General features: G+C 33.3%; 8 protein-coding genes, 1 long non-coding RNA gene and 1 pseudogene across 32 annotated transcripts; 8 read left to right on the forward strand and 2 right to left on the reverse strand.

Annotated features, from left to right (window-relative positions):
- Positions 1-3,147: 3,147 nt before the first annotated feature.
- On the reverse strand, positions 3,148-4,338 carry LOC101250887 (F-box protein At5g07610-like). Its single transcript, XM_010321769.4, has one exon. The coding sequence runs from the start codon at positions 4,336-4,338 to the stop codon at positions 3,148-3,150; it is 1,191 nt and encodes a 396-aa protein (XP_010320071.3).
- A 4,120-nt stretch (positions 4,339-8,458) lies between these two features.
- On the forward strand, positions 8,459-13,418 carry LOC101264923 (pentatricopeptide repeat-containing protein At3g61360). Of its 9 annotated transcripts, none has more exons than XM_069297279.1 (8): positions 8,459-8,606; positions 8,959-10,589; positions 10,880-10,967; positions 11,529-11,675; positions 11,761-11,821; positions 11,909-11,974; positions 12,139-12,249; positions 13,157-13,418. In XM_069297279.1, the coding sequence occupies exon 2, from the start codon at positions 9,056-9,058 to the stop codon at positions 10,568-10,570; it is 1,515 nt and encodes a 504-aa protein (XP_069153380.1). In that variant the 5' UTR covers positions 8,459-8,606; positions 8,959-9,055; the 3' UTR covers positions 10,571-10,589; positions 10,880-10,967; positions 11,529-11,675; positions 11,761-11,821; positions 11,909-11,974; positions 12,139-12,249; positions 13,157-13,418. The 9 variants fall into 9 exon arrangements, with proteins under 9 accessions (XP_069153380.1, XP_019069138.2, XP_069153381.1 ...); XM_019213593.3 differs by having other exon boundaries at positions 11,625-11,675; XM_069297280.1 differs by lacking the exon at positions 10,880-10,967 and having other exon boundaries at positions 11,909-12,050.
- A 934-nt stretch (positions 13,419-14,352) lies between these two features.
- Positions 14,353-16,462, forward strand: LOC101265230 (protein WHAT'S THIS FACTOR 1 homolog, chloroplastic). The gene has a single exon (XM_004237734.5). It carries the CDS (start codon positions 14,782-14,784, stop codon positions 16,033-16,035), a length of 1,254 nt encoding a protein of 417 aa, XP_004237782.1. The 5' UTR covers positions 14,353-14,781; the 3' UTR covers positions 16,036-16,462.
- Positions 16,463-17,678: 1,216 nt separating this feature from the next.
- Positions 17,679-22,448, forward strand: LOC101251180 (protein MITOFERRINLIKE 1, chloroplastic-like; annotated as a pseudogene).
- Positions 22,449-29,186: 6,738 nt separating this feature from the next.
- On the forward strand, positions 29,187-29,617 carry LOC109120112 (uncharacterized). The gene is made up of 2 exons (XR_002027564.3): positions 29,187-29,284; positions 29,402-29,617. It is a non-coding gene; the product is annotated as an uncharacterized lncRNA (long non-coding RNA).
- A 2,650-nt stretch (positions 29,618-32,267) lies between these two features.
- LOC101265536 (CDK-activating kinase assembly factor-related) lies at positions 32,268-42,069 on the forward strand. Its single transcript, NM_001324540.1, has 5 exons — positions 32,268-32,506; positions 32,828-32,901; positions 32,978-33,081; positions 33,201-33,263; positions 41,638-42,069. The coding sequence occupies exons 1-5, from the start codon at positions 32,442-32,444 to the stop codon at positions 41,896-41,898; spliced, it is 567 nt and encodes a 188-aa protein (NP_001311469.1). The 5' UTR covers positions 32,268-32,441; the 3' UTR covers positions 41,899-42,069.
- A 327-nt stretch (positions 42,070-42,396) lies between these two features.
- On the reverse strand, positions 42,397-53,000 carry LOC101265818 (uncharacterized). The gene is made up of 7 exons (XM_010321778.4): positions 52,035-53,000; positions 49,386-49,464; positions 48,666-48,817; positions 48,072-48,195; positions 47,413-47,598; positions 43,828-43,899; positions 42,397-43,678 (listed from the first exon to the last, which is right to left on the reverse strand). The coding sequence occupies exons 1-7, from the start codon at positions 52,511-52,513 to the stop codon at positions 42,863-42,865; spliced, it is 1,908 nt and encodes a 635-aa protein (XP_010320080.1). The 5' UTR covers positions 52,514-53,000; the 3' UTR covers positions 42,397-42,862.
- A 4,253-nt stretch (positions 53,001-57,253) lies between these two features.
- Positions 57,254-62,456, forward strand: LOC101266116 (uncharacterized). Of its 14 annotated transcripts, none has more exons than XM_069297288.1 (8): positions 57,254-57,368; positions 59,677-59,883; positions 60,020-60,096; positions 60,264-60,300; positions 61,079-61,152; positions 61,244-61,337; positions 61,473-61,555; positions 62,203-62,456. In XM_069297288.1, the coding sequence occupies exons 3-8, from the start codon at positions 60,025-60,027 to the stop codon at positions 62,377-62,379; spliced, it is 537 nt and encodes a 178-aa protein (XP_069153389.1). In that variant the 5' UTR covers positions 57,254-57,368; positions 59,677-59,883; positions 60,020-60,024; the 3' UTR covers positions 62,380-62,456. The 14 variants fall into 14 exon arrangements, with proteins under 14 accessions (XP_069153389.1, XP_025886567.1, XP_069153386.1 ...); XM_019213598.3 differs by lacking the exon at positions 59,677-59,883 and adding an exon at positions 57,453-57,499 and having other exon boundaries at positions 57,263-57,368; positions 61,244-61,352; XM_069297286.1 differs by adding an exon at positions 57,453-57,499 and having other exon boundaries at positions 57,265-57,368; positions 59,677-60,096.
- Positions 62,457-63,124: 668 nt separating this feature from the next.
- LOC101266629 (fructose-1,6-bisphosphatase, cytosolic) lies at positions 63,125-67,587 on the forward strand. Of its 2 annotated transcripts, none has more exons than XM_004237739.5 (12): positions 63,125-63,553; positions 64,019-64,066; positions 64,159-64,233; positions 64,319-64,380; positions 64,471-64,537; positions 64,639-64,752; positions 64,866-64,952; positions 65,328-65,398; positions 65,476-65,541; positions 66,265-66,351; positions 66,438-66,513; positions 67,197-67,587. In XM_004237739.5, exons 1-12 carry the CDS (start codon positions 63,338-63,340, stop codon positions 67,305-67,307), a joined length of 1,080 nt encoding a protein of 359 aa, XP_004237787.1. In that variant the 5' UTR covers positions 63,125-63,337; the 3' UTR covers positions 67,308-67,587. The 2 variants fall into 2 exon arrangements, with proteins under 2 accessions (XP_004237787.1, XP_069153383.1); XM_069297282.1 differs by having other exon boundaries at positions 63,131-63,553; positions 64,019-64,070; positions 64,163-64,233.
- Positions 67,588-68,841: 1,254 nt separating this feature from the next.
- Positions 68,842-93,447, forward strand: LOC101266933 (exocyst complex component SEC5A). Of its 2 annotated transcripts, none has more exons than XM_010321784.4 (21): positions 68,842-69,677; positions 70,274-70,425; positions 70,515-70,609; positions 74,355-74,549; positions 74,634-74,761; positions 74,885-75,043; positions 75,675-75,779; positions 78,441-78,515; positions 82,160-82,297; positions 82,386-82,577; positions 84,386-84,529; positions 86,139-86,265; positions 86,339-86,549; positions 89,044-89,159; positions 89,239-89,470; positions 89,843-89,936; positions 91,680-91,757; positions 91,831-91,887; positions 92,038-92,187; positions 92,486-92,701; positions 92,894-93,447. In XM_010321784.4, the coding sequence occupies exons 1-21, from the start codon at positions 69,243-69,245 to the stop codon at positions 93,113-93,115; spliced, it is 3,321 nt and encodes a 1,106-aa protein (XP_010320086.2). In that variant the 5' UTR covers positions 68,842-69,242; the 3' UTR covers positions 93,116-93,447. The 2 variants fall into 2 exon arrangements, with proteins under 2 accessions (XP_010320086.2, XP_019069144.2); XM_019213599.3 differs by having other exon boundaries at positions 84,395-84,529.
- Positions 93,448-133,803: the final 40,356 nt, after the last annotated feature.

Raw genomic sequence — 133,803 nt, forward strand, 5'->3', positions numbered from 1 at the left:
TATTTAATTGTTCCACATAAGGTGCTTAAATATCTTTCATCATATTTTTCTTGGTAGGATCAAATTGGATTGGAGAATTAGGGGTCCCAAAATCCCATTCAACTTATTTAAATTTGGATTGATTATTGATCCGCTTATTTGTTAGCTCAACACCTCAATTCAATCCGTTAATAGATAATCCAAATTGATTTTTGAAAAATCTTGTTAAAATATTATTAATTTATTTTATATGTTATATATAGTTATAATAAAAAAATATTTAGATACTACAAGCTTATAAATAACGAATAAAACTATTAAAACTTTATAAAAATTGACGGGTTGAATTATGACTCGTTACTAACCTGCTATCAAATCCCTATTGATGACCTAATTCATTTTGGCCCAAACAAATTTGGATCAGGTTAAATCTTGACCTGTTTAGTCCTGACCCGTTTTGATCCGTCCAAATTTAACCTAAGTGCCGAATTACCACCCGAGAGAACTATCCTCAAGATACGTTTAATAAATATGGTTGTTGTGAATCATTTTGATTTGACTAAAATTTTCACTATTTTAATCATAATATTTTTGTAATTCTTGGAACATCTTTTTAAAATAAAATCTCTAACTACATTTGCATAATCATTTTTGTCATTTAACATTTTTCATGTAAAACCACTTCTAAATTTATGCTTTTTTAAAAAAAATAATAGCTTTATGGGTTTTTTTAGTTACTTTTTTACTGAAAAAGTTTTTGATACTATCTTTCTTACCAATGCCTTTACAATCATAAAATACAATTATAAGTAACCTGTATTTTATATTAACTAGTTTAATGTATGCAAAATAACAATGATAAGTAACACGTATTTTATATTAACTAGTTTAATGTATGTGTTTTGCACCATTCGCCAATTAATAAGACTAGTATATGGTAAACTATATAGAAAGAAAGAAATTCTAAGTGTTTCGAGAGCATAAGAAATAGTGTCTAGAAGGTTAAATTAAACTACATTTTATATAGAAAGAAATAAATTTTAGATGTTTCGAGAGCGTAAAGAATAGTGTAAGGTCAATTTGAGTTTCGATCTGTGTCAAGATTCAGAGCATTCAGCTGGATCATGTTACTGATTTCAAATTCTAAAAGGAATTTGCTTCTGCTATAAAGAGCTGCAAAAGATTGAAGTATTAAGCCCGATCAATTCATCAGAAATTGAACATGCAAATGGCGATTTAAGGCAGAATCTCAACAATAATACAGCTCCTTCGTCAGTTAATGGTCGAACTGGAAATTAAAATCAACCTTTATATGTTGAACTTGATAAGGAAGAAGGGGACCTATACTTACAGCATGCGGTTGGATGTTGAAGTGTGGCATAAAAGACTTGGACATGCTTCGTCTATAGTTTTAAACAAGCTGTTGCCTGTGAATTCACAGAAGATTAGCAATAAATTAGATAAATATATAGCATCTCCGTAGGCTAAGCAGACACAAACAGTGTTCCCTACAAGTAGTCTAAAAACTAGTAGTTGCTTTAAGTTGGTTCATACAGATCTATGGGGTCTTTACAAGAACAGTTCCATAGGTCAGTAAAGGTTGTTGCATTTTAAAAAGGCGTGAATGAAAAATGAAGAGTTGCGATTTTTATGAAAAAGTTGTGACTTTTCCAAAGGTTTGTAACCTTTTCGGTAAGGCAAAATAAGAACATTTTCGCACGACCCTTTGTTTTCTATAAATTGAGGGATTTCCTCTCATTTTGATATAGAATTTATAGACTTTTTATTCAACTACTAAATCTAGTATTCTAAGTGTAGTTTACTGCCGTTGAGTGGTTCGCTGACACCGGAGTTTTTGGTATCTATACTCTGGTGATTGAGATCATTTTACCCTGGGAGGTCATATTCAAATCAAACCTCGGATACTAGAGGAGAATAATTTTCTTAAAGAGACACTGTGAATTCAGTGGACTTGATCTTTTTCCTATAAAATTTTTTCCAAATTCTGGTACGTGTTTTACAAACTTTAGATTTGTGAATTAATTTCAGTTCTTTTATTCTTTTGTTCTTCACTGGTTCATTAAATTTGGTAATTTCATGTTTCTGCAAAGTTTGTTGGAATCAGTACGATTCTTTAGACACATATTAACAACAATTCTTCTTTAAGAAAAATATTTCGTCTATTTTTTTAAAAAATCTGTTTCTGATTTTAGTGTAGCTACTAGTTTTAATTTTCTAGTTATGAAAATATTCTTAAACTTTGTTTTCTTACAAAGATGTTTAAAGTTTTGTTCTAAGTATGTTTGGAATACAAGATAAACAACAAAGGTCACGTTGACAGATAATGGTGGAGAATTTGTTGAAAATGTTTGTGGCAAACTTTATATAATACATCAGAAAACATGTGGTTCAACCAAAGCTACTCCCTATTCATCAATAAATCCTTATATTGATTTTGTCACCCCTACGTTCAAGTATAGTCCAGCACTTATTTAGTCCTTCAAATTTATGTATATTGAGCCGTTCCCGTCTTTTCAAACAAATGAAGGGATCGTTTGGTATGAGGAATAAAAATATATAATCTTGCAATAAAAATTTGGTGTCTTATTTGTTTATGGAATAATTTATTTCACCATTTTTATCATAGTAATAAGATAACTTATTTCATATAAAGTCGTGGAATAAGTTATCCCAAGATAACTAACCTCAGAATAATTAATTCTAAAATATTTAGTTCACAACCTAACGAGCCCTAACAGTTAAAGTCAATGAATCCTCAATTTCTCCTCTTTAGTAATTTGAAAATGCCTTTGAGATAATTAAAGAAAGTAGCAAAAATAAAATTAATAAAAGCTATCTATTGATAAACGAACTAGTGCAAGTATTACTCTCATTCAACAACCACCTTTTTTTTCTTAATAACATTAAATAATTTCTAAGTGAATTATTTTAGGCCGAATAAATATATGCTTATATAGTACTACTCCACACACCAATAGCTAATGATAATTTATTACTATTATATCAAAAACCATTTCCTTATGGAGAAAATGAAGAAACTAATGGACAACAAGTTGGACATTGAAAATCAAATAATGGACATAATTCAGGAAGACAAATATGATCTTTTTTCCAATTACATTATCAAAAAAAAAAAAGTAGATGACTTCACATACAAAATAAAGATTCAACATATTGGAAAGCACCAAACCTATTAAATTGCAGGGAAATAGGGGCCTCATAATCTTCATCTTCATCCTCAAATTGATTTTCTTCAATACTCTTATTTTCAAATTCACATAGCTTGTAGAATGTGTTATCCCTCAAGTTATAACGTATAATCATTTTGGGAATGTGCAAAATCATGAAGGCCTCCTCCTCCTCCTCTTTCTCCCCTCTAACAACACAAAGCACACTCATGGCTAAGTGATTCCAGTCTGTTGGATCATGATAACGTTGAATCATATGAGGGAACGCGTTAACAACATCTTCAACATTCACTTGGTACTTCACGTACCACTCTGTGCCATCACTATTCATCTCGTAAATGTCATAGAAACTGAGTTTCTGACGTTTACACACTAGTACTAGATACAAATGCCCACTAGACTCTCCGTAATAAGCAACTCTGCTCTCCTTATTGTCAGGCATGGGAAACTTATCAAACATTTCTTGTTCGACATTGAAACGTAACGAGTTGTCACCACATTCCCAATAAATTGCATCATTCCAATAAACTCCAGTGTACTTGAATCCTATATCGTAACGAGCTAGAAAAGGTGAACCCACGACCCTCCATTGCTTAACTTCAGACGAATAAATCTCGACCTGATAGTGTTGATCATCAGGAAAGACTTCATCAGATAAACGAATGCAAATCACTTTGTAATTTGGGGATTTCCATGGATCAAACGCTAGTTTCATCCCAATTACAGCCTTGGAAATTTGTCCATGCCCTTCCAGTCTCGAAAGTGTGACAAATTGTTGTGTCGTTGGGTTGTACACATAGTAATTTTCATTAGGTCCACGAACGCGAAAACTACAACATAGCAGAAGTCCATTACAAGATTGCAAGATTCTGATTCCATAAGGATCGTCTACGAAAATGAGCTTGTGGAATGGTGATTGAATTGGATTTTCGAGGGTGAAGGGAACGAATTCGTGAAAAGGGTTGATCAAGAAAGAATGACAGAGCAAAAATAGGCCACGAGCAGGGTTGAAACAGGGGACTCTGAGACGGGTAAATTCAGGGCTAGTGATGAGATTATTCCATTTTTTCGCCACGCATTTGCATCGTACGAGTGATTTTACTGGAAGACGTAGGAAAATTTCTATCATCAGTTCTTCATTTAGAATCATTTCATTTGCAGAAATTGATGATATACAGTTTTTTATTTTGATAATCTTCATTTTGATTTTTTTTGTGTGTAAAGTTGCTACTTATTATATAGTTTGCCAAATCTTTTTTTAGCTTGTTGTGAACGTTTCCTTCTCAACTCAAGTGGAGTATTAATTAATCTTTCTACCAATAAATCAAAGGCAAATGAACATACTCTATTATTTATACTTAAACTCAACATAATTTTAATTTGGTTATAGGATTTGATTCCTTACATGCAAATTGGCTATCGAGTCAATGCATTTGCCCGTTATCTACGAGATGCCAGTTGTGAAATTAAATTATTACTTCGTTCATCTTTACTTGTTCAATATTTAAAAATTAAAAAAAATATATTTAACTAATATAATTGATTGATGGTGAGTTGGTGACGGGGAGCTAATTTGTCTTTTAATATTTATATTTTTTTCTTTATATCTCCAAAACTTTGGTTTTTATTTAATTTTTTTTATATATCTTACTAAGTTATTTATTCTTTAGTATCAAAAGATTATATGGAAAAGGGTCTAAAATATCCTTGAAGTATTGAAAATGGTACAAAATTACCCTTCATCCACCTATTGGCTCCAAAATGCTCTTTTCATCCACCTATTGGCTCCAAAATACCCTTGTCATCCACGAGTTTAAAATTGATCACTTATTTAATGATTTTAAATTTAAACTATTTAAATAATTTTAAAATTTTTGATGTTCAACTATTGGTTATAATTTAATTTATTTGTATTATTTATAAACCAACCCACTACCCACCCATTACTAACTAAACCCCACCCAATTAATAATCCAACTATAATATCAAAATCGTCATAAACACTACTAAAACAAGATGAAATTATTACATTAATGAAAATAACATTCAAAATTATTCGAGTCCGAATTGAAGCCCCAATTAAATTTATGTTGAGCCGCTTATTTGGGAGGACACTTTCAATATGATTCTCTTTCAAGATTGAATTAGAAATTTATGGTTAAAGGTAAAGAAGTAATACATTCCGAATTAATTCATGCACTTTTTAAAAATATATATAAATATTTATGATTTGTTTTTAAAACCTTTAATATATTATTTTGAAAAAAAGTTACCTATGAAGTAACATCACATAATTGAAACGTAAGAATCATTAAGATCAACATAGTCAGACTTTTAAGTTTATCGGTAGTTTTTATTTAGACACTTGAATGTATGATAATTTACATCTATAGATATTTTCGTCTCAAATTTTTAAAAAACACTCAATTGGCAATAGCTTTTCAGTTGTCGCATTGATAATGTGAGTAATTTATTAATTTAGAGGGTTTAATTAGTAATGGGTGGGTAGTGGATTAATTTATAAATTATACTAATTAGTTAAATTATAATAAATAGTTGAGCGCTACGTATTTAAAAAAATATTTAAATAGTTTAAATATAAAACCGTTAAATCAGTGGTTAATTTCGAACCAAAAGGTGGATGAAAAGGGTATTTTGGACCCAATAGGTGGGTGAGACGGGTATTTTGGAGTCAATAGTTGGATGGAGGGTAATTTTGTACCATTTCCAATACTTAAAGGGTATTTTAGACCCTTTTCCAAAGATTATATTAAATATGTTATTATTGTTATCCATACGATATGTAAGTAATTATCTGTTTGTATAATCATATATGAATAACATATAATTGTATATAACAATGTACCCACATTCTTAAACATGAACCATGTAGTTTTCTACTTCAATTTTTCATCTGCTCAAATAAGTTTGAACTAATTTCAATTGCCATTACTATATTACTAACAATTCTTTATTCATAGAAGTATAATTTGAATCCTAAAAGGGTTTATGTTTATAATTATTTTGCTTTTATGAGGAATTGACTTAGTTTACCTTTGAAAATATTTTTAAATTAGTTTTATTCATGAATTATTGATAGCCTTAAAAATGTAATTTAACTTGACTAATTAAATTTAAATACACTTCAATTTTACAACATAAATGAAATATACTATTAAATTGTCGCTTAGTTTAGGAGTGTTTTTAACAATTCATTCAAGTTTTTTTTATCAATAGTCTCATGTACCTACAGGAGTTTAATACCACTTCCTATATCATGTAGTAGGTGGGAGGTATATCTCAGTTCAGTTGGTCAAGTCGATGGGTGATTTTAAAACTGTCAATAGTTCGAAGACGAAATTAATAATTTTTGTCAAATTTAAGGACTTTTTCAATACTTTTCTCAATCAGAATTTATCATATTAGAACTTGATTCATCTAATTAGATCAATTTTTTTTTTAATTTTTTTTATTGATTAAGTTAAATTATTCACGAATGCTAATCAAATAATAAAAAATCCATAATATTTATTTAAAATAATATGGTTATAAATTGATAACCAATAACTAAATTGATTATTTTTCGAACCAACTAATAGGCAGCCTAAATTTGGTTAAAGGCCTGATTATGTTACGATGATTTAAAGGGAGACCTTTAGGGGCGGTTGGTAGACTGCATTAAAAGAAATAATCCATGTATTATATATGATGTAATTCAATGTTATATTTGATATGATTGTGTCCTATGTATAAATAATCCATGAATTAGTTTATACATCCTACATGGTATTATAGGATGCATTACTAATATCTTACATTTGGAGGTATTAGTAATACATAAGATATAAATATCATGGGATAAGCATATAATGATAAAAATATCCCTCAAAACTTTTTTTTTATTTCTTGATTTTATGTTTTATATTTGTACTAATAAAATTATTTAAATAAATTAGTTTACAAATTATTTAGAGAGACTTAGTTGTAACTAAATATATCTAATTCAAATCAATACAAATTTAACATGCGAGTTATGTAATATTTACTAATTAAAAGACAAATATCTAACTAATTATTCGTATTATGAACAATTTTAAAAAATTACATACAAATTAAAATTATAACTTGCAATTTTTATGTGTAAATGTACATGGTTTATTCAATTTTGCAATTGTTGGTTGTCTTTCTAATTTTAAAAATAGTTGATTTCTCTTTTTTAAATTTAAAATTGATATTTTATTAGTGATCAATTTATTAAGATAAAAATTATTTATCCTCAAATAATTCAAGTAGAAAATTGAGAACAGAACAACAAAATTATTCTTCTCATAGCTAGTGAGAATGTCATAAAAAAATATTTTTCGACAATTATCTACCTTCATCCAATTATATAATAATTTAAGGATATAGCTGAAAAAAAAGATTTTTTAAAAATTTAATTTCAAATACAAGTTGAGATTGAAAACAATGAATCAAACACTTCACAAAAGCAAATCATACATTACTATTCCCTGCATTACTAATTCATGCGTTATTCATTTTTTTACCAAACAACCCTAACTCAAGGGTTGTTATATGTTAGGGCCCGTTTGGCCATAAATATTCCAAATAATATTTGGGAAAAATTTGACAAATAATGTTTGTTCATACAATTTGTCATTATTTGACAAATATTTTTGGCAAATATCCCAAATTTCCAAATACTTGTTTTTTCTAGTATTTGGGCCAAATCTCATTATTTGGGATATTTTAAAAATTAAAGTTTTACCCCAATCTTTTATCTTTTATAAAAACACTCTCTCTAGTAGTTGTTTGAGTTGTATTACATAATTTTTTACGTTAACACCAAAATAGTGATGAAATATTTAGTGAATATTAAATAATAATATGATTGTTGATGAAAACTATTAAAAATTGGCTCTAGGTAACAAAGTTATGTGCTTTGTCTACTTCACCATGTATGAAATAATTCTTGTTGCACTCACACAAATTATCACACTGTTTTAGTGTCATGGACACTATAGTGTCATGGACACTATTTGTTATTGTTGTAACAAACATTCAATTGACTTGTAATACAAATTTTTAATTAGTTTAAATAATTTTTAAAACTTGTGTGTATAAATCATATTTTTCTAAAAAGGTAAAATATATTTTTCAAATTTTATGGCCAAACACGTGGTGAAATTTCACCCAAATTTTCACTCAAATAATATTTGCCAAGAATATTTGGAAATCTAATGTCAAAGCTAGCTTAAAGTCATACTACAAAGATATTTTAAACTCTCAAACAATCAAACGGGTTAGCAATTTTTCTTAAGCAGTGATTAGCTTTCGCCATTCCTCCAAAGCACCCGCTCCAGAATTTGCAGTCCTTGTCGCCGGTCGCCGGTCGCCGTTCGGCCTTCCTTATCTAGAGTAAGTCTTTCACTTTTATGAGTTACAGAACCCTAACCTAAGCATTTGATATTCATAAACCTTCTTTTTTTTGCATTCACTTTTTCATTTTGCATACTGATTAGTGGAACTGTTGGGTGTGTTGCTGATAGTTACCAAAAATAAGAGTTCTTTTAATTTCATTTAGTTGCTGGTATGATTTAGTGGTATAAGTGAGTATTGTTATCACTATGATTAGTTTTTTAGAAATTGTTAAGATTTACTGAAGGCTAGAGTATTATTTTTGTGTTGTAAGAGGATACCTTTTAATTTGTTTGAGTTGATGAACTTTTAGATGCTGCCTTTCTCTAATATATTGCTAAAATCTCTGTAGATTGCTAAACAATTGTCAGCTCACTCAGATAGGATAAGGAGTGGTTGTTAGCGTGTTTGTATTGATTGAAGTGCAAAACTTTGACTTTTTGCTTAAAATGGTGGTTGTGATTTCTACTCGAATAGATAAATTTGGCCGAGTTTTGCGAGTTGTTGGACAGCGCTTTTTGTCAAGCAGTTTGGTTCATTCTGTTTCAGAAACAAAAGATGAAGTTGAAACAATTGCTAGAATCATCAATGACCACCCTTTTCCTGTTCAGCCTCTGCAACCAATGCTTAAACGTCATGTCTCTTCGAGTATCCTGTCTACCATGTTTGTTGAAAATGTCATTGGTCGCCTATTTGCGGCACATGCAAATGGTCTTAAAGCATATGAATTTTTTGAGTTCTGCCTCAACCATCCTGAGTATAGTCCAACCTCTGATGCATTTGAGAAGACACTTCACGTACTAGCAAGAATGCGATACTTTGATAAGGGTTGGGAACTAATGAAGAAAATTCAACAGCTACAACCGTCGTTGCTCACCCTTAAGTCATTGAGCATCATGCTATCAAGAATAGCAAAATACCAGTCCTATGAAGATACCCTTGAAGCATTTGAGAAGATGGAGCAGCATTTATTCCCTGGGAAGAAATTTGGCACCGAAGAGTTCAATATTCTTCTTCGAGCATTTTGCTCACAAAGGCAGATGAAAGAAGCTCGTTCAGTATTCAACAAACTCCATTCTAGGTTCCCACCTGATACCAAGACAATGAATATCTTGCTTTTGGGGTTCAAGGAATCAGGGGATATTACTGCCGTAGAGTTATTTTACCATGAGATGGTTAAAAGAGGTTTTAAGCTTAATTCTGTAACATACAGTATAAGAATTGATGCATACTGCAAGAAAGGTCACTTTGGTGATGCTTTGAAGCTGTTTGAAGAAATGGATAGGGTAAATTGCTTGCCTACAGTTGAAACAATAACAACTTTGATTCATGGAGCAGGGATTGCTCGTAATATAAGTAAAGCTAAGGAACTATTCAATGAACTATTCAAGAGAAATTTTCAACCAGACACTGGAGCCTATAATGCCCTTTTGAGTTCTCTTACCAAATCCAGGGATGTCAAATCTGCAGCAGTCTTAATGGATGAGATGGAAGAGAAAAATATTGAGTTCGACAATGTAACTTACCACACTATGTTGTGGGGATTGATAAGATCAAATGATGTTGGTGGTGTCATTGATCTTTACGAAAGGATGGTTGACAAAAATTTCTTGCCCAAGGCACGTACTGTTGTGATGCTGATGAAATTCTTTTGTGAAAACCAGAGAGTTGATCTGGGTTTGAGCTTATGGAATTACCTGATGAATAAAGGGCACTGTCCACACTGCCATTCTTTAGAAATTCTGGTCACAGGATTGTGCTCTCGTGGGAGAGTTGAAGAAGCATTTGAGTGCTCTGAGCAAATGTTGAAGAGGGGTAGGCACATGAGCGAGCTAGTGTTTCAGATGTTGAAGAGGTTTTTCTTACAGCTGGGAGAGGAGGAAAAGTTACAGAAGCTCTACCAAATGACAAAGAGATTAGAAATGATATTGCCTCCTAATGGACAAACTGTTGGCACAGCCTAGGTACAGAGCTGCAAGTAAGGTGAATAAAGTTAGTTGCTTGATTTACTTGATTCTACACATAGCTGAGATATTTCTGTGAGTTAAATATTCATTTGGTTTTAATGACTGCTCTGTTTTAGTTGGAATTTGCGTAACAATGATATTTTTATGATCTTTCCATTTGTTTGGGTTCAATTTTTTGTTGCCGTTACCTATAGCTGTTTCATGACCACTGAAACTGTCTATCGGATTTTTTTCTGCAAAGAGAGACTGTGTTTCTATTGTGTTGTTTAAGATTTATTGGATTAATTCTACTGTTGTTATTTACAGGAATGCTAAAAGATCAGTTTTAAGTACGATGAGCATTTGGCCTCTAGCACGTGATTATATCTAAATCTTTTATCTCTACTCATGTGGTGTATGCTCCATTTTCTTTTCTCTCTGAAATGTTTGAACACTTGTATAAAATGGAAAGATTCATGCATCATGAATTTGTTTTGGTATTTCGGGCTCTTTGACAATCTTCATTCATTGAGTTTAGGTTGTGCAAGTTTACCATGCTTATGGGTTTTCTGCTTTTGGTTTTCCTAATTGTCATTGTATTGTTGTTAGTATTAGACCATTATGGGAACATATTTTCTGCTAAATGCTGAGAATTATCTGTGGCAGTAGACTTCATTTTTCACAGTAGCCTCTACAGTTGTGTATGTCTAGATGAGTACATGTAAACGTTATATTATTATTTGTTAACGTTAAGATGTCTAGGTTCTCCAGGCCAATTTCTACTTAAGTGTTACCTGAATCCTGATATTTAATTTTATCTCAATTTAGATTTCCTTGCAGTGAGTTACAAGTATGGGTTAGACCATTTCTCCTTACAGTAATCTATTGCTTGTGTGAATTCCACTGAAATGTCATGGCATTTTGCTTGCTCATGTATTACTACCATTTATATGTTCTTTTGGTTATTCAAACTTAGGTGCTGTTGGTGTTTCGGGCTCAAATTTGCTTATGGGGAGGGTTAGATGTCATATGCCGTTGCACTAACATTTATGATTATGAAACTTCCATGCAGCCACAGGGGGCATCTGCTCACAATTCGTGATTTATTTGGCACTTCCAAATGGTAAGTAATCTATTCTTCATAGATTCATTAGAAACAACTTGTGTGTTTATTTCTTAGTGTCTGATTGTTTATTATAATTTGATAGGTTGCTTCAGAGAGCATAATCTACAATGCACAGTAATGGAATGGTTAATTTAGTTAACAAGGTCGGCTTTCTTTTGGATATAATATGTATAGTCTTATTTCTCCTCAACAAAAGCTAATAAAGGCTAATTGAGTTTATCTCTTGCCAGTTCTTTGAGATGCAACATATTGATGCTCTTAGGTCTCTCGGATATATACACAAGGCTGGTCACCAGGTATCATCCTGAGAGATTATTTTCTTTGATAGAAGTTTTTCCTATAAAAGAGGTTATGTGATCACACTTATTGCAGGTTTGTTATTCGGTTTAGTCCTTAAACTCCTCTTTTGTAGAAGTTACTTTGATAGCTTACCTTCATATTGGACACTTCGCCATTGCAGGTGCCTCATGCAATGCATATAATTGTTAGAAAGTATCATTTTGGCAGTGCTGTCTAAAACTATGACTTAGATTCCATCAGGAGTAACGCGGAAGGATCTAAATACTGAGAGGTACTTTCACAGTCTCTGTTATGCCCTCATGATTTGTGTTGCAATCAGTAGTTCTTGAAGGCTGTTTGGAGTTATGAAGTACGTGGATAGGGGTTCTGGTGTAAGGTTAGATAGGTGGGAGGGAGGAAGAAAGATGTCTAGTGGTTACATCTTCGGGTATGGAGAAGATAAAGACATATGGGGTGGAGTGGGGAGTTAAGGAAAAATGCTGAACTTGGTGCTGTGGGGTTAATGGAAGGAGCGCAAAGAGAATGCTTGTGATGGGAAGGAGGGAAGTGTTTTGTAAGGAAAGGGAGAATGGCAACCTTGGCATGGTGAGAAAGAATGCCAACTTTTTCTTTTGGGTGGGGGGAGAGGTTCTAGACGTGGCACGGTGGGAGAGGGGGGTGATATGCTTGTCATGTGTAGATTTAAAAAGATCTCCAAATCTGGAAACCAAATTAAACACATTTGAGTAGAGAGATGGAAATGCCAAAAAATAGCGATAAGATCCAACTGCTCAAGTGGTAGCAACTGAATGATTTTCCCGTAGACATCTATTTCTTACAATTTTTAATCTGTGCATGTGAACTAAATGACTCAAAACGTCTCCTTCAATCTGAATCTGTCTATCCATGGGATAACATTAGTTTGTTATGGCACTTGATCTTAATGTCTCAATCAGTTTGGAGTATATTTTTTTCCCATGAACCAAGATAACTAACGACTGTATGAGGGGACATGTTATTACCTGTATTAGTTCCATCAGTAAGTAGAATTCTTCTAATGTTGAACTGCATTGAACTATCAATATGTTGATTTTCTGTTTCTGTGAAAGTTTAATAGTTATAATTGCCATTTTCTTTGTCAAACAGAGTTATAATACCTTGAACTAGTAGTGTTTACATATTGGCTTCTCATTTTGCAGGTTGAGGTAACTCACAGGCTTACCAATGACAGCTCCACTTTTCTGTTGTCAGATGAGTTGAACTCTATACTAAGAGATTTATTATCGACCTTGTCACAAGAACACCAATGCTCTTATTATAGAAACAATGCATGAGCCTAGTTAGTACAGAATTTGTCTTTTGAGGAAAATGTAATGTCCTCATATGACAATGTAATAAGTGTAAGAATAAAACATTCATTTGCATATATTCAACGGGCTAATTAAATAGCTCCTTTAGATATATTGCGTAATTTACTTGCTACAAACTGACCAAATATTAAATAATTTTCTTTTTTAAAAAAACTGACTATATCTTGAAAACTATACAACCAACGCTTTGTTTGGATGGTTGTAACCCATTTGTATTATAGTTGTATCATTAGGTAAGAATAAAACATTCATTTTATGCAACGATCAATTTGGTGTAATCGTTTTGTTACTTTAGTATTTTTCATATTAGTTCTGCCCTTCACTTTTTTTTGTTGGTTTATCATTTAAATTATAAATATATGATATTACGTAATTATGGTGAACGAAATAATTTATTCAAACATTATATTCATTAAAATATTAGTACAATACGATACGATACCTTATGAAATAATAAATAACAATAATCCAAACATAATGTTACCTGTTTGACCATAGATTTTTTTCAATTAAAATTTGGGAAAAGATTTGGCCAATAGTGTTTATTTATACATATTGTCATTATTCGACAAATATTTTTGACAAATAATCCAAATTCTTAAATACTAGAAAAAAACTAATATTAGGTCAAATTTCATTATTTGAGAGCTTTAAAAAAATTCACATTCAGTATCAAATTTTTATTTTTTTTAAAAAAAACCTCTATAGTAGTTGTTTGCAATGTACTACACAATTTTTTTTTTATGTAAACATCAAAATAGTGATGAAATATTCAGTAAATATGAAATTGATGATAGGGTTGATGAAAATAACGAATAATCGATTCAGAGTAATAAAATCATATGCTTCGTCTACTTCATGCAGTATGGATAGATGTTTGTTGCACTCACTCCGAACTATCACATTGCTCAATGTCATGAACACTATTTGTTATTTGTTATAAAGATCGACCTAATTGACTTGTTGCGAAAGTCATAAATCTTATTACATCGACATTTCTATCTTGCTATATAATATACAAACATATGATTTAATTTTAACGGCTTTTAGAATTTATGGGTAAAAATCATATTTTATTAAAAAGTTTGAAATGTATTTCTCCAATATAACACTGAGCAGAAAACCCAAGATCCCTTCGCCTCTCCGATTATTGGTTCTCTCGTTGTTTTGGTAGTAAGCAATATTTCATCTTTTCTGCAAATTTAAGCAATTGGGTTTCCAATATTATCAAATTGCGCCTTCAAATGAATCTGAATTGATTTCATATGTTCTCTGTAGCAGACTCTATGTTGTTGTTTTTTAGAACGAAGAGAAATCATAGTTATAGCATTCTAGGGCATTCAAAATTTGAACTTTGTACCGCTAACCCCATCTCCATTCGAGTATCTGGGTTCAAAATATGAACTTTGTTTGTCTGAACGAATAGCTCGTACTGTGGAAGTGGTGATTAGTAAATGGCAACTTGGATTTATGTGAAAACCCCAAGAAATGGGTACTTGAGTTTATGTGATGCAATGTTTAATTTTCATCTTGTGCGAAGGTTTTCTCTCTGGTCAATGAAGAAAGATCCAGATCTTGAAGCTGCATTACATAGAAATCGTAGATGGGTAGTTAATAATCAGATTAAGAACATTATTATGAGATGTCCTGACCAGGTCGCATCAGTTAAGTATCTGCAGAAGAAGTTTAAGACTCTTGATCTTCAAGGCAAAGCTTTAAATTGGCTTAAAAAATACCCTTGTTGCTTTGAAGTCTACCTTGAGAATGACGAGTATTATTGTGGGATGACTAAGAGAATGATGTTTTTGGCTCAAGAGGAAGAGTCTGTAAAGGATATGCAAGAACCGTTATACGCAGACCGATTAGCTAAGTTGTTGATGATGACCCGTGATCAAAGGTTAAATGTTATGAAACTTAATGAACTAAGGAGAAATTTTGGATTTCCTGATGATTATTTGCTCAGAATTGTACCTAAGTACCCTCAAATATTTAGAGTTGTTAACCACACTGGGAGACGGAGTTCGATGGAGATAGAGCTCACAGCCTGGAATCCTGATTTAGCTATTTCTGCAATCGAAACAATGGCTAAAAAGGATGGTCGAGAGCCATGCTTTCCGTGCTCATTGCCTCCAACTTGGGTCAAATCATTGGAAAGGTTTGAAGATTTTAATTCTACTCCATATATTTCACCTTATTCAGGATTTGATGGTTTAGTGGAGGGTTCAAAGGAAATGGACAAGAGAACAGTGGGGTTGGTGCATGAATTGTTGTCATTGACCTTGTGGAAGAAAGCATCAATTTTCAAATTGGGCCATTTTAGAAGAGAATTATGTCTACCAGAGAAATTAAATGTTCTTCTGCTCAAACATCCTGGAATATTCTATGTTTCTAACAGATACCAGATCTATACAGTTCTCCTGAGGGAAGCATATAATGGGTCTGAACTGATCGAAAAGGATCATCTTCTTGTTGTCAAGGAGAAGTTTGGTGAATTGATGCAGGAGGGACTCCATGAATATAATCGCAGACATTATCTATTAAATTTGGAGAAGAAGAGGAACAGAGGCATGATAATGCCAAAGCCAGAGAAAAGGAGGAACCAAAGCGACGAAACATCAGAACAAGAGGGAGGAGATCTAGGTGGCATATTTGATCCGGAAGAGAGAAAGCGGTTTTACAAAGTTCTGTTTGATGACAATAATCCATAAGGAACGGAAGATGTAAACATATCCATATTAACATCACTTTATTTCTCTGATCTCCTTGTGCCTCTCCCTGTTGCCCCACCAAGAAAAGCTTATAAGATGAGCTAAAAGAATCTGCTAGGATCAGCTCCTTCCTTTCTCTCCTTACATATTTCTTTTCAGATAAAGATTGGCTACTTCTGAATGATGATATATGTCTGAACCTAATCTGCTCAATTTATTTTGTTAACTGTCTTTTTGTTGTTGAGAGGTCCTGAGACTTACAAACTGTTTTTTTTTTATCTCAAGAAATATTTTGTGCCACTTACATAGTTCATTTTGCACCATTTTTGTACTTTATACTATTTGTGTTATTCTTAATGTAACATACCTTTTTCTTTTCTTCTAAGTTAAAACTTGGATGAAATTTGAAATATATACATTCAATGTATAGCCATGCGTTTACTGTGGATTCTTCATGTAGGATTCCACTACTAAAGCATTCTTGAGCACCTTGAGATGTAAAAGTTGAGGGCTTTCTGATTTGTTATTCCAAAAGCTGGGAGATATGATAGACATTATCTAGAAGTTCTACTTTAGTGATCAAATAGAAAATGTGTAACGATCACGAAGAAAATGTGTTCTATAGGCTGAAGTATTTTCTGTTAGGTAGTGGGTAGGAGATATTCAAATTTCATCACTTCTCTCAGTTCAGTTAAAGGTGTAAATATAATTCTGAATGTCTTGCTCAAAGAGTTTTTTTCAAAGAGAAGTGTAGGCTTGAATTTTGTTATTTTAATATTGTTTCAGTAGTTGAAGTTGGGATGAGCCCTTAGATCTAATCAAAAGATTCTTCTTGAAATATTCTAGCCCCTATGTCATAAAGAAGATTTTCAAAGTAGGACAGAGGGAAGATTCAAGGGCATTGGTAGTTTTCTTGTGCTATCATCAAATTTGCTTGCTATTTGAAATCTGTTCTTTGGTCTTGCTTTTTATGATATTGATTCCAAATAAGCATATAATGTCTGAATTTGTCCTATTTAACTTCCTCAGACAATTTTAACTAGGTCATATATGCAGTTATGATCAGATTGTTCATAGACCAAGAGTTTGGCTGTGGCTTCATTCACTAATTATAGCTTTTACATCGTGAAGACAGAATTTCCTTTAGTGGGTAAATTAACAAACATTTCTATGCATATTTGATATGGATAACCATTTACTGTAGTGAAAAGGGACTAATGGAGTAATATGTTTTCTGTTTCCTTTCTATTCTTTACTTTGAAGAAGCGAGACGGGAAAAACCTGAAACGAAACCCACAATGTTAAGTCCTTCTTTCAACGCTTTTGTAGTATAGGAGCTTGGTTTGGCCCTGTATATCTGGCCAATTAGTGACCATCTATTTTAGTTTTGCAATTGTGGCACTAATGGGATTCACTTTTATTTCCTCTTCTGATGGGTGTGAACGTCAACTTGAAGGAGTTTGATCCCTATTTTATGTTCAATATTCTGACGAACTGATTCCTCTGTTGATTTGTAATGTTTACTTCCACTTTGTTAATGTTGAAATAAAACAAATGTTAGGCTGAAGCTCTCGTGCTTTACAGTGGAAATACGTTGATTGTTTCTCTACTCTGTTGAAGGAAGAGAGGGAAGACTACATACTATGCTCCCATTTGTAGGGGGGTTGACTCCAAGATATCTGAAGGACGATGAAATTATTCTTGTGTGCGCAATATCTGTTTTTCCTCTGCTTTCTAGGACCTGTTTGCATCTGCTACTCCTGCTGTCTTACTTTGCACTCTCTATTGGTTGTGAAAGGGGGAAATAAACTAATTTCACATTGCCAAATTGTTTTGATACTTGTTAAGAAACCATCCTTTCAGTCCCAAATTCAAGTTTTCCTCAACTCCTGTTTCAATTTAAACACAAATCAAGAACCCCACTTCAAATTTTCTAAAACCTACCACTAGAGACTCCCAATAAGTTCATGTGTTGTTTAAGAATCCTCTGCGGTTGAAAGAGCACTTATGTGGCATCACTGGTGCATTCACATATGGGTGTCTCCACCCACTTGACACTATCAAAACTAAGCCGCAAACTAAGGGGTGTCTGAGATTTACAGTGGAACAATTGATGTCATTGTCGAAACTTTTCAAAGCAAAGGGTGTCTTGGATATCACAATGGTGTTTCTGCTGTAATTGTTGGGTCCACTTCTTTCTCAGCTGTGTATTTTGGGAATTGTCCAAATTTCCAGTATACTCTTCTGTGCTTACTCCACCCAAAGCTGGGGCAAAGGGAGGATAGGGTCATCGGCTATAATGGCGCTGAAGGAATTGATTACCCATAGGATTCAGTCTGGGGCTAAAGGGAGGTCTTGGCAGGTATTGATGAGAACCTTGGAAAAAGATGGAATCTTGGGATTGTATGCTGGATATAGTGCTACATTGTTGAGGAATTTCTCTGCTGGGGCCTTGAGTTATTCATTGTTTGATTTGCTCAAGGGAGTGTTTGGAGCCATTTCAGAGTGTGTGTTGTGGGGCACTGGCTGGTGTAATATCAGCTTCACTAACAATGCTTTTAGATGTGGTGAAGACAAGGTCGATGACTCAATTTGATTCTGAACCTTCCAATAAGGTTGATGTCGCTATGGTTACTGGCGTCTTGGCTACTGTTAGACAGATATTGAAAGGAGAAAGGTGAACTGGTTTTTCAATGGGAATGGTCCCTAGAGTATTTCATAGTGCTTGTTTTTCAGCTCTGGGGTACTTTGCATTTGAAACAGCTAGGTGTACAATTCTGGATCAGTATCTGAAGCATAAGGAGTTAGAGACTTTGGTTCCCGCTGAAGCGTATATGCATCCCAGGTCGATTTGAGTGTGCGGGTGTGGTTCTTAAATTCAGTTATTAAACTTTTGGTAAGTGCTCTTCTTTCTTATTGTTTTCTAATCATATCTCTGTAGTTAGTGTCTTTACAAGTTGGAACCTTACAAATTGGCTTACAAGAATGTCTCTGGATTCAGTTTGCTAATATTAGACGGATATATATATCTACTTGTCTGCTTTTTTTCTCTCTCTAACATAAGACAAACAATTGAGTGAAGATCTTACATAGTCCATTTATTTTCAGAAATCAACTAATCAAAACTAATTAAGTGCTTGTCTTCTAATTATGTTCGACACTTCAGTAATAGTCTAGTATCTGCTTACTTGATTGAAAATGTGAGAACATCAATCTACTGTTGGATAATTAATGTATGCGTGATGAAGTAGCGCAAGAGAATGCCTTATTTGGGAGCTTCTCATTGATAGCTTTAAGTATAATGAAAATGAACCACAAAAGATGGAAATGATAGCAGTAGGGTAACACAATAAGAAGATGGTTAAGAATACTATTGGTCGGCTTGCTGTTGACAGAATGATTGTGCCACATACTTCTTCAGAAGAAATAAGGAAATTTTTCAGCTAGCCAGTTATGTTGTTTTGCACCTGACCTTTAGAGGACAATTTGGAAGGAGAGGCCGCAGTATATTTTATTCTCTGATGGACATCTGACCTATTACAAATTACCTTAGGGAATACCAGACATTGTGTTTAGTATGATTGGAAGTGCATCGCTTTCTGCTTGTGCATACTACAATTTCATCTTAATGCTATCTTTTGAATAAAAAATCATTTTACTGATTCAAAAAGAAAAAATAATGTGCAAGTGTTCTTTCAAGAATAAAAAATATAATGTGAAAGTGCATCTTTGCACGTTTATTTGTTGGAATCCTGCATGTATTGGCTAACAGATGAACTTGGCAGCTCAGTTTGGTCACTGAGACTTCAGGGGATGATTATAATGTGGATTGCACTTTCTCATATTTTTATAGTTTAGAGTACATTTTCGATGTAATGGAAATGGGACACAGTATTTCTTCAATTGTTAAGGAACATAGACCGAAATCTTTGTTCATTGTTTCTAACAAAACGATCACTGACGGCTTAACCAGCTGTGAAATATTGCATCCACAACATTTTGCTGAAGTGTTCCATCACTGGCCCCTTTGATATTGCATCATCAACTTGTATTAGAACATAGTGTTCCTTAACATTGAAGTTCGTTTGGGGTCTGTGATCTGATATCACCCATCAGTAGAATATTTATCTTTTCTAGTGATCGTCTAGAAATATTGTCAAGGGGGCAGAATTCACCTTTTCAGAGAGGAGGTGGAGAGGGGGATTTAACGTGATTAACTCTTTATGTAAGTTAAATAGTAAATACCACTAAATGTTAGGATGAGGTTAGCATTATAGTTCACATAGTATTAACTGGAGAAATATTTTCTCGTTCTCTTTATTTTTTCCTATGTCTGAGAAGATCATTGCATATACTTAGCAGCGGTAATCAACATACCACGAACCACTATGATTCAGCTTATGGGGCCTATAAACTTCTTTCTTTTTATTTTTAATTCTGAAGCCTACTGAAAACATCTCGTGGCATATATTGCTTCTCAATAAAAAATAATCATTATAGGAGCTTTCATTCTGGAGAAATAGTACAACTGAAATTCATGTCCTTAATTCCTACATGGACTTCAGGAAAAAAAAATGAAAGTACTTTGACAGTCATCTATCCTGTACTCTTTAGAAACATGCTTTGCCCTTAATAAAGTTGTGCACTGTGCTGAAAGATAACTTTACCATTTTGACTTCACAATTCCTGATACCAATGTTCTTAGAGTTTTCAATGTAAAAAATAAGTAGCTTAGAATTTGAATCAAGAGGATCCATAAACCTTTTTATGATAAAGAAAACTCAACTAAACCATTGGACCAAGAGTCTTACTTGAGAATCATATATGGTGATCATGGCTATTTGTAATCAGTGTTCCACCTTGTCTTTTGTATTAGCAGACTTTCTAAGATATACACACACACCCCTCCCGGTCGACTGGGCATGGAGTTTAAGAGCTATGGAAGATTTTGCTAAGTTCCATAACTAGCCTTAAATTTTAAATAGGAACACTTTTGTGTACTTTTTGCCAAATAAGTAGACTTTTGGCTAAGAGTCCACAAAAGAGTTGTACTTTATAAAGTTGATTGATCTTCCTTGTGGTGATCCAACTTAACTAGCTTTTGGATTCTCTTTCTATGGTAACAACTGGTTTCCTTGAAATCTGTTTGTTCAGTATTATATGTTTATTCTGACCCCCCCACCCCCAAATGCTAAAAGTTCACATCATTTTTTGTTCTATTAAAAGCTTAACACTAGAGTAAATTGCAGTGAATTCAGAATATTACTTTTGCGTAAAATTGATATGAATAAGTATGTTATCAATTTTTATGTCAAATCTAATCTTGTGCCATTTGATTATGCAAAGCAGTTTTATATTCAATCATATGGTTGTACTAAGCAAGAGAATTGGTCAAACTAGGATAGAGCACAATATATGCATGACAGACAGATGATTGACCTACCAAACCACTCCCAAACCTTTTTTTTCTTGAGCAGTTGAGCCTTTTTCCCCCTCGCTATACAACCTTTTAATTAGAAATGCTATGTTATGGAGTTCGAGAAAAGATTATCTTACTCGATATATCCACAACATACTGGTGTTAATTTAGCTGAAATGAAAGAGCAAAATGGATTGTTCACCAGGAAAATGTGAAGAGCCACATCATAAACCAATAAAAGCTCTTAGTATGTTTCTTTTATTCTTCCCAGTCATTCTACTAAAGAAAAGGCAATGTGCATATGTGATGATTATGTGTTTAGTGCTTTCATTAGCAGAAAAGAAAGAAGTTATTTTCTTAATAGCTATGCCTTTTACTGAGATTTGTAATTATTTTTAACAAGTTCTGTTGTATGTTTTGGTTGGTTGATTCTTATACTAATCATAATATGTTGATTCATTAATGACCTTTATCTTCTTTTGTAGATGCATTGGTAGTACCAGCAAGCCCTGCTCGGGATTTCTCCTCATCAATCCTCACACTGCAAGATAATTTCTTTTATCTTGGCTCTGTTGCCATTACACAGACTCTCAACGACTCGTACTTACATCAGATTGGAACTGCAGAAAATGCTCACCGCTTTCTTTGCAGTGCCAACAATGAGACGATTAACCAAGTTCTAATCGATTGGACAAAAGTCATGGCTCGATCTTACAATGTCCTAGCTACTACAATCTAATGGTACTAACCCTTGCTGTAGTACTGTAGGGGGGCGGGGGGGGGGGGGCGGGTTGCAGGTAACAAATAAATAGCAAAAAGCATTTAACAGTTGAACTTTTGAACCTTTCAAGAGAAGCACTTTTGGATTGTCAACCTTCTTTCAGATTACTAGTTGATGTTTAGAGTAGAAACTTATCATTGTACATCTTTATTGTAATATGATTACGTAAACTTTATACTATAGTGTATACATTTATAAAACTTATTACATAAATTTTGTACTTTTCAACAAGGTGGATACTGAATAGTACTCCTAAAGTTGTGCTCTTAATTGGAAATAATTAATCTTATACTTCTCATTTCATCACGGAAAAAACTTATCCGCACCGGGTGTTTCCATCAAGTTAATGTGAAATGCATTATTACGTGATTTAATATAATATATAATCAATTATAAATTTAACACATAATATACATGATTTGGCGAATAAGACTATTGAGTTATACTATATTGCTCATAACCAACATTTAAACTTAAACAATCCTCCATACATTAAATGTCCCCCACCCCCCGACATGTGGAGTTATTAGGTCCCATAGGAATAGAGTTATTCAACAAAATTACTCAATAGACATTAGAAGTATTCTTTTTAACCATTCTGAATAAAGGTATCAAATAAATGGATTAAGTTAAATTTGAGAAGAATAAATACTTATAAATAAGTGGGTTGATAGCCCTTGGACGTTGTTGTGTCTGAAATTGTATTTATACAAGCTTAATTTTGAATCTTTTAATATATATATATATATATATATATTGTATTTGTATTTTCTTTAGTCTCTTATGACTTGTTAAACTTGTCTTGGATTATGATTTATCTTTTGTTATATTTCCAGAGTTATTTTCTGAATTATTTTTGTTAGACTTATTTAATTACATTAGATTTTATCATATTTGATTATTATATTTTTTTGTTTTATAATTACTGTCATCATGACTTTAAAAACAAAATTAGATAGTTACAATGTATCTAAATTTCATGCGGTGAAATAGATCAAGTAGTAGGGGTGTGCAAAAACCGAACCGATAAAATGTTATTGGGTTATTGTTATTGGGTTTTTAATGGGAATAGAAAAAATAATTATTGGGCTATTAGGTCGGTTTCGATTTTTCCTATTGGGTTATTGGGTCGGTTTCGATTTTTTCTATTGGGTTATTGGGTAAACCGATAACCCAATAAGACGATAGTTATTTACTACTTACCCTTCCTCAATATTAAATATACATAATTTAATACATAAATAGATTCAATATTAGCTTTTCAGGCTATGTGATTTTTTTGGTTAGGAAATTAGTGAGAACTTTGTTATTGAGTTTTTAATGGGTTTAGAAAAAATAATTATTGGATTATTGGGTCGGTTTTGATTTTTCCTATTGGGTTATTGGGTAAACCGATAACCCAATAAGACGATAGTTATTTACTACTTACCCTTCCTCAATATTAAATATACATAATTTAATACATAAATAGATTCAATATTAGCTTTTCAGGCTATGTGATTTTTTTGGTTAGGAAATTGGTGAGAACTTTGTTGATTATCTGGTGGATCAAGCAACTGTTCAAGATTGTCTCATTGAAATATTTTATTTTAGTTTTAATTCTAGTTCGTAATTCTAGGCGATAGCTTTTGCAAGTTTGTGAATGTTAGTAATTTGATCAACATTCAAAGTTTTCTATTATGTTTTGGCGGTAAGTTGGTAACATGTAATTATAAGATACGTACTATTATATATTATTTGATCGACATTTTTTTATTGGGTTAACCGAAACCGAACCGATAACATCAAAAACCGATAAATCGATAAAAAATTTCTTATTGATTTGTTATTGGATTAGCATATTTTAAAACCGAAAACCGATAAATCGAACCGATTATATGCAAAACCAAACCGAACCGACAGATGCACACCCCTATCAAGTAGTCGAGGTGATCGAAGTTCAAAGCTCAAAGGAGAGGCAAATATGGCTTAGAAAAAAATTGAATATGTAATGTAATGAAGCAAAGTTATCACTTATAAATGTAAAAAAATTTAGTAGCTTTCACATAGATTTTTTATTTGTGTTAAAAATGTATTTATTATTTAAATTTTTGTGAATAATTTATTAAGAAACTAATAAATTTCATTTTTAGAATATATAAACTCAAAATAATAGTATCGTCTTAATATTGTATGAACCATGTCAAGTTTATGAAGATCTCAAGGTATTCTGACTAAATAGAAAGCAAGAATCAATGTAAATATCATATAATTTGAATAATATTAAAAATTTAAAATTTAATAATCATAAGGTAACACCTCGCTTTTTGAAAGAATTAGAAAGACTTAGAATTGAAAAGAAGTCGTTTTTTTTTTAGAAATAATCAAATTTGAAAAGTTTGACAAAGTTAAGCAAAGTATGAGCTTGTGTCGACTTCAAACGACCATAATTTCTAGCTCAGGATGAGTTAGGTATGCTACCAAATACCGTAGTAAAGAAGTTTGAATTATCTTTTAAACACCATCGAATTTGCTCAGTTTTGAGTTTGTATGAGGGAGATATGTCAATTCGAAGTTGCATTGTCTAGATAAGGAAAGTCAAAACATGATTTTAGAAGGGTATAATGGTCTTTTCACTATCAAATTAATTAAAGTCATTTTTGGTAATTAAGTTGGAACAAAACTGATTGGACTCAGTTTAAGTTTTATAAAAATAAGTTGGAGTTTTGAGAGAAGAGAAAATAAAAGGAGAAAAGAAGATAGAATCAAGATGTTCGTCGAGGTTTTTCCATTTTTGCCATGGGCTTAATTCATAAGAGTATTTAAGCTTCCATAGTGTTGGGTTTTTCTCCCACACGTCAATAATGCTATTTTAGCGAAATTTCATTCTTGAAGTCGAAAGATTAGAGTTCTTAATGAGTTCTTGAGAAGTGTAATTGAAATTCATCATAAATCTTGTTGTGTTGGATTTTTGGATGATTTCTTGAGGTGGAAGTGAGTGTTTTGAGGTATGTAATAAGTAGATTAGAGTGTACTTATGTTAAGTAATCGAACCCAAGTGATTGGGGAAGAAACATTTCAATTCCAGGCAAGTTAGGGTGAGAAAACGAGCAAGAAAATCCGTCGGGTTTTCTGGGTTGGGGCCTCGTGAGTCACGCCAGCCAAACCGCCCCAAATTATGCTCTGAAGTTTACGGGTTGGCACCCCACGCCATTCAGTACGCCAAGGTCGTCTGCCCTGTCCAGTTTGCAATCAGTGCTCCGTTTGAGTTCTTTCAAACGGTACCTTCACTCATTTTCAATTATATAATAAGGATATAGTTTAATTTATTTATTTTCTATAATTATAGTTTGTTTGTTTTTTTGCTATAATTAATGGGGTCCACCACCTATTCCTAAACCAATCGTATAAAAACTTTTTTTAAAAAAATTTGTATATAATTCTACACAAAACAATATTATCTCTCCTATTCATATTCCACCTTTTTCTCCTACAATTAATACTTCAATCCTATTTTGAATTTCAAATTGTCAAAAATTCAGTTCCTCCCTCCCGAAATTGAATACAACTTTCGCAGGTACTTCTAAATTTTAGTCGTTTTTCATTTTTTTTTCTTATTCAACAATTGTTTATGTATTGTGTTTCTTATGTTTTTTTCATATTTTTTTGGTGAAATAATCGATTGTTTGTTCTTATTAGATCTCAAATTCTTCAAAATCAGAATGAATGAATCATCTTCATCTATGAGGATTACTAGAGGTATTCCATTGCACGTCAATTTTGTTGACAATTTACCATCTTTTTCAATGGGTTTAACTCAAGATTTTGGGATTGATGTAGGGTCTATGGTAAAATCCAAACACGTTCAACATGAACAAACAATGAAAGAATTGAGATCAAAAAAAATATGACCCTACGGCAGTTCAAGAAGTTCTTAAAAATGCCAAAACTAGAGGCATTAAAAATGTACAAGGAGAAAGAAAGAAGAAAGCAGTAAACAGTAATTCAGAGGAGAATGCATCTGAAATTGACGGATCTGAAGAACATCATAATCATGAGGTAGTGGCTTAAAACACAACTTTAGTTACAATTTTTTTGTTACTTAGGTGTCAATATACAAAAAAATTATTTGTTTAAATAAATTTTGTATTCACGTAATTGTATATAGTATACTGCATGTTTAGTACACACATGTTTTAATTATTTATATATATCTTCCATTATATATTTGTATATTCCTTTAGTTATTGTATGTGTCTGTAGATTTGATTAGTTTATACATACTTTAATTTAGACTTAAGTCATCAGCGGCCCCTTAAAGTTGTCCGCATAATTTACTTAAACACTTCAACTAATATTACTATCAATTGAACACTTTTACTTATATAATAATCGTTTCTATTAGACATTTTTTTATAATCAACAAAAAAATTTGAAGAGTGTGTGATACACTTGCAGTGACGTGACAATACGACTAATCAAAAAATAACATTTGGCATTGGGCCCGAAAATTATAAAAACACACACACATTAATATCTAATTTTTTGAAAAAGAAAAAAGAAAAAATGAAAATATCAACCTATTTTACCCCACCTTACCCCAACCCCCTTTCATCTTCATCTTCTTCCCAAAACACATTCTTTCTCAAATTACAAAACCTTATTTTTTTCAAATAACTTCAAGATTAATTTTCTTTTTCATACTAAGAGTGAAGAAGAAAGAAAATTTTGTTGGCGGTTATTCAACTCTACGTCGATGACAAAATGAAATTGATAGCTCCAAAATTATTTCTTTCAAATTTTTTTATATGATTTTTGATAAATTTAATGACCACATATGAATTTGAGTAAAAATCTTTGTTCGAAAATTGTGATAAATAAATATTGGCTAACTATTTTTATACGTAAAAATCATTTATCTTTTTTCATCTTCTTCATACTTGTTCCTTATTTTTATGAGATTTGAAATAAATCATACGAAGACTTTCTTTCAAATCTGAATCTTTATAGTTGATTTTCATTATCTTCATATTTGGAAGATATAAATTTTTTGTATATAAAAAATGAAAAAAAGTGTTGGAACTAAAATGAAGAAAGTTTTATAAACTAAACTATGAAGAAGATGATAGATAGGGAGTGAGTTCTTTTTTGAAAATAGTGTAAATAAAGAAGAAAATATTTTTTAAGTTAATTATAATGTCAAGTGTCAATAAAAGAAGAAAAAATGTAAAAAAAATATATATAAAAAACACTATTTTGAGTCTTTCCACGCGCTTCAAGGAAGTGTCATATACATTTTTTGTCATATCAGCATTATGTGTCTAATAGGTACATGTTTTGAACAATTTAGGTGTTCAATAGGTACAAATCTCAGTTGAGGTGTCTAAGTGAATTATGCGGACAACTTTAAGGGGCGGTATATGACTTAAGCCTTTAAGTTATGTATAGTGAATAATATACTAAGTTTTAATAGTGATAGTAGTGGATTGTATATTAAAGGCTACATATTATTTTTGTTTTTGTATACGTATACAAAAAGCAATTGTATTTAGTTATACAAATGGGAAATTTCATATGATTACAAAAAATTATTTGTTTAAGCAAATTTTGTATTCACGTAATTGTATATAGTATATTGCATGTTTAGTACGCACATGCTTTAGTTATTTATATATATCTTCAATTATTTATTTGTATATTCCTTTAGTTATTGTATGTGTCTGTGGATTTGATTAGTTTATACATACTTTAAGTTATGTATAATGAATAATATATTAAGTTTTAATAGTGGTAGTAGTGGATTATATATTAAAGGCTCCATATTTTATTTTATTTTGTATACATATACAAAAAGTAATTGGATTTAGTTATAGAGATGGAAAAATTTCATATATGATTATAATTTGTATATTTTAGTAGCCAATGAGGTCATTATCTGTACAATTTTCAAACAAAATTTTATTTCAAATCATTCACAGAAATCATATATACAATTAATACAACACTTTTATACAATCTGATTAATAGTGTTTACACTGATCTTCTTTCTAATATACAAATACTACATCAAAAAAAGTATATAATTGTATCCTATGAATTTTCTTCTCTAATTTTTTTTATATTTTTGAAATCAGTTTTCAAAAGCAAAACACTAACGTTATGGCTATATACAATTATCACCAACGATTACCTGTATTCGATTACATTGATCTTCTTTTCAATATACAAATACTACATTAACAAAAAGTATATAATTGTATCCTACGAAATTTCTTCTTAAAAAATTTATATATTTTTTAAACCAGTTACGATATGGCTATATACAATTATCACCACAATAACGAACGCACATACATTCAAATTTGTAAATCCAATAGAACATTGTATATATTGCAATAATAAACATGAATTTTCATCCAATGAACGATTACCTGTATTCGATTATAAAGAAAAACAAAAAAAATGGATGAACTGTTGTTTCATAAAACAGCAAAATCAAATCTATCTTATGTTTCAATTGCTGTATACTTTTTTTTAAAAAAATAATAATAAATTTGAACGTTTACCTTAAATTATGGCATTATCTAAATTTATTGTTAGCATATTTAACGCTTCAGTTACAAACCACTTTTTCTAAAATAAAATTGTATAAATAAAAATAAAAGAAACCTTATATATAAAATTAAAAATACCTAAAATAACTAAACTATACCCATAAATATAATTAGAAATATTATATCCATATAATGTTATTTAATCAATTAAGTTTGCCATATATAAAATTTTTCCTTTTAATAATACAGATTTACTAGCCTTATATGATTTAATACCATAAGTCCATTTGTATATTTTGGTAAGTAACTTACAAATTGCAGATTTACTAGCCTTATATGAATTAATACCATAATTTCATATCTTTCTTTAGACCCTATATAAGGTTCTGAATGGTGTCAACATTTCATACTATCATATCATACAAAAGTTCAATAGTGAAAGAAAAATGAAGAGTTTCATTATGTCTTTTCTTTTCGCTATGACAATCTTTTTCACTTTGTTTAATCATTCACTAGGTATGTATTATGCATATGGAATTTTCTATCTACAATCATGCGTTCAAATATTTATTTTCATCGTTTATCTTTTTAATCATATCGTTAATATGTAGTTTTCTCATTGTTTTATTTTAGGTGAACCTAAATTTTGCCCAGGAACTTTCACTGCTAATGACGTATGTGCTAACATTGATTGTGGAATTCTAGCTCTATCTCAATGGCCAGCAAGTAAAATGCCTCATAGTTGTACTTGTGCTGCTTCGGGAAGTAGTCAAAGTCTTTGTACTTGTCAAATTGTTTGTTAAGCAAATAATGAAATGAAAATATTTATTATTGATGTTGATTGAGCAATTATATATGTCTATTACATTTCAAATATATATTAAATGATAAATTATTACAATTTGTATGACATGATGATATTAGGAACAATATATGACAATTCTCTATATATGTTACGTGGTATATATGGAAAGAACAAAATAAAAATTTGATTTGATAGAAATATTTATCTTCAAATCTTATATCTAAAGTACACATTACTTAATGAAATTAAATAAATTATTAAGCAAATTTCTAATTTAAAAGTCAAAGACTCAAAGAAATGTTACTTTGAGAAATCTTATGTAATACTGATTAAATAATATTTTTTTTGGATAATTTGTATATATCTATTATAAAGGAATAAATTTAAATATCCAAAGTTATTTTAGATATATAATAATCCATTATTATAAAAGGTCAAAAAAGATATCAACAAACTGAGGAGCTATTGTAAAATTTTTTTTAACTATATTACATTCTCTCAGGAAAAAAATATAGAAAAATTTATATTGATCTCCATATATTTTTTTCTGCTTCTAATTGTTTTCTTTTAGATTTTTTTTTACTTGTATGTATTTATTGAACTAGTATATATTCTTTTATTATATAAGAGAGAGTTACTAAAGCAGACACATTTTTATCGATGTGCCTATTTCAGCGTCTTCTGGAAAAAAAAATTTAAATTTTTTTCTTTAACCTACTTTAATTTAATTAGTGTATAACTTTTTCGAAATTATGAAATTGTTTTTAACTAAGACTTTTAAAATCTACATACCTGTTTCAGCATGTTTCGAAAAAAAAAACTTTAAAAATTTATTGCTTTTGTTCTACTTAATTTAATTAGTGTATAATTTTTTTGAAATTATAGAATCATTTTTAGTTCTGACTTTTAGTTCTCCATCGACGTGTCTGCTCAACATGTTGCTGAAAAAATAATTAAAAATTATTTCTTTTGTTCTACTTTAATTAAATTATTGTATAATTTTTTTTGAAATTATGAAATTCCTTTTATAGGGCTTTTAAAATTGACGTGTCTCTTTCAGCAGCGCGTTTCAGATTTTTTTTTAAAAAAAAATTGTTTCTTTTGTTCTACTTTAATTTATAGTGTATAGTTTTTTTCAAAATTATGACATCCTTTTTAGCTATGATTTTTAGTTTTAAATTCTAGATTTCACGTTGAAACAGGCACGTTGTCGACGTGCCTGCTTCAGCGTGTTTCAGAATTTTCCTTTAAAAAATACTTTTTTTTGTTCTGCTATAATTTAATTTATGTATAATTTTGTTGAAATTACGAAACCCGTTTTAGCCATGACTTTTAGTTTTAAATTCATATTCTATAGTTATTGCTTTATTATTTTGAATGTCGGTACTATTTGTTTATAGCTTGTAACTATATTGAGTAAAAAATTAAGGACCGATGACACATTCTTTAGTTATAAACATCTTAATTGACCTCTTCACAATAAATTTTCACAAACAAAAAAGTAATTAACCACATATATATCTAAGAAGTTATATTCAATTTATTAAACTTTCTAAATTCAAAATAAATCACACAAATTAAAATAAATAAATAAAATTAAAACATTAGATCCTTGGTAACACAAATCCGAGTGTGTGTGTATATATATATATATATATATATATATATATATATATATTCACCCAATCACCCAATCCTTTATCATATTCAATGTAGCAAATCAGAGTACATTTCATTTGTTTTTCAAAATGAAAACAGGAAATGCCAAAATATTATAGAATTTGCATATATTATTAAATCGTATAAATTTTACTCTTTGATTCAATTTATGTGATTTATTTTTCTAATTAATCTCTAAATAAATGACATATTTCTATATTAAGTAACAAGTTAACTATAAAATGTCTATTTTATCCTCAATAAAATGATTTATAGCTACACAAATTTTTATAATTAATTTTAGATCACAAATTTTAAAAATCTTACTTTCTTTCTTAAACTCCATGTCAAATCAAAATACATCACATAATATGAGACGGAGGGAGTATTCACTGTCTTGATGAAGTAATGGCGGGTGAATTAGTAGAATATGAAGAGGGTACAATAGGCATTGCTCTGAATTTGGAATCAAATAATGTTGGTGTTGTATTAATGGGCGACAATTTGTTGATACAAGAAGGAAGTTCTGTAAAAGCAACGGGAAGAATTGCTCAGATACGCGTGAGTGAGGCTTATTTGGGTCGTGTTATAAATGCCCTGGCTAAACCTATTGCTGGTAGAGGTGAAATTTCAGCTTCTTAATTTTGATTAATTGAATCTGCCGCTCCCGGTATTATTTCGTGCCATTCCGTATATGAGCCTCGTCAAACCGGACTTATTGCTATTGATTTGATGATCCCTATAGAATGTGGTCAACGAGAATTAATTATTGGGGACAGACAAATCGATAAAACAGCAGTAGCCACAGATACCATTCTCAATCAATAAGATCAAAATGTAATATGTGTTTATGTAGCTAATTTTGAAAGTCGTGATTAAAAGTACATTAATTTTGTATACTTGAAGAACTATTTGTGCTCTGAGTATATACATAAGGACTATTCTGAATTAAGACACAAACATTAGGGACTATTTTAGGCAAACAAAGTAGCAAAAGAAAATGGAAGGTCATTTCCTTCTTACAGCGTCGTTTCGCGATTAATGTTCTCCTAGCCACCACTTTTTCACTTCACTTCCCCCATTTCTTCAGGCTATATTTAGCCGGAGCTTACATCACCGCCGGTTCCGTCATCTCTATCGCCGTACGTAGATGTAGAGACGAGAACAAATTATCGAGTTGATTCTTAGGGTTCGAAAGCGGCTCTAATAATGGTGGTAGCCTCAACCAATGCATTTTCCAAAGAGATGGCCATCAGAAAACGCATTGCCAACATGTAATCTATCTTCGTCTCTGTTTTATCTATTCTATTTAAACGACTTCTTTTTCACTGTATTGCAACAGTTTAAAATTAATCAGTAATTATTACATGTGAAGTTTGCAGAGCTGAGAACTTGTTTTTTGATTTTGTGGTTGCTAACTAATGGAAGGAGGTGATTTTGAGTGAAATTAAGTATTAGCTTGACTTGTAAACTATTTATATTGTAGTGAGAGAAAAATATTTTAACCTAATAATGGAGACTTTACTTCTGTTTTGGTGAACTCTTTTGTTTATCTTAGTCTATAAACTTCTATATACTTCAATTTAATTTTGCAGCTATAATAAAAGAGAAGAGAATTTTCCATCATTGCGTGAATACAATGATTATCTGGAGGAAGTTGAGGATATGAGTAAGCATTATTCTTCACTGATTTGTTCAAGTTGGAAATCGTAAAATTTTGCTTAACAGAATGCTGTTGTTTGCAGTATTCAATTTAATTGAAGGCATTGATGTTCCTGCTATTGAGGCAAAGATTGCACAGTACCAGAGAGAAAATGCAGACCAAATCATGATTGCTCAAGCACGTAAGGTTTGTCCATAAGTTGCTCTGATTGCAAATGGAAATGAGTTTGTAGCAACTAGTAAATGATGCTGCAAAGCATTAGTATTTCACAAACTGCTCTTTTAATTTGCTTTGTGGTGAACTAGGCTGAAGAATATGCAGCAGCCTTGGCAGCCAGCAAGGGACAGCCTGCACAGTCCGATGGAGATGTGAGTTGACTAATGATTCCTTCTCTTAAAATTTATGTTCATTTATTAGTTCTGGTTTGACATGATCAAATATCTAAGGAACTTTTCATAGTAATCAGCAGCAGCATAACAGTGTCTTGAGCTTCTACCTTTTTCTTTATTCCATATTGATGAATAAGCTTTAGGATCATTTCCACGGCAAGTCTTAGTTTAGAACAGTTTTCTCCAACTTCATTCTTCCTTTTTCAGTTTCACTTTTTTCCAGAATATCAGTAGTAATTTGAATAGAAGTCCTATATAGCAATTCGAAAAATTGTTTGAAATAAGCAATGCATGACTTATAGAGTAAAGTGATAATTACTGGCCTAGTATAAACTGAAAAAATATGTGCTAAAATGCAGGAAAGCCAAAGTTGTATGATTTTTCTTCTTTTTTTTTCTTGGAACTGGTTGTATGATTTTGGTTTGACTAAAAATCCCCTGTTTCCTCAAATGACAGAGTAAAAGAATCCATTCTTTGACTCAAGACTGAACTAACTACTATATTGTTTGGGTTTCTTTTGCCACATTTCACCTCCTTCTTGACCTTGGTTAAAGCATGACATATGCATCATTTTCATACTGGTATAAACTAGCAAGGCAATCGCTGTCACAAGCAAAAAAATGGCCCACATCTAGGCCATGGCGCATAACACACACTCCATGAACCAAGTGCACCGAACTTCCAAAATTCATATGCATAAGCCAAACCTCTTTCATTGTTAAATATGTAAGTGAATATATAATTAATGTTACACAAAGTTGGTTTGTCTTAACGATGTGTTGATTATAGCAAGACTCCTCAAACTTAAACCATCTATCAGTTACAATTTGATTTCTTAATGTGTAGAGTTTCAAACCAGAGGGAGTTGAAAGTTCATAGGATTTGTAGGGAGAATGATGGGGTGGGGTGGGGGGAGTACTTTGGGATCTCAGGTTCAGGAGAAATCTACAAAAATGGAAGCTGGGTGAGCTTCAAAGGTTAATGGAGTTTCTCTACAGGGAAATCAGGTCTCACTCCAATAATGACTCATGGAGATGGGTGCTGAGAGTGATAGTTTATTCTCAGTCGAATCTCTTTACTAGAGTTCGTGGGTGATAGAGGAGACACACTTCCCACATTCATTGACTTGGATTCTTAGGGCGCATGCGAAGGAGTTTATTTGCCAGGCTGGCAACAAGGGGAGCAATTCTGACAACTGAGAATCTGAAGAAGAGATATATTACTTATCTAGGTGGTGTTATATGTGTAAATGATCAGGCAAAGAAGTTAATCATATTTTGGTGCATTGTAAGGTGGCGTCAGGTTTGTGGAGGGTGATCTTGAATTGTTTTGGCATACAGTGGGTGATGCCATGTTTTCTTTATAACGTTAACTAATGGGTGATGTCATGCATAGCTGCGCTGGCAGACACAGAGAGTAGAAGACAAGGGGCATGGAGGTTGCTTTATTAGTTCTTATGTGGGTTGTTTGGAGGGAAAGAATAGGAAAGCTTTAGAGGGGATTAATGGTTTTGTACATGTTCCTATATCCTTTTTTTTTTTTTGTAAATTTGAGGGATAGCCTTTTGCTTGTTATTGCTTTTGGTGCATCGTTGAGATTCCAACTTGTATAGATGATTGGATGTCTTTTATAGAGAATCATGTCCTTATGTAGATTTTCCATTTTATGGTACACCTCCTGAATACAAGAATTTTCCTTTTTATTAATAATAAAATATTGTTTACCTTATATCAAAAATATATCATATACTCTCTACACCAGAAGTATGGAGAGATCTAATGCTGCTTGAGTTTTCTTTAACTTTAAAAATTATATAGTCTCTCTCCAGATCATACAAAAAAATGCAGAGAGCGGTAGTCTTCACAGTTAATTTTTTGAGAAAGTAACATTTGTATTATAAACCAACACTCAGTTAGTGCAGAAAAAACCTTTTACAACAAGTGAGAAGTTAGTACCAAAAAAAAAGGAACTCCTGATATTAGTGTGACCCTAAATCTCTAGGATAACTTCTGCATCTAGGGGTGGTACACCAAAAAACAAAAGCAAAATACCATATGTTTTGATCCTCTGAACTGTCCTACTCCTATCTCAAAACTTCTAGCATTCCTCACCTCCCAGACAGTCCACCAAATGTGTGCTGGAATGGTTCTCTAAATGCACCTGTTCCTGGCTCCAATTCCAGCTTCCTCCTAACTTTAAAAAGTGTCAACAATCTTGCTAGGGCATTGTCCATTGTATGCCTCTAAGATTGATAAGAATCTTCCATAGTTGGTTAGTAATTCTGCAATGTAGGAACAGATACCCCACTCTCCCATCTGCCTCTCCACAAACAACAATGTGTAACTAAGATGATGTACCTCTTTCTTAGATTTTCATGTCTCAAAACTGCCTCTTTTGCTAACAACCATGAGAAGCATGCGACCTTCAGAGGTGTTTGGGCTTTCCAAATTTGTTTTCATGGCGAGATGTTGTTCCTGGACCCCAGTGACTTTTAGAAACTTGTACCCTGAACTTACTTTGTATGCCCCTATGCTGTTTCAATTCCACCCTAATCCGTCAATCCCAACTTTTAGCCTTTGGAAGGATTCAAGACTCAAGAGTTTTAAGTAGTTCAAACATTCGTGGAATTTCCCAGCCATCCAATTTTCTTCTGAAGACGAAATTCCAACGTTGAGGAGACCACATGTCTGCCACAGTTCTGTCCTGATGCAAAGCTAAAATTAAACAAATCTGGGAACTTTATTGATAGGCTTCTATTGCCTAACCACTTGTCTTTCAAGAGGACAGTTCTTCTACCATCGTTGACTGCATATAGTGTGGCTAAGTAAGATGGGCCACCAGTTTCTGATTGATCTCTAGACAGCGACCCCACATGGGTTATTTGCTTCTTTAGTAACCCGACAATCAATTTCACCGTACTTCAAATGATCACATTTTCTCTGAGAGTGTGACTCATGAGTATATCTCCACAACCATTTCATTTTTTAAGCTTTGCTAGGGCTTTTCAAATTTTTCATTTCCAAGATCTCCCTGTTTCTAGTTGGTATAAGCACTTTCCACTTGAAAGGATGATAACCCGTTCTGGTTTTGTTTCATTGTGATAAAAGGATCTCCTAATCTTATCTAGCCTCTGTACAACACCGGCAGGAATTGAAACAAAGTAAGCGTATAAGATGGAAATGCATCAAGAACAACATTGATCAAAGTAAATCTGCCCCCTATAGACAACTACTAGGCTTTCCATTTAGAAAGCTTTCTTTCACTTTTCTCCAGAACCAATCCCGTATTTCTTTTGACCTTGATATTAGACCCCAAAGGCATCCCTAAGTACATAGAGGGTAAGGCTCCCATTTCTCCTCCCAGAATTCAGGCCAGAAGATCAATGTTTGGGACTGGATCAATGGGAAATACACGGTTCTTCCCCCCGTTTGTATGCAAAGCTGTGATACCTTCAACAAGTACTAGAATTACTCTTAAATATCTTAAAGGCTCCTCGTCTGCCTCACAGAATATCAGTGAATCATCAGCATATTGGAGATGTGTCACCTCCAGACTATCTCCACTGCTTACAGGCACCTCAAAACCTGATATCTATCCATAATCTTTTGTAGTATTGATCATATTATTTAGACCCTCCATGGCTAGGATAAACAAAGAAGGGGACAAGGGATCCCCTTGTCTTATATCCCTTGGGATGCAAAGAAGCCTTCTGGTGCACCATTAATCAGTACTAACAACTTCAGTGGAACTACATAAGCTGATCCATCTAATCCATTTTCCCCCCAAATCTCACTCCTTAAGAGTGTTGAGAAGGAACCCTCAATTCACATGATCATAAACTTTTCCAATGTCCAATTTGCATAAGATTCCAGGCTTCTTTTGAGCCAGCCTTTTCTATTGCTTCAATGGCAATCAACATCATCCATAATCAGTCTCCCTAGGATGAAAGTCATTATGGAGAGTCTACTAACTGAGTAACTTGTCCATCACCCCTTTACCTCTCAATCAGCACTTTGGACAGAAGCTTATAAAGCTTCCTATCAAGCTAATTGGTCTAAAGTTTTTAGCTCCTTAGCCCCTTTCTTCTTTGGAATCAAAGTAATATATGTGGCATCGGAACTCCTTTCGAACATCTCATTTTCAAAGAAGCTGTGGGAAGCATCCATGACATCTGCTTTGAAACATCCCAGCATTTAATGAAAAAATTCGTAGTATACCCATCAAGTCTAGGATCTTTGTCCACAGCACACTTCTTCAGACAACTGAACACTTCCTGTTCCTCAAAACTTGCTTGTAGTTTTGCCTCTTCCTCTGATATTGTGGGGGCATTTTGGGGCATTCTCTGCAGGTCTCCGCCTCTCTGTTACTGTATACAGTTTCTTATAAAATTGTATGATTTCCTCTTTTACTCTGTTTGGTTCTTTTAGTGTACCCCTTTGCAGTTTGCACTTCTAGGAGATCAATGTAGTTACTTCTTTTGTGGGCATTGGTTGAATTGTGGAAGAATTCAGCATTGTTGTCACCTTCTTTCAGCCACAACATTGTACATAATTGTCTCTGGTCAATCTCCTCATTCTTGAGCAATTCTTCAAATTCCATAAATATTGTTGCCTTCACAGCTGCCTCTTCCTCTGTCTAAAGCTCTGCAATCAATTATAGATACCATAACTGTCATTCTGTTTAGCAAAGGGGATCTTTGCAAAGACAGGATTCCTTTTTCTTCCCTACTCCATTCATTTAGCTTGTCTTTCAGTGCTTCTAATTTGCAAGCTAATAAGTAATCTGGTTTCCCTGGAATGTAAATGAGTTCCACCATGATCTGACTCAGTCTGCGAACCCCTCAGATTTAAGCAGCCAGTTTTAGAATTTGAAGTATGACTAGGTATCAAGAACCTTAAATACCAAAGCAAAGCACTCAAGGTCAAGTGGCTATGGAGGTACCATCAGGAGGACCAAGCCCTCTGGTACAGGGTAATCAAGAGCAAGTATGAGTAGATGAACACATGGGTAACTAAAGAGGTCAACACCCCCATGGTATTAGCCTCTGGAAATCCATTAGAATATTCTGGCAGTTTCTCAGTAGTCAATTAACTGTTAAAGTTCGAAATGGTAGAAAAACAAGTTTTTGGATTGATAAATGGATGGGTACTGTGAGCCTTAAAGATCTCTTTCCTGACATCTTTGTTTTGGCTCAACACCAAGAGAAATCTGTTGCTGAAATGTGGTCACCACAAGGATGGAATATGATCTTTAGAAGAAACTTGAATGACTGGGAAATTCCCAGAATGATTGAACTTTTCAAACTACTGGAGAGTTTCCAAGGAATCCAACCAGGTGAAGACTATTTATGGTGGCATGGGCACAACAAAGGAAGATACAGGGTGAAGGAAGGATATAAACAAACAAGTCTTATGGAGAATTAAGACTTCAAATGGCCTTGGAAGCAAATTTGGAGAGTCAAAGTGCCACAAAAAGTGGCATGCTTCACCTCGCTGCTAGCCAATGAAGCAGTTATGGCATTGAACATTGTGGCCAAGAGAGGTTATCTCTATGCAACAGATGCTCCTTATGTGGTAAGGATACAGAGACAGTAAACACCTCTTTCTACACAGTCACTGATCAACTGTTGCAGATTTTCCTTAATCTCAGAGGCATTTCCTGGAGTATGCCTAGTAAGATTGATGAGACTCTTTTCAGTTGAGAGGAGGCTGGAGTTGGGGCTACAAACAGAGAAAGATGGAGGATGACACCTGCTTGTATATGGTGGACTATGTGGAGAGAGAAATGATAGATGTTTTGAAAATAGGGACAACAACCTGCAGGAAGTCAAGCTTAAATGTATTTTGTTGTACTGTTTTGGGTGTACAAATGTCTACTCCAATGAGACTGAGTCAATCATAGATGGTTTAGGGTCCATCTAGTTCCTGGTTTAGCATTGGAAGGACTTCAAATCTTTTCTTCTTTTTGTAAAAAATATGGTTTTTCAGTACTACCTAAGCACTGACTGAAATATAATGTTACTAGTGTCATAAAAAGGCCCATGATTTGATCAGTGTAGTCCTTTGATAACACTAATCATTTGATGTCAATCTCTAGAGAGTAGTCTGCTTCCCCTGCTAAATTGTTCAGTTCGCTCTGCAGAGGATAAAACTCTGTGTATCCTTGAAGCTGCATTATTAGTGTCTCCTCTGAACCATGTATAACTTCCTCTTTATAAAGGAAGGTCAATGATTTCCAAGTTTTCTATGGTATCTAATAAGCCTATCATGGCCGGAGGTCCTTCTTTAACAATTTATCTGTTTTGTTGGAAACCTATGCACATTGAAATCCCCACATACTACCTAGGGACTCTCCATTAGCCCTCTCACAGCCCCTAGCTCATCCCACACCTCTCTTCTTTCTACCTTACAATTTGGAGCATAGGCCCCTGAAATGTGGCAATTGAAGCTTTGGAGCTAAGTTCCAGTACTGCAAGTTAAAAGTATGTAGCCCTGTTTGTAGTACCTCTCCTTCCATACTCTACAATATCATACCATGATGATTCCATCCTTGGTACCATTGGCTTCTAGACAGGCAAATTCAACTCCTCCCTCCCTGTAATTGTTTCATATCTCTTGCAGATTCCCCTGTAACTTTGTTTCCTGAAGACGAAGTATATCAGCCCTCCATTGTTCAATACAGTTCTTCACTACTCTTCTTTTTCCCCATCATTTAATCCCCTAATATTCCATGACATCAGGTTTAGCTTCATGGATCAGACTGTGAACCCTATTTCCCCTTGTTTTTCCCTCACTACTTTTGAACTTCAATATCAAAAGTAAATAAGTTCTTCAATTTGTTGGCACCTTTAAACCTGTTTTTCCTGATTTCTAAGGATGGATCCATCTTACTAGTTTGTCTACAAGCATGTACTTGCATATGTAGCTCAAGAGTCGAGGGATTCCTCCTTGTGACCTTTGAAATCAGGTCCAAACATTTGCCCTAGCTTGATATGTTCTGTCGCACCCAAGCTGCTGTGGACCTCCCCTTTTCGATGTCATCTGATGATGTTTCTGGGCTTTTTGCATGCTTCTTCCACATTCCATATCTCTCCTCCCATACTTGAATTGCCAATCATAATTTGTTGTTCCTCGTGATTCTCGGGCTCCCTTTCTCCCTCACCATTATTTCCAGTCTCTTTTGAGTTTTCCTCTGTATGTCTTGTTGTGTTGGTAACTGCTTCTGGGTTTTGTAATAGAACTTTGGAGCTCTTCAGTATTTTATGCTCTGGTGATTTCTGATACTTATGTTTTAAGCATCGTGATCTCATCCCAAAGTTCATCTATAAATACACCTGAATTGCGTTAGGCTTGGAGGCTTACTGTGGTTGGACCGTCCCATATTTGGATATACTTAGAACTTCCTTTTCCCGACTTGAAAGTCTCACGTGCTCCTCACATGGGTTTTAAAATTTCTTCCGGACCTCACGTGAGGAGCATGTAAGACTTTTGCATACTTTTACATGTTTGTGTTTAACCAATTAGGTTGAAAGAATTTAAAAGTGAAACATGCTATAGGAATGAATAAAGGATTTAACTCCAACAGTAACCTTTTATGGCATAGTATGCCATCAACCGTGTTAGCAAGAGAAAACAGCAGTGCACTCAAAATCTGTTCAAAGCAGACACATCATTGTCCATCAACCATGTTAGCAAGAGAAAACAGCAGTGCACTCAAAATCTGTTCAAAGCAGACACATCATTGTCCATCAACTTTTTGATTAAGTATATGCAAGATGTTTGTGATGTCAGATGTGATTGGTCAGATTTCTAAGACACTATCACTTTAAACTTCTTTTCCTTGTAAACTTTGTCCAGTATCAAAAAGAAAGAAAAACCTAATCCCTGAACAAGTAGCTAGCTTGATGTCGTCCTAATTAACGAATACTCCTCTACCAACCAGATAGTTGGAGAGTTTGAAAAAGGATAGAGTGAGGTTGCAAACAGTAAGAGTAGGACAATGGGTAGTGATGGTTCCTGTATAGCAGTGTATGAGAAGATCAAATGAAAATGAGGGAATGTAATTGGATTATAACTATGGTTAAGAGTGTATCCAATGTATTAGCTATGGGTTCGAAACCCATAGATTTTGGCTTAGGCTATGTATATGCGTTAATAAATTCACTAAATATGTATAATAATAGATTCTAGATCTTGTGAATTTGATGGAAGTGATGGTTATGAATTTGAACCCATAAAGTTAAAATCCCAGATCCGGCCTCGATTATGTTTTTTCATATCGAATCACTTCTTAAATTGTGATCATGTAGATAATCTGATATTATTGGTTACCAATTTTTTCTTCAATTATGCAGGCTTTGGGCCAAGGGCCTCAGGCAGGGTCCAGTACAGGTCCACAAGGGCACTATGCCCCTGCAATAGCTGGAGGCATAGCTCAGCCACGGCCAACACAACCTCTCCCAGTTGGATCATTTCCAGATATGCTAGGGGGAGAGTATGAAGATGATGAAAAGACGAAACTAAGAACTGAAAGGGCTGCTAAGGCTGGGGGTTGGAGTTTAGAAATAAGCAGGAAAAGGGCACTTGAAGAAGCCTTTGGAAGCCTATGGGTCTGAAAGTTGTACATCCATTTTGAAGACTCTGTTCCAGCTGTGTCACATTCTGTGGATTCTGGCAAAAATTGTGGTGGAAAGTAGCAATCCATTCTGGATTACTCAGAGAAATGCCATCAATGGAGCAGCATTTCTTTTGTTCTTAGATGGTATCGTGTAAAACTTACCAAATTCTGGGTTATCATAGAATGTCTTTGGTCTTTGTAAGGCTTCTTCACAAGAGACCTCAGCTTGCCTCTCCATGTGACCGATGACGTCGTGGTAATTGTTATCGGTGATTTTGGTACTTATCTAGCTACTCAAAATGAGCCCTTATATTAACAATTTAAGGTTCACGACCACTGTTTGGCATGATCTTTAATCGACTGTAACACTTGCAATGACATTTGGGCTTCTCACTTACAAAATGAATTTACTTAACATGGAGAGTTTACTACATTCCTTTTCTTAATGTTTTACAAGTTGGGCACGTGTAGGTAAAATATAGTAGCATTCAGAGAGTTTTAAAGAATTTCATCCATCAACAAATATAATAATAGACACCATGTATTTGAGACCACTTCTCCGAATAAGATATTTTCCCTAATCAAGTGCGAAGATGAGAGGGGCTTTCTAAAGTTACAACAACAATTAATAACCAATCTGATGCTTATTTATCTCCCTTTCAGAGGAAACGGGAAGAAAAACTAATCAACAGCATAAGGCGAAAAAATCAATGCGAAATGACAGTATACTGCCTCTCTTACCCTCAGAATTGGACTACTCCAAATCAAACTAGAATCTTGAAGTTACAATATCACACAGTTGAAAATGGTACTGCATTATGTTCATGATGGAAAACTGCCACGAGGAAAAGAATCTTCCTGCTCAGAAAGCTTTCACCTTTTTCGGAAGTATATAGCTCCTGCTCTACGTGATAATCCCCCGGAAAACAAGGTGGCAGTTTCAGACTAAATCAATTAACCAATCAAACTATGCTTGGTGGATCACCTTCCCAAGTACATGTGGCTCGGGCCCAGCGTGTCCGGATGCAGTCAACTAATGGAGCATGCTGAGAAGGTTCAGGTTTTGAAACTTCAGTGACAGAATCCTTACCGGCAGGATCACTTGTACTTGGGCCTGAAGACATGAACTCCTCTGGCGTCCACCTTGGGGGAACTGAAACCCTCAGCTTAGTGAGTCTAGGCCTTTGTACCGGAATATCATTTCCGGATGAAACCTGGTTTCCACTCATAACTGATTTTGCAATCCCATTGAAGTGGTAAAGATCAAAGACCTTTTTCCCCATTAATCCACTAGGATCTTTCAGCCCTCCCAAACTATTGTCCAAGTCCAACAGGACCTGCCAGAATTCACTCCATACAATGTATCCACTGCTACAGAGGTTTTGAAGCTTGTCAGCTGGAAGATTCACATTAGTATCCCTAAGGACTTGATGAAAACCTTCCACACTAATAAATCCACCACCTCCACTCTGATCTTGAGCATCAAAAGCTCTACGGATCTTTGTTTCCTTGCCTTCAAGTTCATTCTCCTCCTGAACTTTTGTATCTAAAGCAAATAAGACAGTGTAATGAGATTCACTGCCAACAACCCATATTGGCCATGCCGGGCATTTCAAATGCAAGCCAACTTTACAAAAGTTCAGGGACTCTAGCAGAGTAATAAATCCAACTTCAACTGTTGTAGAGATACCCTTCACAAACATGCCACCACCCAAATCCATCCTCCCGTCAAACACATTGGCAACAGCTTCACCAGAAAGCAACAGGTTCACAATTTCCTGTTCCAGAAAAGACAAAATATAACCACTTACAAAATTTTTAAAAACAATACACCTTGCCTAACTAGTACCTAAATCTACAACTGACACAAAAGAGGAGCATACAATGTATTCACCGAAACATAAGCCTTCTATCAATCTCTGGATACCTGTGAAGCATGTCCAAAAGGTGCTGTAACCAAAGGTTGAGAAGGATCATCCCTATCAGCTTGGACAGATTCCTGCACAAAGAAGAACCTGTAAAGGCATGGGCTAGTATGACAAGCTACCAAAGCAGAAATGAAGACATTACAATCTCATGAATATACACATCTGATCACCATTGATTTATTCCAGCTGCAAGGATATGATACCACATTGAAGAATTAGCATAACTAATTAGTCTGCATCTACAACGTTAGGAAATAGACCTTAGGCCTAATTCAACTTCAAAAGCTAGCTCATGAGGTGAGACTGCCCAAGACCGTATAAGGAGACTAATTACCCTATCTACAATCAATGTGGGACTATTCTAATGCTCCCGCACTCCCAAGACATCTTGATCGTGGACAGAATATAACATCGGTGTCCAACATTGGCTAATATAAGAATTGAGATGGGTCACTGATACCATATAAGAAAATGATCTTTTAAGGCATACTCAATTGCAAAAGGAAAAGATGAATAAAAAATTATTAATAACTTCAACTATGTATTCCTATCAAGAATCAAAAATGTTTTTTTCTTTTATTAAAGAGGCAAGACGCTTTATTTTAGAGCAAGGGGGCTTACTGTGACTTGCTTTTAATAAGCCGCCTTACTTTGGAAGAATTTATGTCATTTTAGGTGTTCCTTATGGGGGTATTGTTTAGAAACATATTCATATTTCACATTTCATCCGGCTGATAACATATAAATTCCTGCTTGAATTATGAGGGATTATAGTACTGTAAAATTTTGTTTAAGAATTTACTCTTAATTATGCAGAAAAACAACTTACATCCCAACACTCATGGATCATATTCACTTTTTTAAACAGAATCTCACCACATCTTACAACCCAATGGTCCATTTGTTACCTTTTATGTTACCCAAAAAATCAATGCAACCCTTGAGGGTGTAACAGTACATAGTGCATCCTATGTGATACCTCATAATTATTACTGACCAGCTGAACCTCAACAGGAAGCAGCAAGCATAAAACTTTGTAAAGGGAACAATTTAAAATCTGGTAATCAAGAATTTGAACGTTCAGAGCAAAGCAATCAGAATGAAATGGCTGTGGAAGTGTACCATTGATGTTTATCAAAGTTAATTATGAACAGGAAGACAACTGGATGACTAAGGAGGTTACTACACCTTATGGGGTTAGCCTACGAAGATCCATTAGAGCCCTATGGGGTGCGTTGAAAGACAATTCCAAGATCAAAGTTCTAGACGGGAAGCAAACTAGCTTTTGGAAGGAAAATCGACATGAGGTGGGCAATTTGGAAACTGTCTTTTCAGATATCTTCAATTTAGTCCTCCATCAACGAAGGACTTCAGCAAAAATATGGACACCTCAATGATGGAAGATGGAGCATCATTTTCAAAAGACAAATCAATTACTGGGAATTACAGAGAGTGGCTAATTTATATAGTGCATTTGAGCAATTTACTGGGCTATAGACAGGTAAAGATGTATTGTGGCGGCAAGGCAATAACAGGGGTTTATTCAAGGTCAATGCGACTTACAGAATGACGAATCATTCCAACCAGCAGATTCATAAGACACTAGCCATGGAAACACATTTGGAAAACTAAAATCCCTCAGCAAGCAGCCTGTTTTATGCCAACTAGCTAAAGAGGCGGCCTTAGGCTTACACTAGGCAATCTGATGAGGAGGGCTTCCATTGTGTTCAAGTTGTTTTTTGTGTAAAGAAACAGCAGAGAGAGTGAACCATCTCTTCCTTCATTGTAAGTTCACAACACATCTGTGGAGAATTATCGTAAACCTTAAAGGCATATCCTGGACCTAAGCTCTAGTTAGGCAGAATAGAGGCTTACAAGCAAAGGACAAGAGTAAGAGTATTGTCTCTACCTGCATTTGGTGGACAATTTGGAAGGAGAGAAATTCCAGATGTTTCAAGAATATAGAGAATGGTGTGCAGAAAATCGAGTTGAAATTCATCTTGCTTCTGAGTTTTTGGTGTAATCGGAGATTTACTCAAACGATATTGTTTCTATTATTAATGTTTTATAGAGTATTATCGATAGAAAACAGTAGAATTTTAGAGCTCTCATGTAAATATGGTTTCAGTACTACCTAAGTACTGTTTTGTTTCTTTCAGTTACCAGCTTCAAGAACAAACAAAAAAAAGTAGGCACTTGGCCATAGATTCCAATTTTTCCATTATTTGGAATTTATGAAGTTGGAGTTGTGTTTGGTCAAATTTTTTGCAAAGGAGAGGAGTGCACTTTATTTGAAATTTATAAGATGGAGCTTTTTTCTTTTTTGAAGATGTAGTTGGAAGGTTTGGAGCACTTATCCAAAGTTGAAATTCAACTCCAAACACTAATGTTAAAATAAAGTGAAAAATTATTCTAAAAAAGAAATAATTTTTGGATGACTTAATTGAGAAATTGATGGTCTTACGTGGTACATGGGGCAAATCCCAGGCATGGTCAGGTATCACATGAGCCAACAAATACCAACTTACCATTTTAAGCTGACCTTACCTCAGAATTGAATCCTTGGAGAAGATTAAAGTCAAATTTCAAAAGGAGAAAAAACATCATCCGCCTAAAGATAATTTACTAAGTAACTAGCTTTACCACTTGCCAGTTCTTAGTAAGTCCAGTTCCCACTTCCACTGGTTCAACAAAAAAGGGAGCATTATACATTGGCACCTCAGATATAAGCTCCTTCTGTCCCATTTGCTATGAAGTGCATTGACTTTCAAGGCTTTAAGAGAAAAGGTTTGAATGAGTTATTATGATTGAATTTATTAGATATATAATAGTAGTTTGAATAAGTTATTGATTTATTATATTTAATTTGACAGATATATGTTAAAATAGTGGTTGAAGATATAAGAAAAGGTATAAAGATTTCTCATAAAATTCAATACAACATCGATTAATTTGGGCTTATCAAAACAGGTAGAGTTTTTCAATTAAAGGAAGAGGTCAGACATGTGGATAAACCAAAATAGAAACAAGGTCACAAATTGGATTTGGAATAAGATTTTTTTTTTGGGGGGGGTGGGGGTGGGGGGGGAGTAGAATTACATTCTCTTGTTTTGAAAATGAAGATTATTTTTTTTTTGAAATGAAAATTTCCTCTAGTTGGAAAAGAATTTTCCCCTATGATCAAAAGAACCTTACTCTCATTGTAGTGAGAGAAGCATTGGAACTTCTAAGTAAGAAACCAATAATACATGCATATATTGCTGCTCATACTAAACCCTCGTCATCTTGTTTCCCTAACATGAGCATTAGGGCAGCAGAGTCCATTCGTACTGACAGTTACATGCTTGTGGACCTTGTCCTAATAAAGATTGATCAGCTATCTGTTCATGGACCAATACATTTGCACATTTTTTTATGTCTTTACTCTCATCCTGTTTAGCAATGCGTACATTCAGGACTAGGACCAGTCCTAAGGAAACAGCCTACTTTTCTTCTATGTAGAGGCAAAAATGGGGAGCTTCAACCACCTACCCTCCTCATGAACATGCACACAGACAAATGAAAAAAAATTAAAAAGAACTTACCATTCCATGAGAAAGCAAAGCAGATATTAGGAACAGCATTGCTCCCATACGACTTCGGAATACTGGAAGCAATGCTTCAAGCCTTTGAAGAGCATCCTCTGAAGAAGTATACGTATTAATGATTAAAGCCTTTTGCAAGTTAGCCCCAGACTCAATTGAGAGACCTTCAAGTGCTTTAGAAATGACCTGTATGAAACAGTAACTATTAGAATCAAGCATTAGTCGTTCACCAATAAAGAGAAATTGCAAGCACTTTCACATGCACATGTTCTTGATTAAGCATTACATCCATAAGGTAGAAGTAAAAATCTCAAATCTGAATGAAAAAAAAACAAGAGGAAAGACATGTAAAAAAGATTCAGAATATACCAAAAAGGACAAAATTTTGAGTACATGGGTCAAAAAGCTTTGTTCTTTGGTAGGGTCTCAACATGGATTCCTCAACTTTTATGAAATAAGAGTTACAAATTAGAAGTTAGATGAAAATCATTGTACATCACAATTTTCCTACTAAATATGTTTAGAAGTAAGTAAATTTTTTTGTCCTAAAATAAAAGTCGTTTGATTCCCCAAACAGTCGAATTAAATTAAATAAGAGGGAGTAACACAGAAAGGAGCAACGTGAAAAAACATATCCTACCAAACATCTAGTAGCTTACCTCATCACCTGAACACCCCTGAGGCCCCACAAGGATAGCTTCAACTGTTCTCAAAGATGCTATCACAACCCTTCTATTGCTTCCACACATAAACAATATCTCACACATGCCTCTTACCAATGCTCTGTCCCGGAATCAATAAAAAGGGAAAAGAAGAAAAGATTTTTCAGGATTTTTCCCAAAATATCAAAAAATTCTCAGCAGCAATGATAAAAGTACACCAGTTAACTCAAGAAGAGATGATTCAATCAGACAACTGCAATCAGATGACCATAAAAGGAAAACTAACTGCAGTCAGCAGTTGGTCCTAGTGCTAAAGTTTCTTCATTAGAATTTTTCATTTTTTAGGGAGGGGTCCAGGGATTTTTATTTATTTTTTACTCATAAAAGAAGGCAGTTACATATAAAAATAATGTGTATGGAATATATGTGTGTGTGTGTGTGTGTGTGTGTGTGTAATATCTCTAGTGCATGTCTGCATGAGCCTTGTAGCAGTTAAATATGAAAAAGGGTCTCAATAAGGCATAAATTCAGTAAGCCACTTCAAAAACAACAAAATCTGCCCACATAGGAAAAGATTCACAAAGTATCCACCTTGATTTTTTCTCTTCACTTAGAGACGAAAAAATATCAGCTCCAGCAGAATCTTTATTAGCCAATCTTCTCGAATCCACATTGCCAGACAAGCTAGGTGAAACCATATTTAAATCATCCGAGAAAAACAATAGGTGCTTCAGAACAAAAGCCTGCAAAATCATGGCACCGTTGTCAAAAGAAGATGGAACAGTACGTGCAACTTGAATTGAGTCCAAAAGATGCTAAAGTCAAACGGGGAGTGTGATGAATTTAAAATCAAGTACCACTGGAAGTACAGCGTGCAATCACATAAAACGCACAAATTAAGTACTAAAGCATAATTAGCCAAATAATATGCCATCCAGCAGAACAAAATGGCTCCTGGTTATTTATTGGAAGATACAGAATATGCCCATGAATGTATAAGAAATTAATGCACACTTGCACTGCAACTTTTCCTAATTAACACTGGCATTTGTGTCCGTACATGTGGCTGTAAAACCATATCAATTGCTAACTTCTACCAAATACTTAAATCTACTATCCAGCGGTGACAACATTCATTCTTGACCGCTAGAAGTAGCAGTGAGATTAACATAAATAAAATCAAACCAAGTTCAAACCTATCTTTCCCGTGCAAAAAAAGTTCTCTAATAAGTTAGAGAATGACAACCAGTTCATCTTCATCTATGAAACTAAAATTTATTCCCAAAAAACAAGAGGGGACCAAAGTCTTACCTGTATTGCTGCTAGCACCCCACAGGGCCCACCCTCATGCTGCACTAAACCCATAGATGTATCTGGATCCGGACTAAACCTGCAAAGTATTTTGTTCAAGCATCAGCAAGTCAGCTCAGATGAATCTATGTATTAACTTCCAACCCAAATAAGCAGAGATAGATCAAGGAAGCCAACAATACAAGTAACAAAATTATATAATTACAAGCAGTACAAGAATTTCCCCAGCATATATACAAGGTTTGGAAAGATGCAATGACAGCATCCTCTACATATACGCTACACAAGGACATACTATGACGGTCTCTGTATTAGGTAGCGCAACATCAACACTTCTAAAAGCCTGTTTGACCAAGCTCCAAAAACTGCCTACTTTTTGAGAAGCACTTTCACCAAAACAGCTTTTCAGAGAAGAACTTTTCAAAATGAACAGTTTGTGTTCGGTCACTTTGTTTGAGAATTGTTTTTCCGGTAAATGACGAGTAGATTTTTATTATAATTTTTGATATTGTAATTGGTAAGTAGGTTATGTATGGCCAATCTTTCGAAAAAGTGATTTTGAGTTTCAAATTTAAAAAAGCGACAAGTATCATGGCATTTCACACTGTTAGAATTGTTTACACAGAAATTATTTTAAATATTTATTAAGACAGCCTTTGAAATGATATGAAAGACTCAGTGGAGACCAAAAGAAAAAAAAATTACTTAATTAAAGATATATACAATAAATTAAGAGAAATAGTTTGGTAAATATAAATTTATGGTAAGAATATTTGTCTCGAAAAAAATAACTTTTTGGTTCCGCTTATGGGGAAAAGCAACAATTTATAGTTTCTTCCTATGTAGCACAGACTCTTCAGAAATATCGACGAGTGTGTGTCGGATACTTCAAAAATAGTGTATTGTTGGAAAATTCAACACGAGTGCGGCAACATTTTTGGAGAGTCTGAGCAACGTAGGTTTCTTTCCCAATAGCAAAAATTATTTTTGTCACTCCTTACAATCACTTCTTTTGTAGGCCAAAGACCTCAAATCGAAAGAAAAAAAAATCAGCCTCCAAGAAGCTTGGCCAAACATGTTCTAAGGGAAATGAAGTTTAGCATCACTTAATTAGTTTGTATGGTGGCCATGGACACCAAAAGGGCACTGCTTTGAGGGGCAACGGATTTGGATAAGCATCACTAATGACACTATTTGGAGGATGAATCGATCCATCTCCTAACAACATTAAAAGGGCATCCCAATGCTCTAAGCTCCCGCTATGCATGGAATTCGGGAAGGGCTGAACCACAAGGATCTATTGTACACAGCTTTACCGTCATTTCTGCCAAAACCTTGTTTCCGCAACTTGAATCTGTGATCTCCATGTTACCTGGCAACTTTATCGATTACGCCAAGGCTCCCCTTCCAACAACATTGAATACCCAATATCAAAAGGGGTGTGCATGGTCCATTATAGTTCTTGCCTAAAACTGAAACCCAAGCCAACCTTGAGGCTTGAGCCTTTGGCTATAGTTTTGTTTGATGTGGTTGACGGTTGACCACTTCACAGAGGTCTTTCAAACAAAGCAAGCAAGTTGTGTATCTTAATTTAATTGGAAAGTATAAATTTAAAATGACAAATGAGCAAATCTTGTGGTTTTCAAAACTAGAAAAAAATTATTTTTACTTTTATTTTGAAAAGTACATATCTAGGACTAGGAAATGGATTCCTAAATTGGTGCCTTATGTGTCAATTCAAACCATGCACCATTGCGAGGAACTTGAGAGAGTTCGTTATTAAACTTCCCTAAGCAAATGCCAACATCTTAGTAGGACAAAAAAGTTAGTGGTCATGTAAAGGTGAATTCAAGATTCAAATGTTGAGGATTCTTTTGTGATAGATCCCAAGGTGACAAAATTGTTAAACTCAAAAGGCTTGAGGTGGCTTAGAGGAAGCCAAACCAAAGTGGCATTAGAGTCAGTTCCTTCCCAAGTAAACCTCAGCAAGGACGCAGTCCCTAAAGGGCTAAGTGTAACAACCCACGCATCATTGGTGATGAACTCGAGAGGAAGCTCGCTATTAAACTTGAGCACATACCAATATCAGAATGGAAGGGGAAAATTAGTGTCATATTCAAATGTTGAGGCCTCCATTATGTTATATCCCAGAGTGACAAAATTGTTTAACTGTTAAGGGACCAAAGCGGATAATTCCTTGGTGTACCTTATATCTCTGCCAAACGTAACATTATCCGTATTACAACTCTTACTAGAACTACTCATTACTATTAATTCCAATTTTTTACGTTCTTTCTTATTTTCAGCGATATGCTTATTTTATTTATGTTTTATACAAGTGCCTGAGCACCTAACAGGCTTAAAATTTTGAAAAGAAAAGAAAATAAAATTGCATTGCCCATAACAGCTATTTGTAAGACTATCTACAAGAAACGAAGGATATTCAAACAACACTAAATATACGGAAAAAAACAAGTCGTTAAGAAGAACAAGTACAACTCCAATTGGCAATAGCAAGAGACCAAATGCAATTTTCAATTGAACAAACTACCTCAAGAGATTATATCACATCATGAAAGGAGAAAAAGAAAAATCAAAACCAAGCTGAATCCATTATTTTAAGGGGGGAAAGCATCAATATTACCATACCTTATGCCCTGATTAGTCCACTGACCAAGAATATCCTTGGTAACTTCACAACCAAAGATCATTGAAAACAACTCATTGGCCTCTGCCAATGGAAGTTCTTCCATTAAGTTCACATTTTTCTCCTTACCCTTCACCAAGTTCACATTTTTCTCCGCACCCTTCACCAAGTTCACATTTCTCTCTTCCCCCTTCACCAAATTCACACTCTTACCCTTACATTCCACCTCTCTATTGCCAGACCCACCACTCTTCTCCAACACCACATTCTTGGGCAACGCCAACATCCGCTTTTCAGCAGCAGCAGCCATCAATTCCCTCTGACGTCGCCTGTTTTTCACCTCAGGCGACTCCCCTTCCTCCCCACCACCGCCACCAGATACCTCCTCCTCTCCCGGTTTACTCCTCTTAGGCTCTGGCGACTCCTTCTGCATACTCATCCTTAACGCCATTTTCAACTCTTCATCTTCTTGATCCGCCATTTGTATATTAAAAGAATCCCAGAAGATTCTTTCACAGACCCAGATCCAGGAATTCCACAAAACAGTAAACAAAATCGAATCTTTGAGCAAAAGCCAAGGTTTTCTTGAAATTCTAACTTAGGGTTTTCAAACCCAATGAGATTTTTTTTTCAGTTACAGATGTACAATACAGTAGAATTTCAAAAGATCAGTCTGGAGTGTTCATACAAAAATACATGAATATATGTACAAAGATTGAATTAAATCAATTTGATTCATATATAATGAGAGAATCGAAAGCTAATAAAAGCTGGATTTTATTTAATTATACTATATATATTTTGCATTAACACAAGGGGTCACCTAACAGGACAGGTAAAAGGAAGGTTATACGACGACGTCTTGTTGAAGAGTTTAGAGTTTCTAATATAAGAAGAGGTGCTGAATTGGATTTGGGTGTAAAAGATATCATCAAACACACTCCCGGTTTTTTTTTTAATTGTGATATCTGGTTCAGCTTTGTAAATCTTATTTTTTTATATGTAAATATCCTCATATTAGTTTACACTATACAAGTATTGAATCTCAACAACAGGCGTAATCGTAATAATATTTTACTTCTAAAATAATTAAAAAGTTTATTATTATAACGCGTATTAAGCAATAACATGTAGATAAAAAAGGAACAATAACATTGCACTGTGTGAAATTTTCTCAATTATAATTGTGTATAAAGCTTTAATTTGTATATGATCTTTTATATAATTGTATATTCAAAATATGTATATAAATGAAAAGATAAAGTTCATGTACGTCTTATACATATACATATTAGTGTTGTTGTTACGCATATAAGTATATAAAATTGTTGACTGTTTATTGAAATTTGTTAGTTATATAAATATACATACTTAACTGTTTTTTATGAATTGTATAAGTATATGAAACTGTTGAATGTCTATACGAATTTATATATTAACATAGTGCAGGTTATTATGTGTATATATTTGTAATAAGTATATGTACGTGTAAATTATTTTAGGTTTTGTAAATTGCATATTTGAATAAAGTTTTAATTTGTGTATATAAAAATTTATATGAGTATATAATTTGAAAATGTGTATAAGTGAAAAATTGAAGTTGCTAGAATTTGTTTAAATATATGTTCTGCCTATTTAGAAAATGATGACGTGCTAGAGAATTTTAAATTTTAAATTGAATTTGTGGAGAAGATTAAGGAGAAATTGAAGGAATGAGAAGAACATATTGTATGAAATAAAGAGAAAAGTAGGAGTGTGCACTATTTGGTTTAAACCGAAAAATCAAAAATCAAACCGAATTGTAATTTGGATTGATTTTTTGAATTTTTGGTTTGATTTTGAATTTATAAATTACTTTGTTTGATTTTTTGGTTTGATTTCGAATTTTAAAAAATCAAAACTGAAAAAACCCGAATTATATATAAATAGATTAATAACTACACATATAATATTTAGGTTTACAATATAGGATACTAGTAATTTAGTATTACCGTAATATTTAGGCCCTTATCAAATTACTGCTATCCTTTTTCACTAAATTATAGACATAAGATTTTACATTATAATTATAAATATCACATATTACGTGCACTTTCATGGAAAAAAACTAGCAAAACTAAAATATGAGTTGAATTGTTGGTCCAACCTCGATGCGATTTGTGTTTAGTGATAGTACTTTAGAGATTGGAATTATCATCAATGAGCATTTAGTTTGATTTTATGTTTGGACATATGTTGATAGTATGTTGGATAAGATATTTAAGAGATTCAATATTAGCATTTTTCCTTAAATGAAATTTTTAATTTTGAAGCATGCAAATATAACTTTGATTATGTTATTAATTAGTTATGAAATAAGTTATAATTGAATAGTCAAACAAAAAAAAAACAAATCAAAAAGAGAAAAATTGAACCGAACCATTTTTTTGGTTCGGATTCGTTATACTTTTTCAAAATAGAAAATTGAAAAACCCAAATCGAATAACACAAAATCGAATCAAAAAATCGAATGCACACCCCCAGAGAAAAGAGAAAATATCCGTTTAAATTTTTTAATAATTTATATAAATCAGTGGGGCCTTATAATAGCAAAATGATTGAGATTTTGCTTATTAATTGAAATAAATAAAAAGATAATTATTGCATTTTTTATTATTTTTTTAAACAAGCAAACTATATAAAAAATTGTGATCCAGCTAATATACAGAAAGACACATTCGTAGCAAAATAAATTTTTCTACGAAATACAATTCTAATTTTTTTTTTATATTTGCTATACATGAAATCTACTCTATAAAAATTCATAACAATATGAAATATATATATATTACCCTTTTATATAAATGAACAAGAGAGGACGAGCACAACATCAACAATTTGTACAAATAGCAAAATAATGTGTACCGTGGGTTTGTGCTATGTGGGCTTACTTGATTGGCTATCAGACACATAGGCACTTTTCTTTGCAGGAAACCAGCTGTATTGCACTTTGATGTTAGATTTTTCTCCTCACAAACATAGATCTATAGACTGTCTATAATGGTGCTAATAAACCTCTTTTTTTCCTTCACTGTTTGAACGTCGAATCTCGCCATTTATGGTGGTACAATTTGTATTTGGTGTTTCTATTGGTTGATATTTGTGTTATATAAGCCAACAAGAGCTAGAGCAATATGCTACTACTATGAGTCAAGAACATGTTGCTTCTTTGCGATACTCATTTCAAATTCTTTCAGACTTGAAAGTGTTTGTTTTCCTTGTCGTGTCTATATGCTTTAATTTTTTTACAGGTAAGTTATGTCATTATTGTGTTGCCGAAATTTTTCACTAGAACAAAATGTGTGTGTCGTGAGAGAGCTTAGTACCAAGAGTTGGCCGATTTAAAATATGTTGAAAGTCGTCGAATGAAATTGAAGTAAGGGCTTCCCTCCTCTTATTGGTATCTATTGCTTTTTATCTACAATGTTTTGTTACCATGTAGAGAAGGAGTTACCAGTTAAGTTTTTTTATAATTGCCTTAATTTTATTGATATTTTTTTTAATGGTATTTTATTTACTTACATGTGTTATTCTACAGTAGTATCATTATTACTTATTTTAAATTTTTTATCTAAGTGAAAGAATGTTCTGTTTCGGAGAAAAAAGTGATAGTCAACACTCTCTGCATTAAGAAACAATTGGTGGAAATCATTTTGATCTGTGGAGATAAAATTTTGACACTCAGTCAAGATACATGACTAGATAATGACGCTAAAAACTATATTTGTACTATTGTTTTCTAAAAATAATCTGAAGATTTTGAAATTTTTTTATATTTAAGCACTAGATTGAATCAAATAGTAAGAGATCATAAAATTACTTGATCTCTTGAACCTTTTAGTGTTTGCGAAATAGTAAGAAGAGTGAAGTAAATGTTGCTAGCAATGATCACATGAAAGTTCCTAGTTGCACCCAGGAAGTTGTGATCGTACATTATAACTTGTATTAACTATGCGTTCTAGTCTCGATGTGTGAAAGTACCTGACTTGGAATCTTAAGACACTGAAATGACTGAACTGAGAATTTTTGACTACTTTCAATTGAATGAGGTACTTAAGAAATTTAGTTTCTTTTTATTTGATTTCCTTCTTTATAATATCAATTTATTGGCATATTTCTAAAATATTCTGTTAATTAAAATATTAAGAATATATCTTAAGCTCGTAGAAAATTATTACTTTTTAATAATAAGCTTTAACAAGAGCACAAAATAACTCATCCTCCTGACTAAGATCACAAAATGAATCTCAAAGAATGACATAAAAATAAAACAACAAAATCACAATTCGGCTTCTTGACTCAAACACGTTTATGTAATTATAGTTTGTTGGTTTATTCAAAGTGAGTAGACTCAAATTCAAAATGCGATACACAAGTCACGATTGCATTTACACGTTCGGATTGATATATGTTGACAGTGACGTACACATAATTTTTTACAAGTGGGTGTCACCCCTATATATATACATATATATATATATATACACACACACACATATATATATATGATGAAGCAGGTCACAAAACAATTTATGTTGAAGTGTCTAATTGAAATATGCAGACAACTTTAGGTGACCGTATATGACTTAAGCCTAAAATATATCTTGAACTATGCTAAAGATATACCCCTACATGAATTTTTAAAAATTAAAAGTCAAAAATAAAAATATAAAACGAATTCTTTTCACTTTCATTAGATAATAGGTATATGCGATCTCCTTTTATAATAATAAAGATATATAAGAACCATTATATAACAATAAAAGTATATATAAGTTACATTATAATGAGAGATGAACTATGTATAATTTTAAATGATAAAATTAAAAAATATATTGAATCATTTTAATGTAAGGGAATATATATATCTACACTATTTATTAACGAGATTTGGTATATATTGCTCTTTAAATGGATCTGTATTCTCTCCTTATTTCCCCCTAATTTTGCTAAACACGCCAAAACATATATTATCATTATAATTTTTTCATTTCCCAACAATAACTTTTTTATCTTAATTTATGTCATATTATTTATTTCTTTTAAATCAAATAATTTAATACAATTAAAAATTTGTGTGTAAAATTTTCTATTTTTTTAAAAATAAAATTTATATATTATGTAAAAAAGTACTATATATTAAAATTTGTTTGAATTTTGAAAGATATAAATTGGGATGCAGGAGTAATAAAACACATATACAGATTAGAGAGAAATAAAAAACGCCCATGCTCAAAAACGGAGATAGAGAAATTCGCTAAAAAATTCCTTGTTCATCGCTGAAACCTTGGATCAAGGTATGTATTTGAACACAAATCCCTTCACTCAACACTCATAGCTGATGTGAATTTGTTCATAGCCCTAAAAATCACTGTGTTCAGAGTCCTAATTGTCGTTCTTCACATCATTCAGAGCCCTAAAATCGCTGGTATGAGTTTCTTCTTACAATATATGATTGGCTTATTCATATATTAATTAATTACAATTTTGAGGAAGAATAAAGTGTTTATTGGTGTATATTGCAGTTACTAAACTTAAGCAATGCTTCAACAGTCATCATTCACTTAAGAATCACCTGTGTAGAAAATTGGTGTATAACCTCAACTGTATCTTCTATTAGAATCCCAAATCGGCAACATATGTCCTTTACACTTTGCTAGAAATGGCCTAACACTAAAAAGTAGGTGGAAAACTAAGCTGGTTATATATTTAAGTTTAATTCACACATGCATGGTGATTTAGATGTGTGCTGAATCTGTGTTAGCTGTAGTCCATGTACTAAGATTATTATTGGTGATGCATGAAGTTTATCATTAACTCAATGGACAAGAAATTTAAGAACACGTCATAGATGTGTGGAAGCCAATTTCAGCCTTCATTTTTTTTGGTAATTTTGAACGAAATTAACCTAATGATTTTGTCCATATACAACTCATTTGTGGAGAATCATCCTAAACCTTAAGGGTATAGCATGGACAATGCCAGGCAAGATAATAGCTGGGAGGGAAGATGTTCACATGCTAAAGATAAGAGTAGATGGAGAATTGTCTCAGCTTGTATTTGGTGGACAACTTGGAAGGAGAGGAGTTCCAGATGTTCTGAGAGATAGGCCTTAGAGAATGATGTGCAGAACATCAAGTTGAATTTCATCTTACTGCTATGTTTTTGGTGTTATCAGATTTACTCTAGTGATATTGTGTCTATCATAGATGTTCTAGATTCTTTATAGCTAGAGAGGGAAGACACTAGAGCTCTATTGTTAATATGTTTCATTACTACCCAACTACTGTTTTGATCCCTGGTATGATACAAAGTTACTCGTTTCAAAAAAAAAAAAAACTGTAAAGTGTAGTCCTGGAATTCGAACACAAATGTTTGTGATTGATGGATGTCTGAACCAACATGAAAGATGTATATAATATAAGTTTTCTAGATCCTCCTACTTCTACTTGGATCCTCTTTGTATTCAAAACACTTAAGTACTTTTTTATGATTAATAAAATGTCGTATTTACCGATTAAAAGAACTCTTTAGAACAGATAGAATACCAAGTCATCAACGTTGGGTCCGTGCTCAACACAGGCTATTACCTATCTAGTATGGAAATATATGCCATTTAATATGTGTTGTTTAACACAAATACTGAGTCTAGGATGAAGCTAGTGGGTTCTGCGGAGTCCATAAGAGAAACTGTAACTCTGCCACCAGTGACTACTGAGTAAGATGTTTCGCTCACATTGAATTATGGGCATCCTGCATTGATTTTTCATTCCTTCAAACTAAGAACTATGTACTTCTTTCTTTTTTGTAGTGTGAATGTTCAAGTTAATTAAAAAATTGTTCAAAATTTAGGTGCTAAACTATGTTGTAACTATCCACAGTTGAAAAGCATAGTGAAGGCAAAAATGAGCCTTGATTTTATTCATCATTCATGTTCTCACTCCTAGCTCTTTGTTCAAGTTTAAACACACTTTTTTTTGTGGTTCTGGAAAATTCGATTTCACTTGTTTGTTGAATAGGATTGTATCTTTACTCTGTTTCGTATTGTAATTTTCAATTTAACCTCAAACGTTTAATTCAGTTGATTAAAATCCTCTTAGCACCTTTAGTTTGTTAAACGCACTATATTTCTTTTTTCCTTCCATTTTCAATTCATTGTGTCTATTAAAGGAATTTAATTATTAGACATTGGGGTGATCTTGAATTCGCTGAAAGTATCAAAGTTTTCCTTCCTATTTGGCTTTAAGTTGTTGGCTTCACTTGAGAGGAAAAGTTTCATTAACTTGTCGTAACCAGTTAGAATTGAATACAGCAGAATCAAGAGATAAATATTTGAGAATTTGTGGTTTAGGAAAAATTATTTATGGTTTAGGAAAAATTTGGGATAGAGAGAATCCCTAATTTATGGTTTAGGAAAAATGATTTAGTAACTGAATGAAATATACCTGACTAGAGAGGAATAGATATAGAAGATTTCATAGTCAACCTATAACTAGTATGGGATTGAGCTATAGTTGAGTGAGAGTCCATAGTTGAGTGAGAGTTTGTTCTCAGAGAAATCTCCAGTTTATCATAATTTCTGTATCTGAATTTATATGCAAACAGGAACAGAAATTGGAGGATTCGAGGCTATGAGAAATGAAGATTCATCTGGGACTGGTTAAGAGGAGCTGAAGGTGCAATAGTGAGAAGGATTTCGGTTGTGGCAAGGGTTGAGAAGAAACGAAGAATGATCTTACTAATACAAGGATTAACAATTGCTTTTTCCTACAGGAGTTTCTCTTAAACTCGTTTTCGTTGCTCTAACTAACAGTAAATGAGACTTAATATGTAGTAAATAATCCTATTTGCATGATGCATAGTTATATGGTTGCTGTAATCTAGTCTGTGTATGGTTGTTAAATGTTAAAAATATTTAATTTTATATGTTCCTCTTCCCTTATTGCAGTTTACATGTTTACAAATAGCCAAAGGCAAGAAGAGCGCACCGGAAAATATGGGACTCCAAGGGTGAAGTACCTTCAGGTTAATCCTGCAACTCACTGTATTGATTGCCTGACGCTATGAGAGAAAGAACACTAGAACTGCAAAACTTTGAATTGATACTAAGTAAAAATTGTGCATAACAATTCCTTATTAGCATAGATCTTGTTTGCTTGTTTGCCCAATCAGTTCTTTGATTCTTGTTTCAGGAATTGGTGAATCAGTTTCAGAATGCTTCTGCTGAAGGTATGCTTAGACTTTTATTCAACTGATTTTCGCTGTATCTACCGAACTTGGATTTGCTGAAATGAGACAAAATGTACTATCAGAATATCATATGGACATTCTTGTTTAGTCAAGTGCATTATTTTCATCAGGGAGTTCATAGATGTTTTCTAGCTTACAATAATGTTTATATTAACATAAGAATATCATTAACACTGTCAAGTCACTAGGAAGCTGTGTTCATATTTGTAAGTTAGGGCGTTTTATGGCGGGTTTCGAGTTTTCAAGCAAGATGTTGAACGATAAAGCAGCTGTTATTCTGACCAACAGATATCTATTAGCTATGGCAATTCGACTTACATTTGTCCCCTAAAAATAGGAATAACAGCGTAAATTAGTAAGATGTATGTCCTATCATTATTCCCTGTCTTTCCTCCATGAGAAAAAACTGCTCAGCGAGACGACGTAGTCATGTCGATAGCATCCAGAGCAAAGATTGATATATAATGAGGTTCAGATCCATCTGAAACATAGTATTTTACTACTTAAGGAACTATACTAGCGGCCAACCCAATTTATTGTAGAAAGTTTCGCGATCAATGATTGAACCAACAGAGCAATCAGTATTGCTAACTAATAGAGTCTGTTAGTCTGACATTTCTGTGTCTGTTCAGTGGAAAGTTAATTTCACGCTTGTCAAGATAATAACATATATGGCAGCCAATTGATTAACTTCAATCTGCTTTCTTCACTTCTTGTTTTGGCATCTATATGGCTTGATATATTCTTGTTATTACAGAGACAAAAGAGAAGATCGTTGCTAATTTGGCGAACTTTGCATATGATCCTTTCAACTTTACCTTTTTGCGCCAGGTCAAGAATCTTCTGATGAGTAGTTTGATTTTGTTATTCAATCATCTTTTTCTCTTCTGGTTGCCTCAACATGTCTTGTAATATTCAACAGCTTAATGTTATAGAACTTTTTCTCGACTGTTTAACTGAGCCTAGTGAGAAGCTTGTGGAATTTGGGATTGGAGGAATCTGCAATGCTTGTTCCGGTAAAGATCAAAGCTGTAGGAATTTATGTTGGTTCCATGATTTGGAACTTTTTTTTCTTGGTTCTGCTTTGAATCACAGTAGACTTCCTGTGATCTTCTCCAAAAAGTTGACTCAATAAGCGTTTGTGCTTGCAGATCCAGCTAATGCTGCTCTTGTCACTCAAAATGATGGTATCCCTCTCGTCATCCAGTGTTTGTCAAGTCCTGTTAGGAACACGGTAAGGACATAAACAAACATTTTGTGGTCTTCTTGGTTATTGAGTTCTTGCTGTTCATTCGTTAAAATTGCACATATACACATATACGTAGTGAGAAACTCGAAACTAAAATTGTTAATTGAACTGTTGAGTACCATTGATCCGTCAATCTTGTGGATAACTTTGATAAAAAATTTCATGCATCAGACATATCATATCATCTCTTATAGAACTTGGTCTCTTCTTTTTCCTTTTTTATGTTTGGCATCATACAAACTTCTGTTACTTTAGGCTGCAATCAGAATAAAATGATGTTGTCGGAATCAGCTGTTCTACACACGAAGACTTCCAAATTTTACTAATTTTGTTCCTCAATCTCAAACTGGTTTACTGTTTGGTGGTCAATTTTACTTCTCAAGGTCACTTATGGACATCCTCTTTTAAGCAATTCCAGAATTATGAACATAAACATTGCTCTCCTCGTCTTTATTCGAACAATCAAAATGATTTTTATATGTTTATATAATAGATGTTGAATTCCATTGGACTTCATTTTGTGTTCGTCTCTGAACACCTCCCACCCCTTGAAAAACATTGTTCTGCCACTGGCTCAACGTATATGGATGTATGTACATGGATTTGACACAAATGAACTTCAAACTGGGCAGGTGAATTACGCTCTAGGAGCATTGTATTATCTATGCAATGCATCAAACAAGGAAGAGATCTTAAAGCCAGAAGTAATTGATGCAATCAAGAGTTATGCAGCTGCAGGTGGAGTTAGTACAAGCTTCAGTAATTTAGCTCAGGCTTTCTTAGATCAACATGTTCCTCAGCTTAATTAAAATGCAGGAAATAAAAGATTATGTTGTAAAATTATATTTGAGCGGATGATCTATCGCAAATAATTTATTACTTCCAATTCATTATATTTTCAAAAAGTTATGAAGTCCACGAAGCACGTGACGTGGGCAAAGAAGACCCATGCCAAGCCAGTGGGAGATGGAAACAAAACATGTAATAAAGAGAACAAATATTGAGTTTCGAAAAGAACAGAAATTAGCACAAGGACGAGAATCACATTATCTTAGTGCCAACCACTAATCCTATGTATCACTCTCCGCTTTCCACGTGTCATCCTACAATTCCTTTGCCATCAGATCAGATAGCCCCGTTAATACCTGCACTGTACTGTATATCAAAAAATACGTAACAATCATTCAAATAATTTAAACTTTATATAAATATCAATTTATCATCGATTTCTATCTTGGTATGCTTTCGCTGCCCTTTGTTGTTAGGAGTTGATATACACTGATTCAGATATTATTTTTTAATTTTAATTTTTCACTTGACATGTTTAAGATCACAAGATTAAAGAGTATTTTGATACATTTGACATAATTTTAATTTAGAATTACAAGATCAGAAAATTTCTTTTTTTTTTAAATTTCGTTCCAAATCATATTAAGTCGTTTCAAGTCAAATTAAATCACTCTTTTTAAAACTAATGGAGTAATATCTACGCAGATGTTTATTTTTTCAAAAAATCCTGTAAGTTATTATAAGGATAACTCCTGAGATATCATTATATGTAACGTGGATAATGAAGAGCTAGGCAGCCAGTGAGAGATACAAACAAATTCAGCAGAGAAGAAAAACAAATTAGTTACAGAAATGACGAATTGGATCACGCTTTATCTTAGTGCGAACCACTGATCCCATGCATCACTCTCCTCTTTCCACGTGTCATCCTCTGACGTCAGACCAGATTCCTCTTCTCTTTTTTTTTTTTAAATATATATGAGCATTTTAGCAAGTACTGCGTGCCCAATCTCTTGCACAAAAATCGAAAGCACGATGGATCACGCGGCGGATGCTCACCGGACGGATTTGATGACGATAACAAGGTTTGTGTTGAATGAACAGACGAAGCACCCTGAATCCCGTGGAGACTTCAGTATTTTGCTCAGTCACATTGTTCTTGGCTGCAAGTTCGTATGCACTGCTGTTAACAAGGTTTTTTATATCAACTTCTCTGTTTTGATTTTTTGTTTTCATTTGATTTGTGTATGGTTGTTGAAGAGGGTGATGCTTTAATTTTGCATGTTTATTGTACAAAGGTGGCGTCTACTAGCTAACAATTTTTTTCTTTTTAGAATTATGCGTCAGATTTATTTGCCTTATAGCAGCCAATTTAGTGGAGGAATATCAATTTTTCCTCGTCTCTTCTATCTGCTGTATTATTTTCAGCGATGCAGATTAATGAAGTTGTAGTGCAAGATAATAAGTTAGCTGCAGGTACTGATCGATAGAGCTCAGTAGTTATTTTAAACTAATTTTTCGTGATTACAAAAATGTACAAGGCAGAGGAAGCTTCTGCAGAATGAATCTGTTTTTGTGTAACATGTATTATTTATACCTTGTTGTGTTTTTCCGTTTACTCCTGTATTGATATATTTACGAGTCGATACATCTTTCCAGGCAGGTTTGGCTAAACTCCTAGGACTTGCTGGTGAGACTAATGTGCAGGCAAGTGCATGAAGATGCTGCTCTTATAATATTTGTAAAGCTTCCAATCTGTTTCAACTTTGGATTACTCTGGTTTTGATTTCTAATTGTAGGGAGAAGATCAAAAGAAACTTGATGTACTCTCAAATGAAGTGTTTATCAAGGCTTTGGTTAGCAGTGGCCGAACAGTAAGACTCGAGATACTCATTTTTATTAGTACACATTGTGAAAATATATGGTGATTTTAGTCTAAAAGTATGTCAAATTATGTAGTGCATTCTTGTCTCTGAAGAAGATGAAGAGGCCACATTTGTGGAGCCAGCTAACCGTGGAAAGTGAGTGTTATTGTTCTATCTCTCTAGTTTGACATTTATCATTATGCTTGAGAACTAATCACTAATCCATTGATGCAATTTTAACGACAGATACTGTGTAGTTTTTGATCCTCTGGATGGATCATCGAACATCGATTGTGGTGTTTCTATTGGAACGGTATGATTCTAGTTTGAGAAATATTTATGTTGTTGTTACTTGGCTATCCACCACTATATCCTTTTTCATGTCACAATGAATAATATATCTCATTTATATAGATCTTTGGGATTTACATGATCAAAGACGGTCATGAACCAACACTAGATGATGTCTTGCAACCTGGGATGAACATGTTAGCTGCTGGTTACTGCATGTATGGAAGTTCTTGTACGGTATGTGGCTTACATTTAATTTAAATATGCTCTGAAGTATTTTGAAATTCTTGTAAGACAATGATGAGTTGGAAATACAAGTAATAAGATTTTCTGAACTCCGTTATTTGCAGCTAGTTTTGAGCACTGGATCTGGAGTTAATGGTTTTACCCTTGATCCCTCTCTTGGCGAGTTCATCCTAACTCATGCTGACATCAAGGTAACGCCGTTGCTTATCTCCTTGTATCGCCTTAGAACATAGAACTTGTTGTTGACTAATAATCTTGATCATTACTTCATTGCTCAAGATTGTCGTAGAACTTAAAGTTGATAATCTTGATGGAAAATGTTCTAATCAATTTTTAGAAAATGCTATCAAGATAATTTTTTATTAATCTTAAGTGTGTTTTAAATGGTCTACTGGCTTCTCTCGGGTTGTAGAATCGAATGGCGTTTGGACCACACATAATCAACTTTCGGTTCTGTTAGTTAGTGACACATGCGACCTAACATAAGATTGGCTTAGCATATCTGGTGCCCTATTTCCTTTTATGATTTCTGGTTAACATGGTTTTCGTTTTGCTTTTACGTGCAGATTCCTAAGAAAGGGAAGATTTATTCAGTGAATGAAGGAAATGCCAAGAACTGGGATGGTCCAACATCCAAGTACGCTTATTGGAAAGCAATAGCTAATAAGTTTGTTCCCCATGTTCATGATATCCTATTATTCTCTTAAATTTCAGATATGTGCAGAACTGCAAGTATCCCGCTGATGGTTCTTCACCTAAATCTTTGAGATATATTGGAAGGTAATTGAAAACTTCATAGATGCTTAGATTGCACGGTTTGTATTGTTACCATGTCTTGTATGATCCAATTCACCAACCTGCAATCTGAACCATATTATCATGACGGAAATTTCTGTTACTTGACATACTAGGCCGTAATGTGCATCATGAAAAAATTTGATATGTGCTGTAAAGGTGAAACTCTCTATATATGTAAAAGATGGTTGAAGATGAGCTCTGTTGAGTTTGGATCTACATTTGTTACGTTTTTGGGCATGGGACAATACGGATATCAAGCTCCCTGTTCATCCTTCTTCAAAGCGATAAAGTCAGGCTTCCATTATCTATACTTTTTAACTTAATATGTATTTATCTCTGGTCATTTCCAACTGATAGCTACAATATTAGGAATCATTACTTGACGATCTTAGAACTCTTATAAGCCAACTGTGGTTGAAATATTCAAATGTTAAAAGGTTGACATTACATCTGCAGACTAAGGTCAAATGGAGATTTTTTGTTGGATTTCTTATTAAACGAATCCTTCTATTTTACCGTTTGTGCAAAGAGTTCAGTGGATTCTTGTAAAGCGGATTGGGACTGATGTTGCTTCAATTTTAGTTTGTTTGTTCTTTTCTTGTGATTTCCCTATGTCTTTGGAATTGTTAACTTTGTATGTAATAGCTTTTGTTTGCATGGACATATTGTTAATCAACTTAGTCGAAGCTGGACTCTAATTTGCAGTATGGTTGCTGATGTTCATCGTACATTACTCTATGGAGGCATCTTCTTGTACCCCGGAGATAAGAAAAGCCCCAACGGGAAGCTGAGGTACGTTATGCACATTTTCGGAGTCACAGAAGAATTTCCTTTGCAATAACTCGCGGAAACCTTTGCTAATGAAATATATGAAACAGGGTTCTCTATGAAGTATTTCCCATGTCATTTCTGATGGAACAAGCAGGAGGTCAAGCATTTACTGGGAAGCAACGGGTACAATTTCTGATAATTCTGTCTGTTGTGTTGGGAAAACACGGACAAGCACAAAAGTATATATGGTAAATGTAATGGAAATAAAATGGAAAAATAACGACACCAAGAATTTTACGTGGAAACCCTTCTGAATAAGGGAAAAAACCACGGGCCAAGAGGAGCAACTGATATTACTATAGTAAAGAATTTTACACTGTGTAGTCACGAATACAACACTCAAAGTGACTACTACACACTCAAAAGGAACAACACTCTTTGGTTTCTGTCTTACTAAAATATCGCTCACACTCTATTTTTCTTCACAGACTATTTTCTTATATAGTCTATGGAATACCTCACTTTGCTCTCAAAATGGTTTTTCTCTCTAACTTGGTGTGTTCTACAAATGAGCAAGAATGCTCTATTTATAGAAGGATAAAACCATACCTATGTCACTAATGACATATGTAAACATAGCAAAGTCAAAAATGGTTGCAAATCTTACCAATTTGCCAACTACCAAATCTTTTCTTTTCAACTCCAATTACTATTCCTTTTTAACAATTTCTTGTACCAATTGAATAACTAAAGTTGACTAAAACAATGGGATGAATTCAACATGTTGGGCACAGTATAATAATACAAGAAGCTAGCGTTTTGTTCTATTATTAGAACGTGACACTCATAGTAATGTTATTATGCAGGCACTTGACTTAGTTCCAGAGAAGATACACGAACGCTCTCCTATATTTCTTGGTAGTTATGATGACGTTGAGGAGATCAAGAATCTCTACGCTGCTGAAGAGCAAAACTGATAGATGTATCTATACCATGTAATCACTTCACTACTCTTGCTGGTGCAGATATCAAATTTCTCAAATTAGAGCAAGTTGTTACTGTTTATGTTGCACAATAGCTGCTGTGACGCGATAATACGTTCACATTACTGGCTTGTTCTAACTTTTTTCTTGAAGTATCCTTTTCTCATCAACAATAAAATGTTGAATAGAGAAGTTCTGGCTTATTATTGCTCATTTTAATTCAAAGTTCTTTTGTAATGTCATCCATTTAGAATCAAGCCAATCTTTTCTGCTAGATGTTGTCTGGTTCTCATTGCATTGTTATCTTTCATAGGTTGTTGACTAACATCTATATAAATGATATCACTGGCTTCTTGTGAAATTCTTGATAATGGAATTCAAAGATTGCCGATATAATTTTTAATTACTGTAATTTATAATACTTTTTCGTAATTTTTAAATAGTATTTTGTTATTCATACTCTATCGATTTATGTGACAATGATAGAATTACGAGAGTCAATTAAAAATTTAATATATTTTAAGTTGTTAATTGTTATGTTTTATATATAGTACATATAAGCAAGAAGGCAAGAAGCTGTGTGCTTGTATGTAACCCCTTATATAAAAGGGAATTAGGTATTTATTTCTTATTCTATTAATTTTAAGTGAGTTGGATAAATTATGAATTGAATTCAGGATAGGCTAAATCTATTGATTAATTTTTTAAATTGTTTTTTTTTTTAAATTTAAAATTGTCACGATCATTAATGAAAATTATGTTTTTAACTAGAGATAATCAGGAATGCTTGTTAGACATGGTTGGATGACCATATAAGCTTATTAAATGAAAATGTCTTTTTTTTTTCTTTTTCCTGAAGCATAAATGTAGAAAAAAGAAATAGTATGTGCACTTGAACAGGAACGCCAATAATATTGTTCAATCATACATGTTGCACTAAAACATGGAAGGCTTAGGAATTCTCTTTATTTATTCAAAAAAAAAAAAGGGTGCTTTTGGCTATAGATTTTTTAAGTACTTTTTATAAATAAATTGTATTTTGTTTTATGAAGTTAGTAAAAAATAGAAACAATAAAAAATAACTGAAAAAACTGGACAAATATAAAAGAATGACAATTTGTGATATGAATCAATTAGAGCAGCATCAGAGATATGAATGAAGAAATATTGATAGTGGCGTAATCTTTGTCTAGTAGTTTCGATATTTATAGAAAGTAAGCTTAAAATTAATTATTGTATATATAAATAAATTATGTCGTTGGCTTATAGATATAGGATTGAACTCGCGATTCAAAATTCAAAATGTGAACCAGTGTGTATTAGACTTCTACTAATAATAGATAGCATTGATATATATAATAAAATTTTTGATAACCCCTTCACGTAATATAAATTCGCCCTTAAATATTAATATTATAATATGTACATATTCATAAATGACAGACATATTTATGTAAAGTATGAACTCTTGAACAAAAAATAAGATAAAAATGTTACACTAAATATGTAGTTGAAACTTATAAAACTGTTAAATATATTATTTACTTTATTAATAATTTAAATTTTTCTACATCTTCATACCAAATTTGATTAAAGAAAATTATACTAGAATTCGACTATTTCAAAATGACAAGCATTTAGTATGATCACTCCTAGAAGATTAGCATTTAGCAATTTCAGCCGTAGATGAATGTTCCGCTCCGTCGAAAATAGGACGAAAGTTGTAAAATTCCAACACACCCGATTCTCTCTCTCCTTCTACCCTCCTTCTTCCCCTGTACATTTCACCTTTGTATTAACCAACAACAAATAAAATTAAACTAATCATCACAATTCTCAACCCACAGATCCCAAAAATTCAAACACACTCCATTTTTAATTTTTTTCACGAGAATAGTATACTTTAATAATCTTCAAATACTATAAATAATGTCAACCGACACTGACGACGAAGACGAGCTCTTACAGATCGCATTACAGGAGCAAGCACAACGCAATATTAATTACCAGAAACCATCGAAGCAACCTTCAAAACCAGTTCGAAACTTCGTTCAGCCGCCGTCGCAGCCTAATTTGAGAGTTGCTGCTGGTGCTACGTCGGAGAGGAAGAACCCTAATATTGCCGCCGCGATGCAGAAGACAAGTAATAAGAGTAGTAGTAACCAGAGGAAAACTGTGGAGGATGATGATGACTCGGAAATCGAGATGCTGAGTATATCATCTGGTGATGAGGATTCGTCCAAGGATCGCGGGTTTGGGTCGAGGAATCGGGTGGTTAGTGGTGGGGGAAGAGCTGGACGGGAGGATGATGGATTGTGGGATGGAGGCGAACCTGATTCCTGGAAACGTGTTGATGAATCTGAGGTATGTCTATGTTGACTGATGCTGCTACTATTCTGTGGACTCATTCTTACTGATGGTTGATATTTGTCTGAGCAAGTTCCCCGTAATGCCAGGCATTTCTAGTACTGATAATTTTTGAGGAACTGTTCATTTTTAGTTCTCCTCTTTTAAAGTAGAGCCTATAAGGAAAAAGGTGCATACTTTGCCGAATTAGTGCTTGCACTGAATCAATGCCTGAGCCTAACTTTTTAGCAACTCTGTTTTAAGTATACAATAAAAAAATTTGCTTCAATTGATAACCTGTTTGCACATATCTATAGTAATGTTCTTTTTATATGTCTGTTTACTCTATGATTACTCATTTTGCTTCTGAATAATTATTGAAATTCACTTATGCTTGGATTGTTCATTTAAGGAAACCAGTCTTAGTTATTATGGTCTTGTCATATCAATATGGAGCTCTATGCAAAATTATTTATCTTACTGAACCATAATCATAAGGAGCTATATGTATTTGTGTTGGTTATTTTGTTCTTGGTGTTTCTGTTTCTGCACAATTATTGATTATTAAACATGCTTGAATAGATAAAGAGATTCATAGATTGAATATCGTGCAGCTAAGACGCAGGGTTCGTGAGATGAGGGAGGCAAGAGTGGTTGCAACCACTCAAAAGCCTGAGCAGGAGAAGACAGCAGTCCCAAAAAAGGATCTTAATAATTTGCAGTCTTTTCCTCGTGGCATGGAATGCGTCGATCCTCTAAAATTGGGGTACTTCTGTTCATGGTTAAAAAACTGGTTTCACAGACTGCTTTCTCTTGATACTTGTGCTAATTGGGATGCTGTTTTCTTGTTGACAGGATAGTTGACAACAGAACATTAAGGTTAATTAGTGAGAACATATCAAGTTCCCCATCCATAGGCGACAGAGATCATTTAGACCCCAATGTTCGAGGTATTTACTTCTGCCACCAAATTATTTGATTCTAAAATGCTGTCTTGTCCCTCTTTGTTCATTATTTTCCTTGGACCATATATGTGGTTAGCTTTATCTGGGACAAGGGGAGAAAGAATTTTTGTGAGCCCATTCAAAGTCATGGTTATCCGGTGTATGTATAAACGTAGTGGTAAATATGAAGTTTGAACTCCATTACAAGACTTAGTGGATTGAATGATATTGCATCTCTATGCTCCTGTATTTGGTGATGCTTGTTGTTTTGATAATGAGGATCTTATTTGTGATATGTGATGAGCTTGTGTTGTGATTACCCTTTAGGTCTGTAGTGGTTTACTTTATCTCCACCTCCATTCATTTTTGTGGCATTCTGTAAATCAGGACTGAGATTCATATTGGGGAGGGGGCTCTGTTTTCCTACGGATCTTTTACAAAGTCTCATTGCCTTTGTGATTGAGCCGTAGGGAAATGACTTGTCCTTGTCTACTATGAAATACACCGCTTTGTTGTGTGAGTAAGCATGTGAAGCTTGGATTGCTATCATGAAGTTACTTTCGATGTTGTTGCACTGCAATATATTTATGTTCTCTAAGGATGTATCAGACCAATTAGATAAGCTTAAAGAGATAATGGTTACTGCAGCAAAGAATTGCTTGACGTACTCATGTGTGAGTTTGTTTTGGACATTGCTAAAAATTGACCTCTATCTTGGTATTTACCAAAGAAAAGGTCTATAATGTAATGTTAAATTTATCAATACCTAATCCCATGTGATAACTTTTGTAGTGTAAAGTATCTAAGACATTATTTTTGAGAATAACATCTGTATGGTAAATGAGGAACCTACCATCACTAAATTGCTAATTGTAGGACGTTGTAGAAAGAGCTACCAGGTTGCGACTCGTTTGTTACTTTACAGTTTAAAGTGATGAATTTTCACTCTTAGGAGTTGTTTGGTGTGAAGGATAATACCAAATAGGCTTGAGATTAAATTATAGTGCCATCTAATTTGTTGTTTGGTTGGCAAGTCCGGGATAACTTATCCCGGGATTAATAATTAGTACCGGGATAAGTTATTCCTCCCCTTGGGTGGTATAGTAATCCTAGGATAACTTATCCCCGGATAAAATAAGTAAATGACAAAAATAAGTCTTTAAACCCTTTTTATACATCACATTGTACATTCATGAAGGGCATTTTTGTAAATAAATAAATTGTTTTTCAAATTTATTATTTTGAATACAACAAACCAAACACTCAATAAAAAATAATCTTATCATAACTTATCCCATCATAATTTATCTCAATCATAACTAGTTCCAACATAACTTGAAATTAAACCAAATGACTCCTTAGTAATAGACATATGATGGGGCCTCATTGTGTCCACATGAAAGTGCATGCATAAATTAGTGCATCATTCTCTAATGATAAGAGGAAAAAGAAGAATGTGTTGTGTATATTTTTCTCTCTACTTGTCACGCCCCAAAAGAAAGGGCGGACAAGAATTGTATGAACATCATGCTCCACAAATAAGCTATGTCATGCCTGAAGTTATAAGCTTAAAGCAAGCGGAATAACCAACACATGCTATATATATATATATGTATATATATATGTATATGTATATATATATATATATGTATATATATATATGCCTTAAAGTATCTGGCCAAAAAATTACAACATGTACTAGCATGTAAAGTAGAAAAAATAACAGGTAGATAGATATAAAGCTCATATGAACCAAATGTCTAATCGAAAGAATTATGAGCATATAAGGAGTAGATATATGATATGAAACTGTAACACATGCACCAACTTGATAAGTTCAGCACATAACATCCAACAGTGATGGAGCCAGAATTTTCAAATAAGTGGGTTCAAAATCTGTAGAAATAGACACACGAAGTAGCCGAGGGGGGGTTAGACATCCACTATATATACATAAAAATTTATTTTAACCATATATAATTAATATAATTTTTCTCCGAAGGGGTTTCGGGTGAAACCCTTTCGTACAACGTGGCTTCGCCTCTGACATCCAAACTCCAAAGAAGCGTTCGTTATATATAACATCTATAGTTTACCTAAGTTAAGTACTTCAACTATTTCTACTATAAATGATAATGTGAAGGCTTGTCAAAGACGATCCAGGTCAACTGCAAGACACGAGTTTCCCAAAGTTTATCTCTATGTTTTTATGCATATACTGTAATACCCCTTTGTGGGCTCACTATGAGGGTCTGTCGGCAGGCCATATGTGCCACATATTGACTCGAATCGGGTGCAACTACTATATGACATTCTAGCTGACTCAACTACTATATGACATTCTAGCTGACTCCAAATGCAAATGATGCCATAAGGGCGGGTATGGCACAATCTTCAGGCTCAATATAATGATCACGTCGCGCGGGTGTGTCAAGTAAAACCTTCGAATACACTCCCATCATTAAGGGTAACTTGTTATATATTGCCTTAAAAGCCTATAGAGTGAACTACAAAAAGATCATTAAGCTATCCAAGTAGATTCTCTCTACAACAATTTGTTTCCTTAACATGATACTTAGATATTCAAGAGCTAGTTCTCTGTTTATCTTATGACTATATGGACAATGCCCTCACATATACAAATGTGACTATACTATGGATATTTGATTTATTTATAGCAAGCGTACATAAGCAATTTCTTAGAATTTCAAGTAAGGACACTTAAATTGGTCATACAAAATACTTAAGTTGCTCGGACTCTTCACCGTTGGTGGCCCACTTGTGTCTGATTTGGTCAACCTATTTTGGGTACTTTGACCAAAATCAATTGGGAAAATCGAGACAGTTTTAATGATTTGTATAATCAATAGGAAAGTTAAGGTGAAATTGAAGAAAATAGAATACCTTTTATATAAATATTTCTATGTCACTATGTTTCCTTTAATCTTGTTCCTGGATTCTCATCTAGTTCTCTACATAATATCTTATAATTTAGGTTTTATTACTCTATTTTTTAGATATTTTAATTATTTTTAGGTGAATCCCCGCACCCATATCCATACACGGATCTATATCCCTCGATTTTAAAAATTAGATCATGAAGGATCCAACCTCTAGATTTGCACCCGTATTGGACTCCTGCATCGGAGTCCGAACAACTTAGCAGAATACTATGAAAACTTAACTTAAATAGAGTAATGTGGATACTTGTAAGGTTTGATGATTAGATAAGGGGACATGTAAAGAGAAGGGATATTTCATCCCCATATCCCACATAAGTTATTGACCTTTATAAACGAAACATGTGGTAGAAGAATGTGTTGTGTATATTTTTCTCTCTGAACTTTTTTTTAATCACCGAGAAATATTTGCAACAAACACTTGATAGGCTGTCTAATTAACCATCATTTCAAAAAGCGTTAAACTCAATCTATTCAGAAGATAACCAAGGAATCCCCGAGATCCAGGTGGCGCATGGTTCAAAACCCAGTGGATAATTGACACATCCCTTTACCCTTCCCCTTAAATATTAGGCTTTTGTCTGTGGTGGAGTTCAAACCTCTGATGTACGTCTAACCCACACATTGCGCGCTGTGCTCTTACCCTCTTACCACCAGATCAAAGCCCTGGGGGCATACTTTCTCTCTCGACTCTCGTCGATCATGTAAAATGGAATGTTCAGTCTATATCACCTATCCCTTTCCTATTCTTCTGCACTCGTTTTCTAACAAGTTCATATCTAATCTTGCAGAGAGGTTGAATTACTTCTCTGAGAAATTCGACCCGAAGTTGTTTCTTTGTCGAATTCACCAAGACACCAGCGCGTCTGAGTTAGAATCAGGTGCTCTTGCTGTGAAGACTGATCTTAAAGGACGTACCCTGCAGAGGAAACAGTTGGTTAAAGAAAATTTTGACTGCTTTGTGTCCTGCAAAACAACAATTGATGGTGAGCTACGCGTCCTGTAGGATTTTGGTGTTACTTTCATTTATGATAGGAACTTTTAGTTTGTCATCAATGTTTTTGCTGTAGATATTGAATCAAAATTAAGGCGGATTGAGGAAGACCCTGAAGGTTCTGGAACTTCTCACTTATTTAATTGTATCGAAGGAGTCAGTTCAATTGCTAATCGTGCTTTTGGGCCACTATTCGAAAGACAAGTAGGTAGCGTGTTCTTTATTTATTTACGGATACTTCTAGTAAATTTTTTGATCTGTGAGTGGTTTTTTACTTCTGTTTTTTTATTTTTTTAACCTTTTGTGAGTGTAATCATTATTGTGCAGGCTCAAGCTGAGAAAATAAGATCTGTTCAAGGAATGCTGCAAAGGTTCCGAACACTATTTAACTTGCCCAGCACGATTCGTCATAGCATTAGTACTGGTGAATATGACCTGGCTGTCAGGGAGTACAGGAAAGCAAAGTCAATCGTTCTTCCTTCTCATGTATGGATGACCTAGTTAATGCTGTAAATTAACATATGCTTTGTGTTGAATGCATTATCCTCCACATGACAATGGTATATAGAGTTTTGATGTGTTCATTTGTATACCCCCCCTGTGGTTAGCCTTTATATTTCCTTGACTTGTTAATTGGTTTTATAGTCGTTATACTTTGTTCTACCAGTTTGATTATGCTTGGATCCTATCATAATATATTGTAGTCTAGGAATGTTTTGCAGAAGCTTCTCCTATTTAAGCGATAGATGATTTTGCTTTTTCCCTAACAATTTGTTTAATGAACAGGTGCGACCGCGTCCTGATGCTTTGTTAATGACACATTGTATTTAATTGTTAAGAAAAGTATTTTAGGTGCTTTGGACATCCTCTGCATCTGAATCTGTTCTGATTAGTCAAGCTGATTAACACTTTTATGGCTTAGTTTTGATTTAATTATTGTCAGGCGCAATTTGACGTTGTTATAACTTATATGTTCCTTTGCATTTTGGGGTCAATAATTGACGGATGCTTAATCTTTTTTGGTCGTGTCTGACCTGAATTGAGTACTTATTCGCATTTCTTCATAGTTTTTGCCTTATCTGTGTTACTCACTCTTGATTGAATGTCTTTCCTTCAGGTTGGAATTTTGAAGCGTGTACTTGAGGAGGTTGAAAGAGTTATGCAAGAGTTTAAAGGCAAGCTTTACAAGTCTCTGGAAGATCCTCAGATTGACCTAACAAATGTAAGTTACAGTTACCAACATTAAAAAGCTAAGTTGTGCGGACTATTCACTTTTAATGCCATGTCGGGTTCTTCAAAAATGCACCACCTTTTGAGAATTCAACAACGTACACATGTTGGCATTTTTGAAGAGTCTGAGCAGCATAATCAAAAAGTTAAAAATTATGACGATGCATGATTAGGACATTACGGTAGACTGTTTGGTTCTCTACATGTCCACAAGGAATGCTATCTAATACTGTATACACTTGAATTGTTGAAAGGCAAAAGATCTCAAAACTCTTCGCCTGCTATACTTGAAAATATGAAATCATATTCTGAGCTTTCTTGCACCCAAGGGTGTGGCCTAGGTGATTTCTTCCCATCTGTTCTAGCCTTTGTACAAAGGCTAGAGTTACTGATACTTGTTGTTGGTGGGAAGTGACAAGTATCCTTTGGAATTAGACGAAGTGCGCTCAAGCTGGCCTGAACTGCACGGTTATAGTTAAAAAATAAAAAAAATTCTGAACTTTCAGTATGTAGATTTGGAAATTGTCCTTGGACCTTCCAACTAACTTTTCTAACCCCCCTCCTTTCTATCGGACATCCACATTTGTTTTAGTAACCAGTCAGCTATTGAAGCCATTCTATTCTATTTGACTACTTGTCTCATACCCATTTTATCTACCTATTTTGGGATTAATGGAGATCACATATTACTAAAAGGGTAACCTACCATTAGACTCTAATGCAAGAAACCTATTTGTTATCTGCAAGGATGCGTAGTACCTTTTTTTTATGGAAAATGGTAATGGTGTATTCTTCAGCATTAAGGAGATGCTGGTGACAGGATGCATAGTATCACCCTCCACTTGTGTCTAGCCTAGTGTTATCTAAAGCAAAAAGCGCAAAAAGGTCTTAACGGTTTGTTGGAGTGATAAGCGCAAATAAAATGTGGGCTTTAATGGAAAACAGGGCACCTGGAGAAAAAACACAAAATACATGTTTAGTCCAAGAGTAATAATTATAAGCATGAAAACAAATATATGGACAAAGAAATTGAGTTTTTTCTTACGATTAAGCGAAATATCATTTCTGTAGTGTTGTCTCTTCAGGAAACACTTCACCTTGGAGCCTTGACAACAGACACTGAAGTGCACATTAAGCAGACCAAAGTGCTCAACATGTTTTGAGCCTCGCTTCAACGCTTAAGCGTGTTTTTTAGCACGCCTTTGACAGCACTGGTCTAGCCTAGTTAATACTTGTTTTTTTCTTGTTAATAGTAAGTAAGTTGTGATAGGAGCGAAATGCCTCAAACATTTTCCTGTTATATAGTGTCTTGTGTTCACAATGATTTTGGGGTATTGTGTACTGTTGCGGAACTTGATTGGGGTTATTTTATAAAATTGCTTATAATTGTATATAACTGGTTAATTTACTGAGTGAGCTTCCTTAGCTGTAAATAGCTTTGCCTAGTCTTTCTCTCTGGCCTCAGAAAACTTGTTGGAATCGGTGTAGGGATGGTAACAGGTCAGGGCAGGAAGTCTTTTGGGGGGTGGGGGTGGGGTGATCTTTCAGTTACTGTTGTATCCAGTGAGATGTTCAAACTTCGAACTGTGTATAATAGACTCAAAAGATTTATGACTTGTTCTTTTTATAGTAGATTGACGACATGTGCTCGAAAGAACCTTTTGTTCTTTATTATCTCTAACATATTTTCATACATTTCTATAGAAATTAAAAATACAGTATTTATTTACGAAGCAAAGGATGTAAATATGAATAATAAAGGAACTTAACTGTGAGAGTTCTCTAATTTGATGGCGTCTCAACGTTCTCCTGGTGCTCACTCCCTTTGAGAAGTATGTAAAAGGCTCATGGCATAATCATCCTTGTCGTTTTCCCCAGCTTGATAAAAAAATAGTTCGTATTATTTAGGAAGATGGACTACGGATTACTCTGTCATACAAATCCTCGAGATATTCTTTCAACTGAAGAATATGAAACACTGCCTTGACATTTTGCTGGGTATATATTTTCTTTTTTTCATTGTGAGATGCGAAAATCTGAACACAGTAAAAAATAAAGAGCAGAAGAAGTAACAAGGAAGTACAAATTAAAAGAAAACCCAATGCAAATAACAACAGTAGTAAGAACATTGTTTGGAGTCAGCAAAGTTAGAGTTTAACAGCCTCAAATTACAATTTATTGAGGGGTTGACATGTCCCATACAAAGAGCTTTAGTGTATGTTGTCTATTACAAATTGCCTATATCATCTATCAAATGTCTTATATAAGTAGACAAGTAGCCTGATAAATTGATGGCAGTCTGCAGTGTTGATGAAACTGCTTTTGCAGTGTGATAAATGAACTTCTATACAAATGGCTGGATATCTCACTATATATATGAAGAGAAAATGTGATACTCCATGCTAAAAAAGGGTGAAATTGCTTATATCAATGCCTGTCAGTTCTTAATTATCAGATTACTGAGAGTAAACCAAACAGTTCCAATCGATGTCTTCCTTGCAATTTTATTTACTTATTTGCACTTGAATTATGGCCCTGTGCGTTTGTGTGCAACCATCTAACAGACACTTTAGATTGTAACGTTCAAGAAAAATTTAAAATATTTTTCTATAAATACTTGCTACTCATATATGACTTTTAATGCTTTATGCAGCTTGAAAATAATGTGAGACTCTTGTTGGAGTTGGAGCCTGAATCAGATCCTGTATGGCACTATTTGAATATACAGGTGAGGACTCTAAGGTCCAACAAATGGTTTCTATTTTGTTCTTTGTTTTTATTTTGAAATAATTTTTATTAATCATAAAACCTAATGATACTAATAATAGAAACAAAAGATCGATAAAATAGGATATCATATTACTTCATGAGGTTTTTATACCAACTGGTAACTCCACTATGAGTTTCGTATGCTTCATCCATTGATTGAACTCATAGCTGTTTCATGTTTCTTTAACTTTAGATAGAACCCACTGTTTGAATCTATTAGGATCCATGTTGATTTATTGATGGTATGAGTGGTCTCCTTTGGTGATTTAGACAACTCTTACCTCATAATCAAGCTCTCCGTATTGGCTCCAGGGCTTTGGTCTAGTGGTAAGGTTGTAATGGGTGATGATTGGGTTAGGCATTAATCACTATTTCGAATTCTGCAACAGATATTACTTGATTGTTAAGTGGAGAAGGATGAAAGTGGGGGCTCATTATCTACCAAATTTTGAACCACGTGCCACTAGTTCTCAGGGATTTCTCTCTTATAAAGAAAGAATTAGCTTATTTGATTCAGTTAGGCTCAAGGTCTTTTTTTAAAACATAGTATCTGAGTCAAACCCTTCCATATTCTTGGTTAAGTGATGTTGGGTTCTCATGTTATGCAGTCCACACTCCTGATGTCCAATCTTGGGTGTGTGGAATGGAGTCGTTAGAATCACAAAAGGTGCTAACTGCTGTCTCCTTTTATGGTCTTAGCTAGCTTTGGATGTTAGATCAAGTTTCATTTTCTTTACATAGTATTGGAGTAAGACCTATTCATATTCTTTGTTTTCTCAATGTTAGAAATCCATGCTATAATTTCCATGCTCTAGATGTCTAGGCTCGAGGTGGTGTTAGGGTGTCCTACATTGGTTGATGGGTTAGGTTGTTGTCTCCTTATATAATCTTGGACAATTTTTACTTGATGCACTAGCTTTTGGGGTTGGCGTTAGGGCCAATGTCCAGTTTCTTTAACCTAACACCCCTTCTCCACACACACTAGATGTTTAGGCCTGGTCATGCGAGAGGGTGGGAAAGATGTTATGATGTCCTACATTGGTTGATGGGAATAGGTGATTATCTCTTTAGATAGTCTTGGACTATCCTCACCTCCTGAGTTGGCTTTTGGGTTAAGTTAGGGCCAATGTCTGTTTTCTAACCTAACACTCCTTCCGTCGCATGCTTAAACCTAGACATGTGGAGCATCCACTAGCCCAACATTAAGTGAATCAAGAATAAGGTTGAGTTTGACTTTGGGACCATGTACAAAAACAGACTAGGCCCAGCTCAATTTCAAAAGGTAAATCATGACGTGAAGATCACCCAGGAAATTATAACAAGCCCGTTGTTATAGCGATATGGAATCTGCCACATACTAGAAACATTAGATTAGTCACAATGTCTTGATAGATCCTAGCTAATTGGTCTTTAGTTTTTCATGACTGGTCATAAAAAAGATCATCGAAAAAAAAGGTCCAAGCCTTAGTGAATAGAGTTACCCGACACTTGTGCTGGTGGGGGAGGTAGAAGGTACCTGGGGAAGTAATCGAGGTGCAGGTAAGCTGATCCAAGCACCACGGTTTTCGTAAAGAACAAAGAAACCATAGAGAAAAGTTGAACCCTAAAGTATATCTACAGATCAGCAAGAAAATGGAGAATTTTGGAAGCAATTATCAAATAAGAGAAGAAGAAAGGCCTGTTGTTGGAGATAGATTGCAATGCTGTTCGTGAGGAAACTCGTAACTTGTTTTCATTTTTTGACTGCATACGCTTTTCATTTCATTGTATCTTTGCTAATTTTACTTGTTGCAGAGTTTAGGATATTAGTTTTGAAAATATATTCCTTGTCAAAACAAAAATTTGAAAATATGTTTATGGTTTAGTGCAACCCAAGCTCTGGTTCCTATGAATATACACAATGTTACCTTCTCAAAAAAATAAAAATTGAAATAATATAATATTACTTCCTCCTTTTCAATTTGTCTTAGTTTGACTGCACACAGACTTTAAGAAAGGAAGATTTTGAATCTCATAGTCTTAAACAAAAGATGTTTATAACGTATCAAAATGCCCTTTGAATCTTGTGGTCCCAAAAGTGCCATGTGAGAAGTTAGAATTACTAAATATAGAAAATGACATTCTTTTGAACATATTAAAAAGGAAAGTGAGATCCATAAATGAAATGGATGAAGTATTGACTATCGGGAGGGGACGGAAACATTAGAACAATAATCATACGTTGATGTAATTTCCCTTTTAGATTTCATTAGTTCCCTTTCAATGGCCTGATAGCCTTGAGTTTTTGCTGTAGTTTTAACTCCCAGATCTTACTCTTTTTTTTTGGGGGTATTAACGGGAGTTATCACCTGTTTTACTTTGTAACTCTCTTGCATCTTTTTGATGCCTTTTAATCCAATTACCTCATAAAAAGTTAATTCGACATAAATGTTTAAAATAGTATAGTATATAAAGTTGAGGATTTTAATTCTTAAAAGTTGTGAAAGTTCCTGCTCAAAAAAGAAAAAGAAGAAAGAAGTAGTGAAAGTTGTATAGAATAATTTTAGTGATGAATGGAGGCGGACATTTTAGAACATCCCCACAATGCTGTACGAACTGGAATAGAGAGTATTAATGTAGTATGTTTGTTATTTTTTTGTGAATGCTGCAGCGTCAGATGTACATTCTTTGATAGGCAGAGAACATTAGTTATCTGAAGAAGGTTGGGGATGGGGGTAATAGTTTTTGTCTTCTATTACTCCTGCAAATACTGGTTTGACAGCCTTTTTTGTGATTTAATATAAGCTCTTACCTTTGTCAAAAAAAGGAGGGTTTTGGGGGTTGCATGTGCATCATGTACTTTGAGAGAAAAAAAGATTGGATTTTGATTGCTATAGTCCGATAAAAACAGAAAACCCATGGTTGGTTGTGAAACCCTCTCTCTTCTGCATAGAGGATATTTGGCACTTTGTTCTCCTTAATCGAGGCAAATGATATGGTAATTATTTCAGTCTCTCTTCTGCATAGTGAAATGTTTCACATGGCTAGTGGTAAGAAAGGCATGTCTTACTCATGAAGTGTTACTAAAGAAGGGGAGAGTTGTGGTGACTTTTTTGTGCAATGAGACTAGGGAGACAAACAATCACTTGTTCCTACACTGTAAATTCACTGCCCAATTGTGGAACATGTTTTTCAGTCTCACAAAGACAGTGTGGACAATGCCTGAACATACAGCCGATCTAATGAGGAGTTGGATGAAAAGCGGGGGGAGTAAAAGTCAGAAAAAATGGTGTACGATAATACCCTCTTGCATATGGTGGTCAGTCTGGAGAGAGAGAAATGGAAGGTGTTTTGAAGACAAAATCAGATCAGTCCAATGGAATTGCCTGGAGACTTTATTTTTTTGGTGTAAACAGAATTGTATAGAGGAAATAGTGGAGTTAGTAGAATTTCTAGGAGCTTTGTAAAGCTGGAGTCTACTTGCTTCGTAACTTGTTTCTGATGGTGGCCAGCATCCTCAATGCTGAAGTATACAACATTACTAATCCTCAAAAAGAAAATTATTTCCTTATTTCGTGATGGGATATAAATTCTGCAATGTCCTCTTTGTTGTCCATTTGACAGAACCACAGAATCCGAGGCTTGCTTGAAAAATGCACTTTGGATCATGAAGCAAGAATGGAAAATTTTCGGACTGAGATGCGTGAAAGAGCTTTATCTGATGCAAAATGGAGGCATATTCAGCAAGATTTGAACAATACTGTAAGCCCAACTGTGTTTTCTAAAAAAAATATTGATAATTGACTGTACTTTAAACTAATAACTAATTTTTGTCCCAAATGATCATCAGCCAGATGCTGCTTACTCTGATTCAATTGAAAATACATATCTGATGGGTGACTCACAACAAGTGGAATTCACTGGTGAAAAGGTTGATGCTCTCAGAGGAAGTTATATAAGGAGGTTGACTGCTGTAATTATCTATCATGTACCTGTCTTTTGGAGAGTAGCTGTTGCAGTTCTCAGTGAAAAATTCGCAAAGGTAATTAATTAATCTGCCCAGTATACTTTATATAGGCTGGTGCAAAACCCAGGATATATAAGCAAATATTTTCTGATAATTCACAAATTCAATGAGGACCTGAGAGCTTTTGTTGTGTTTTTTTGTTTGGTTCAGTCTCAGAAAAGAACAGCTAATTTGCATCTTGCCCTTGTTACTTTTTGGGGCTGTAAATCTATTTTTCACAAAAAAAAAAGAGAAGATACTAATACTAATACTAATAATAATAGTAGTAGTAGTAGTAGAAACATAATCACGGACATTCTTTTGCTTACCTGTTTACTTGATTTGCACAGTTATAGAGTCGGAAGAATAACACATTTTAAAATACATCTTTTGGTATAAGGTTTAGAAGTAATTCTAGTATTTTTCCTTCCCAATGTTAACCAGGTCAGTTGATTTTACAAGTGTCTGATTAAGCTCTTTATTGTCTGAGAGTAGAGAAAATGCATGGAGTTTGAAAACAGCCAGTTTAGAAGTGCTCTGCTAATATAAGTCTTCTTAGCCCAGATCTGGGCTTTAGTCACTTGCTGCAGTGGTGACAAAGATTAAATGTTTCGTGTTAACTTTGACTAATAGAACCATCATTCTCTGTGATCTCTGTAGATGTGAAGTAGCGTTTATTGCATTAGTTGGAAATTGAAAGCATCCACTTCACTGGTTTGGTATTTAGAGTTATCTGAATGACAAAGTAACATCTGTATGTGCCCTTTGTGTGTATTTTCTCTTGTTATGTTAAAACATGTCAAAACCCAATTTGATAGACAGAAAGAGGAAGCATTTTCTTTCTTTAGATGCTATTTCAGAAGTAAAGATTCTCCCACGGTCCCAAAAGAATTTGGTGGTCAGATTACAGGGATGAACTTGTGTAATTCTCAGTGTAAATATGGACATCGATCTCTTAAAATATTTACCCAGTTGAAAACTAAATTAAAGGTACTCTAAATGACAATTTTTATAGTCAAAATATAAGCTTTTTGGGTAAGAGTGTAGTCAAAGAAATAACTTTGATTTCCCGAAGATAAAGTTTGTTACTGTCCTGCACTATCTTTATATTGGGTTTTGCTGGTGTCTGTTTTTTTTGCTTACTGATTGGGAAAAAAAAATCTTGCCCCCAAATTAGTGATTGTGCCACTTCTTTTCCCAGGTCAAGTAAAAGTATTTTCATTCATAGACATGACCATGAACAATCATATACAAGGGGTATAGAATGGAGTGCCAAACCACCTTAACATATCTCTTTAGAGTCTCATTCTCATAATCAACCGCAAATAGAAGAAGAAGATGATCCATGTCCTCGCCTGCCTTCTTACACATGAAAGACCTTCTGAAATAGAAAACCTTCTGCTTTCTAAGATTTTTTTGTTGTCAAAATCATCCCCCCTAGAAGCTAGCTAAGTGAAAAAGCTCACCTTCCTCAGCACCTTTGGAATCCATACTGCGACATGGAAAAACATGTTCCTCCCTAACCAAAAGTTTCTCGTAGGAGAACTTCACAGAAAATACTCCATTATTCCCAGGCCCCACCAACACATATCAGCAACTTGAATTCTTAGCTTCCTGGGAATAGAGGCTAATCTGCTATATTGTTTTTTTTTTTTTGGGGGGGTGGGGGGTGGGGGTGGTTCGTAAGTAGCTAATTTACCACTCTTTTGTCCTTTAGTAGATATTTCGCTCCCATATTTGGTGACCATGGTATAAAAAAGTGCAGTCTCGTCTCTCGATTTTTGTTATTTATTTCCATCTGCTAATTGCTTTGATTTCATGGCCCTTTCTCCTGGTTCTGTTAGTCTTCTCAGGTGTCCTCTGATTCAAATGTGAGTGCCTCTGCGAATAAACGTGAAGAAAAAGCAGGAGATGGGAAGTACTCAAATCATTCTCTTGATGAAGTTGCTGGGATGGTGCGCAGTACTATATCAGCTTATGAATCCAAGGTAAATGTCCAATCTTGATGGTAGGAGATTAAAGTAAGGATGGTTATGTTAAGTTTGAGTAGTTGTGTACGTAGTTGTCTTCTATTTATGGTTATAGGAATTGTCTCCACTTCCAAACTTGTCCTGCCAAAAAAGAAGAGAATTTGACCGTCACTTTCAAAACTTTTGCATTTCAATTAATGAGTATTGAGCCTGGCTGCATATTTACTTCTTTTGTTCTGTTTATTTTTGCTGGTGAGGGGTTTTATTGAGGTCACTAATATGTTTTCTGTGGCAGCATGCCAGCGCCACACAAAAGACACAGAGCATAGATGGAATCCTCTTTTTTTGAGTTATTTATAGTGACAAATCTAATCATGAAGACCACTCCAATTGTACTCCATATCCTTTTCTTCTTTTAGATAGTAAAATTACTGTGACAAATCTCATTATGATTAAACTTCCCATTGGAGCTGGGACCTATCAATTTGTCTTTCCTTCTCTACCATAGAAGTGGATCAATTTTTGTTCTAGTTGATCTATTGTGCTTTGTTGTATGACCAAGTTATGGTTTAATTAAATTAAGTTTAGTTCTCTCAGCTTTGTTGAGAGAGAATTTACTCATAGGGTGGATAGGATAGAAAGCTTGTCCGGTAGTCTTCTTACTGAAAATTTGAAGTAATAAAACCAAGAAACACAACATGAGTAGTCCACCTCTGTAGTGTACAGAGTGAGAGGTACACCTCTATATTGCTATAGGTAGTAGGTACGCAATGCAAGGATAACCACCTGCTGTTCGAGATGTTACGGGTGTATTGTCCTGAAAATATCCTTGTTATCCTTTCCCCTTTTGATGAAAAAATGAATTAATGTGAAACTCAAAATCATTAATGATTAAAAAGATACATCTCTCAGATATAATCAAAATACAAGAACTTCCAGGTGAGGAAGCAAATTCTTGTTGCCACAGCATGAAATCCCTTGAATCCAAACAGAGCCCCTGTCTTATGATGTATATGTTTAACAACCACTTAAGCTCTTCTCTTAAGTTTGTTGTCTTTGTGCCTTTTAAGTTTCCACATTCTTTAACATTAAATAGCAAATTGTACTATTAGGGGTCGTTTGGTAGAGTGTATTAGTAATGCTATGCTTGCATTAATTATACATAGATTATATTTATGCATTGTTTGGTTTGATGCATTAAGAATATAATGCATTGTATTAAAAATAAATTATTTACGGTGGAAGAGATGTAAAAAAGTTATAGAGGGGCAATTGGGTCTTTAATTGAGTTAATGCATGCATTAAAAGCATTGCATTGCTAATACCTAGAAATCCATGGTATTAGCAATACACACCTTAATGTGAATGGTACCAATCAAGGTACTAGTAATACACAATAAACAAGGCTAATGCAGGATTTTTTTAAAAATATACGCTACCAAACGACCCCTTATAGTTTATCTTTCTGTTATCAATCTTGTTTTGGCATATTCAAAAAAAATATTTGCAGCTTGACTTTGCAATTGATTTGTATGTCTCCAGGGTGAAAGAGGTGTAACATTTTATGATTTCTATGTATGTGTTGCTTCTTCTATAATGTATCTGAGTATTCAAATGACACTCACAGGTCCAGAATGCATTTGGGGATCTTGAAGAATCAAATATTCTTGGCCCATACATGAGTGCTGCCATAAAGGAGATAACCAAAGCATGTCAAGCTTTTGAAGCGAAAGAATCAGCTCCTTCAACTGCTGGTACATAAGTTATTCGAGTTGCTTAGACTATTGTAAATGAGAGGTATCTAAACTTTTTATTTCTTCACACCAGTTGCAGCATTGCGAACACTTCAGTGTGAGGTCTCAAAAGTTTACATATTGAGGCTCTGTTCATGGATGCGGTCTACAGTTGAAGAGATATCAAAAGATGAATCCTGGGTCGCAGTATCTATTTTACAAAGGAATAGATCTCCATATACCATTTCTTCATTGCCTTTGGCTTTCCGTTCAATTATCACATCTGCAATGGATCAGATCAATGTGTAAGTTGTAGAGGTGTTAATACTGTACATATTTATACAAGAAACACTAGTTTCTTGTTAGCTCCCTACATATGGCAGTAAGTTGAACAGCCTTGGTTGTTAGATTCTGTCTCATCATGTAACCTGGTTGATGCTTTGACATTTTTCCTTCATTTTTTACTAATTGTTTTGATGTTACTTGTCAAAAAAATGAATGATAAGCTTTGACACTCGGAAGTGATTCAGACTAGAGTTTGTAAGACTTTAGGATTGGTATGTGACTTAAGAAAGAGTAGATAAGTGATAATTTGCTGTTATTTTAGCCTTGGCCTGGATTTGTAAAATGCTACTTGTGCCACTTGAATGAGGAAATTTGATGGAGTTATCAAACTCTCGTTGCCTTTAGAAGCTATAAGCCCTTAAAAACTCACTCAACCAAAGGTCATTTGTGGCCTTGCATATGAAGTCTGAACTTCTAAACTCAAAATTCTGTCTAAGTTCACTACATCTATACACCACTTTTTTTTTTTTGGTGCGTGGTGTCTGGGCCAACTTTTGCGCACCTTGACTAATTCCACGGGATAACTGCCGCCTCCCACCAGCAGTAGGTACCAGGTAACTGTGTCCGACATTTATACACCACTTATATACAGGTGAAAACCTTTTATTTTATCAAAAAAATTAAATTTTAGTCAATGGTGCCTCTGACTTATCTTAGGAAGATTTTGTTACAGTTGTAACAATTTGTTAGGCTTATTCTTTTGGATAGAAAGCAAATTTCGCTAGTTAGAATAGATGTCACTAAGAAGAGTTTAAGCTGGAGATGACTAATTCTACTTTCTCTAGGATCCCTCGAGGACAGTGTTATCAAAGGCGTAAAGCGCAAAGAAACTCTAAGGTCCGTTGGGACTTTAAGCGCAAAAAATCTCAAAGGTCCATTGGGACTTTAAGCACAAATAAAGCATGGACTTTAATGAAAAAAGGAACCAAGGGAGAAAAATTACAAATATATTTGTTTAGTTTGAGACATAATTATAAAAGCATGAATGCAAAATATATGACAAAGAAATTGGAAAAAGATTAAGATAAAGTGAAATATCAATTGTTTAGTGTCACCTCTTCAAAAGAGGCTCATTGACAAGGAAAACTATGTGTTAGAACCTTTATGACGACATTGAAGCGCACATAAAGTGAGGTGAAGAGCTATACACATTTTGAGCCTCGCTTCAGGGCTTAAGCACGTCTTTGACAACACTGGCTCGAGATAGAGATGTGGCCATATCGAGGTTGCAACCCACTTATTATGTACTAAATTCAAGGTGATTTTAGAATTAACTGGTTCTGCACTTGTCCCTTTACACCATTCACTGGCAAGTGTCAGCAAGGTGCTACTTCCTTGAACCTTATGTTTCCAGCTTTGATCAAGTCTTGGAGCTTAGTAACTAAAAACCTCATCAGATGAGTGTGAGGGAACAAAATATCCCTCAAATATTCTTGCAAAAGAATTACATAGTTTGTTAAGCTAATGTACTAAGGACTTGAATTTTTCTAGGTCTTCTCAACTATGATGGAAATTAAGCTCTCTCTCTCTCTCTCTATATATATATATATATATATATATATATATATATATATCTTGATTTAAGTGGAGTATTTTCTTAATAGAAGAGGCTAAGGGAAATTTCTGAGATATGTTGAGGGGTGAGGAAAGAGAATATGAATTTGGTGAAAATATGAGTAAAGCAATATAGTTCAGTAACAAAATCTTGTATAAGGAGAAACCAAAAGGATTGTATATTTGTTCATGTTAGCTGTTATTTATATTTAGCAGATGGACGTTGCAGGAAAGGAGTCACCTACTGAAATGTGAATAAGATAAGATGGAAGCATCTGAGGGCTCAAACTATGGGAGATGGATACTGCTAATCATTTAGAATAGAGTTGAGGTGTATTTGTCTGCTCTTAATGATAGAATAATTTAATAGAGATGGATGGACCGATGATCCCGAGGTTGCTAAAAGCACCCCAAGTCCCCAAAAATCCTTCATGTTTAGGAAGACATGCAAGCTCTTAGCTAAGAAGTTGATCCTCCAACACCTCCCATCTATATCCTCAAGAGAGTTATGTATTTATTGTGTTGCATTGCAGAAAGAACAATATCAAATGGAAGTTAATATTGAGATTTTGTTTTTCCTCAGTGTCTCTTGCACGACACTTGTATCTATGTCCATGCTATGGGTCCCTTTATCTGATTTGCGTTGTATCTTACCTGACCAATCGATACATGTAACATGTCAAAGACTTATTCGTGTCAATTGCCATTCACTTTAAGCACAGCACCTCCCTATTGGTTAAAGTTACAAGGAAATCGATCAAACTCTTCTTGTTCTGAGCTGTATTGACAGTGTATTTTAGGCTGTCAGAGAACTAGTATGTTACTTTTGGTGAGAGTTTCAGCGGGTTCGACTTTGTTCGGTTCTTGCATTTTCATTAGCTCTGCTTTTATCCTTTCCAGAATGATAGAGTCTTTGCAGAATGAGGCCATGAAGTCGGAAGAAATATACGTGCAGCTTCAAGGAATCCAGGAATCTGTTAGACTAGCCTTGTTGAATTGTTTGCTGAATTTTGCTGGTAAGTATGAAGCTGATACCTTATCATCTGCAGCTGAAAAACTTCGAGGGTGATTCAAATTGTTTACCCTGATAATTAGGTCACCTGGAGCAAATTGGAGGTCAGCGTAACCTGAATAAATCCAACAGAGAAAGTCCATATTTTCAGAATGGATATCTTGAAGTAGAAGAAAAAACATCTGAACCACTGCCAGGAAGTATTGTTGATCCGCAGCTACAGCTGCTGATGGTTTTAAGTAATATTGGATATTGTAAAGATGAGCTTGCTCGTGAATTGTACTGCAAATACAAAGAAATTTGGATGCAGAATAGGTACAAAAATACTATTAAGTTAAAAGCACTTCAATGGTTTCTTTGCTCCAATATATGCGAGAAATTTGGAAAATCCCAGCAACTAAAATTGTGCGAACTAGTAAAGCCCTTAGGAACCAACTCTTCTATGCAACACCTTGAATTTCATTCTGCATGATGTTACTAATATAACAAAATAGAATTCTTAAATCTATCCCACTTAGTTGCTGGGATTTCCAAATTTCTAACATGTATTGGAATTACAAAATGTGCAAACCAGTAATGCCCATAGACAACTATCTTTTCCTAGGCCTTTTCCCCCTTGACTAGACAACTTTTGTTAAGTTGCCAAATGTTAGTCCAAACATCATGTCATTATTATATCTGCTTTAGGAGTAAGGATGAAGAGGACAGTGATATCCGAGAGTTGGTTATATCTTTCGCGAGGCTTGAAGAGAAGGTCCTTGAACAGTACACTTTTGCAAAGGTATGACTAAGTTCAGGTCTATTCTGTGCCAAGAATTTTTACCATATATGAGATCATTCAATTTGGTTATATTATTTCCATTGCTCACCTATCATTTAGACATCTCAGGCCTTCCATTTACTTTTAAACCGTTGTACCAACTTTTACCTGGAAGATTCTAAAAAGGAGACGCTATTTTGTGTAGAGAATTGAGAAATTCTTGAATGACTAATAGTTGCAGTTTACAACAGACATGTCGCACAATGCACATATTATCAATTCTACAGATATAAGTTTCAGGCTTTCATATAAATGGCTTGTGCACATACCTTTTCAGAGTACAACATACCCAGCGAGAATTTTTTTATTAAAAATATATAAAAATAGGTTATTCCTGTGAGTAATGTTCCGAAATCATTTAGAAAATGTTTATATCAAAACAAAACTCCTAGGATAAAATAAATTAAGAGTTTCGAAATGCTTTGGATCAATATCCATTGGAGGTTATCATGGTGTATACACTTGGTCGTGTCATAAATAGTGTACACTCTGAGTTTCCTGATGTCCGCCTATCTACTCTGGTTGAACATTTTGATTCCCACAGATGGGGTCTGATAAGGGCACACATACCTTATCTAGCCTTCCCAGAATCAAAAGCTGTATTGTGCAAATGTTCTTCTACAGTATTTCCAATCCCCTTTCAATAGTATTCCTTATTTTACTTCTCCTGCTTTGAATACACTTCTTTTGAGCCGAGGGTCTACTGGAAAGAGTCTCTCTTACCCCAGAACGGGAGGGGTAAGCTCTGTATACATCCTACCTTCCCCACATTACACTTCTGGGATTACAACTGGGTATGCTGTTGTTATCCTGCTTTTCTAGAAGGTTAAGACATTGCTATAAAATGTCTACCTTTTGTTCTGTAGACGTTTTTGTCGGGAGCACACCTGGATACATTTGTAGATATTGGCTGAACTTTGTTGAAACCAATATTGTTGTATTTTCCTATCATGGTATCTGTCGAATATGGGTCTTCCCCTACTTGTTCTTGATAAAATCTTTGCTACTTCTACAAATAAAAAAAGAACAAGAACTCTTTGGTGTCATTAAGGACACCCCACCAAATAGCCAATAAGTCGCTTTCAGCCTCCACCCCTTACCCATTTAATCCCATATAATCGAGACAGGTAGTTAGATGATATATAAGTTGCTCTCTCGTGGTGGTGATAAAATATCCCCAAAACATTAATATGTTATGCTTGATCTTTCTCAAAAAATATGCTGTGCTTGATATTTGTTGTACATTCTTTAATGAAAAAAATGAAGAATATTTATACTTCCAGTGTTATCAAAGGGAACAGCGCAAAAAAGCTCTAAGATATGTTGTGGCTTTAAGCGCAAAGTGCAAATAAAGCATATGCTTTAATGAGAAAAGGTGCAAAGGGAGAAAAAAAAATACAAATATGTATGTTTAGTCCAAGACTAATAATTATAAACATGAATAACAAAATATAGGACCAAAGAAACTAAAAAATATAATGATAAAGTAAATTATATTGTTTAGTGTCACTTCAGAAGAGGCTCATTCGCAAGGAAAAGTCTGCCTTAGAACCTTGATGAGGACACTGAAGCGCACATAAAGCAAGACGAAGCGTTCAACACGTGTTGAGGCTCACTTCAGGGCTTAAAGCGCGCCTTTGACTACACTGCATACTTCTTAGATAATGGTTCCATAACTACTATTTTTTGGTGTCTATTTGTCAGACAAATTTAATTAGAACAGCAGCTATAAACTATTTCTTGGATGGTGGAGTACAATGGGGTGCTGCACCAGCAGTTACGGTGAGAAAAGATGCTTCCATCAACTTAGTGTGTTTTAACCTTTGAATGTTAAATGACCTTCTATGGCTTGCAGGGTGTGCGAGATGCTGCTGTGGAATTGCTACACACTCTAGTAGCTGTACATGCAGAGGTAAAATTTACCGGTTGTTTTATGGGCATGTTGTTGCTTTAGAACTATATTTCTGTACCTTTTACGAATGATTGTTTCTTTGCGATCTGGTTTATTCTTACAATTCCTTATTAATTTGGTCTTCTTTGTAATACTGCTTTCTCTTCACAGGTCTTCGCTGGTTGTAAGCCTCTACTGGAAAAGACGCTTGGTATACTTGTTGAAGGACTAATAGATACTTTCCTGAGTCTTTTCCATGAAAATCAAGACAGAGATCTTAGAGCATTAGATGCGAATGGCTTTTGCCAGCTTATGCTTGAGGTGAATTTGTATTCTCTGATTGTTAAGTATATAATGAAAACTAATGATAACATACTAAAAAGCTAAAACTTGACACTGTTCTGTTGTGATTTTCAGTTAACTTGCACTTTGTAGGACATTTTTCCATGCTTTTAAGTTTCTGCTATAATGGTTGATGCTTTGCATTTGCTTTTTGAGTGCTTTTGGTTTCCTGAGGTGCTATATTAAGTTGTGACCAAAAGGTTTTGGAACAAGTAGGTAGATTCGATGTCATGTTCATACACTTCTTTCTAATAGTTTGTGGGGGCTAAATGTGCAGTTGGATTACTTCGAGACCATATTGAATCCATATTTTACACATGAAGCAAGGGAGTCGTTTAAAACATTACAAGGGGCCCTCTTAGATAAAGCAACTGAATGTGTTGCTGATTCTACTGAAACTCCAACTCACAACCGCCGGCCAACACGTGGAAGTGATGATGTGTTTCTGGATGACCGGCAGCAAGGGATGACTGTATCACCCGATGACCTGATTGTGAGTAACACTTGCTCTCTGTTATCTTTTATTTTCCGAGTTTCTTTTTCATATGCTTTTTGCTGACATTCTAATCGTTCTTAAGTATATGAATATTGTTTGTGATGTCTAAATCCACCCTGCAATTTTGCTGCTTTAACTGGCTACAATGCTGTCCGTCACCGTACATTCCAATTGTATCTTATTTTTCAGGCTCTTGCCCAGCAGTATAGTTCTGAGTTACTTCAATCTGAACTTGAGAGGACTAGACTCAATACAGCATGCTTTGTGGAATCAACTCCCCTGGATTCTGTTCCAGAATCAGCAAAGGCAGCACATGCCTCTTTAAGAGGATCTGTGGACTCTCCAAGTAGAAATTTTAGGGGATCACAACATATTGGTTCCCCGAGTTTTTCCAGGCCCAGACGTAGATAAGTTAGTTTGATTTTCTCTTCTGTCAGTTTTTCTCCTGTAATGTTTGTGCAGTTGTTGTATTTTAGCCATTCATACATTCTCTTGTCAGAAGAAAGGCGCTTTTGCTGATAATGAAACCATCGCCAACCTCATTTGAAATTCATTCATATATGTGTAGAGAATTGGGAAAGTTTTTTTGTCAAAAGACCATTTCACTGTTTTTATTCAATTTTTCATTGTCTACAGTCAGAATAAAATTTTTGTATCTTGTTGCATTTTGGATAATTTTGCCTTGTATGAATTTGTTCACATAAACTTCAGTTTGGTTATTAATTGAATATCTGGTTTGGGCAGATGTTGTAGTTACTTTTGATTGTCGAGACTAAACTTCACAATGCAATTACTAGTTCAAAAAATTGGATTATCTTGAACATTCCATTTTACAGTATCATGGTTTGGTTCAATCTTTAACCATTTTTAATTCATGCTATGCGTAATAGAGACAATGGAAATAGAGAAGAGCCGAACTGGTAAATATTCATCGTAACAAGCAAGAAACGTTGTGTCACGACCCAAAAATGGGTGTGATGGCACTCGTCTTATCCCACCAAGACAAGTCAGCCTAAAACCAAATATCTAACAAAGTGCGGAAGTAAATGACAATCCAACAACAATTCCTATTATGAAACCAAGTCATATTAATCCAATCCCCAAAATCAGGTTGTCACGTACACAAGCCTCTAATATAAATATTAGAGTTGAAATAAAATAGAAGTCTAAAATGAAGTTGTCTTTCAAGTAAAAACAAAGTCATAAATTGGAGTAGGAAAGTTCGCTGAGATGGCAAGCAGCTACCTCACAATCCTCCACAAGATGCCTTGGAAACGAAAAGAATGACAGGTATCACGAAGATCCAGGCTCGTATCCTACAAAAATTTGTAGAAGCAAGGGGTGAGTACCAAACCACGCGGTACCCAACAAGCAAACCTCTAAACACAAGTTAAGTGAACAAAATACGAGTACTCCTTACACCCTATCTAAACCTCCACGCTACAGCCTAACAGTTTACCAAACACACCACTCAATAACCACACTCTATCAGTTTACACATTCTCAATAACAACTCAACATTCAACAATCACAAACTTCACAGAGAAACAGTCACAAGATCAGCAAAACACATGTTCAAGTTCATCAATAATAAAATGTGCAATGCCATGAGATGCAATGTCAAATATCGTGATGCATGTCTTTCTTAACGATACACACCCGCTGTCTCTCAGTCCGGGACCCATGGGGGACATATCTGTCCATGCATCTGTCGCGGCGCACGACACGACCCTCGATAAATAGTAACCTTCGTGGCGCGCGATACGTCCCTCGAAATATAATATCCATCGCGGCGCGCGATACGACCCTCGAAAATAGTACATCATCCTCTTACCACAACCATGTCTCAGATACAATGCAAATGACATGCTCAAATTAAAAGGAGGAAATAACCATTTGATAACAAAGCACAATTTACAACAAGAAATACAACACCAACAAATAAACAACAAGTCTCCAAATCATTCTCAACATCACACAAGGAAATACACGAATTTCGTACGCTTAACAAGAGTTTAGAAATCCACTTGTCTTAGCCAATCAAATAATCACTCTATGACTTGAGTCTTTCCTTTCCATTGAGCTTCCAAATCGATGCAACCTATTCAAGTATATATTCACAATAAGGTTTCGGAACTAACAACACCCACATTATTATGTGTATAACCTTGACCTAAAAATTCACCCAACTTTATAATCAAGTTCTTAATCATTGACGTTAATTAATATTTTAAGTATCATATTCAAATGGTATTTATATGATACTATAAATCTAATATTTAATTACCTACCCCATGTACCAAAACTTAACTCAGAATGTGATGATAATAATAATTTTAATCCAAATTACCGATTACTCACGGAAGGAGCACAACCTCCGTTCCCAACAGTTCGCTCATACCCCTTGAATACACTTTTCCAAATACTTATTTTCCATACACACATTTACAACAACCATTACACATTGAAATACTAAAAAAAAAAAAAAACTCAACTAATTACAATTATTTTTATAAGGGTTCCACACAAAATTAATAACCTAAGAATTATATAATAATATCAATAGCCACAACACTGTTTTCTTTTCTTTGTATCATATTGTCCCAAACCCCCAGAAAGATGCACAGCATCATAAATCACCCCTGTAACCAACACTTTATAAGCACTATCACTATACTAATTATATATAATAATAATAATAAACTAATGGTGCTTCCAGTAGTCCCAAAATCCCAAGAATGGCACACTAAATCAGAATAAAATATTAACCACTCCGCTAAACCAAATTCTCGATTCATACAAAATTTCCATTTGACATAGAGTCAATATGACAAAACAATTGCGATAAATTGCTCTATTAATTGTTACCTGGAGATCGAATTTCCTTCCCTTTCCTCTCTCGTGCGTCACTCAAGTAAGGTTTCTGCCTTTCCTTCTTTTCTAAATTAATTATTTATTAAACTGATCAAAACCACTAACTTATTTTTTTTTATATACATGACCCTAATAGTATAAAATCTTAAATAACTGATCACTTTAGCCCACTAACTATCTATTATTTTTTTTTATCTACAATTACTCATAAATAAATTAACTCAAGTTATACGAATAATTTAAATTTTTCAAAAATAACCTCACGGGTCATTACATTATCCACCACTAAAAATCATGTTCGTCCTCGAACATAAGGTAAAAGAAAGTACCTGAAGCTTCAAAAAGTTGAGGATATCTGGCACGCATGTCAGACTCAGTCTCCCAAGTTGCCTCTCCCACTGATCGGTGCTTCCATTGCACCTTCACTGAACCAATTTCTTTTGTCCTAAGCTTTCGAACTTGCCTATCCAAAATAGCTATAGGCTCCTCCTCAAATGTCAAGTCTGGACCCAACTCCACAGAGTCAAGTGAAATCACATGAGATTCATCCGGAATATACTTCCGAAGCATAGAGACATGGAAAACAGGATGAACTGCTGACAAACTAGGTGGCAACGCCAACTTATAAGCCACTTCTCCCACTCGGCTCAAAATCTCAAAAGGTCCAATGAACCTAGGGCTAAACTTTCCCTTCTTTCCAAACCTCATCACGCCCTTCATGGGTGATACTCGGAGCCAAGCATGATCACCCTCCATAAACACTAAGGCTCTAACTCTCCGGTCTGCATAACTCTTCTGTCGACTCTGGGCTGTCAACAGTCTATACTGAATCACACGAACTTGTTCCATAGCATCTCTAAGCAAGTCTGTATCCAAAGAGTCCATCTCCGCCGAATCAAACCAACCAATCGGAGATCTACACCGTCTACCATACAATGCCTCAAATGGGGCCATTTGAATACTAGAGTGATAAATGTTATTATAGGCAAACTCCGCTAAGGGTAAATGTCGATCCCATCTTGCACCAAAATCGATCACACACGCTCGAAGCATATCTTCCAATACCTGAATGGTCCGCTCAGATTGACCATCTGTCTGAGGGTGAAATGCCGTACTCATATCTAACTGAGTACCCAGACCATGTTGTAATGCCTTCCAGAAGTGAGAAGTAAATAGTGAACCTCGATCTGATATGATAGAAATAGGAACTCCATGTAGTCACACAATCTGACTGATATATATCTCAGCTAACTTTTCTACTGTATACTTCACCCGAACCGGGATAAAGTGGGCAGACTTGGTCAGCCTATCAACAACAACCCAAATAGAGTCATAACCACCCACTGTGGTAGGCAAACCCACAACAAAGTCCATAGTAATCCGCTCCCACTTCCAAGTAGGAATAGGCATCCTCTGAGATACACCCTCGGGCCGCTGGTGCTCACACTTGACCTGCTGGCAAGTCAAACACCTCGAAACAAAGTCTAAAATATCTCTCTTCATCCCACACCACCAATAATGTTGACTCAGATCATGATACATCTTCGCCGCTCCCGGATGGATGGAATACCGAGAACAATGGGCCTCTTCAAGAATCAATCTAATCAAATCGCCTGTCCTAGGCACACAAATTCTGCCTCCGATCCGCAATACACCATCAGAATCAAGGACAGCCTCCTTAGCTTCCCCTCTCAATACTTTGTCTCGAATGAGACATAATTTTTCATTATCAAACTGGTGTGCACGGATTTGCTCGACTAAAGAAGACCGAGCCTCAATAAAAGCAATCATCCCATCACTCTCTTCTGAAATTTGCAAGCGGACAAGACTGTTAGCTAATATCTGCACATCTCTAGCCAATGGTCTCTCCATAATACTAAGCGCTGCAAGATTCCCCATGCTAGGAGGCTTCCTACTCAGAGCATCGGCCACAACATTGGCCTTTCCTGGATGATACAGAATGGTCACATCATAGTCTTTCAGCAACTCAAGCCATCTTCGTTGCCTCAAGTTCAAATCCCTCTGGCTAAAGATATACTGAAGACTCCGATGATCAGTGAAGATCTCACAATGCACCCCATACAAATAATGACGCCATAACTTAAGTACAAATACCACAGCCGCCAACTCCAAATCATGAGTAGTGTAGTTCTTCTCATGGGATTTCAACTGCCTAGAAGCATAAGCAATCACTTTCCCCTTCTGCATCAACACACCACCCAAACCAACTCCTGAAGCATCACAATACACAGTAAAGTCTACACCCTCCTCAGGTAGAGTCAACACAGGAGCAGAAGTCAACAATGTCTTGAGCTTTTGAAAGCTCTCCTCACACTCATCAGACCACTGAAAACTCATATCCTGTCGAGTCAATCTAGTCAATGGAGCTGCAATAGTAGAGAAACTCTGAACAAATCGTCGATAATAGCCTGCCAATCCCACAAAACTCCTAATCTCAGTAGGTGAAGTAGGTCACGTCCAGCCTCTAACTGCCTCAATCTTGGACGGATCTACTCTAATACCCTCCTTGGACACCACGTGTCCCAAGAATGTCACAGAAGTAAGCCAGAACTCACACTTTGAGAACTTGGCATACAACTTCTCTTCTCTCAACCTCTAAAGTACAATCCTCAGGTGTCGGACATGGTCCTCCTCAGTCTTAGAGTAAACCAAGATATCATCGATGAAAACAATCACAAAAGAATCAAGGTATGGTCGAAACACCCCATTCATCAACTCCATGAATGTTGCAGGGGCATTAGTCAATCCGAAGGACATCACTAGAAACTCATAATGCCCATACCGGGTCCGAAAAGCTGTCTTAGGGATATTTGACGCCCTAATCTTCAACTGATGATACCCAGACCTCAAATCAATCTTAGAGAACAATGATGCTCCCTGTAACTGATCAAATAAGTCATCAATACGCGGAAGAGGATACTTATTCTTAACTGTTACCTTATTCAACTGTCTGTAATCAATACACATTCTCATAGTCCCATCCTTCTTCTTCACAAACAATACAGGGGCACCCCAAGGTGACACACTAGGGCGAATAAAACCCTTACTCAATAAATCCTGCAACTGAACCTTCAATTCTTTCAACTCTGCTGGAGCCATACGGTATGGAGCGATAGAAATAGGCTTAGTGCCCGGCTCCAAATCAATAGCAAAATCGATATCCCTATCGGGAGGAACATCTGGAAGATCAGAAGGAAATACATCGAGAAACTCCTGAACCACAGGAACAGAGTCCATTGGAGGTGGTTCAACACTAGTATCCCGAATAAACGCTAAGTAAGACAAACAACCCCTCTCCACCAATTTCTGAGCACGGATAAAAGAGATGACCTTGCTAGGATAAGAACTACTAACACTCTTCCACTCAACCCTCGAAACACCAGGCATTGCTAAAGTCACAGTCTTAGCATTACAATCAAGGACAGCATGATAAGGAGAAAGCCAATCCATACCCAAGATAACATCAAAGTCCACCATCCCCGGAATGATTAAGTCTACCCAAGTGTCATACCCAGCCAAAGAAACAAGACAGGATCGATACACTCGATCCACCACTAAGGGCTTACCCACGGGTGTAGAAACACGAATAGGCACAGTCATGCTATCACATATCATATCAAATTTAGCAGCAAAATACGTAGACACATAAGAGAATGTAGAACCTGGATCAAACAACACAGACGCAGGTCGATGGCATACTGGGATGATACCTGTAATAACCGCATCTGAGGTCTCCGAATCAGGTCTCCCAGGGAAAGCATAGCAGTGGCCTCCTCGTCCACCTCCATCCTGGGTGGTACCTCTACCCCCACTCTGCTTAGCTGCAACACCACTACTAGAAACTCTATCACCTCTACCTGACTGAACTCTGCCACGACCTCTACCCTGTGGTGCTGGTGGTCTAGTCTGGAATGAAGAATTTGGTCGAGGCCCACCACGACCCCTTTGAGAAGTACACTGCCGCATTAGATGATCGGGATCTCCACAAGTAAAACAAAATCTCTGACCTGGGAACTGTTGTGTGGATCCTGAAAACCCACTATAATTTCCTCGCCCTGTAGGTCGCTGCTATGAACCGTACGAGCCCTGACCTGGGCCATAAGAACCCCTAGATGTCTGGCCACCCTCAAATGTCGGCATAGATGCATGAATAGGTCCCCGCTGCTGAAAAGAACCACTCACTCTCTGTGATCCCCTACCTCTAGATGAGGCACCCTGAAACTGACCTGATATACGAGCTCTTTTAGGGTCCCCAAACTCCTCTCTCTCCATCAATTCCGCCTCTTTGGCGGCACTCACAATAGACTGGAAAGAAGTCCCCTCCCTAGATGTCCAAAACACAGCTGACCTGATAGAGAATGTCAATCCCCTCACAAATCTGCGGATCCTCTCTGTCTCATTTGGAATAATGGCCAACGCATGCCTAGACAACTGGCAAAAACGCGCCTCATACTCTGTAACCGATAAACCATCCTGTCTCAGACTCTCAAACCTCAAGCGACTCTCCTCTCTCACGCTCCATGGGATAAAACGATCTTGGAATGCTCTTGCAAACTGCTCCCAAGTCACTGGAGGAGATCCAACTGGCAAACATCCCGAATAAGTCCTCCACCAGTCTCTCGCTGGTCCACGAAGCTGGAGTGTAGCATATCGAACCCCATGTGACTCAGCTAACCCAACCACCTCTAGTAACTCTCGGCAGGTAGTTAGAAACTCATGTGCGTCCTCGCTCTTCCCACCCTGAAACTGAGGTGGGTCCATCTTTTGAAATCTCTCATACCTACGCTGCTCATCCTCTGTCAGAACAACCATCGATGCAACTTGACCCCCAACTGCTAGTGCAATATCATTATGAACCGCGGGATCTACTGGTAGTTGCCCCACCGCATCCTGAGCAACCGGAGCTTGTTGCTGCTCTTGGGTCTGAGCCCCCTCTCTAGTTCGAGAGTCATGTGGTGTGGTAGTTGCACCACCACCCTGAGAAAAGCCCTCTAGCACACTTAACACCCTCAATAGCGTATCCTGAAGCAAAGGTGTGACTACGGGATCTGGAGGAACCTGGTCCTCTCTGTCATCAATCTGAGGTTCGGTAGAGACCTCTCTAGCACTACCTCTCAATGGTGCTGCTCCACGCCCACGACCTCTGGCTACTGTCGTACTACTAGCACGACCTCTAGCTCGAGATCTACCCCTACCCCTAGCTGGGGCCTCAACAACTGCCTCGGGAAGTGCCTCTCCTCTACCACCAGTAACATTAGTTCTAGTCCTCGTCATCTGTCAAAAGAGTATACAACAACTCAGTACTAAAGAAGGTGACTACGCACAATGAGAAAGAATGAACAAAAGAAGTTTCCTAGTAATCCTCGTAGCCTCTCAGAGATAAGTACAGACGTCTCCGTACTGATCCTTGAGACTCTACGTAGACTCGGCTTGTATACACGTGAGACCTATGAACCTGGGGCTCTGATACCATTTTGTCACGACCCAAAAATGGGTGTGATGGCACTCGTCTTATCCCACCAAGACAAGTCAGCCTAAAACCAAATATCTAACAAAGTGCGGAAGTAAATGACAATCCAACAACAATTCCTATTATGAAACCAAGTCATATTAATCCAATCCCCAAAATCAGGTTGTCACGTACATAAGCCTCTAATATAAATATTAGAGTTGAAATAAAATAGAAGTCTAAAATGAAGTTGTCTTTCAAGTAAAAACAAAGTCATAAATTGGAGTAGGAAAGTTCGCTGAGATGGCAAGCAGCTACCTCACAATCCTCCACAAGATGCCTTGGAAACGAAAAGAATGACAGGTATCACGAAGATCCAGGCTCGTATCCTACAAAAATTTGTAGAAGCAAGGGGTGAGTACCAAACCACGCGGTACCCAACAAGCAAACCTCTAAACACAAGTTAAGTGAACAAAATACGAGTACTCCTTACACCCTATCTAAACCTCCACGCTACAGCCTAACAGTTTACCAAACACACCACTCAATAACCACACTCTATCAGTTTACACATTCTCAATAACAACTCAATAAACTTCACAGAGAAACAGTCACAAGATCAGCAAAACAAATGTTCAAGTTCATCAATAATAAAATGTGCAATGCCATGAGATGCAATGTCAAATATCGTGATGCATGTCTTTCTTAACGATACACACCCGCTGTCTCTCAGTCCGGGACCCATGGGGGACATATCTGTCCATGCATCTGTCGCGGCGCACAACACGACCCTCGATAAATAGTAACCTTCGCGGCGCGCGATATGTCCCTCGAAATATAATATCCATCGCGGCGCGCGATACGACCCTCGAAAATAGTACATCATCCTCTTACCACAACCATGTCTCAGATACAATGCAAATGACATGCTCAAATTAAAAGGAGGAAATAACCATTTGATAACAAAGCACAATTTACAACAAGAAATACAACACCAACAAATAAACAACAAGTTTTGAAATCATTCTCAACATCACACAAGGAAATACACGAATTTCGTACGCTTAACAAGAGTTTAGAAATCCACTTGCCTTAGCCAATCAAATAATCACTCTATGACTTGAGTCTTTCCTTTCCATTGAGCTTCCAAATCGATGCAACCTATTCAAGTATATATTCACAATAAGGTTTCGGAACTAACAACACCCACATTATTATGTGTATAACCTTGACCTAAAAATTCACCCAACTTTATAATCAAGTTCTTAATCATTGACGTTAATTAATATTTTAAGTATCATATTCAAATGGTATTTATATGATACTATAAATCTAATATTTAATTACCTACCCCATGTACCAAAACTTAACTCAGAATGTGATGATAATAATAATTTTAATCCAAATTACCGATTACTCACGGAAGGAGCACAACCTCCGTTCCCAACAGTTCGCTCATACCCCTTGAATACACTTTTCCAAATACTTATTTTCCATACACACATTTACAACAACCATTACACATTGAAATACTAAAAAAAACGAAAACTCAACTAATTACAATTATTTTTATAAGGATTCCACACAAAATTAATAACCTAAGAATTATATAATAATATCAATAGCCACAACACTGTTTTCTTTTCTTTGTATCATATTGTCCCAAACCCCCAGAAAGATGCACAACATCATAAATCACCCCTGTAACCAACACTTTATAAGCACTATCACTATACTAATTATATATAATAATAATAATAAACTAATGGTGCTTCCAGTAGTCCCAAAATCTCACGAATGGCACACTAAATCAGAATAAAATATTAACCACTCCGCTAAACCAAATTCTCGATTCATACAAAATTTTCATTTGACATAGAGTCAATATGACAAAACAATTGCGATAAATTGCTCTATTAATTGTTACCTGGAGATCGAATTTCCTTCCCTTTCCTCTCTCGTGCGTCACTCAGGTAAGGTTTCTGCCTTTCCTTCTTTTCTAAATTAATTATTTATTAAACTGATCAAAACCACTAACTTATTTTTTTTTTATATACATGACCCTAATAGTATAAAATTTTAAATAATTGATCACTTTAGCCCACTAACTATCTATTAATTTTTTTTTATCTACAATTACTCATAAATAAATTAACTCAAGTTATACGAATAATTTAAATTTTCCAAAAATAACCTCACGGGTCATTACACGTTGTGTCCTAGATATCCATTGGATAAAAGTGAAGATTTACGTTTATTAAATAACAAAGTTTTGTTAAGACATCATACTCTTATTGCGATCTAAGGTTAATTTCTTTCGTTTCACCTTCTATTCCACCCCTCTAATATGATGGTCAAATAACTGAAATAAACAAAGTAATATAATGCAAATTTGTGTATAGGTATTAATAAACCATATTTTTTTTTATATTATTATTATTTTAAGTTAGTTGCAATATTAATTTTTGTTCCAGGGATGACGGAATTATCAATAAATCTCTAACTGTGTTGAAATAATTAGGGGGAGGATAAAATAATGAAAGAACAAATATTTCAACGTACGATTCCGATTCTTGATGATTACTATGCAATAGTACTAACTTAACTTCAGCACAAATAAATAATTAGAAACTCAATACCGCAGAAATCAATATTTTATTATAAAAAATTTTCATTCAAATTTTTTTTTCGGAAGAAAAAAATTGAACAACGTATTTTGAGGTAGCAAGTTGATGTAAAATAAATAGTATGAATTAATCTTAGAATATGATTCTATTTGAAGTATTAAAACTGTGTGATTTTGACTTTTGATTTCCACTTTGACTTTTTATTTGTTAGTTATTTTTATTACTCATATAGGTAGGAGCTGTTACTATCTTGAAAATCAAAATGGCTGCATGGCTTCTTCTGTATCCGTGTTTGGAATTTTTTAAATTCTATACTTTTACTGTTCAAATGCAAACATTCCTCTATACCTGATTACCAATCCATTTTTGAATCAATACACCAATTAAAAAAATAATAATCGATAAAACAAGTTTATTATTTTATTCCTATTAATTATAAAATTGATGCGTTAAAATTTATTCAATTAAGGATAAATTAGCGCTTCAATGTCAAGAAGTACGCCTCAATTGGTGAATTTTTGAAGTAACAATTAACTCATATACCAGTCTCAATCAAAGTAATATCGTATGATTTGATTGTTCTAAAAAAAAATAATTTATGGTCCAAAATAAATTTTAGATATTGTATGGATATAAATTTTTCATTACATGGAAATGGAAATTTTCAAGTTAAGTCATTTTTAGTTATAGAAAAAAATAATCTTTTTGGAATGCACCGAAAAGAAAAATGTATCACGTAAAGAAAGATAGAAATATAAATGTGTGAGGGGAGGCACAAAACAACACAAGTAGGATACAACACCTACAAGGATCGACTTCAAGACAATCAACCAAATATACTTCACCACTTTACCAAAAGAAATTCACCACTATATTAATCAAGCTCAAATCAGCAACACATCAATTGAATCACAAGCAAATATGAATTATAATACGCAAGTGACACACAAGATTTATACGTGGAAAACCCCTTCGGTATGAAAGATAAAAACCACGGGACTTGAAGGAGTCCACCCTTCTTCTTCTCTTATTATGCAAATTGAGGGTAAACACACCCAAATCAGTCTACAAGGATGTCACAGCTCACCAACAACAACATCCATAAGAGCCAACACAAAAGAGAAGAGAAATTGAGAAATATCACCAAAAAACGCAGGTTACGCCAGCTGCGATAACAGACGATCAAGAACTCCGATTGACGATCTGAACGGTCAAGATGTAGTGCTATGTGTTGTGAACCAGCTGTGAAAATTTCAAAACGATCCAACGGTCGGATCTCTTGCAATCTGAAATTTTGTCTCGCTGTCCAGAAAAACCAGCAACCCTTTTCTCTCTCAAACCCTCTCTCTATTTCTTTTTTCTCTTCCAAAACAAAAAACCCCAGCCCCAACATCAGCTGCCCAAGACTTCTAGAAGAAGTCAACAAAGCCCAAAATATATGGGCCACCCATCAATGGGCTGGACCCTTAACAATCTCCCCCTCCAGCCCAGTTCGGGGAGACCAAACATAAAAGGTCATCAAGAAGACATACCTGCAAGCTTGGAACAAAATTCAAGCTTGCTTCGAGGGACCACCTTTGTCAACATATCAGTACCATTCTTGTTGGTGTGAATCTTCTTCAACTTCATTAGTTGCTCTTCAATGACAACACGCAACCAATGATATCTCACATCAATATGCTTTGTGCGAGCATGGTACATGTTGTTTTTGCTCAAGTCCATAGCACTTTAACTATCACAAAACACAACATACTCGCTTTGCTTCAAACCTAACTCTTGAAGGAAACGCTTTAACCAAAGCATTTCTTTGCTTGCTTCCACTGCTGCTATATATTCTGCCTCGGTTGTAGACAACGCTACACACTTCTGTAGCTTGGATTGCCATGAAATGGCTCCCCCTGCAAATTTGAACAAGTAACCCGAGGTAGACTTCCGGTTATCAAGATCTCCAGCCATGTCAGCATCCGTAAATCCCTCAAGAATAGGCTCACCACCTCCAAAACACAAACTCAGATTTGATGTGCCTCGCAAATATCTTAAGATCCACTTTACAGCTTCCCAATGAACCTTGCTCGGATTTGTCAAGTATCTGCTAACCAATCCAACAGCATGTGCTATATCCGGTCTTGTACACACCATGGCATACATCAATGAACCAACAGCAGAGGAGTAAGGAATATGAGACATACTTTCCTTTTCTTTCTCGGTTGTAGGACAACAACGCTTGCTCAACTTGAAATGGGCTGCAAGTGGTGTATTAACTGGCTTGGCATTCTTCATATTGAACCTTTCAAGCACCCGTTCAATATACTTTTCTTGTGACAACCAAAGCTTACCAGCTTTTCTATCACGAGCAATTTCCAAACCAAGAATTTTCTTCGCAGGACCCAAATCTTTCATATCAAAGGACTTTGACAAATCCTCTTTTAACCTGCAAATCATCTCAACATCTTGTCCCACAATCAACATCATCAACATACAAGCAAAGGATAATGAAGTTACCTTCAGAGAATTTTCTAAAATACACACAAGGATCTACAATAGTCCGCTTGTACTCATTACTACTCATGAAGGAATCAAACTTGTGATACCATTGCCTTGGTGCTTGCTTGAGTCCATAGAGACTCTTTTTCAACTTGCAAACAAAATTCTCTTTTCCCTTAACTTCAAATCCTTCCGGCTGCTCCATGTAAATCTCCTCATGCAAATCACCATGTAAGAAAGCAGTTTTAACATCAAGTTGTTCAAGTTCAAGATTCAAACAGGCAGCTAGTCCCAAAATCATACGAATGGAAGTCATCTTCACCACCGGTGCAAAAATCTCATCGAAGTCGATGCCCTTTTTCTGATGGCATCCCTTCACCACTAATCTTGCCTTCCGCTTCACTAGCTTGTTGTCAACTTTCTTGTTCTTAAACAACCACCTGTTCTTCAAGACTTTCTTCCCTTTTGGAGGCTTCACCAAGTCATAGGTTTCATTCTTCTTCAAAGAATCCATCTCCTCTTGCATAGCCTTGAGCCAATGGTCTTTGTCTGAATGTGACAAGACCTCTTGAAGGCTTTCAGGCTCCCCCTCATCAGTGATTGACGAACTCTGGTCGATTTTCTTAGTGTTGGCTCTTCTACCTGTGGGCTGGATTTCTCCCCCTGATTGGAAGACTCTCCATGTTGAACATCTACAGCTTCATCATCAGGTTGTGGTACAACAACATCGGGTTGTACCTCTTCAATATGGTCATATTCATGAGCAATTTCATGACCATCCTCTGGAGCATCACCTGTTAATTGATCATCTGAAGCAGAAACATGAGGCATGGGCATATCAATAACATCATGAGAGAAATTAGAATAATAAGTCTTATCAGCACCCAAGAGATGAAAACCCATCTCGTGCTCATAAAAGACAACATCTCTACTTCTCACAACTTTTTGCTTTGCTGGATCATAAAGTCTGTAACCAAACTCTTCATCACCATATCCAACAAACACACAAGGAGAAGTCTTGAAATGAAGCTTCAATCTATGTTCCTTCGGCACATGCATAAAAGCCTTGCATCCAAACACCCTCAAGTGAGAATAAGAGGGGTCTTTCCCAAACCAAACTCTCTCGGGAATATCAAACTCCAAAGGAACTGATGGTGCTCTATTTATCAAATACACAGCAGTTCCAACTGTTTCACCCCAAAATGACTTAGGAAGATTGGACATTCTAAGCATGCATCTCACTTTCTCAATAATGGTTCTGTTCATCCTCTCGGCAACGCCATTGTGTTGTGGGGTACTCAGTTCTGTTCTCTCATGTCGAATGCCATATCTTGAGCAATATGCTTTAAACTCATTTGAAGTGTATTCACCTCCATTATCAGTTCGAAGACGCTTCAGTTTGCAATCTGTCTCCCTTTCAACCATTGCATGAAACTTCTTGAAGATACCAAACACCTCACTTTTGTGCTTCATCATATAAACCCAAGTTCTCCGAGTAGCATCATCAATAAAAGTAACAAAGTATTTGTTACCACCAAGTGATTCCACCTCTATGGGACCACACACATCAGAGTAAACCAACTCTAACTTCACTTTCTTTCTTGTAGATGTCCTCGGAAAAGAAACTCTGTGTTGCTTTCCTGCTAAACAATGATCACAAGGGTCAAGTGAAATAGTAACATCAGCAGGAATAAGAGACTTACCGGCCAACAGCTTTATACCCTTCTCACTAACATGCCCCAATCTTCGGTGCCATAAGTTAGGAGATGTTTTCTCCTCAATATCATTCAACTCACCACTACACACTTTCAAATGTGTCTTATACAAGGTGCAACAAAGCTTGCCACGAGCAACAGTCAAGGAACCCTTAGACAATTTCCATTTACCCTCACCAAAAGTGTGCTTGTAACCCTCTTCATCAAGTACGTTAGAAGACAATAAATTGAGGCGTAAATCTGGAATGTGGCGAACATCTCTCAACGTCAAATAGCACCCTACATTGGTTTGGACTCGAATATCTCCAATGCCAATAATACTTGCTGAGCTCTGGTTCCCCATCTTCACACTACCAAAATCTCCAGCTCGGTAGTCAATAAAGTACTCCTTATTAGGAACACAATGATAGAAAGCTCCTGTATCAATAAGCCATTCAGTGTCAGAACTATCAACATGACAACATTCTCCAGTAGCACATATCAAAGAAACACGATCATCAGAACTAGAAGTTGTAGCAGCTGTATTCTTGTCATCACCCTCTTTATGATGGTCATTTTTCTTATTTTGCTAGTCTCTTTTCAACTTGTAGCAAAACTTTTGAATGTGGCCAGGCTTGCTACAATAGTGGCATATCGTAGGTTCTCTCCCATCCTTGGACTTTGACCTATACTTTGACTTGCCACGCCCTTTGGGACCTCTACTCTTGCTTCTTCCTCTATTCTCTACCACAAGTGCCTGCGAAATATCAACACCCATCTCCTTTCTTCTAAGCTCTTCATTGAACATGCTCTCTTTGATTACATCCAATGAAAGCGTACCATCTGGAGCTGAGTTGCTGATGGACACAACCAAAGTTTCCCAACTGTCTGGCAAAGAACTCAAGAGGAATAAAGCCTGCAACTCATCATCAAGGACAATTTTCATAACAGTCAACTTGTTAATAATATCTTGAAAGTCGCTAAGATGCTCAGAAACAGACTTCCCTGGCTTCAACTTGAGATTAACAAGCCTCTTAATCAACGAGGCCTTGTTATGAGCGGTCTTCCTCTCACAAAGACCCTCCAATTTTCTCCATAGCTCAAGCGGCTCAGTCTCCTGGGATACATGATTGAATATGCTAATATCAATCCACTGTCTGATTGTCCCCAAGGTCTTTCTCTTCAGCTTTTCCCATTCTTTTTCTGTCATCTTCTCTGGCTTAGTGGGCTGGTCATCTTTCTTTGTTTTATCCACATCAATTGGATCAAACAAATCCTTGCAATATAGCAAATCTTCCATCATCGGACGCCAAATGGAATAATTGGTTGATGTCAGTTTAACCATAGAGTTATTTCCATGCTCCATGTCTATGGTTTAACACTCAGCTCTGATACCAATTGTGAGGGGAGGCACAAAACAACACAAGTAGGATACAACACCTACAAGGATCGACTTCAAGACAATCAACCAAATATACTTCACCACTTTACCAAAAGAAATTCACCACTATATTAATCAAGCTCAAATCAGCAACACATCAATTGAATCACAAGCAAATATGAATTATAATACGCAAGTGACACACAAGATTTATACGTGAAAAACCCCTTCGGTATGAAGGATAAAAACCACGGGACTTGAAGGAGTCCACCCTTCTTCTTCTCTTATTATGCAAATTGAGGGTAAAAACACCCAAATCAGTCTACAAGGATGTCACAGCCCACCAACAACAACATACATAAGAGCCAACACAAAAGAGAAGAGAAATTGAGAAATATCACCAAAAAAATGCAGGTTACGACAGCTGCGATAACAGACGATCAAGAACTCCGATTGACGATCTGAACGGTCAAGATGTAGTGCTATGTGTTGTGAACTAGCTGTGAAAATTTCAAAACGATCCAACGGTCGGATATCTTGAAATCTGAAATTTTGTCTCACTATCCAGAAAAACCAGCAACCCTTTTCTCTCTCAAACCCTCTCTCTATTTCTTTTTTCTCTTCCAAAACAAAAAACCCAGCCCCAACATCAGCTGCCCAAGACTTCTAGAAGAAGTCAACAAAGCCCAAAATATATGGGCCACCCATCAATGGGCTGGACCCTTAACAAAATGTTCATACATATTGCTACATCCGTCTTCAATATGAATTTTAGTAAGCTAATCATATCAGTGATTGATGCTTTGAAAATTTTAAATTTGGCTGCTTCTACTCCCTCGGGACCACTTTTCTTGTTATGTTTCTTTCTACACACCCCATAAAAAAGAAAAATTAAAGGTAAGGTAATTTAACTAAATTATCTTTATTTATCACTTTTTTTTTCTATTAAATAGTTCTTTCTTTTACACCACATTAATCTCTCTCTATATATTGATGACTAAGGATGAATGTGAAAACAAAGGGAAAATATTTTTACCAGAAAATTTGGTTAGAACGATTTTCTATGTTATTTTTATATTTTTAAATCTTATAGTAATTTTTTAAATTTTCAGACTAAATACTGGCTAAATTTTCTTGTCATTTAGAACTTCTCAAAAATAAATTAATAGTAAGTAATCAGCTTTGTCTTTGATTTTCTAAAACGAGCATTACTGACCATCTAATTGTAACAAAGGAGGACAAGTAAAAATGGTTCAGAGAAAATAGAGTTAATACCTCGGATGGTCACTCAACTATGCACTCTTCTCTTAGAAAGTCACTCAACTTTCAATTTTCACTCAAAAGTCACTCAACTATGCAATTTTTTCTCAGAAAATCACTCAACTTTGAATTTTAACTCAAAAGTCACTCAACTATCCACTCTTTCTTCAAAAAGTCACTCAATCTATTAAATTATTTTTTAATTAAAAATTGTTGATATTAATTATTTATATAACAACTCAAAAAAATTAAAAAATAAATTAACCATTTAGTGATCCATCCACCTAACCCGATCCATTAAAAAATATGATTTGACCCATTTTATTTTGTCTTTAATCCTAAACTAATCCCTCTCTTTAAACCTTGAATTAGGATTAAAGACAAAATAAAATAGGTCATATAATTTTTTCAATGGGTCGGGTTAGGTGGGTGGATCACTAAATGATTTAAATGGTATTTTTATTTTTTAAAAATTTTGGTTTGTTATATAAATAATTAATATCAATAAATTTTAATTAAAAAAAACAATTTAATAGATTGAGTGACTTTTTGAGGAAAGAGTTAATAGTTGAATGACTTTTGAATTAAAATTCAAAGTTGAGTGACTTTCTGAGAAAGAAGTGCATAGTTGATTGACTTTTGAGTGAAAATTGAAAGTTGAGTGACTTTATGAGAGAAGAGTGCATAATTGAGTGACCATATGATGTATTAACTCGAGAAAATACTTATTATGTAGTTTTAAGTTTTAACACTAAAGGATAGAAAGAGAAAAATATAATTAAAACTTTCTTTATTTTTTAAATAAAATAAATAAACTGAAATCTTTATGTTTCAGGACAAGAGGTGTGCACGATTGCAAAAATGCAAAAAGAGGGTTCTGTAATGCACATATAGGTGGTAGTTTTAGCATTTTATCGAACAAAGGAAAGTTACGATATATATAATTTTGTTAATTAATTTATTAATATAGCTAAAATATACATAATATATACCTGATATGTTATGTATAAGTATGTATATTACGTACATAGTATATGTGTAACTATTATAAAATGTATAATTTATACATTTTATATAGTGCCTCCATCCAATAATACTTGTTCACTGTACTAAAAAATAGATGTCTAACAATACTTTTCATTTTATGAAATTCATGGATAATTTCCACGTAGTTCCTAATTTACCCTTGTTATTTCTCTATTACATTTTTCAAGACATTATATTTATTATATTCTAATGGTGATATAGTAAAATCACTCTTCTATTCATAGTTTTTTAAGGGTGTACCAAGTCAATAATAAACAATTACTTCCTCCGTTTCAAAAGGATTGACTCTATTTTCTTTTTAATCTGTTTAAAAAAAATGATCCATTTCCTTTTTTGGCAATACTTTGACTTTAACTTTAACTTTCCACGTGGTATGTTTAAAATTACAAGATTAAAAGATATTTTGGTATATTTGATATAACTTTAAATTAGAACCATAAAATTAAAAAGTCTTCTTTCTTTTCTTAAACTTCGTTCCAAGTCAAACTAATCTAATCTTTTTAAAACGGAAAGAGTATTATATAATAAAAATAAATATTTTATAAATTAGATGATCAAATGATTCAGACCTGCGATCATCCCAAGGAAAAAAAAAGATTCATAAAGTATATATAAAATCTTATCCATTTGTGGGTCTTACATCAGAGAATAGGACGCGAGTAAAACCAAGTCTTTTTTATAATTTTTTTTATAATTTATAATTTATAATAATAGTAATAAAAATAAATATAAAGAAAGTGGAGTTGAGAGTAACGTTAGCCAATTTGGCCACAAATTCCTTTCTTTTCCCAATTGTGGCTTGTCATTTGGAAGTCAACATTTGATAGATTTTTTCTTAAAATTTCATTTTTACACAAAAAAAACAATGCTGAATATGGGCTTTTTCAACTGACTTTTCTTTTAGGTCCACTCTTATGGGCCCATTAATAGCGACCTTTAGCGTGCACCTTCACTTTCGTGGGCCTTACCATTTTCAACTTATTACCCACTTGTAATTAAAGCTTTTTTTTCTTTTTCATTTTTTTTCCCTTTTATGGATAAAGTTGATTCCTCACTTACAACACAATATAAAATACAAAATCTAAATATCCCAAAAAAAAAAAAGGTGTCTTAACTAATTAACAATTTAAAAGAGAAAAATCTGGTGATGTTTTCTTTTAAAAAATTCTTGAGAAAGTCTATTGTTGCTATTCTTCGGATGGGCACTAGATAAATTTGTTCATTTGAATAGCTTGTGAGCTACACAAGGGGAGATGGAAGTTGCATTAGGCAAGTCATGTACGGCGAGTTAGACTGAGAGACATTGATAGAGAAAATCAATCTTAATTTATTAATATTATCTACGATTTTTTAAGATGAAAATGAAATTTTGGCACGATCAAGTGGTAATACTTACGTACATGAAGCATTTTATTAAATTAATTCAAAATATTTTGAGCAAGTGATTTTATGAAGTGAAATTTTTTGAATTAAATCATAATGACATGCACATATAAATTAAATGATTTGATGTGAATCTGCGGTAAAACTAAAGTTAACCAAAAAGTTCGTAAAAAATAATCGTAAAAATCCAAATATTTATCTTATGAAGCATTAATATTGCATTATATTTTCATTCATTTATTTTTAAGAATCAATTCCCTGTAATGGCAGGCAGTATTTTTACTTTTCATTAATTCCAAATGATGTATAGAATTTATAGCTAAGACTCGATTGATACTTTCCCCCTTAAAATCAAGAAATTGGAATTTCTGTGTTACAGCTTACATAGAGAAAAGGAATAAAACTTTTAATATATATGTGAACTTTGGGCCCTTTCTCATCATATCCGGGTAACACAACTCCGTAATTCGAGAAGCAGATTTAAAATTTAAATTATATAAATATAAATTTAATTTTTTTATAAATCCTTATATTGAATTTATTGCATCTATAAGATTATGAGTTCAAATTCATTATTGATAATACTGGTAAATTTTTATTTATTAATTTATATCCCTCATTGAAAATAGCGAATTTACATGAACCCGATCTTTCTGCTACTGGTCCCCATTCCTCAAAAACAAACCAATTAGAAAAAAAGAAATTTCTGGGACTTATTTCATACTCCTATTTACTTATTCATATTTCCTCTTTTAGATGTCTCTATTTACTTGTTCATTTTGATAAATCAAAAAAAGACAAAAAAAAATAATCTATTATACCCTCATTTAAAATTAATCCTTTTTAGATCATATTTAATAAGGGTAGAATTGTAACTTTAATATGTTAATTATTGTTATCTTTATATGTGTGTTTTCTAAAGTGGACAATTAAATATTAACAGAGGGAGTAATTTATATAGGAGGGGGGTGTAAATTAGGATTAGAACATCTGCCAATATTTTTTCTTCATTATATTTTTCTGAATTTTCTATTTTGTGAGACATATTAGCCAATATTTTTTTCTTCTTCATTATACTTTCGATTTTGTTTTGATGATCCATAAAGTTACATGTTAGACGTGTTTAAGGAATATAGTCTAGCGTTTAAGACGTAAATTTCACGAAATAAAGCTTCGTAGAGTTGAAATGTTATAACTATATTTACTTATTACGCTGGATTTAGTTTTTGCCTGAGTCTTATTCTTATTTTATGTGAAGCAACTATTGGCTACGATATGAAATTATGGTTTGAGTTTAAGTTCTCCTCAACTTTGTAATATTATTGGTAATGTCATATAGGGTGATAATTTATTTATTTTTTTTAAAAAAAGGGAAGTGTTTGCAATAAATTTTAAACATATGAAAAATAAGTAAATTATACATATAAAATATGAAAAAACATAATTTTATTGATTAAGATAGCGGATACAATTCTGTTGATCCCTTCATCTATTCTCTTAGGATTTATCCACGATTCGAGGGCCGTTATATTTCTCGACCTAGGATGATTTAGATTTTGACTTCTCTTTATGAATAAACCATCAATTTGTGGAGTATTTGAGATCTTTATCTCTTTATGAAACTTCCGAGATGCCTTTTAAGGGAATTTAGTACCCTTTATATAGACATAAACTAGGGTTTAGGATTGAGTAGCCTCCAAGAATCCTAATTTGAGTTGTACACAATTTGTACAATTTCAACTCGAAATAAATACATCTTGTATGGTCCCGCAAAATTTCAATCTTACTACAAGAAAATTTTGAGAAATCATGAATTATTAAATATCTCATGAAAAGGAATTAACTATTATATAGTTCCTCCCTCTTGAGTATAAAACGATTTTCTGAAGATTGTATACTTTGCTTTAGATTAGTAATTCATTATTTTTGAAATTCTGTGGAGCATGTTCTTAAGATTTTGGTAATATGATATTCTTATAACAATTTGCAGAAATGATATAAATAACTTGATACTAAAATATTACGAAATTATTAAGATAAGTGAGATTGTGAATCCTTAATCATACTAATTAATTCCCTGATCAAATGTATATTATTATTTTATAGTTTTAAGTCCAAAAATAGGAGTTAATAGATCTTCAATATGCTTTGCTTATAGGATCATCACATGACTATTCTGTATTAAATTTCTCTGAGTGATTTCAGGTTGTTTTTAATTAAAACTATTATGAATTTTATTTTTATTTTATTTGAAAAAGAGTTCAAAATATATTTGAATTTTGATTAAATTAGTGTAATAATTTTAAGTTTTGAGTAGGACATATTATCTCTGCATTAAATAATAGTGTATTTTAAAGATATATAGGTGTCAATGTGGACATCATAAATATTGCATCACTATAAATAATACTTGTCCAATTAGGTTACTTATATATCTTAAAAATAGACTATTAAATAGTGTAAGGATAATAGATCCTGCTATAAATCTGATATTGTTACTGCAATTTCAATCAAAGTTTAAATATATTTTTAATCTTTTTCCTTATTTTTAACTTACAAATTATTTCTCCAATTTTTCTACTTAGGCAACACGCAGTGGTCTGCAACTGCAGCTTAGCAATAAACCAAATAATATGGAGTAGTAAAATGTATCAAACATAAAGTAATTCGAGGGGCGTATTACTAGTAAGAATTAGTGATTGATTACGCGATTCAAATTTATAATCAGAATAGGATTTAGGAAAATTCTAGGGGTTCTATTTTTAAAGATTTAACATTAAACACATTGTACTTTTAAAATTATAAATTCAAATAAACCTATCACTTATTACAATTTTAGTGAATATTTACATGTAATTTTATAAAAATAATGAGGTTAGAAGTGGTGGAGCCACTTGAGGGGTGTCGAGCGACACCTTCCGTCGAAAAACTATACTGCAAAGCTAGATAAATATATATTTTTATATATGTATATTACATATTAACACTCTTCTACTTCTACACAATTATCTTATTTGTATTTTGACACTTCTTAGATAAAATTCTGACTCTACCATTGAATTAGATAAACCAATTATATTATGTGCATATAAGTTAACCGAAGATAATTTTATTGTTACTCCAAACTCTCCCTTTAGACTTCACATATAGGCAGCCTACTATATATATATAGATCATTCAAAAACAAATATTACCATTATTTTAAAACTTCTTACCGCTAAAATTCTTGATTTGGCAAAAGGGGGAAATGGTATTAGAGAATAATATAAGATGAATTAAATTTATTGTATTCCTAAAAATCTTTGATTTAACCCCATTGGAGACTATATTCTCTTTATTTCAGAGCCCAATAGTAAATAAACAAAGGCATGTGGCATTATATGATGATTATTTGCAGGTTCACATGGTTTCATGCTATATTAAATTAAACATATATATAAGCAAACATCTTTTCATGTGTATTTTTAAAGCTTTGTCTAACAGAGGTATATATATATTATCATAATAATAATAATAATATTGGGCTGCAATTAAGTCTCAGCACATGCTTGTGTTAACTTCCTAATCACACCAAATATTTGTTTATTGAATTAATTAATTCATCTTTCTCATTCCAAACTTAAACAATCACACCACTATATATTCCTTTTAGAATCCACATATAGCTTCCTTCATAGGATTCTTATTTCTTTTCCCTTAAGAAAATTTAATTTTTAAAATAAGAAAGAAGTTTATTTTGTGTACTTTTTAATAGTATCATGTTAAGTCCATTAACAAGTAATTTTCCATATGAAATCTAATGTAGTAACGGAGAATAGATTAGTAATATGTTATTGAGTGATTAAATCACATCAATAACTTGTTTAGACTGTCGTGGTATATAATTTAAATTCCAATAAAATTTATATATATATATATATATATGTTTTACTAAAATGTGCATATAATACTTCGAACATTTGAAATTAAATATTTAGGGTGCGAACAATATAAAAGGAGGCCCATTATGATTGGGATGAGATTCGCTTCGATGCCTTAATAAAAAATAGATATATCCAATATAATTCAATTTCAAAATCTAACTCATGTCATGATATAACGTTTTTCGAACAATACTCATGCCACAATGTGGGAACTCAACAAAATGGAAGTATTATTAGAGAGATTTGACAGACAAAATAAACTAACATCTTAGATATGAAATTCAAAATTACTGCCTAATTAAGAGTAGGGCCAGAATATAACAGAATTATGGAAACCCTAATTTAAGGGTAAGTAATAGTTTCCACTAGCAAATTACTCTTTAAGACAAACCTATTAGTTAGTTGACAGCCCAACTTCAATAATTCTTGTTCATTGAAAAACTAAAAATATTTGATTTCAATTGTTTTTATTTTCTTTTTTCAGTATTTGATATTCATATATTAAAGTAGCTCGATTAAATTTGAATTGGCGTTGAAAAGTCTTATATTGAAGAGTAAAGCACTATCTAACAAAAGTGACACTATATCCAATAAGAGACTCGTACTCAAGACTTCTAATTAAAAATAAAATATTTACCGCTCTATCAGATTGGTATTGATTCTGACTGTTAAATTGTGTGGTTATAGCCACTTGATAGGTCATAAATTCTCCATATGGTGGGCTCCTTTAAGCATGTGGATTGTAAATTACTCTACCCCTTTCAAATATCTTTCTTTTAATTATTTTTAGACCTAAGTATACAAATGTTAGTTAGTATATATGGTATATATTGGTGAAATTAATTAATTTTTGTAATTAAGGAGGGGGTGGAAAGGGAAAAAGAAAAAAAAAATCAAAGTTGGGTGAGTTGCTTAGCTAATGCCAGATAAACTGAAAGGGGTTAATCCACATGGATGACACATGGTTTATGTCTATATTCACATGCCTACCATGTTCAATTAAACCCCTCCTTTAAAATTTTGTGTAACATTTGTTGTAACTTTTTTCTTATAGGTCCACCAATGTTTTTTTTAGATTAAAGACAGCTCATTTTTTTTTGGTCCATGTCTATCATAGCTTATTAAAACTTAGTTGTTCCTACTCACATTTAATGTTTCCCCCTTATCTTTTCCCTTCATTTTTATCTATTTAATATCAAATTTACTGCCTTCTTCATTAGTTTTTATTTATTTGATATTAAATTTACTATTCTTTCTCTATTTATTTTTATTTATTCAGCATCAAAGTTATCACTTGTTTTGTCTATTTTTACTTGTTCAACATTAAATTTTTTATTTTCTTCATTCACTTTTACTTATTTTATATTGACATTCATAATAATATTACCATAGTATCATTTTGTGCATACGAAAAGTATATGTTTTCTTTGCTTTTCCATTTAAGTATCATTTTCTTCTAATACTACTCTTATTATAAAATATCTACATAAAGTATTAATAATCAAATTAAAATTTTAAAACATAAATAATTAAATCAAAATAAAATTAATAAAATAAGCTCCTAATTATATTTTTTTAATTGAAATGTCAAATCAATACAAATCAAGTAAAATGAATAAGAGTGAGTAATAATATCTCCATATTTTATTAATTTTTTGAAAAAATGGACAAGAACCCCTTCAACTTATGCTTGAAATCTCAGAGACACACTTATACTATACTAAGATCCTATTAATCCCCTGAGCTTATTTTATAAGTAATTTTCTACCTCTTTTCGGCATACGTGTCACTAACTTAAAAAGAAAAAGTCAATCAACGTTGAGTCCACAAGATAGTACCACGTAGATCGAAAAGGGGTAGAAAATTATTAATAAAATAAGTTCAGAGGATAATACGACCTTTGTATAGTATAAATATATCTCTAAATTTTGGGCAGAGATTGAAGGGGTGCTTGTGCGTTATCCCAAATATTTTTAATAGCTGGTATCCAAATCATTATTATCTCATGAATTGAATTAGATGGTTAGTAGTTTCTTTTAATCATCCTGCCGGTCTATTAATAGTGAGTATAATTTTTAGTTGATAAAATGGTTAATATTAGATTCAAATTTATTTATCTTTTATCGTACTTTTGTAAAAAATGAATTTTGAATCGAATTTAATATTAAAAATTAATTTTAAAAATGAGAATCGTCCAAAGCAATAACTGATATACCTTCCATAAACGGTGGAAATTCAACACCTCCTTACACATTCTAGTTTGGACTGAAGCGTGAATCAATATAATATAATGTCTAATATCGAGTAAATTAAAAATTGACGTTGCCCTCGCTCTTTAGTAAAAATTAATGCCATATTGTACTCAATTTTTAAAAAATATTTAACTAGTACCCAATATTAGGTAAATTCAGACAAAAATGTGTGCTTCTTCACCCCTTTTCTTTCTATTTACTAGTTTTATTACATAATTGAAACATATTATTTTGAAGAAATTTAAAATCTGAGTAATATTAAATGGTTAGAAAATTTGGTTAGAATTTGATCAGAAATTTAAAAAGTGTATAATATTTTTTAAATTTTAAAATAAATTTATCTTTTTTTTTATTTTTTAATTAAAAAAATTAAAGTTAAAAAGGTTTAACATACGTAAAATACACAATTCTAACTAAATTTTCTGGCCAAAAGAATTTCTCAGTTAAAATCTAATGGGTCTCGAAAACAATGCAAACTACTAATATTGTATGACCTTGTTGAATTTGTTGTTCTATTAATAATAAATTGACTAGTGAGGTTTTATTTTGTATGAAATATGAAACTTATATTTAAATTTGAGTTTATTTGGAGTAGATTTTGTGTTGAATTGTTGCAAAATCAATTTCGATACACATGACTGAAATTTTCGTCAATTTTTACATGTTGTATATATGACCAAAGTCCGGGCATATAATAAGAAATTAATATGGCGATATACGCTATTGTTAGATTTGTATTGTTTAAACAAATTAATGATTTTAAAAAAGTTTTTACCATATATGAAACTTATACTTTAAATTTGAGCTTATTTAAAGTATATGTTAGTTGTGTCAGGTTGAAATTCGAAAATCCAAAAATAAAATTTTGGCCAAAAACTTAATAACTCAGATATGCGACTGGAATTTTAGCTATTCTTTACATGCATTTGAGTCAATATTTGACTGCAAGTATAGGCCTACATGAAAAATTAACACTCATGAATTAAATTTAGCCAAATTTACAAAAAAAAAAAAAAAAATAATGTCCAAAATTAGAGTTTCTTAAGTTCATATAACTTTAGTGGAAATGTCTGACGTTGATCATGGCAAGTCATATCAAACCTCAGGTAAAATATATGAGTCAGATGTAATTTTCAGCTGAAGTTGCTTACGGTGAAATTGTTCACAACATGAATAAACTAAAGAGAAGATTTCAATGTTAAAGTATAGATTAGATGGCGGCCTCAAAACACTACTCTCTCCGTCCGAAATTATTTGTCATGTTATACTTATCAAAAGTTAATTTGATTAACTTTTAAAGATAAATTGGATCACATTAATTCGATATTTTAAACAAAAAAATAGATATTCTAAAATTATATAAAAAGTATAATAAAGTACAATATTTTGCATATTAATATGATGAAAAAATACATCTTAAAATGTTAGTTAAAGTTTATATAGTTTAACTCTAAAAATAGAAACCATGACAAACAATACCGGACGGAGGAAGTAACATTTATACATTTTACACGTTAAATCAACATGACCAAAAAAATAGACATTAAGGGTGTGTTTGGTATGAGGAAAATGTTCTCTTAGAAAGCAAATAGATTTTTTACTTATTTTCTCATGTTTGGTTGGTGAGTTAAAAATATAAAATTGTGTTTAATTTATAAATGAAAAACGTTTTTGATAAATATGTTTTATTTTTACCGAAGTAGAAAATAATTTTAAAATTGAAAATATTTTCTTAAAACAAACTATTTTTTTTGGGGGGGGGGGGGTAAAAAAAGAAAAAATAGATATTAGAAATATCTTATTAAAACAACTTTTAATTTTTAAAAACAAGCTTTAAATTTTTATTTTTATTTTTATTGGGGGTTGGGGTGGGGTGGGGGAGTGGTTTGAGGGTACGGATAAAATAAATTGATTTCTTCAATTGTAATTTGAAGTTAGAAAGAGAGCTTTGAAAAATGTTTTTCCTTAAGTTTTGAAAGAAAGTCATTTTTCTTAAATTTGAGGAAAATGAGTAGATTTGAAAAATATTTAACCCAACCAAACATAAGAAAATTAGAAAACATTTTTCAAAAAATATTTTATCTCGTATCAAACACACAATAGGTCTAATGCCCCCTAAAACTAGTTAATGTGATAAGAATTTGTTCAAATATTATATAAGAATATACTAATTGTCATCCTTCGCAATTGATGTTGGAATTCAACACATACCTACAACGAAAAGTTGCAATGCATTGTCAAATGAACTACTTGTGGATTTTCGCAAGTCATTGTTTATGGTAAAATGTTTTATGCACCTAGTGTTTAAACTAAATTAGACTATTTTTTCATGATTTAAGTAAAAAATGAAAATATTAATTAACTTTAATTTAAAGTAGGGAAAAATGATAAATATATTTTTGAACTATCATAATTGGTGCCTCTCATCCAAAAACTTATCTATCAATTCGATATTTAATAAATGTCGGACTGGTGAAAAAGATTATGACACGTGTATGTCCATTAGTATGAAGGGTATATGTGCTCTAGTTTTTGAATGACTAAGAGATCAGTGTCTCAAAAGTACGAAGGCAATTATCTACATACTAGCTATTTACGATAGTTCAAAAATATATTTATCTTTTTTCCTTTAAAGTATGAGTGTAAGCTAAAATACATGTTATGTATTCATTAATATGATTGAAAACATCGATTCCACATTTAAAAAAAATTATATTTCCCAAGTGGATGAAAATTAAGTAGTCCTCTAAAGGGCATTTGTAACAACTAATGTGGCAAAAAGGGTTGGAAATAATTCATTCCTTTACATATTTTTCAAAAAAGAGAGAATAATTCTGAAAGAAGGAAAAAAGATAGAAAATCTATTTAACTTGACCACAACCACATAACATTTTTGATAATCTATAAAACTTTTATAGCCCATTAATTGTTGGTGAGTATTAAAGGGACTTATCTCAAATTGCAATGAAAAGGTGCCCTTTTACTAGAAATGCTAGAGCATCTCAAGAATTTTGCAATAAAAAGACAAAATCATGCATGTTTTGAAAAAAGTGCCTCTATCTTATGTCTATGGGAGGAGCCACATTCCCCTTGCACCTTGGGCCATCCATTTGTGTATTTTTACCTTTATTTTTTTAGGTTTACGATATTCGAAATTTATTGGTCCTATTAATTTGATTGTCAACGTTTGATATATTTGTTAAAAAGAAGTAAAAAACTTTGTAAGAAAATTCTTCATTTGCGGAGTTTGAAATTTACAAGTAATCGTGAGAAAATTTTAATCGTCCTACTTCATGTCTTACAGGTGTAACTTAAAAATAAATTACTACTTTCGTTTCAATTTGTTTGTCATATTTTCCTTTTTATTTCATTTTAAAAGAAATCACATGTCCTTTTAAACAACAATTTAAGTTAGACTTTTTCGCATGATTTATTTATTAAAATCATGTTATCAAAGAAAAAAAAACAGTTTGATACTGTATAACTCTCGTTATGTGAAGAGGCCAGAGAAGAGCCCAACTACAAGGGTCTATTGTATGCATTATGTAACCCTTGTGATTTAAAGAGAATTTTATTATCTTTGACATATTTAAAGTTTTTAGATGACAAAATTTAATATATTTTTTTTACTTTCTTAAATTTCGCATCAAGTTAAAACAGAACAAATAAATAAAAATAAAGGGATTACTTGTTACAAAGGTGACCCTACCATACATACAGGGGTGATGTATGGAGTTTGTGCAAAATAGTTCTTGTCATGTTCAAAAAGAAAATTTCCATGTGAGTCCACATAACTATATATCTTTTGTGTAACATAATTAATTAATTATGAATTATTTACCTTTAGTTTCTTTGCTTTTTCATCTTATATTATAAAACAAAAAAACAAAAAAGAAGTCACATAATGAAGTTAATAAAATATTCCGTCGCATGTAAGATGCATGTCGCCTGGAATAATTAAAGTTAGTTCGATGGAATTTTTTTTCACTTAATCATAAGTTTTCATATTTCGACATAAACAATAGAGTTACTATTTTATGTATAACCTTGATTTTAAAGTTCTAAATATTTTTTCAAAAAAAATATCAAAGATATAACTGTACTTTATTATGTTACAAGTTCAAATACAAAAATGATTTATAAAGTTTGATTGATTTAGAAGTTTTGAATAAGGAAATATCTTATGAGCAAACCTTTGTTAATTTTAAATTTTCATGATAAAAAAATAAATTACTCACTTGTAAAATTTATTTTAAAGAATAGGAAAGTTGAATAATATTTGATTTTTTTTTTTTGTAATATTAGAGTAGAAAAATAACAATCTCTTGTTTCACTCTAGTTTTATTTTGTCATGAAACCAAAAACTCATATTTACTGGTTATATTCTTAATTGCTATAGAAAACTTGTGTATAAAGGAAATTAGGAAAATATTTTATCCAAAAAAATTTCCAATGATTTTTTTGTAAGAAAACAAGTTCATTTGCTCTTGATTAATGCACTTTTAAATAATTGCAATTATGTTATATGGAACTCATTTGGATTAATTAGTTGATTGTAATTAATTAAAAAAGTTTCAAAGTTGTTGTGCGGAATTTGAGATAATACGAGAAAATATAAACGCGAAAAACAAGACAACAGATTTACGTGGTTCACCAATAAATTGGCTACGTCCACGGGAAGAGAGGGAGCAGTTTTATTATGGAGAGGCAAAAAACAGAGTTACAAAATAGGGTTTGTCATAGCGTCTATATATAGTGCTAAGCTACACCCTAACAGGTTTGGGCCCAACATACAGAATTGACAGAACCTTTCTGTTTGTAGCGGGTCCGATTCAAGGCATTCAACAAGTTCATTTGCTCTTGATTAATGCACTTTTAAATAATTGCAATTATGTTATATGGAACTCATTTGGATTAATTAGTTGATTGTAATTAATTAAAAAAGTTTCAAAGTGTTGAAAAATATTTTTTGAGTGTGAAACTAATTTTATAAGGAAGAATACGTATTAGATAAAAGTGTTTGAAATTGCTAAAAGTATTGACATTGTTCCATTTTCATGACTAATATATATATATCCTTGAAATAATAGCAAGAAAAATAGAAATTAAAAGTATTTGATTAAATAAAAACAAAGAGGAACGCCAAATTTAAAGAAGAGGAAGTAAGGAGTATTAGTTTGGGGGAAAATATTTAAAACTTTTGAAAAATATTAAAGATAAAATAGTATAATATTTGATCAGATCCAGATATTTATAAACTATTAAAACATAAGTTACGGATATTATGAATTCTGATTGATTTTAACCTATAAGCACTTAGATATTAATTTGTAAGCTAAAATAAATACTTGTATACAAGGTAATCTTAAAAGAATTTAAAATCCAAATAAAAAATATTAGAATTTCTACTCCATAATATAAATGTAGAGAGATTTAACAATCAAATTTTTAGGTGATTTTAAAGTTTGTAATATTAAAAACAATTAAATTGTAATTATATTTAACAATTAATATATCTTTAATTATTGATCAATAATTTGTGCTGGGGATAGTAATTTTATAGTACATATCATCAGTAGTAGCATAGATAAAGTTCAATCTTTACTAAAGAGTTTTTCTTTCCATATCCTATACTCATGTCTTCCTCACTAAATTTTTATAAAAGCACCAAAATGAAAAATAAAGTCATTTTCTTATCTTTTTGAAACTCGTGTTCAAAATTAGCATTAAAATTGTAGTGTTATTATTAGAGTGGGTTAAATTATTCATGGACATGAACTAGTGGTACTTTATATGAATTTGAAAAAATAACTGTGAGCTAACTTTTAAGATTGAGTGAGACAGATAATTGTCTTATATTATATGATATAAGAGTTAGATTTTTTTTTGTTTGGGCTTCTAGTACATACTTTAATTGATCCCGAGCATTAAGAAGGTAATAATGTTGGTTAAAATAGTTGAGAAATAAATTGATTGCCAAATTATGTAGACTTGAGCAGTACTTCCCTCATGAATTAATTTTTGAATAGAGATGACAATAGGGTTTTTTTTTCATTTTTCTTTGGGGGGGGGGGGGGGATTGAGGGAATCCGCATAAACCCGCTAAAATTTTAGGAGAAAATACCCCACGAATGTAAAATAATTACAAACATATACTCATTTACACTCATATCCCCCCTAAATAATTATAATATATACCTTCCAATTAATTTTGACTAAAATTATTACTAAATCAGTATCATATATTGTATTAGTATCATTAAGACTGATAAGTAATTCTTGAAAAAGAAAATCTTATTGATACCACAATAATATACATATATTATTATAGTATCATTGACTAATTAGTAACAAGAAACATTAATACTCAAACAATATACATATATTCTTATAGTATCATTGACTAATGAATAATTTCTAAATAGAAAACCCCAATGAAATCAATCGATATAATATATGATATTAATTTAGTATCAGTTAAGTGAACGAATATTTCTTAAATTACTTTGGATTGAAATATAATTTATGAACATGTAATCATCTTAATTTTATGACCCTGTTATATAATTTTTTTCATTATTTTAACCCGTCCGGCCCTAACTTGCATCGCTCCACATAGCATCATTTATTGATTTCAATTCACCCTGCCTTTACCCCCATAAAACCGTTTTGCTCCGTACCGTATCCCATATTTGTAAAAAATTACAAATATTAAATGCAATAACTGTTTAACCAAAAAGAATCAATTTTTTTAATTATTTAATATTTTATTTAACCTCTAAATTAATATATTGCTATTGTTTCAAACGGTCAGTATTCTTTTTTGTTGACTACATACGACGCAATAAAAAAAATACGTCTACAAAAAAAAATCCTTTCTAATTTATTGTCCATTAAAAAATATTTGTCCATCAAAAAAAAAAATAGTGACCAAACAGATAAAAAATTATTGACAGTGATTTTTAATCAATAAATTTAAATGACTTTAACCTCAAATTTGCACCAATCTTAAAAATTTATTCCATCAGTTTCAAAAAGATTGACCTAATTTGATTCAGAGTTTAAGAAAAAAAGAAAACTTTTTAATTTTGTAATTCTAATTTATAATTATATCAAATATACCAAAATACTCTTTTAGCCCGCACCGCTCCAAATCCATAAAAGCTATAGCATGTCCGACCCCGCAAACAATGTAACACGTCCTGTCCTACTCCCGCCTCATTGCTATTTATACTTTTGCAAATAAGTTATCCCTCATATGTCATATTTTTACACATATTATGAAATTTTTGGCCTTTACAAATTGAATAGAAAAAAATGACATTTTTAATTTTTTTATTAAATAAAAATAAATTTGAAAAAGATGGAAAAACTAAACCTAATTATAAATGCCCAATAAAATCAATTCCCAACTTAATTGTAGTTTTTTAAAGAAAATTTACAACTGTACAAATGATGTGAAATCATAATCATTTAGTAGTAAAAGAAAGATAAAAAAAGAAAAAACATAGATGTTGACATATCATATTCATCCAACTCATACCATTAACTTCTTGAATAGTATATAGTTTTGTAGCAGTAGTATTTTATTAATTTACAATGATTAACAGTCTCTCACGTATTCTTACTAAGCACATGGACACACCAATTATTTCATTCTCTAATTTTTTCTTAAATAATTAATTATGCCAAACAGAGTAATCTAAAGATTTCTAAATCATATTAAACTAATTAATTTAATTAAGGATAATAACTCACCTAAAGAATCTAATCTTTACTTGCAAAATACATCAACTGTAAGTAGTGCTTGGCATCAATCACCTTTTTTATTTTTATTTTTAAAAATAATCTTATTCAGCTACCTTACAGCTTGTATTTACTAGAAAAATTATAATGTTATCTGAATTATATTTCCAACTTCCTTATATGCCCTTCCACTAACAACTATATAAACTACAATCATATATTTTCATATTATGTCATTAATATAAATATATAAAGTAATAAAAATTAAATTTCTAAATGCAATTAAAAAGGTAATTAGTAAAATAAATTATTAAATATTAATTATTATTAAGTTAATAATAGACAAATAAAAAAAAATGAAGAGAGTTATAAAGCTTTCCTTTTTTGCCATATAGAAAAAGAAAAAAGGAAAATCATTTGGGAAAAAAGGACAATAAGAAAAGGAAATTAAAGAATAAGCCCGTTGGCTTTAATTTTTTTATGTTCATATTAAGTAACTCTTACATATTTTTTTTTTTTGTATAATAATGTCTCGTTAGAGCATTGAAATAATAATTAGACCAATAATATCGTTATTTAAAAATTTAATTGTAAAAAACACAATGAATTTCATAAATTCAAAAGTATAATAAATTTAATGATAAAACTTAAAAGATTATTTCTAATACACCATTCAGGTATAGTTTATAATATACATAAGGAGTATTTTTCGTATAATTATCTCTATAACGCTTCCCTCCCCTCCCCCACCCTCCAACACAATAAAGAAAAAGTCATCAAATATTCGAGTTACAATAATTGTTACTTGTGTTATATTAAATATAATATTTACTTTGATCGATACTAAAAAAAATTATATCGTATCATTAAATTAATTGTTATGACACAACGATGAAAAATCTCACTATATATAACGATTAATTTTGGTGTGATTGCATGTTACTTTATTTTTTTTTTCTTTGCTTATTATCTACTTTTACTATATATATCATCCTTAATCTTATCTGTTTACCTCATACTTTGCTACTATTAGTGTATGACATTATGTAATGACTGATGAAATAAAATGATCATTCCATAATGTTATGTATATCAATTCAAAATATATTAGTAATACATTATGAAAAGACACGTAACAAATATCGAAACGAAAGTGTTTGGTGTAAATATGAAGTTGGGTAAATTTATATAATGTAGATAAATTCAGGAGGATGAGGGGACAGTTGGGTATGCGTAAATGTAGCATAGTGAGTGGGTAAGCAGAAGGCCAAAGCCAGCAAAGCAAAGACATAAAACAAAGTATACAACATAAGATAATGTTCTTTTCCTGTAACAAAGTAAACTCACCTAAGCAATCAATTACATTATTATATAAAAATACATATTCTTTATGTTTACATTTATACGTACAAACGTATAGTTAAAGAGAGGAGAAAAATGTCATTATGAATTCATCTTTTAATTATTTACGTACCATTTTCCTCTTAATTAAATCTCATTATTTACTATTCAAAATATTGGTTTTTAATAGCATATTTGGTAGCTCAATTGAAAAAAAAATGATAGTATATTTATTTATGACAATATAATCCCTTCAATCTGTTTAAATTTGAAAGAATTATTAATTCGCTCATTAATTAGATCAATTCATTAAAAAAAATTAATTGATAGTAAATTTGAAATTTTGTAGTAATTCAGTCGGTTTAAATTTGGATGAATTATTAATTCGCTCATTAATTAGTTCAATTTATTAAAAAAATTAGTTGATATGAAATTTTGTAGCGAAAATAACTTTTTTTATGTTTCAAAAATTTTGAAATTCACTTGAAAAGAAGTATTAAAAATAATTACGATAGAAAAATCATTAACAACTCGGTTAATTTAATTGCCTAAACTTTCACTTTATTGATAATAATTCGATTCGACACCTTGAATCTCTTCCTCAATTCCTAATTCCTACCCAACCCCCACCCATTTTATTTTTTTTTTTAGAAAAAGACACCAAAAGAAAAAAGGAAGGGTGCAAATTTAGATGCTGATGTTTTCCTACCTTAATTTGTATTTTTCAGTTTTTTAGTTTATACCCTTTAAATTATAATATTACACTTGTATAATTCATCTTCTTTACTTGGAAAATGACATTAATTTTATTAATTAATAATACACCTCATATATGACCAATTGACCACCACCCCAAGTTAAATTCTTCCTTATCTCATTTATTCAGGCAATATAATATGATAATATTATATAAAATACTTATATATAATATCTATATGATAAATAAAAGTGTACAATTAAGTATATGAAAGTATTGATTCATAAGTGTGTAATTATTGTTGATTTGCATTTAATTACGGGGTCCACATTTGTGACATTATTTATTGGTTGGTCCATTCCCTTTGGTATATTTTTGACTCTATAATTCACTTGTTTTTGAGTTATTTGCAATCATACGCTAACTCCGATTTTTTATTTATTCATTTATTTAGGCGCTGTCATTAAATATAACAATTTATATTTGTGGTTTTGTGTAATTTTTAAAAATATCAATTACAAGTAATTCTATTAAAAAAAGATCAAATATGTATATAATAAATGAAATAAGTAGCTTGAAAACAAGATAATGTTTTATAGAAGATAAAAATGCACGGATGTCCTGTACGTATTATTCTTGTTTTATTTTTTTTAGGAATTATATATATATTGTTTATTATTGAGTTTTAATAATAATAGTAATAATAATATTGTTTATTATTGAGTTTTAAAAAAATACTGCCTAAATTTAAGTAAATAGTCGGATAAAATAGCTGGACACTTATGTACAAACTTAATGTTAATTTTTAGGTATTATTCTGTTTGGTATGTTGCTATTTTATTAATTTTTTGATAAGCTACTTTTTATTGTGTTGAGCTTGTAAAATCTTTTAATTTAATAAGTGAAATTGGCTAAATTTTTATGCAATATTTATTTTTGTCACTTACTACAAACATGAGTCTAGATCAAAGATATCCCACTTTTTAATATTAACAAGTAAGGTCCCCACAAATTAAAGAATATAAGAAATATGGAATTTCATTCATATTGCGATATTTTCAAATGGACAAATTCGTGAGGCTCATGAGGTCTAAAATCATTAAACCATTATGAGTTTTTGAACTAGTAAAAAAGAACCACAAAATGAGAGTCAAAACAAAAATGGTAAAATAAATTTGTTGAAAGGGAATTGGGGTAAAAGGAAGATTGTGAAATGAATTAATTAAGAGAACAACATTTTCATGGAATAATCAAAACGAACATTTGTGAGTTTTGTATGAGATGAAAATATTTTCCACAAAATTTATGAATTTCTTTCCTATTTTCTGATATTTGATTAAAAAGAATCAAATATGATCTCAAGAGCATTTTGGATATAATAGACTAAATATTATGACACCAGAACAGGATCCCCCGTTCCTTAACTTGGATTGAGACCTGTGCCACAACTCGAGACCCCACCTAATCCCAACACCATTAATCTAAGATGCACCCTGACTCTGATCCTAGACAAACCCTAAACCAAGGACCCGACAACCGACCTCTTCACTGATGCAAGGCCCAACAACGAGCCGGAACCTGACCCCAACCCTAATCCTAAAGTGAGATTACAGACTCGATCTCAAATCAGGACTCGAGACTCAAGTTGGGGGTCAGGAGTCAGGGATTCAGGGTCTCGAGTTCGGGTCAAGATCGAGGGTTTGAGAGTCAAGTATTGAGTTGGATCGGGAGTTGGGCCATGACTCAGGATTCGAGTGCTGGGTCAATGGGGTTTAGTTCGAGTCCAGGTTTACGATCGAAAGTCATGTCCATAGTCGGGATTGAGAGTTGGATCATAATTTGTGGTCAAATTTTGGGTTCAATTTTCGATTCGATTGCATGGTCAAGGGTCGGTTCTTACAGGTTGAGAATCGAGTCGAGTCGATATTGCATATCTATATAAAAAAATATCAACTTCAGATAAATCTAATTTTAAAATCTCATCCAAACTATCTCTTAATATATGTTTTGGCCTTCTCTAAGAAATTTTGGATTAAACATAATAATTAAACAATAAAGAAATAGAATTAATAAGATTTTCTTTTTGAAAAAAAAAAAAGAAGCAGTATCAACGACTAGTTAAATCGAGTAAAAACTATATAGCAGTTTAAAATGATAAAAATAAATAAGAAAGTGAAAGAGACGGAGAATAATCAAATATACAATGTTTTGCCATCCTTCAACTCGAAAATAAATTTGGACAACAATATCTTTAGCTAAAAATAAAAAATAAAAAAATGCCAGCACAATTTCACGTGTTATGTTGCATTTCAAGAAATTCCAAAAGTTTTATGTGTTGTTTAAATTAAAAGTAATTTATTTAATTAGGTCTTAACAAGCTATTTAAAAATTGATCATTCAAACTAAGTATTTTTCACATTTAGGTATCAAGACACAGAGTTTATACGTGAAAAGCACTTATACGAATTATATATTGGAATAATTATCTTTCAATCCTAAATTAGATTTATTTTTTCATAAACTTTAATTACTTGAAAATGCAAAAAAATATATATATATCACGATAATTTCAGACAATCTACAGTTAATATTTATCTGAAATAATTATGTCAAATAACTTAGGGTCCGTTTAACCACAAATATATTTAGAAAAAATTTGGAAACTAGTGTTAGCCATATGATTTTTCATTACTTCACAAATATATTTGACAAATATTTCAAGTTCCCAAGTTTTAGAAAAAAAATTAGAATCTTAGCTAAATTATAGTATTTGAATTTTTCTAAAATATTTAAAAATTACCCCAAACTTTTATATTTTAAAAAAAAACACTCATCATTTATACTTTTAGACTAAATGTCATTCCTAGTTTGTTGTGCGAAATTTATTCCATCATATATATATATTTTATAAAAAATTCACATAACTTTTCACGAAACATTTTAATATATAATGATAATACATAAGTCTTTTAATAATTTTTAAAATTATGAATATAAATAATTATTTTTAAAAAAATCAAATATTTCTCATAAAATCTATAATCAAATATCTAATTAAACTTCATCCAAAAATAATTTGTCAAAAATATTTAAAATTTTATGGTCAAACTCTAATTTTTAACTTCCAACTCACGTAATAAGATTGTCATGGATTTTTGCTAAATAGAATGATAGTAAGTAATTAAAATATTTATTTTATTAGTAAATAAAATTAAAGACAACCAGCCCAAAAAAAATAATATGGAAACTAGTATTCATCTTTGGCTTAAATATGGTCAGTTACTTAATGACATACCAAATACTTTAATTAAGATAGTAAACCATTAAAATGTTTATTTGGCTTAAATATGGTTAGTTACCTAATACTTTAATTATTGACTTACCATTTTATAAATCCTTATATTCTTTTAGTTGAATTTACAAAATCTTTATATATATATATATATATATATATATATATATATATATGTATTAGAGTCAGTTTAGAGACATCAATAAATCTTTCTTTTTTTTAAATAAAATTTTGTTTCTATAATTATATTTTCTTTCAAACAAAGTTGCTACTTCACTTCAACCTCCAAGTAAGATCTTTGCTTCTTCCCTCTTTTTATAAATTTCATATATTTAATTTCTTTGTAGTTGATTTATCTATATGATCTATGTATTTTCTAATATCATCTAATTTTATTATATTCAAGTAAAAGGTAAAAAATTTTTTTTTATTAAAATCGGTATTGAAATTTTTTATAATTAAGTTTGTAAAAATATTATTTATTTGAAAGATACATTTTATTTTTTTACTGCTAATTTATAATCATCGAATAATAAATTGATATTTTTTAATATTATAGTAAGAACTTATTTATAGGGGAAATGGTAAGAACTTGGTCGTTGAAATTTTAGACCATTTATTACGGTAGGTTGCGACCTAACGGAATTGGACACTATTTACTACAATTCAATAAATGGGTTTGCCTAATAATATGACCTACATCTAACTTTTTTTAATTCAACAATATGGATCCCACATTTTTAAAAATATATATATATAAAAATAAAAATAAAAACTCTATTGTTCCACTTGTGGCAATTTTTTTGAACATTACATTTAAACAATTTTGTCAAACTTCAAAACCAAAAATAATAATCTAGCTAGGGTCCCCTAAACCAACGTGTCTACACTAGCACCATAGTTTCACCCAATTAATTTAATTAAAAGTTCTAAAAATTAATTAAAATATTGTAGTAAGAAAAAGTGAACTAAAACTAAGCACACATTCACTTACCATTGAAAATAACTTTTACAACTCTCTTTAATTTTAATTTATTTGTCTTAATTTTTACTCTATTTTTATATTTTAATATATTGAATAGTTTCTTTATAAGTTTAATCTCAAACTTTTTTTTTGATAATTTTTTAATTTTAATTTTATTCACAAAATTAAAATTTATCTTATATTTAGTTTAAGACTATCAAATTCGAAAATTTTCATTACTTTTCTTAGACATTATATTAAATTAAAATTAGACAAATTAATTAAAACGAGAAGAGTAACAATGTAGGAGGGTATTTTGGGCAAAATGAAAAGTACCCAGATTGAATAATCCCGGGATTACATCAGACTAATCCCAGATCAATCATCAGGTGAAAGCTAATATAAAATTATAGTCCAGATTAGCATCAATTATTTAAAAAGGTTCATGAAATTCGAGTTAGGGGTATTTTAGTCATTTCAGTCATAACGCTCTCCAAAACCCCACCACACTCAACGTATTTAATTTTTTTTTATTTTATTTTTAATTTTCACCCTCCCCGTTTCACAGAAATTATTTAGGTCAGTAATTTTTTTATTCTTTTACCATCAATTCAAACATATGTCAAAAAATTAGTTTGACTTTATAACTCGTAATAGTATTATA

Source organism: Solanum lycopersicum, chromosome 4 (genome assembly GCF_036512215.1).
Source record: "Solanum lycopersicum chromosome 4, SLM_r2.1".
NCBI lineage: Eukaryota > Viridiplantae > Streptophyta > Magnoliopsida > Solanales > Solanaceae > Solanum > Solanum lycopersicum.

What these genes read in the sequence shown, in the direction of transcription:
- LOC101265536 (NM_001324540.1), top strand. Translation starts at nt 32,442, where the DNA reads ATGGTGGTAGCCTCAACCAATGCATTTTCCAAAGAGATGGCCATCAGA. An exon ending in GGAGGAAGTTGAGGATATGA is followed by an intron (nt 32,902 to 32,977) that starts GTAAGCATTATT and finishes TGTTGTTTGCAG; the next exon opens with TATTCAATTTAATTGAAGGC. An exon ending in CTGCACAGTCCGATGGAGAT is followed by an intron (nt 33,264 to 41,637) that starts GTGAGTTGACTA and finishes TCAATTATGCAG; the next exon opens with GCTTTGGGCCAAGGGCCTCA.
- LOC101250887 (XM_010321769.4), bottom strand. Translation starts at nt 4,338, where the DNA reads ATGATTCTAAATGAAGAACTGATGATAGAAATTTTCCTACGTCTTCCA.
- LOC101265230 (XM_004237734.5), top strand. Translation starts at nt 14,782, where the DNA reads ATGGCAACTTGGATTTATGTGAAAACCCCAAGAAATGGGTACTTGAGT.
- LOC101266116 (XM_026030782.2), top strand. Translation starts at nt 59,974, where the DNA reads ATGTTAAAAATATTTAATTTTATATGTTCCTCTTCCCTTATTGCAGTT. An exon ending in ACTTTACCTTTTTGCGCCAG is followed by an intron (nt 61,153 to 61,243) that starts GTCAAGAATCTT and finishes AATATTCAACAG; the next exon opens with CTTAATGTTATAGAACTTTT. An exon ending in TTCCGGTAAAGATCAAAGCT is followed by an intron (nt 61,353 to 61,472) that starts GTAGGAATTTAT and finishes TTGTGCTTGCAG; the next exon opens with ATCCAGCTAATGCTGCTCTT.
- LOC101266933 (XM_010321784.4), top strand. Translation starts at nt 69,243, where the DNA reads ATGTCAACCGACACTGACGACGAAGACGAGCTCTTACAGATCGCATTA. An exon ending in CTCAGATTGACCTAACAAAT is followed by an intron (nt 75,780 to 78,440) that starts GTAAGTTACAGT and finishes TGCTTTATGCAG; the next exon opens with CTTGAAAATAATGTGAGACT. An exon ending in TCAGTGAAAAATTCGCAAAG is followed by an intron (nt 82,578 to 84,385) that starts GTAATTAATTAA and finishes TGGTTCTGTTAG; the next exon opens with TCTTCTCAGGTGTCCTCTGA.
- LOC101266629 (XM_004237739.5), top strand. Translation starts at nt 63,338, where the DNA reads ATGAGCATTTTAGCAAGTACTGCGTGCCCAATCTCTTGCACAAAAATC. An exon ending in TGTATGGAAGTTCTTGTACG is followed by an intron (nt 64,753 to 64,865) that starts GTATGTGGCTTA and finishes CGTTATTTGCAG; the next exon opens with CTAGTTTTGAGCACTGGATC. An exon ending in TCTTTGAGATATATTGGAAG is followed by an intron (nt 65,542 to 66,264) that starts GTAATTGAAAAC and finishes TCTAATTTGCAG; the next exon opens with TATGGTTGCTGATGTTCATC.
- LOC101265818 (XM_010321778.4), bottom strand. Translation starts at nt 52,513, where the DNA reads ATGGCGGATCAAGAAGATGAAGAGTTGAAAATGGCGTTAAGGATGAGT. An exon ending in AGTGAAGAGAAAAAATCAAG is followed by an intron (nt 48,196 to 48,665) that starts GTGGATACTTTG and finishes ATTCCGGGACAG; the next exon opens with AGCATTGGTAAGAGGCATGT. An exon ending in CTTTGCTTTCTCATGGAATG is followed by an intron (nt 43,900 to 47,412) that starts GTAAGTTCTTTT and finishes TTCTTTGTGCAG; the next exon opens with GAATCTGTCCAAGCTGATAG.
- LOC101264923 (XM_069297279.1), top strand. Translation starts at nt 9,056, where the DNA reads ATGGTGGTTGTGATTTCTACTCGAATAGATAAATTTGGCCGAGTTTTG.